Genomic DNA, 144,179 nt, shown 5'->3' with positions numbered 1-144,179 from the left:
TCCCCAAATGTATTTCAGTTTGTCTGTATGTTTGGGCACTGCAATTACTGTTTATTTTTATTCCATGTTTTTCCAAGTTAGCTAATTATAGACTCACAGTGTTTTTGAGTGAGACTCGTAGTGGGAAAAACTTATGATAGCATCCATAAATTATATGGATGGAAGAGGAGACTGAGGCCCAGGGAAAGAAGGTGACAGGTGAGAGATCACCGAGCAAGTTAGAGGTAGTGCTGGTCAAAGAGCTGAGAGCTCTGCCTTCTCTGTTCCATGCTGTTCCAGGCACAGTCTGCTCCCTGCAGGGCCTCTGTGAAGCTTCCTCTCTCATCCTCCAAAGATCCAGGACTGTGTCTAATCAAATAGGCCACCTATTCATTCTCATTTTTTTTTAATGAATTTATTTATTTATTTATTTATTTATGGCTGCATTGGGTCTTCGTTTCTGTGCGAGGGCTTTCTCTAGTTGCGGCGAGCGGGGGCCACTCTTCATCGCGGTGCGTGGGCCTCCCACTATCGCGGCCTCTCTTGTTGCGGAGCACAGGCTCCAGACGCGCAGGCTCAGTAGTTGTGGTTCACGGGCCTAGTTGCTCCGCGGCATGTGGGATCTTCCCAGACCAGGGCTCGAACCCATGTCCCCTGCATTGGCAGGCGGACTCCATTCTCATTTTTATTCACACATATTCCACCCCCCGCCCCAACCTGTACTTAATGAGCACCAGCTCCTGAGTGAGCATCTATTTAGATATCATCTCACTTAGCTTGACTACAGCATCACTGATTCAATATCTCTTCCCACTTTACTAACAAGGAAACTGGAGATTCGGAGAAAAAGTAACATTCCTCAAATCACGTGCTTAGTAAGTAGCACATCTGTGATGCAAAGCCAGGTCTGCTTTCTGCTCAAGACGCTGCAGGTTCAACGCCAGGGGTCATGGCCTCTTCCCACATGAAGTACAGCTCCTGGTTTTACACCTTGGGTTTTTGATACTTAAATGCTGAAGTAATACATTAGAATTCGGTGAGAAATTTGGATCTATGATGCAAGAAGTCAGACAGTGGTCCTCCTTAGAGGATGATGGGGACTGGCAGGGGGCGCAAGGGGGCTTCTGGCTGCTGCTAATGTTTGTTTTTGATCTGGGTGTTAAGCACATGGCTGTGTTCACCTTGTGAAAATTCATGGAGCTGCTAGGATTTGCATATTTTTCTGCATTTATTTACATTTTAATTTTTTAAATTAAAGTAAGAATTTTAAAGATGTATCTGCCTGGATTCTAAGCATTTGGTCCCCTGTTTTACTCTTTCTACCTCTATGGACAATGGGTACATTCAAAGGTGTCCCTCACTGTACAGTTCCCAAGTGGGATTTACTAACCACCCCTTTCCCATCCAATCACGCCATCTTCCTGGCCTGATGGAAGCAACTGTGCCCCTTCTCCAGTAACTCCCCACCCTCCCACCCGGCCCATCCCAGGTCCCCTCATGTCCACATTCCTTCCTCTCCAGGCCTCTCCTGCTTCCTTTCCTGTGTCTCGTCTCCCATCCCTTCAGCCTCACAGATGGACAGGCTCCTTTCTGCCACATGATACCCTGAGCTTCCTTTAGAAGCTTGTCCCACATAGTCGTTTCGAGTCAAGCGCACGCTGGGGACAGGGCTTACTGCAGAGGGCTAGCTCAAACCCAAGCCTGGTCTTCCTGCCCTGCTGCAGGCCCCTGCTGCTTGGACCCGCAGGTACCAATGCTCCCCAATTTCTGCCCAGTCCCACCCTCATGACTGAGCCAGTCCTGGCCTGGCCAGGGAATGTCAGGACCATGGAGGCATTCGATTCTAACATTCCATCAAATCACTAGACTTCTCTGTGTCTGCTTCCTTATGTCCAAAGTGTCAGTTTCAATACTTGCTTTACATACACCCTCAGGAATGCAGTGAGTATCAAACTAGATTTTAAAGACAGCAGTGACAACAATGGCAACAAAACATTAGGCACAGGTCCACTGTTTTAAGTGACTGAGCTCCAGACTTGTCACGTCCATCCTGCCTCGGTGGTAGAGAGCTAGGGCCTAACTTGTCTCTATCCTCAGGGAATTCACAGTTGCAGGAAAAAAGAAAACCAAAAAACAGACATGTAAGCAATCAGCTCTGCAAAATGCCTATGTTTGAATAACACTTTGCAGCTAAACCCATTTCATTGCCTAGGCTCTATTGCATTTAGTTTTATAACAACCCTGCTGGGTGTATGTTAATACTTCTCTTTGAGCACAGAAAACTGAGTCCCAGCAGAAGGAAATCTTTCACCTGGAGTCAGGATTTGAATCCAGGATTTTTTTGTCATTGTTGCTTTTTGTTTGTTTGTTTTTGTTTTCATTTCTAAAGCCTATTTTTTAATCCCTTTTTGACCCAGCACCATAAATGGCTGTTTTTCCATCCGGGGAGCTCAAATCGACTATAACACAACATTTCTAAGAGTACGTCACCATTGTCTGTGACATTTCCTTCCAAGCTGTGACACCATTTTGTAAGCTTTGATGCTGGTGGGTCGTTCTCCAATGAAGACTATTTGCTTCACTAATATCAAAATAATGCCTTACTTCTCGAGTTCTCTGCCTTTTTGTGCACGCAAATGGCTTTTTGCTTTAATGCTGAATCATAACATAATCTCCTTGAAGATTTTTTTTTTTAAGAAATCTGCTTTTTTTCCAGTTAGCCTGTGAGGTCGTTTCAAAACCTGGGTCTCACCTATGCATACTTGGCATCTAGGAGCTGAAAGAAAAGAACAGGCAGCTAGTATTTATTAGGGGTTACCCATTGTCACATACGTTGTTTAGTTGGATCATCACAACAGCCCAAGTGTGAACAGCTCTTTGTCCATCTTACAGAGTAATTTTATTTTATTTTTTTATTTTTTTATTTTTTATTTTTTTTAAATCAGTCATCAATTTTATACACATCAGTGTATACATGTCAATCCCAATCGCCCAATTCAGCACACCACCATCCCCACCCCACCGTGGTTTTCCCCCCTTGGTGTCCATATGTTTGTTCTCTACATCTGTGTCTCAACTTCTGCCCTGCAAACCTGTTCATCTGTACCATTTTTCTAGGTTCCACATACATGTGTTAATATACGATATTTGTTTTTCTCTTTCTGATTTACTTCACTCTGTATGACAGTCTCTAGATCCATCCACGTCTCAACAAATGACTCAGTTTCGTTCCTTTTTATGGCTGAGTAATATTCCATTGTATATATGTACCACATCTTCTTTATCCATTTGTCTGTTGATGGGCATTTAGGTTGCTTCCATGACCTGGCTATTGTAAATAGTGCTGCAATGAACATTGGGGTGCATGTGTCTTTTTGCATTATGGTTTTCTCTGGCTATCTGCCCAGTAGTGGGATTGCTGGATCATATGGTAATTCTATTTTTAGTTTTTTAAGGAACCTCCATATTGTTCTCCATAGTGGCTGTATCAATTTACATTCCCACCAAAAGTGCAAGAGGGTTCCCTTTTCTCCACATGCTCTCCAGCATTTGTTGTTTGTAGATTTTCTGATGATGCCCATTCTAACTGGTGTGAGGTGATACCTCATTGTAGTTTTGATTTGCATTTCTCTAATAATTAGTGATGTTGAGCATCTTTTCATGTGCTTCTTGGCCATCTGTATGTCTTCTTTGGAGAAATGTCTATTTAGGTCTTCTGCCCATTTTTGGATTGTGTTGTTTGTTTCTTTAATATTGAGCTGAATGAGCTGTTTATATATTTTGGAGATTAATCCTTTGTCCGTTGATTCATTTGCAAATATTTTCTCCCATTCTGAGGGTTGTCTTTTCATCTTGTTTATGGTTTCCTTTGCTGTGCAAAAGCTTTGAAGTTTCATTAGGTCCCATTTGTTTATTTTTGTTTTTATTTCCATTACTCTGGGAGGTGGATCAAAAAAGATCTTGCTGTGATTTATGTCAAAGAGTGTTCTTCCTATGTTTTCCTCTAAGAGTTTTATAGTGCTTACAGAGTAATTTTAAAAGCCATAGTGGCACACCTAGCATACTTTAAGGCACTCTATAAGATGCTGGCAATAAATGCCTGCTTGTGAAATGAATGAATATGTAGAGATTAAATAACTTGGTCAGTCAGCTAGTTGATATTGAACCAAAAACTGATCCTTGGCTCACCTGACTCAAAGCCCATGATTTTGGCAACATGCTGGTCTGGCAATCAATGGGTCTGGCAACCAATGGGAGCCAAAAATGTTTACTGAGTTGGAAAGTTGAAGGAAAAAGGAGGGAGGGAAAGAGGAAAGGAAGGAAGGAAGGAAGGAAGGACAGGGAGGAAAAAAATAGGGAGAGAAGAAAAAAACAGAAAAAGATGAAAACAAGGCAGGAATCTGTCAGCAATGGCTAAACATTAACTGGGTTAGAAAGATACTGTTTTTACAAAGCCAGTGCTGGCTTTCTTCCAGATTTTACTAGTTTTACAGTGATCCCAGAAAGTTCTCTAAACATCAGGTTTTGAAAACACAAAACAGCTCTACAACTGCCACTTGTTTTCAGGGTCTTGACCAACAGAGGATTAATGAGTAATACAGCTGCTCACGGTGAGCTGAGGAAATCAATACCCAAGAATGCATCACCCTGGTTGGCTATGTGAGAGAGTAAACCCCTCCCCCAGGATTTTATATAGGGCATGCATACGCTTAAATTGATAACTTATTAAGAAATTAAGTGATGAGACTCCAGGGCATAATTCAGCCAACACACTAAATACTTAGACTCAAGCATTAACCCCACAGAACAGGTGGGAATGCTCCATTCAAGAGGAAGACTAGTTTTGAGCATTTTAACCAAGATCCAGTATAATGGGGGAAGGGAGAAGGGAGACTATTATCAGAGGCAAACATTTTCTTTCTCATTAATCTCCTTATTCAATAATTCTTCTTGTCCTTTCAGTTCTGGTTGAAGTTCTCATTCGGGTCAGAAAGTGTTTGATATGCAAAAATTGTGATAGTGAGAATATTGGAATACAGATCAGGAGAGCCGGGTTCTAGGATGGGTCTTGCTACTGACAAAGACTCTCTCCTTGACCAAACTCCAGCCAGGCTCCTCCAAGCCCTCTGCTGGGCTCAACCTCTAGATCTCAGCCTTGGTCTGTACAGACTTGAACAAACACTGACATAGTTTCTGAAGGCTCAAGGCTGCATCTGTAGGCAGACCCCAGCTCCCCTTAAAGTGCTTGCCTGAGAAATCTCAAGACTGCTAAAAGAATTGACTGTGTGTTCCAGCCGCTACCTGAGGTTAGGACCCCTGACCCTCAGCCTCTTGGAGGGAAGGGCCTAACTTCTATGAGCACCAGTTAGCAAACCCAGATGTGTTTCACATGGAACAATGTGCCTCTTCCCTTTTTGTGATTTTTCCCTTTCCTGACTCTACTGAGCCCCTCTCAACTCCACTTGCTCGCCCCTCATTCTGCCTTTAAAACTCCCAGACCCCTCTGTACAAATGGAGGTCACGTTCAGTTCACACTGGAGTCTTTTCGCTATGGCAGTAATATACTACTGGTTACAACCTGTCCTTGTGACTTTACGTAGACTCTGGCTTTGTTTATCTTTGACACTACACACTTGCGACATGACCTTGGACGAAAGGCTTCATTCCTCTGGGTCCCCTCAAGATGGAGGATGTTAAACACGGAAAGATTCAGGAACACTGCTAAATAGGTAATGCCCTTCTGCAGCCTCAGTGTCTGTGGGTGGTAATGCATCGCTAAGGAGAACTTTCTATACTCCCAGAAATAACATTTTCTTTTTAAATAACAGGTTTTAATTGAACCATACCGTAATACAGATTCCTCATAGAAACTTTGGAAAATATGGAAAAAACAAGTGGAAGAGAAGGAAAGATAATCCCATCATGCAGAGATAACTGTTATTAATATTTGGATGTATTGTGTCCAGTATTTTTTATGCACACAGAGTTATAAACATATTACAGAGATGTATATATTTAACTCATTTTTTACTTCTTACTTTGAACAAGCTCCCATGTCATTAGTCTTTGAAAACTCTTATTTTTAGTAAGTGATTAGGAAGAACTCCATCAAATGGATTGACCGTAACTAATGTGAATATTTTTCCATTGTTGGTCTTTTCAGTTTTTTTGATTACTTTCTTTTTAAAAAATGCTGCTCTGAGCAACTGCAAACATGGATATATGCATATATTTATGCTTTTGCACATAATACATTAGAAGGATTAAATGACTAGTTTAAAGGACTAGCACCAATTTTAACTTGTCCTGCAGAAAGATTGCAGCAATTTCCCACGCCAGGATATTATAAGATGGTTCATGCTCACTAACATCAGATCACATGTAATAACAACAACAAAACTCCGCACATTCTCTTTATCCCCGAGGAGCAGATTTTATGTTACCAATATGTTCATAATCATTTCTTTGATTGCTAGTAAGATTAACATTTTTATTTCATATTTACTTCTGATAAATGGAATATTGCCTGCCATATCAGTAAACGAAGGATGTCACAGCCATCGGTGATTGCAGCCCTCCAGCGTGAGCTAGTGAGCCCTGAGGAAACTCAGGGAGGAAAGGATACCTGCCATCTAGCAGCCATCAGACTGCAACCACTACTTAGGGTGAGCCCTGAGGCAACTCAGGATATGAAAACACAGGATACCGGCCCCAGATAGCTGAGGTACTTATCAAAGGAATGATTTCAGTGAGCCCGACTCTTGCATCTTCTCATACATAGAAAAGCGGTAAATTCCTTAACTTGGGATATCTGGTTTTCTTTAATTAACAATAATCTTTTGACGTTCAGACTACCTGCTCTTTGTTGCAAAATTTCTGTGTAACCTAGCTCCCCCCTCACCTCCTCAACTTTAGGTTGTGAATAATTTTTTAGTCTATGCTTTCCACATGCAAATCTTCTCTTGTAAGCTGCCTTTTGTACTCTTCTCACTCTTTTTTGGGGGCGGGGGAAGGGTGTTCATTTTTCCATATAGATCTAAAGTCTTTAAATGATAAGGATATAAAACAATGCTATGTTTGCTATGGATTTTTTGGACCATATTTTATTTTTATTGTTAAGGTGTTTTGTTTATAATATCTAAGGAAATCTATTTTTAGGACAGAAGTCAAGCTCCCTGAAACCATGGAAATATATCACTTCCCACCAGAAATACATTCTTTCGGTATTAGCACAGAGCTTTTAAAACAATAAACATGGGATTCACATCCCAACTGTCCCTCTTAATTTTTTTCAACGAAGCCCACAAGAACAGCAAAACCTAAAATTTCCATTATTTTAATGCTGTAGTTATTTTTTTAAGCCATGAGAAGTATCCAAAAGAGAATGCAAAAATCACTTTAAAAATGATTTTTCCAGTTCTTCCATCTTATAGTAGTCACCGTGAAGTCAAAATATTTCTTTCGTGAGGGAATATCACTATTCCAGAAGAGTCTAACAGGATGTAACTGCAGGAATTGAATCTTTCCCAAAATTGGCAAAAATGAGGGATGAAAGCCTTTGGCTGAAACACACGAAGCAAGTACGTTCAAAATTGTGATCTCAGAACTTCAACCTTTTAGCATCACTGGTTTTCTTTATTAGCCCTGTCTCATTTCAAGGTTTTAGGAATATAAATCTATTTATGGATTTCCCCCTTCTTGTCGGTATCCTGAATAACCGTGTGTCTTCCTCCCCTTATGCAGGCCATCGAGCTGCTTCTGTGCCTTTCAGCCTGGACCTCCTTAAGCACCCGCCCTCATGTTCTTTACTATTCATAGTTTTAAACTTGAATTACAACCTAACCATCTCCTGCACACAACATACCTGGCCCTGATCCTTCCTATAGCTGATCTAGTGTCTTTTCTTCCTATAAAAGAGAAAATAAAAGTCACATGCTAACATCCCACTAAGATAAAACTACTGCTAACTTTCTTGCGTCTTCCCCTCCAGCATTTTGTCTGTGCTTACGTATAAATATTACATACACTACTACTTCTCACTTTTTTATATAAAATTATGTTGTCGTCATTTCCCCAAACCGTAATTCTTAGTGGCTATAGGGTAGTCAATTCAACGACTCCTCAATAGGTAGAAATTTAAGATGATTTTCAGTTTTCCCTACTTTCGGTAATGTTTGTTGAACAATGGAGTTTTGACTACACTCCAGTTACTTTCTTAGGGCAAATTCCTAGAAGGAGGGAAATTGTGTGAAAAAAATATGTGAATATATAAGCCTCTTGTCATACATATTAGAAACAGTGCCAAAGAAAGCTAAACATTTTATATATATATATATATATATATATATATATATATATATATATATATAAAATGTTTATATAATATATATATATAATGTTTATATAATATATATATATATATATACACGCAGGCAGGCAGCATTTTTTTTCCACTGACACCTTCCAAAGGCTCCACTTCCAAATACCATCACATTGGTCACATATATGTTATATTTTATGTATATATATATATAGAGAGAGAGAGAGAGAGTGTTTTGTTATGTAGACACATTATGGCTTGTGTTCTTTAGGGTGTGTATCAGTATTCCCAGTTTTTAAAAGGAATCATCATTACCTAATTTCATACAATAGGAATTAAAAGAGCAAACACAAAGGGAAAGCTTGAACGTGGTTTTCTCATACGATGTCAAGAGACTCCAAATTGAGAATTACTCTCACCAGAGTTTCTACTCCCTGATTTCCAGGCCCTTGTGCTCTTAGAAGTATCAGGATTACCCCCAGTCTGAAAACCAAGGAAGAGAAACATCTCTCCTTATCTGATGGGCAAGGAGAGTCTGGATGGGTGGGCTGATAGGGGAGCTGATAGATGTCTGAGCGATAAGATGCAGTGTGTGTAGAGAGGTTACAGGAGGTGCTATCTGCTTGTTAACAAAGGTCAAGGGCTGGCAGGCCCTGTAGGGGGCGAGGATAATCAGGATAAAAACTGTTTTCGCCGTTGACTGGAAGAACTCTTAATCTCAGATCTTCTTAGGTTTCCAAATAGAGCTTTCCTGCCAGCACTGACTATGACCTTCATGTAGAAGGTACAAGGAATTGGTGAATTTCCTTGTGTAAAATATGCAACTCTTGTCAAACTAGTCCCAACCTATCATTTCAATTTTTTTTTAAAATTAGGGTACAGTTGCTTTACAATGTTGTGTTAGTTTCTGCTGTACAATGAAGTGAATCAGCTATATTTATACATATATCCCCCTCTTCTTGAGCCTCCCTCCTCCCACTCCCATCCCACCCATCTAGGTCATCACAGAGCTCGGAGCTGAGCTCCCTGTGCTATACAGCAGGTTCCCACTAGCTGTTTTACACGTGGTAGTGTATATATGTCACTCCTAATCTCCCAATTTATCCCGCCCCCCCCTTCCCCCACTGTGTCCACACATCTGTTCTCTATGTCTGTGTCTCTATTCCTGCCCTGCAAATAGGTTCATCTGTTCCATTTTTCTAGATTCCACATATATGCGTTAATATACGGTATTTGTTTTTCTCTTCCTGATTTACTTCACTCTGTATGACAGTCTCTAGGTCCAACCACATCTCTACAAATAACCCAATTTCATTCCTTTTTATGGCTGAGTAATATTCCATTGTATATATGTACCACATCTTCTTTACCCATTCATCTGTTGATGCACATTTAGGTTGCTTCCACGTCCTGGCTATTGTAAATAGAGCTGCAATGAACATTGGGGTGCATGTGTCTTTTTAAATTATGATTTTCTCAGGGTAAATGCCCAGGAGTAGGATTGCTGGCCTTGCTTCTGTCTCCCATCAAAGACCTCTAGTCTGCTCTGCATTCGCTGGAAGTGTCAATCATTCAAGTTCATGTGTCTATGCTTTTGTTTTAATGCTATGTTTTCTGCCTAGAAAGTCCTTCTTCTATTGACTGTCTAGAATCCCTACCTTTACTTCTAAACTCCCAAATCACTTTCCTTCTTACTAACGCCATAGAAATAATTGCTCTCTTTAATGTCTTCTGATGGTGCCCGGTATTTACTTCAGCCAGAGCAGCTCTCTCATTGCATCACTGTCTGTCCTTTGTACTTGTCTGGGGACTCTTTGAGGAAAGGTTCTCTGTGGATCTTAAAATGATCCTTACAATACCAGGGCCAAGATTAACACCCCAACAGCATGAAAAGAAATACATATTTATTGAAGGAAGGAAGGAGAATAAATGAAAGGACGATGTTATGGGTTGAATGTCTAGGTCCCCCTCAAATTTATATGTTGAAGCCCTAATCTCCAATGTGATGGTATTTGGAGGTGGAGCCTTTGGAAAGTGTCAACGAAAAAAATGCTACCTGCCATATCAGTAAACAAAGGATGTTGCAGCCATCAAGCCATCACATTTCAGCCTCCCAGAAGGTGAACTTTGAGGGAACTCAGGATAGAAACAGGATGCCTGTCATCAAACCATCAGATACTGCAGCCACCCCTCAGCAGTGCACCCTGAAGAGTCTCAGGATGAGAAAGCACAGAATACTGGCCCCAGATAGCTGAGGTGCACATCAAAGGAATGATTTCAATGAGCCCGGAATTTTGCATCTTCCCATACATAGAAAAGCGCTAAATTCATTAACTTGAGATGTCTGGTTTTCTTTAATTAACAGTAATCTTTTGATGTTCCTACTACCTGGTCTTTGTGGCCAAAACTCCTCTCTATGTATCCTGGTTCCTCTCTTACTTCTTCAGAGCAGTCCCTCAGAGCTATCTGAGAGGCTGCGTCCTGGGCTTAAGTCCTCAGTTTTGTCTGCCAATAAAATGTAATTCTCAACTTTTAGGTTGTGCTTTCTTTTTTTTTTTTTCAGTTGACAAAGGTAATTAGGTTCAGATATGGTCATGAAGGTAGGACCCCCATGATGGGCTTACTTTCCTTATGAAAAGAGGAAAAGAGACCAGAGTTCTCTCTCTTTCTCCCCACCCCCCTGCCCAATGTGAAAACACAGAAAGAAAGAAGATGTCTGCAAGCAGGAAGAGGGCTCTCAACAGGCACTGAATCTGTCAGCACCTTGATCTAGGGCTTCCTATCCTCCAGAACTGTGAGAAATCAATGTCTGTTGTTTAAGCCACCCACTCTCTGGTATCTTGTTATAGCAGCCTGAGCAGACAAACGAACACAGAAGGAAAGAAGTAAGGCAGAGAGAAAGGAAATAAAAGAAATATAATAAAATGTTTACTGCATTGAATTTAAGCTGCTGTCTGTGTTAAAAGTGTAAGTATAAGCATGGTGAATACGGTGTCTAAGACCTGGAGCTGTACAAATGTGTGAAAAATCTCTTAACTGGAGATCAATTTAACTCTCTGGAACCTGGCCAAGAATCTGAAGGAAGCGGAAAAGACCTATGAATAGCACGCAAGCATGTATGAAAGCTGTGCACAAAAGCCCATGCATGGGAGAGTTTCCCATGCTGCTCACCACCTCACTAGGAGTGGCTCTTTCTGCTTTATTTATTTCCTTGTTTACTGCCCTGACAAGTCAAGATACAGTGTGTTTCCAAGAGCATATATATTTCTTTTTTTAAACATGAAATGTTATTTGAATCATTTACATCAAGAGGGGATGCCATCTCATTTAGGAAATGGCACTCTAATTCCCAGAAGTGTTAGTAGCTGAAGCTAGATTAAAATTCAGATTTAGTGCTTTTCAATAACACACCATTTCAGGGGTGTCAGTCTTTCAAATGCCATCTGTAAGACTCTAGAACAATGGGATGTTTATGACGCTCCCATCCCCAAATGATTGTGAAGTGGTCATTTATCTTCATGAACAGTCAATGGAAAATGTCAGATTTGTAGATGATGCAAAGGAACTTCATTCAACAAAGCCACTTTGGGTGGAAACTAGGTATCTAGTCAGAGGTCCATACAGATGCCTGGGGACCACACAGCTCAGGAGTTGTACTGAGGGCTATCTCACCCATGGGATCATCCCTCCATCTTTCAAGAGTGCAACTGTTTTAATCATCCACTTAGCAAAAGTGACTATAAAGCAAAATCTCTATCAAGGAGATGAAATTACTGGGAAATAAGTGGAGAATTCTAGGAGTTCAAAAGTTGGCCTGTTCAAAGTTATTTTTCTTTAACTTTAATTTTATTCATTTATATTTTGAATATAATGGCAACAGAGTGCAAAACTCCTTCCCATCTGTCTTCCCCAGTCTCTCAGTTTTTAGTCCTCTACTGTTATCTATGGCTTATGTGTCTTTTTCAGAGGTGTTTTACTCTAATACAAGGAATGCACATATATATGTATGTATAAGTGTGTGTGTTTGCTTGTGTGTGTGCATAATGTGATATCTGTTATATTTGCATAATATATTTATCTACGTAGTATATTTGCCATGCACACATGCACACAAAGCTATGATTATTTTCTCTTTTCCTATATAAATGGTAGATGTCACACACACTTTTCTTCAACTTGCCTTTTCACTTAATTGTATACTTCTGGAACAGTCCATATCAGTGTATAATAAGCTTATTCTTTGCTATGAATGCAGAGCATTTCAGTGTATACGATATTCATTTTACTAGTCCAATACTGAGGTACATTTGGGTCATTTCTAATCTCTTGTTATTATAAGCAGTGCTTCAGTGAATAATCCTAAATATGCTTCACTGTGTACGTAGGCTGATTTAGCTTAACTGTAAAGTAAATTTCCAGAGTAGATATTGCTGAATCAAAGCCTAGATGCATTTGTAATTTTCTTTTCTGAGATTCTTTTTATTTTATTTATTTTTTGACTAGGTAACACATGTGTGTACACATAATTCTAAAGGAACAAAAGCATAAATAGTGAAGATAAATCTTCCTCGTATATTTTTTCCTTAGAAACCAGTTCTTCTTCCTTTAAAAAAAATATTTGCATCTGGTATATGTTTGTTTCCAGTGATAGTCAATGCATGTTTAAGTAAGTGTGAGTATGTACACATACATATATACTTACATGTACATACATGGGTATACCTGCATATATATGTGCGTGTATATATGTATATATATGTATGTATGTATTCCTCTGTGTGTGTGATGTCAATGTTTTAATATATGAGGTCTGCAAGCTCTTAACAAGATACTGGTTAATAGATTGGCACCAAGCATCAGTTTAACCACTCACCTTTGGAACTCACTTCCTTATTGTCTCATCTTTTAGTCTCAGTCATATTTGGTGATACGTAGGCTGGTGATAGTCTGAAATATGGGCAGTCTCACTTGTGTTTGGTGGAATAATGACTTGATAACATATATCGAAGTTTAAAATGCACTTAACTTTTGGTTAAGCAATACCACTATTAGGAAATTTACCTAACATCAATACTTGCAGATGTTCACCAAGATCTGTGCAGAAGAATATTCATTGCAACATTATTTTCAAAAGTAAACAGCAAACAAACAAACAGAACCTGGAAAATTGAGGTGTTTATCAATATCGGACTGCTTAAATAAATTATGGTTCAGCCTGGAATACTTTGAATTTTTTTTTAATGAACTGTTAATGTAGTCATTCCAAAATCTCTCCCAAGAAAGGCAAGTCAAAGAACAGTGTGTCTAGCAGGAACACATGTAACTTTCAAGGGTAGTGACCTTTGAGGAGAGGAAATGGGTAGGAAAAGCCTTTTGCTTTTCCTTTGGAACTTTCTGTACCATAAATATATATTCTTATATCTGCACATATCTATAATTTTTAAAATATGTCAACAGACAGCAAAGATAATATAACTTAGAGGGGACCTAATGAGCTATTTTTTATTTTGTTTTTGTTTTTGCTTTAACGTCCCCATATTAGGATGTACATTTATTTAAAAAGCAAACTTATGGTTACCAAAGGGGAAAGGGGGGGATACATTAGGAGTTTAGGATTAGCAGATACAAACTACTGTATGTAAAATAGATGAACAACAGGTCCTGTTGTATAGCACAGGGACTATATTCAATATCCTGTAATAAACCATAACAGAAAAGAATATGAGAAAGAATACATATACATATATATGTATAACTGCATCTGTACACCAGAAACTAACACAACATTGTAAATCAACTATACTTCAGTTTTGAAAAGATGTACATTTAAAATGAAAATGAAAAAATCATAAATGTGGAGAACATAAGAGCTCCCGGATCTTAGAGATGCTGTATGGTTTTTAACCAGTGGCTTTCTGTGGCTTTCCTTGGAAAGACTGCATCAGAACCACATTGGAAGCTACATAAAAATACAGATTTCAGGACTCAGTCCCTGGAGGTTCTAATCCAGTAGGGCTAAGGTGGAACTCAGACTATGAGAAAGAAACAAACAACAGTAACCACAGCTGTGACGTACAGCTTCCTGCGGGAACCACTTCCCTCCTCAAGTGCTGTGACCCCATTCACTCACCGAGTCACATTCAGATCTGGAGTTGGGAAGCCAGGTGACCATATTTTATCCTATTTATCCAATTCGTTTTTATTACCTTGGTATATTTGAGGGATAGTGCAGTATACTAGAAAAGATGTGGGCTTTGAAGCCAGAGTAAACTGTGTTTGAATTTTGGCTCTAAGAGGCACTCATTGAAGAACACTAGGAAGTGATCTCGCCTCTCTGAGCTGTTATACTCACCCAACAAGGCGAGGGTGAGAACTGGAGCTACTGCATGTGAAACAGGAACAAAGTCCATGGGTTACAGGAGAGCTCAGGAAGTGATAGCCGTTGTTATTTACAGAGGTAGACACAATACCACTTATTCATCTTTTCATTATTTTAAGTGTTAGCATGTAACAGGTGTAGACAGTGAAATCAGCTGTGTTTCAAACGCACTAAGTGGGAGAACACTGGAGAAATGGTACTTTAGGGACAGAGCAGGGACCCTTAGGCAGTTCTGCTCTTTTATAATGGCTTCAGAAAGCTACCTGTCGGGACTTTTAGAAGACTCGTAATTACGTTCACCTCTAACGCAGTATGACTTCATCCTAGATTCCAGCAGCAAACACAGTCCAGGGGAGTGGGGATTGGTGATCAAACACAGCATCTAGAAATCAGAGAGGAAAAGTTATATTGAACATCATTTTGCTTACCTCCTGCCCAGATAACTGGGTTCCATGGAGCACATTTTAGAAACCTCATTTTTAACTACTCCCAGGAGTACATCACAATAGTGAATATCGCATATTAGACTGAGAGGGCCCGCAGGGATCACCCACTTATTACTCATTCATTGATTTATGCACGCAGCATATGTAACTCAGGCTCCCAATTATTTAGCATCTACCAGGAGCCGGTATGGTACTAGTCACCTCACATCTATAATCTCTGATCCTTCAGCCACCCATCAAGGGAGGTGTCGTTGCTTCCATTTTACATTCAAAGAACTACAGTTCAGAGAGTCTAAGCTGCCTGCCTGGGATGATGTCATTCACAAGTGTTGGGGAGCTGGTGTTGGAAGCCAGGCACGTCTGGGTGCAAAACACATAAACTCTCACTGCACCCCATTAAGGGCTCTATATGCCAAAGGGATGTGCACTTTCTGTGCCCACTGACTAGTACAGTGACTTGGCAAGGGACCCCGGCTTGGGAAGAATGAGTGACAGCTCAGGAGAGGTCGTCCTTCCGGACCTGCCACTTGAGAGCTGTGTGACTTGGGGCAGCCCCTCAGTTGAGCCATCTTGGCCTTTAGAGTTTCAAAGGAAAGCGAACACATGCCATTTCCTATGCAGTGGAAGCCAAAAGGTTCTTGGGAGCCTGGGGGAGGGGCTTGCATTCTTCCTGGTCCCTTTTTGCTCTGATGCATTCCCCTCAAGTAAAGTTAAGGGTAATTTTACTATCTCATGTTGCTGTTCCTTCCATGGTACGTTGTCTCAGATGAAAAATACACCTGTTTTTCCTTCTAAATGATTCCCCTCGAAAGAGCATGTGCATCAGATCTTATTTGAATGTGGCATAGAGTTGACAGAATATTTTCTGTCCCCCCGCTTCCTTATTAGAATGATTTGCCTTCCCACCCCCTGTCCTCAGCTCCTGGTTCCTGGCTTACATCTGAATCTACACATACCTGGTCCCTAATACACTCTCCTTCAGCACCATGAAGTCCCCTAAATGGGAAGATTCAGGGAGACCCCATCCTCTTCCTTGCAGCAGGAAAGATGGAGCGGTGAAGGCTGAGAGGGAGGCACGGACCAGCTCTCAGAGGGCCTTGGACTCTAAGCCAAGGCATCCAAGCTTTACCTTAAAAAGCACAGAGCTGCTGGAAGGCTCTCACATAGTAGACAGGCTTCAGCAGCTTTAGAAAGTTCACTGCAGCTGTTAGAACCTGGTTAGAGACTGTCTTACAACAATGCTGAAATGACATTATAACTGATATCTTATCCCTTTGAAACTGTCTAGGATCCTGTGGAGCCTTCCTGGGTACAAAAGCCTTTCTGTGTCCCCTGTTTCTTGTTTGTAGGAAAAAGGCTTTCAGCCTCCTGAACCTGCCCTGAGTTCCAAAGAGCATATTCAGGTAGTTCCTGATTAGAGTGAAGGAATGCAGAAATGAAGGAAAGGCATCAAGACACAGTAGCGCAGGGACGGGACAGGGTTCTGGCTCCTCCTGGGGGGATGCGCAGAACAATCTGATATAGATCTCAGAGTTCTTCTACAGGAACAAAGACCCCCACTGGGTGGAGGATGGTAACTTCAGGCTAAGCCCAAGCACATGAACCCCAGACTGGATGGAACCAGAAGGCTGGTGTTTGAGATTCCCAGACCACCACCCTGTTACCTCCCCACTGACCAATCAGAAGAAAGTCACAAACCCTGCAGCCCTCCCCCCAAATTTTGCCTATTAAAAAAATAACTCTTCCCCCCAAACTACTGGGGAGTTTGGGCTTTTTGAACATGAGCTGCCCATTCTCCTTGCTTGGCCCTTGCAATTCATCTTTCTCTGCTCCAAACCCTAGGGTTTCAGTTTGTTTACCCTCACTGTGCGGTGGACACAGGAACTTAGGATCAACTACACCTTCATATCTCTGCAAACTAGGAGCACATGGTGCCTTGCAGTTACTATTAAACTGCAAGAAGACACTTCAAGTATTGCATAGACCATCAACCAAATGATAGTGTCAAATGCACAGCTGGGCTTGGGTTCAAGTTCCAGGTGGGATGGAGCTGTCTGCCGTGAGCTTTCCTAAGCACTCTGCTTAGGAAATGGACTGTGGACTCTCATGAAGTGGGCTCGTGTTGTAGTTGGAAATCAGAATTCTTTTTTTATTTTTTTTAATTAATTAATTAATTAATTAATTAATTTATTTATTTTTGGCTGTGTTGGGTCTTCGTTTCTGTGTGAGGGCTTTCTCTAGTTGCGGCAAGCGGGGGCCACTCTTCATCGTGGTGTGCGGGCCTCTCACCGTCACGGCCTCTCTTCTTGTGGAGCGCAGGCTCAGTCAGTTGTTGTGGCTCACGGGCCTAGTTGCTCCGCGGCATGTGGGATCTTCCCAGACCAGGGCTCGAACCCGTGTCCCCTGCATTGGCAGGCAGATTCTCAACCACTGTGCCACCAGGGAAGCCCTGAAATCAGAATTCTGATCTGCACATCTCTGCCTTCATTGCAACCCCAGTTCCTTTCCTCAGCAGCCTCCACTGTGCCCCACCACACTCATTTCTCTCTCAGTCCTGGGCCCTTAAGTCCGTCTCGCCTAGGCCTCTGCAGACCCAACAGCAGGCTCCTGTCTCCAGGTTTAATGAGGAAACCCAAGTCAGGAAGGCTGGGGCCAAAGTTTTATGGAGGCTCTGGGCCAAATGGCTTAGCCAGGAATTCAACCAGCACGGCCCTCTATCCCCTGGGAGCTGCGAAATGCAAACAGCTCTGGTAAACGGGGGAGAGCAATTTCCCAAGCAGGAGACAGGAGCCTTTAACGAGCTGAAGTGAGCCTGCCCTGGTCCTCCATGGTCCTCCAGTCTGGCTAATTAGCTTGCCGGCTGTAAGGAACCCTTTGATGGTCCAGAGACAGAAGAAGGGTGGAGGCTCAGAGGGCAGCAGCGGGATGGATGTGACGGTAATGAATAAGCCACAGGCTGGGATCTCAGGCATTTGGGATGTTTTCTCTTTCTTTTCACCTTCTTCCTCTTCTTTCTTCCTCTAAGTCATGCCTCAAAGCCTACTACTGGCACAGTTTGAGATTTTTCAAAGAAGGAAGGAACAGTAAAATGAAGCATGCAAATTTCCCTGGAGGAGGATGGGATAAACTCTCTCAATTATGTCATTCATTCATGCATTCTTTTTTTTTCATTGACCCATGCTATAGTTTGGGATATAGAGATATGACTTTAACATTTAAGAAAGAGAAGAAATTCAAGTATGTAAAGAATTACCAAATAGTTAGCAAAGTGACCCCAAGGAATTTGCAGATGAGTGAAATAGGCAATGAGAGTAATAGGAGAAGGTAAACGGAAGAGAGGTATATTTGACTGGGTTTTAAACAATAGATTATTTTTTTACATTAAAACACAAGCGAAAATAGCGAGATAAGTGATAACTATAAAGGATAGAAAGGACATTTCAGAAAACCAGAATGATGTAAGCAAAGGTTAGATGTTTGGAAAAATACTGCAAACAAGGAATTACTAGTGGTTCGTAATGCTGGAGATGTGAGTGCTGACCTGAAGGCCACATGAAGCTGAGACCAGGGGCTGTCTCCATGTCCTCAGTGTTGTCAATGGGGCATGGGAGGTAGGGCCGCTTTACTCCTCCACCATCTAAGGCTGGAGCTACTGGTGTGATTTTCAGAGAGGGGATCTGTTATGGAATAAATGTTTATATTTGTCCCTTAAACTCATATTTCTGCAGTCTTAACCCCCAGTGTGGCTGTATTTGGAGATGGGATCTTTAAGGAAGTGAATAAGGTTGGCTGAGGTCATAAGAATGGGACCCTGATCCAATAGGACTAGTGCCCTATATGTCCTATAAGAAGAGACACCAGATAGCTGGCTCTCACCCTATCTCCATGTGCAACACCAAGGAAAGGCCACTTGAGGACCTGGCAAGAACATGGTTGTCTTCAAGCCGGAAAGATGTTCCTCACCAGAAGCCCAGCAGGTTGGAACCTGGATATGGGACTTCCAGCCACGTTGAGAACGGTGAGAAAATAAATTCCTGTTGTTTAAGCCACCCAGGCTATGGGATTTCATTATGGCAACCCAATCAGGCTAAAATAGAGTCCCAGGAGCCTAGGAGATTGCCTTTGGTTTTGTCCCAACCTTTGTTCATGGGAGCACCCTTCAAGGGAAAATCATCTCCTTCTGTCTAAGATGGACCAGACTCTGAATACTGTGTTATTGTTCCCTGGCACTTCCTGCCTTTCTTTTAAGATGACTGCACATCTCCATCCTTTGCCATGAGATTCCTGTTGGAAGAGAATTCCTGTCTTGCTTTATGTCAGCTCCGGTCAGGTGACACAGTCTGGTTAACAGATTATGAGAGGAAACAATGTTTCCTTTGTGTCTGAGCAGAAGCTTTAGGAGTCATGCATGGTTCTAACATCCCTCATCACCCTCTGCCATGAGAAGAGCATGTTCGACACAGGAGCTGCTTCATTAGCCCAGATCTTCAAATAAAGAAGATATACAGACCCAAGTCACAGCTGCTGCGGCCAACACGGTGACCGCTGCCAATATAAAATGTGGGAGACACATGAACCTTTGTCGTTGTTGAAGTTCGTATTACAGTGTAGCAGAGAGAACACTGAGAACCATCCCACCTCCTACTATTAGCACCAAACTGTCCATGGTCCCAATGATACACATCACACAGTTTCATGTTACTTTCTTTGTCTTCACGTTTATTCTCCCACTCCCCCTCCTTCTCCCCTCTTTCACCAGAAAGGGCTTTTTCTTAACGTTCAATACTCAGCTCAGGCGTCAGTTCCACGAGTTGATCTTCTCCAAGGCTGTAGATGGAGCACATTGCTGACGGCTCTCATCTCCTGTGCACGGCTCCATCCCTTCATCCACCGAGGAAAACTGGAAGACTCTGCCTCTGCATTCCTCTCCCCAACTAGACTTTAGAGGGCAGGGATCTTGTCTAATTCATGACCCTCCACAATATCCGGCTAAGGGCTGGCACATAGAGTGGTTTAAAGATTAGCTATCTCCATGCCTCAGATGTTTCCATCCCTGAAATCTTTGCCCTGGTGGATCCAGCCTGTTCAGAAACTTATCGGACTCAAGCGTTCAGCTCTACATGGATGGAGAAAGAATGGCTGTGCCCAACATCATCACAGGAAGATCAGGGAGCAGATCCATAAACAGAAAGGAGGAAATCACAATCTCAAGGCTATGTATCAAAGTCATGAACAACTGTCTCATTGACAAGAACATGGGTGGGTCCTCAACTGCACAGACATTGCCATGTCCTCAGCTCAGCAGGGCTGACTGACATGCTTTCTAGGTGCTTGTGTGGTGGCCAAGAGGAATAAGGGAGGAAAATGAGAACCAACTTGGCAAGTATGTGGTTCCTCCAACCCATAGACCTCCTCGCTTCCATATTGGGAGCATGCGCACACCACACACATGCATACTTGTGTGTGCACACACCATACCCTCCCACACACATGCATGCACACATACACATATGTACACATGCGTGCACACGTATATGCACACACGTGTACATTTGTCACAAATCAGAAGGTTAACATTGACCTGGGAGAGAGGAAATAATCAAAAATTGCCATATTAAAACCAGCAGAGGTTGAGAAAATGTTGTGCCGACACACAATAGAGACTCAGCAAAGAGCGTTGTATATTTGGGATCTGATTTTAATTCATAATAATAATGAGACCCACAAAACAAGGCTGTTTTAAAATAAATTGGATTGAAAGTTATGTTTTAAAAATACTTGCGTGTTTTCCCTGTGTTGGTTGCTATGCTGGAGAATGAGAACGCAGAGATTAAATGACATAGTTACTGTCTTCAAGTGCCTCTGAGTCTAGTGAGAGAGACAATCCTCAAAACAAATAATTCCAACATTTGTCAGAACTGCTGTCATCGATGTTTCTGAAGGAAACAAAAGAGGTACAAAGGGAGCCATCAATCTGAACTTGATAGACCAGGAAAGTTGGGGAAGAGATAATAAGAGGTGTGAGCTTTGAAAGATGAGTTAGTGTTCAATGGAGAATGTCAACACACACACACACACACCCCTACACACACACACACACCCCTACACACACACACAGGCTGATTTGTGACATAATATGCAAAGATTGTATTGGTAATGAATAAAAGTATCTCTAAATAAGTGAATTTCTCTGGGGATGAAGAGAGATTATGCCAGAGAACATATCTGATATGTAACACTTGATTCAATATAATTGATTCATTAAACAAACAATATTCACTGACATTTTCTGATTTCACACTCCTTATCCAATTTAGTTTTCTCCTACACATGGTATCAGTGGACAAGAAGAGCTTCACTGTAACCCCATAGAACATGAATCTTCTATTCGTCTTTCAGCTTAATGATTCAACTTAGGAGACATTGTAGTTTAATGGAAAAAGAAATGGACTTGATATTTGAAACACTTGGGTCTCTGTCCTTTCCTGATTGTGTTTCACTGGGCAGTTACCTCAGTTGCCCATTTGTGAGTTGGGAAGAAAGGTAATATTATAAAATAAGATACCGGCCACATAATAGGCAGTCTATGTGATGGCATGAGTGACTTTGACCTTCCATATTAATAAAGCCTGCTAGGAATTGAATGACTTTTACTGTTTCCAGAAATCAAATCCACAAATTATTTGAAAGTTATGAAAAGTTACTGTTCTTTAAGAACATTCAGAACAGTCTGTCTAGACTTTGACAGCAAATTAATAATCAAATTTGAAGTATTGTATCCCATTTGGGTCTTAACAGCTTAGGATAATGGGTAAGAGCATTGACTTTTAAATACATTTTTGGCTGAATCTTGGATCTAGGGTTTTATAGCTGTATATTCTTGGTAAGTCATTTCACTTTTCTAGGGCTATTGGATCACATATCAAATTAAATATATAATAATAGATGAATAGGTTTATGGGAAGAACAAATTAGTGATTAAGCAGTTACTACATCAGTGTAGTCACCATAATTATATCAATTTTCCCCATCTGTCAGTAAAATGAGGCCCATATGTAAAGCTCACACCTTCATATAAGCAGTTCTGAACTCCATCCTGGACAAGAGAGTCCTTGTCTAGGGCTCCAACCAATTTACCCACAACCTTCCCCAGTGAGTGAGGAGTCTTTACTCCACCATCCACCCATTCTCAAAGGGCCAAAGATCATGCAATTCCTTCCCCAAGTTGTCCAGAACCCCCTTCTAGAACTAGCATAGACTTCTTTGGGTCCACGTGGCTGCAGGTTGATTGTGCCACTGGTGTGCACATCCTTTGACACGAGGGATGGTCAAGAGTTGACTTGGAGGAGAGTGTATTCATGTCATGTGGGCTAGGGGGATACATGGTGGGGGGAGAGAAGGAGGCTGGGCTCTGGTGTTGATGGTTCTCCTTAGCCTTCCAGGCCATGGTGAGCTTTTGTCAAGGCAGGAAGTTTGATGTCAAAGAAATGTTATTTTTACTGAACAAATTTTTAGCTTGGTTTATAACTTTTAAATCTAGGTAGAGGGTATGTAGGCCCTCATTTTTAGATATTTCCAAAGCCTAACAATATTAGGGGACATTGCTCTTTCCAATGAACTTGGAATATCTGCTGTGTGTCTTTCAATCCTGAGCCCTTAGCCTTTATACCCTTATATTTCCCGACAGGGGGAGAGGAGAAGGGAGTTCAAGGAAATTATTGGCAGACAGGTGGAAGTATTCCTCAGATATTTTTAAATTACTTAAGTTTCTCCAAGAATTGCTAAGATTTTGGTTACCTAAATGTCAAAATGGACCCTGGTAGACTGTCATCTTATCTTCATCATTGTGACTTCTTTATTACATGTAGAAACACAATGGATTTAAGAACACTTAGAAATGAAATAAATTTTATTTTGTGTTATGTAACCTCAAACAAAAATATTTTTTGAGAAGAGCCAAAAATTTTATAACATATCTCCTACTTTGATTTTCAGATTTAACCTCCAGAACCTATGTATGACATTATCACTTTCCTGCTCAAAAAATTTTTTGAAGGCTTTCCATGCCAAAAAGGTAAAGTCAAAATTATTGAACCTTCATATAAGACTTCATAACCTGGATTAATTTTCATTCATTTGTTTGCACACAAAGCTTTATTCAGACCAAACTCTCATCCCCTCCCTAGTCTTGCCATTTCGCTTCATGCTGCCTTATATTGTATTTGCACATACAAGTCAGTCTTTCTAGCACAAGGATTTTTGATCTGGTGTTCATGGATTTCCAGTGGATCTATAGACAGAGAGCTTGTGAATTTGGATAAGAAATTTTTCACTCACACCACTGAAATTTATCATTTCCTTGTATTAGGAATTTAGCCTAATAAATTAGCACAGCAATAGTGTTAGCAATAACTTGTGATTTTGTCACTAACAGAGAGCATAGGTTTTTTTCCCTATCACATTACAAGTATTGTGGATATCCTGAAATATTGTTTATGCTAACCACTATTTTGAAAGTATGGTAGTTATTATACCACTGCTAGAGTATTGTGTTAAAAAAGATCTAGTAATTCATTAAGAAAGAGGCAATACATTACAATTTTTAAAATATTTTAAAATTCTATTTCAATATAACATTTTAAAACTATAATTGGTTCTCTTTATAAGTGTATGTATTTGGTTTTATGCATTTAAATATCATATCCAAGGGTGGGGGGAAGAGATAGTTAGGGAGTTTGGGATTGACATGTATGCACTGCTATATTTAAAATGGATAACCAACAAGGACCTGCTGTATAGCACAGGGAACTCTGCTCAATAGTATGTAACAACCTAAATGGGAAAAGAATTTGAAAAAGGATAGATACTTGTACATGTATAATGGAATCACTTTGCTGTACACATGAAACTATCACCACATTGTTAATCAACTATACTCCAATATAAAATAAAAAGTTAAAAAAATAAAATAAAATATGGCACAAATGAACCTATCTACAAAACAGAAACAGACTCAGACATAGAGAACAGACTTGTGATTGCCAATGGGGAGGGGGGTGGGGGAGGGAAGGACTGGGAGTGTGGGATTAGCAGATGTAAACTATTCTATACAGGATGGATAAACAACAAGGTTGTACTGTATAGAACAGGAAACTATATTCAATATCCTGTGGTAAACCATAATAGAAAAGAATATAAAAAAGAATGTCTGTATGTGTACAACTGAGTCACTTTGCTGTACAGCAGAGATGGGCACAACATTGTAAACCAACTATATATACTTCAATAAAAAAATTTAAAAATATCATATCATATTTTAATGCTTAAAGATCACTAATCTGTGATGGAATTTATAGGTTTTACTAGCCTGTTGAAGAGGTCCATGTCATAAAAAGATTAAGGAAAGCCTGAGCTAGATTTCCCCCTTGTTTGCTCTTAGCCTATTCTTTCTCATCCTTTAAAGACCCATTCAAATATGAGCCTTGCTCTGAGTCTTCCTGAACTTTCCTTGGTAGACAAAAATCACTCTATTACAATCCACAGTATCATGGACTTACCTCTACTGTAGACATTTACAATGGGTTTAATGATCTAGTTCCCTGTCTGTCTCCTCAGATGGTCTGTGGCTTTTTCATCTCAATATTCTCGGTGACTAATATAGCTCCTGGTTATGGAGAATGTGCTCAACTTAATATTCCATGACTCATCAGAATGAATGAATGGAAAATGTTTGATCATTTGGAAGAAATGATCTGGATCAGTCAACTTTCTGGAGTCAGAAGTGAGGATCAGGTAATTTTGTCAGCCTTTCTGTAATTGTGACTCAGTGAAAGTGACATTTATTTGAGTATTCCAAAAGTCCTTGATCCTCATGATCTGACACACAGCTGAAATGTTACACAAGATGAAGGACTCAGCCATGGATGTTTTTTGAAGAGCTAGAGGACTGTCCTGTAGAAAAGGGATCGCCTCCATTATGTGGCTTAGGTTAACACCCACAGCATGTCATAGGGTCTTACCTACATTGGTGTGCATGTGGGTTGTTTTGTGTGTGAGTGTGTGAGATCCATATTTATATCTATTTTTAGAGAAACATACATACATTATCCAGTAGTTTACATACTAATGTGTATGTGCATGTGAAAGGAGCAATTTATATTTAAAGAACAAAATTACAAAACATTTAAGACATATTAGGTTACATTGAGTTGCAGCACGGTTGAACAACACATGGTATGTGTCTTTAAGTTACACTGTTTTATTTTGATAAGTCATATGTGATGGAGAAACATTTTGTTATATTATTGAATATTATGAGGTTATTTTAGGAATATGTCTTATTAACCTATTTTAGCTCCCTTATTCAGGCAGCCAGTTATGTCACAGCAGAATGCAGAGAAGAGAGGTGACAGATCTAGGTGACCAAATGATAATAGAAAAGATTCAGAATAATCTCTGATTTGATCAGATATAACTTGTCGTTCCCAGCCGATAAGTAGATAGAAGCTGCCTGACCTGGAGAGAAGGGAAGGAACATAACAAGAATGAGGTCAGAGGACTTGGTGGTTACCAAGGAGAGGGTAGACGAAGAATCTTCTAGAAAATAGGACTGAGAACTGACAGTAGAAGAGCAGTGCCTGAGGCCAGGAAGAGGGCAAGGCTGTGGTTTTTCCTGGGGAGGAGATGGTGTGAGAAAGAATATCAGACCAAGATAATGAGGCAGAAAGTACTAGGTTAGTTTTACAGAATCCACTTACCCAGAGTATCCTGGGAAAATACAAAACCTTTCCCATGGGCCTGAAGGTATTTCAGACAGGATCCAAGAACCAGTGGACTTCAGGGCCCTCACCAGGTGAGAACAAGGGCATGGCCATGTACGTCAGTGTGGAGAGAAGGCAATGACCAGTGACAAGGAAGATGGGACCCACCATCCGTCCCTGTCCCCAGCACTGTCAATGGCTTAGGACGGCTGCCTTATGTGCCCTAGGACTTAGAATGAGGCCCAGGAAAAGGGTAGGGGAGCCACTAAATAGACCTAGATTATTTCCATTTCCTGGTAGAATGGGGGTTTGCTATGCTTAATAAGTTCAGGTGTAGAAAGACTAAGTAATGACATTTGTTTTACTCTTGAGTTTTTGAACTTGCTACTTGACAATGTATCTAGAGAGGATATGTTTTTATTCTAAATGTCCTCTTATTTTGCTTCTGGGCATACCTTCCAAAACCAACTCTTTTAGTGTTATAATATAATTCTCTGTTTGAGTCTGTTTTTAAAAAAGATCCTTTATCATCTCATTTTTTTCCATTTACATAGTTTGAATTAAATGATATATGAGATTCCTTTCAATTATAGCTTTCTAGGATCTTGATTCCATAAATCAGGATTTCATAACCTAAATGTATTACATCTTACATAGAAGCCAGGATATTCTAAAGATTCTTATAAGCCTCATTCTTTAATTAAATTACTCCTAATTTCAACCAAAAAAAGAGACACACAGCATGTACATACCATTTAAAATAAAATCTTGGAGCAAAATGCAAACTCCATAGCATGGCTTGTATAATTGGGCCAACTTTGTCTCTCCATCTCCTCTATTCCTCTCTCCTCACTCACTGGCCTTTCTGTTTTGTAAGCCCTGTGTTGGAGCTCTTGTTAGTCCCACTGCCTGGAATGGTCATCTCTGAGATCTCAGGACAGATATCACCAGTTCACTGAGCCCACCAGATCACGCTAATGTATCCACCTGCCACCACTGTCTCTTTTTGACATGTTTCCTCCACGTCCAGGGCTGCCTTGGAGCTGTGTGGTCTGGGCATTGCCAATGGCTCCGGCCATGTGGGCAGGAAGGAGGGAGCTGAATCCACAGATTCTTCCTGAGTGCTAGAGGACTGGCATCTTCCTATTAGTAAAAGGAGCTACTGAGTAGACAAGCCCCTCATCACAGAGGGAGGGGTACTTTTCTTCTTGACTTTGTCGACCCAGAGGGGGCAGTTTTTCTGATACAATGATATCATGAGAGTAGGTACATATTATCAAACATTTTCTTATTTGGTTTGCTTATTTGTCTGCTCATTTTTTACTTATTTATCACCTACTTTCATCCACTAGAATGTAAATTCCACGAGGATAATGACCTGACCGTGTCTCTTTCATCTCTAGAATCCCAGATTTTAGAATATTGCATGGCGCATATTAATGGTTCAACAGATATTTATTGGCTTCGTTAATAGGAAACCATCTCTATTCATAATTTAAAACAACATTAAATGGTGTTATATGCTGTGATTTTCTGAAAATTATCCACCGTTCTTATGCCTTCCATGCCTCCCTCAAAATGGACCTAATTCCTATTCCCCCAAAATGTCCTGCATGTTTTGAACAACAATCCTTTATTCTTTGATTTGCTCTGACTATAATGTTCTTTCCGCCCCTAGCTATGCTTGAAGAAGTGCTGTCTTTCCTGAATAAATCTTGCATTTTCCAAATAAACATTTTAGTTTTTGCCCTGAGAAGTCCCCCTCCTTCTCCCATCATTACCAGGAAGGTTGTTCAGTGCATGGGAAATTAGCAAAAAATCTAGCCTATGATAGGTTCTTTTATATCTTGGAATCTTTGATCTAGTGCTTTGACTTTTACCAGAGTTATTTATTTTATTTTCTCTGCTTTTAGCAGAGTGTTTATTTTATTAAAGTATTTTAATCACACATCCTCCTCCCCCCCAACTCTAGAGTCAATTCATAGAGGAAAAGGATGACGTTTTACATCTTGGTATTATCCACAACGCATGTGTTAGAAAATACTGACTCATTTGTTTTTAAGTAAACAATGCCAGCATCCGAGACGCTTTAGCAGTCCACCTCACAAAGCCATTCACATGTGGTGGAAGGGTGTTGGCGATCACCGGTGGGTCCATCGTTAGGTTGGCGAGTAGGTGGAGAAGAATGGTTAGGAACCAGTTAGACGCAGCACACACATGTCAGGAAGGAGGGATAGGAACAGTAGAGTGCATGGTGAGAGAAGTTAGAATAGAATGAGATATAAAAAATAACATCACTTGCAGAAATTAAAATGCATGCCTACAAAACAACAATGCACGCAGTGTATAAAGACATACAGAGACAGACAGAAACCAGACTAGAATTGTTGCTGATAGTGGGGGGTAGGAGAAATGGGAGTGAGGAATGGTGAGAAAAGAAAATAAATAAGTAAATAGAAAAATAAATACACAAAGGAAAATAAGAATGGATCTTCACATATATACACATGTTGATCTTAAGCCAGGAACTGAGAAGTCTGGTTAATTCACGGCTCTGCCTTTGTAATCCCCAAACACAAAGGGCTAGCCAAAACAGAGAAACAAACAAAGGCAGCCTCTCCAGGAAGCATCCTTGCTATTTTTTTCTCCCCCACTCAAGCTGGGGGTGGGTAGCGGGGGAGGCGGAGGTCAGGGGGTGCCTATTCTCTGAGCATTTAGTGTTCTGCTATTCCCTCTCACCGTGGAGCCTGTCTCATGAAACGTCAATCTCCTCTGTACCCGTTTGTACAAACTTGGGCAGAAAGTGCCTGTTTTATTTTTCTAGCAACTTGCCAAGCACTAGATATGTATAGTAAGTTGTTCAATAAATGTTTGTTAACTGTGTTAATTACTGATGGAGAAAAACTAGGTGTACTGGATATAAGTTGATATAACTCATCAATCATAGTCACTTCTGCTTGTTTTGCTTTCCAGATACATAGATAGATAGATTTTATGTATTCTAAACATTTTCTCCATTATCTTCAAAACAGCCATTAGAAAACTCCCTTCACTCTGACTTCTTCAAATAAATCATACTTATGTGTCCTCCTTAAGTTTCATTTCAAGGAACTACACTATATCAAGTTCCTTTCCAAATTAACAATGGAATCTAAACGCCATTGTCTAAAGGCAGGTTGAACCTGATATTACAAGCATCAGAAGGATGAACAATGGAAACATTTCACATACATATGCACACCCCAAACGTCCACATGAACTTGGAGTCCCTTATTTATCTTTTATTTCTCTAACTCGACACTGTACCAGGCGGGACCACTTGAAAATATTTTTATCCCAAGGCTATTTCTGCAGATGTCAGGGCAGCCTCGCAACTTTAGCTGGATGCCCTGGCTGTAGAAGATAAGTTATCAAACAATTCAAAGGCAGTTAGGTCTCCTCCTATGTGCTTTTGTCTGCGGTAAATGTATTTGTCTCCACTGTTTAATCTGAAACCACTTATCAGTGAAACAGCAGCCATCAAGTTGGGGCAATGGCTGATGAGCAATGGTTTTATAAAAGGGCATGTTGACATTTCTGTTCTGTCCTAACTACACCCCTTAACTACAAGAAACACCTTCTCATATCCCAAAGACCTCTTGATCATGTCTTTCTAAAGCTGCATGTCCTTAGACAAATCAAGTATTTCGTTTTACTGCACTCACCAAGACCGAGGATATTATGAAAAAATCAAATAGAAACAGTGCTACCTCTGAACATGATGTTTATTTCAAATGTGCAGATCCACTGACTGTCCTTCTATATTTAAAGAAGGATGTCTAGCAATTATAATAACTTGACTCAAGAATCAAATATTTAGGGCAGCAAAACCATGTCTATTTCAGGCTGTGCAGCTGACGTACATTCTTAGGCTATACAGGATAAACACAGTATTTCATTTCAAGTTCCTAAAAAGGGAAATGACCATGAGCAAAATGAAAAGGCTTTGTTTCTGCACATCACACACATTTGCAGCGAGCTGGAGTTTGGGCAGCTGAAGCAGGCCATTAATAAAGGTCTGACACAGCCTGTGACGGAGGGCATTTAAAAGGTTAACATATTTCAGTCTTTCACAGGGACATGAAGAAGTGTACATCGACAGAATTATTAATACATGAGTCGAGTCTGTCATTATTATACTAATGGTTCTTATCAAAAACAGCAAGAGGTAGGCAAGAAATGGATAATTACAGGATGAGCATAGGGAGATGGGTTTTTTTTTTTTTTTTTTTTTCTGTTCAAAAAGCTTTCCATCAGCATAATGACCAAAGTATCTGGGAAGCATTCTGAAGTGCATTAACCAGATGATGTGATTACTAAGTCACTTATTTAATTAGCTTTTTTCACCAAAGATTAGTACAATCCAGACTCCCCCATCTCTCTGCCTGGCCTACCCCCCAAGTGGAAACTGTCCTCCTTCACTCCCAACAAACAGACACTCATCTTCTTCTATCCAGTTTGGCTATGCCATTGCTTCAGTGACATTTCCCATCACTCCCTCAAAGGAAAATCTGTCTCACCATCCATCCGTCCATCTGCACTTCCATCAACCCAATTTCCTATATCTTTCCAAAATGCGTTTGAGTTGGCTGACAACAAAACAATAAATACAGTAAGATTTTTAAAAATCTACTGAAGGAAAAATGGCAGTAGGAGGAGAGAAAGAGAGAGAGAGGGAGAAAGAAAGAATGTTGGAGTATAGTCAGTATGCAAAATGGAGGTGGCATGGTCCTGAAGGACTGCCAGAGGTGGTCCCCAACTTTTGATTTTTCCTCCTTCGTAGCCAAAGCAAAGAAAAACTGCATGCATAATCACGTATAGAATTAACTGTGTTCTTAAGGTAAAAGCTAACCCGTTGCTAAGGGAAAGCACAACTATTTTACTTTCTGAGCTCAAGATGCTTCTCGGCCTAGGTCTCCATAAAGGGGGTACCACAGGATGCTGTAGATGTCATCTTGTACAGCATCCTCCACTCCATCAACACGGTGGCACAGTTCTTATGGCTGTTTCTTCTCATATCCCTTGGTGCAGCCAGTGGCATAACACCAGTGTGAAAATTGATGGAAGACCAAAATAATAGGGTAACTTAGCACTCTTGATTATTGCAGTTTTAGTAATTATTGGAGTGTTTAACAACTTAGTTACCCATAAAACTCAATTCCTTGGGACAAAGAACGGTGTTTTATTCACCCATGAATCTGCGGAGACTAACACAGTGCCTGGAACAATAAATATTTCTAAATGAATTAATTCATATGTTGTAAATATAGGTTGTTTTTTACTTTTCAGAAAGGACTCTCTCTCAGAGCAACCATAAAAAGTTGCGAACATGGCTTAAACTAACCAGAAGAGAAGCACTGAAGAAGTATTCTTCTTTTTGCTGCATGTATTTATAGTGCGCGCTCATGCGAAGAGTATTGTGACAGTTAATTTTGTGTCACCTTGCCTGTCACAGTGCCCAGATATGTGGTCAAACATTACTCTGGATATTTCTGTGAAGATGCATTTGGATGAGATTTATATTTATATCAGTGGGCTTTAAGTAAAGCAGATTGCCCTCCATAATGTGGGTGGGTCACATTCAATCAGTGGAGGGTCTGATAGAACAAAAGTATGGCCTCCTGGAGCAAGAGAGAATTCTCCAACAGACTGCCTTAGTGTTTCATCTGCAACATTGGTATTTTCTGGTCCTATAGTAGACTGCCTTTGGATTTGGATTGCAACTCTTTTCCACTTCCAGCCTGCTGGCCTCTCCCATCAGATATTGAACTCTCCAAACCTCCATAATCTTGTGAGCCAATTACTTAAAATCTCTCTCTCCATATATTCAATATGTATATATATGTGTGTGCGTGTGTGTGTCTGTCTGTCTGTCTGTCTCCTATTGGTTCTGCTCCTTTGGAGAACCATGACTAATGCAAATGTCATCTACTCACTGGTCACCTGTGAGATGGCTGCACTTCCAGTGTCCTCTCTTGCCCTGACACATCCCAAGATTCATCCCAGTATTTACAAGTGCCTGCTACTGACTTCATAGCCTGTGGCCTACCTGAGAGCCTCATTTGGAACTACAGCAAATCCATTGTAAAGAGGATCCCAACTGGGGAGGAAGCAAGGCCACGGAAAGCCAGAGCCGTGAAGGTATTGATAATCAATTCATTCCGTTAAGGAGCAGCTGAATCAAGCCAGACCTGAAGAGGCTTTGCAGCTGGGTAAATAAGGATGCAAGAGTGACCTTTAAGGAAAGAAACTAGGAACTGAATGGGAATCAGGGTGTCCCAGGGGATGTTAAAGCAGACAGAGAGTAAAATCTAAGGGCTACACGGGTTTAGTTAAGAACATGAACACAAACAACACTCAGTAATTTGCCACAGTTCAGGTATGGAAGTCCCTCAGTGATGAGATTTAGTTCTTACTACCTAGCAAAATGGGGGCTTGAAATGGAAATCAAGCCTGTTTCTAGAAAATAAAGCTATGTTTCTCAAAACAAATTTTTTGTAACCTGAGATTTGTACCTGCTACAAAACTTAATGTTCTAAAGTAAATGATCATATATCTATTGATATTTAGATTACATATATTAAAATATTAATTTAGACATGGATAGTAAAATAACTTGCTTAGATATAATAATAAATGAGAAAGATATAAGGTTGCTTGACAATGATGTAGAATAAGCCATTAGCTTTGTAGTCATACAGAACTGGAGTTGAATCCCAGATTCATGGTTTGCTCAGGGAACTTTATTCAGGTACAAAAATCTCCTTAGTTTATATTTGTATCTGTAAAATGGGAGAAAATCTTCTGACAGACCTTGGAGGATTTTCGTCAGACAAAATTTGATTATAAATATACATCATTGAGTCCAGTTTCTAACCCAATAATTCTCCGTAGGTGGTACGCTTCCTTTATTCTGTCCCACGGTGTAAAATATGAATGAAAACACTTCTACTGGGGTGATAAAATGAGACACGATTAATTTTTCTTTTTTCAAAATTTTCTGTAATGTCGCATCATTTGGAAAAGAACGTGTTAGACAATTTTCAACCTCTGCGGCAGACCCTGCAGTCCACTGTGTAAACACTGAAGTGTGTCCGTGCATTTGGCTTTTGTCTCTGTCACTGCCTTGTCCACAGGAAGGGGAAGGGCTCAGTGGAGCTAGAGCACTTCCCTCACTTTCCTCCAGGTTAATCTCAGCCAGGCCGACTGATTGCAACATTTCGAAGCCTCTTGCTTTTCCGAGCCTTTGAGGCTCTTGCTGAACTGCTGTCCAAGGGCAAATTTTTTCTGTCAAACAGACCTGCAAGGTTGCTAGGCGCATACAAGGATAAAGAGAGATTCGAGTTACTCAACACTTGTTTTGCACAGTCTGTTTAAAAAAAAATTGCATCATATCCCATTTGACGATTGTGCAACACAGGGTGGATACCTAAGCTGAAAGTTAAGTAAGTCTGAGCTCTGGGCACCTTTGCAATTTAGACATCCATTTATACCCAAATGGAGAATAGCCAGCTGTTCTCAGTTTGACAAAAAAATTTGTAGAAAGCCAATGAAAATAGACCCCAATGTTCCTTGAATGTATAAAATACACGTAGAAAATTTCCCATCCTCATTTTTTTTTTCAGGTACTAGCTGTATTACATTCATGTGATACATATAAATGAGATTAGTTCTTGATCTTAAGGAGCTAAATTCCTCCTAACACTACTGGTTCACTCAGGGCTGTCTTTTAGTACAAAGAGTACCATGGAATTGCCTACTCTAAGTTCAAATCTTGGTGCTGCCCCTTACTAGTTAGATGACCTTGGAGAAATGGCCTAATCTCTCTGAGTGTGATTTGTGTCATCTTGAAGGTGTGGGTGATAATATTTAAGTCAGAAATTAATGGAGAATGGCTGTAAAGTGCTGGGACTACAGCCTGGCAAACAATGGGGATCAGTACATATTCATTTCCCTTCCAGCTCTCAATCTTTTCCATCCTTAAATTTCTCACTATAATCAGTGCCTTTCCACACCCACTAGTGGACATCACTCCAGCCCAGAATAGACACTAGTACTGGTATGTGGGCCAAAGGTGCAGAGAAGAGTCAGGCTTGGGCACTGCCTTCATGGTGCTCACAGCTTGCAAGGGAACCAGGTGCATCTTCAAAGTGATTCCTATAAAGGCAGATGGCAATGCACACTGAGGCAGGTCTCCATGAGAGTGGGAAATATCCAGAGAGAGGGGAAAAGGAGAGATTCTTCTAAACTGAGAGATCCTAGAAATCCCTGTGCAAGAGCTGGGCTTGCATCTGATGGTATACTATGAGCAAGGCATGGTCTGAGGGAATCTGAGTCGTGTTTCTAAAAACAAAATACTCAGCCCACAATCTATTTTGCACAAGTGTTGCTCTACTAGGTGTTTCTATAAACCTGGCGTGTCATTTACCTCATTTACCCTCTGTAAGCTTCCATTTCCTCAGTCCCTAAAAAAAGGCAAAGACTCCATGCTTCTTGATGATGTGTTCTGGGGGGAGATTGGGCAGTGGAAGGGGATGGAACAGGCAGGAGGAGGTTAAGGCTGAATGACATAACTGGTGTGCGGGTTTGTCCAACTTGAAATCTTACGTGAATGTGAGAGATTGTTGTGGTGCATAATTATGCACATGATGCAAAGAAAGTGGGTTTTCAATTAGACGAAGGACCCAGTGTTTCTTGCAGCTTCGACATGGGCACCTCAAATAAAAGGGGTGCTTTTTTACTGAGATCAGGGGAGAAACTGAGGCAGTCCCCAGCCTGGAAGTTTCCACAAGCAATGGAAGAGCATCACTCAGCCACCAGCCTGTTGCCTCACACAGAACAGCCTCTATTACACTCTCAAATGTCTTTGGCATGAGAAACACACACACATACTCTCAAAGGGCAAATGCCATGCAAATGACACATTTTCCCACAAGATGTGGGATTTATTGTGGCTGGGATAGGCCTGAAGGCTCGGGCTATCACCAAACTGGAACATTTCAGCAGAGTGGAGTCTTTCATTCCTGAAGTGAGTTCAGAGATAGGAACACAGTTTTTTAAAAAATTGTTGTTGTACAACAAATAAACCTGAGATGAAGCCTCCATTAAAATAAACCTGGTACTACCTAGAAACAGAATCCTTGGTACGGTTCCAACAATGGTAGTACTTTGAGGACTGGATGAAACTTTAAACCCAAAGTTAGTTTAGTAATTGTATTTCCCGAAACAGTAGAAGAAGGCTGTTATTGGACTTTGAAAGTTGAACCTGAGAATTTCAGGTGCAGTTGTTATAGAAAGAATAATTCTGATGAAAGTAAGATAATTATTTGGGGGTACTTATTCATTTATTCCTTTGACCCAGTAATTTCATTCTGGGGCTTTCTTGAGAATGGTCTCAAAATTGTGAAAGTTGTAAGAATGCCCTCATAACTGAAATGGTGTAGCATATTTTCATGCAGCACTTGAAAAAATAGATACAAATTATATCTGTGATAAATATGTTGTTATATGATGAGAAAATTTTTAAACTTTCTATTTTGGACTAGTTTGAGTCTTACAGAGAAGTTGCAAAGAGAGTGCAGAGAGCTACCACATACCTGCCAACCAGCGTCCCAAATATTAACGTATTATGTAATGATGGTACAATTAACAAATTGTGATCAAATCCAGGAAGTTAATGTTTCCAAACTAGAGTTTAATTGAATTCCACTTGTTTTTTCCAAGAATGAATGTATTCTGTTCCAGGATCCTATCCAGAATCCCACTTTGCATAAAGCTGTTATTTTTCCTTAATCTCTTCCAAGTAGAAGTTTCTCAGTCTTTCCTTGTCTTTTATGATAAGGAAAAATATTCATGGTGTAAGCTGGCTGAGGAAAGCAGGACACTGAAGGGTATATACACACACACACACAGATATACACACAGGCACACACAAACAGATATACACACAGACACACATTGACACACACACATACACACAGACACATACACACACAGAGACACAAACACATAGACACACATGCAGACACACAGACACCGACACACTGCGATCTCACCTACACAGAGAGAGATAAGAGCAAAATATTAACAGTCCATAGCTTATCTCTGAGTGAGGGTTTATAGGTAATTATTTCCCTGCTGCTTTTGCTTCCTCTATTTTTTAAAATATAGTTTCAAAAATGATATTTAAAACCAGAAGGGAAGAAACTCACAGAACATAAAACAAGAAGGCTAAGGCGAAGAATTTTACGATGTCAAAGGGTTTGTTCTCCCATTTAATGTGACTGAATGGTACGTCATTGTGTTTATAGGTATGAACAATGTCCCCAGACGTGAGTGGTTCAGAGGTACGAGGTAGTGAGTCCCCTCATCTAGACTATCAGAAATACAAAAGCTCTCTGGAGACGATGAACACGGAGAGACTCCATCTGAACTGATCTTGATGGAAGGAGGAGCCATTGTCAAGGAATGGACCTCCCCTGCCCTGTCTGAAGCCCCCCTGCGAAATTTTGATGGGGATGCCACATGGACCTGGCAGAATAAAGACTGAAGAAGCATATTCACTGCAGTCACCTTCTGTTCAAAGGCTGTAGGAACAGAAGACAGATGTGCCTGATAACAGCTCACAAGGGCCACATAGGATACTGCACACTTGGCTGACTCTTCATCTTGGCTATTTTTGTCACCACTAGCTTGTCATCAAAGTGAATGACAGCAGAGTCCTGAAAAAGAAGAGTCGCTAGTCTTTGCAGGTAGAAAGGAAGAGGAGCTCCGATGAGAGGGGTCCACTCAATTCACAGCTTGGGAGAAGGGACCTTAGGAAAAGAGGCTGGGAAAGCAGTCTCTGGTGCCTGTGGCCATAGAACAAAGGACAGCGGAGGAGGTCTGCCTGGCTGGACCCCAGAGGAGACTGCATGGTGAACAGAAAGCACCTGCTCTTTTGAGTCTATAGAACTTGGATTTGGATTTTTTTTTACCCACATGTAATAACATTTATCATTTATTGAGCACCTACTATGTTCTTGACTTCAATGTTAAATCTGTAACTACATTGGGAAATAGGTAATACAAATCCTTTTTACCCACAAGGAATATGAGACTCTTACAGGGTCTGTAGCCTTGAATTTTGTAATCCGAGATTCCATTTCCTCCGCTGTATGATGAGAATAACAATCCCTGTCCCCCAAAGCTGTTGGGATGAAATGAACCACATAGAAAAAATAGTGAACACATTTCCAAAAACCCAGTAGGTTCTTTGCTGCCCGGATCTTTTGGTGATGCTGTGTCTGGGACATTTAGCCTGGAGTGTGATCTGGTTTAGATTTTTTAAAGTTAAGCCCAGAAACCCAAGAACCTGCCAGGGACAGAAACTCCTTTTGGAATCTTCCTGAAATGCAAACAGTTTAAAGGTCACTGAAAACTTCATCCAGTATATATTTATATTTGTCTCGTAAACTCTTGAGGAGAATTTTCCAGCAGACGGTGGTGTCTCAGGAGACTTCTTGCCGAGGCTCCTGTAACTCATTTTTTGTTATTTTTGGCTTCTGCTTCTTGAAAGGAAAAGGGAACTCAGTGAAAAATGTTAAACAAGGCCAAAGATATAAATGCATACAAAAATCACAAAATAAAATGTTTGAAAGCATTGCTGCAGGGGGATTTCTCAGTCATTGGTGCCAAGCAGAAGACTAGCTTTAGTACCCATGAATGTTCTCCCTCCAGACTTCCGAGAGCTCCAGGCATCTAGAATGTTTCCCTACAGACATGTGGTTGGGGGGTAAGAAGTGGGTTAATCATGTGATCTCCATCAAAATGCTTTAGCAGGTTAATGTGGGGTGTCTACAGACTTCTGTACCACTTCATCCTTCTGTAGAGATAATATAAAAATGCACAGGTTGAAGCTTAGAGAGTGATGGAGATTCATCTCTTACCAGTTGTATGCTTCCTTATTTATTTATTTATTTATTTATTTTTACTTAGAGTAAAATTAAATTAAAAAAAATTTTTTGGCTCAGTATTCTATGAGTTTAACACTAAGATATTGATTCATGTAACCATCACCACAATCAGAACATAGAACATTTCCATCACTCCAACCTATTTCTTCATGTTATTCCTTTGAGGTCACACCCTCCCCTCCCCTTAAACCCTGGCAACTACTGATCTGCTCTTCATCATTTCAGATTTGTCTTTTTGAGAAAGTCATATAAATGGAATCATACAATATATGACCTTTAGAGATTAATTTCTTTCATGCAGCATAATGCCTTCGAGATTCATCCAAGTTGTCCATATCAATAGTGTATTCCTTCTTAATTGCTATAATCCCCCTGTTATGGACTGAATATTTGTGTCCCTCCCCAAAATCATGTGTAGAAGTCCCAACCCCCAGTGTGAATCTACTTGGAGATAGAGCCAGTAAGGAGGCAATAAAAGTTAAATGAGGTTATCAGTATGGGGTCTTCAGGGCCGGTGACGTTATAAGATGAGGGCACATGGATTGCCCATGCTCCAAATAAAGGCCTTGTGAAGACACATCCAGAAGGCAACGATCTGCAATCCAGGAAGAGAGCTCTCACCCAGAACTGCATTGGTCAGCACCTTGATCTTGGACTTCTCAGCCTCTAGAACTGTGAGAAATACATATCTTTTCTGTCACCCCATCTGTGCTATTTTATTATGGTAGCTAGAATAAACTAATGCATCCTTCAACTTCATTCTTTTTCAAAACGGTTTTGATTAATTTCTTTGCATCGCCATATGAATTTAGAATTTTGTTGGGATTTTGATTCTGATTGGTATTGCATTCCGTCTAGATTATTAGTTTTAGGAAAATCGACATTTTTACTATGTTGAGAATTGCTATCTGTGAACATTGTATGTCTCTCCAATTGCTTAGGTTTTCTTTGATTTTTTTATCAGCATTTTGAGGTATGTAGAAGGATACAGATCCTTACAAATTTTGCTAAATTTATATGTAAGTATTTTATTTGTTAATGCTATGATAAATGGTGTTGATGTTTTAATTTTGATTTCCCTATGTTTATTGCTAGTGTGGAGAAATATTTTTTCCCTGTGTGACAATCATGCATTCTGTGAACTTATCTAACCTACTTATTAGTTGTAGGAGTTTTCCTATAAATTTTCTGCAGATTCTATGAAATTTTCTATGTAGACAGTTGTGTATTCTGAGAATAGGAACAGTTTTATTTCTTCCTTTCTAATCTCTATGTTTTTTACTTCTTTTTTTGGCCTTAGGGTACTGAATATGTCCTTCAGGATAACTGAATATGAATGGTGAGAGTGGATTCTTCTCTATCATAGGGATAAAGCATTTAGATTTTCACCATTAAGTATGATGTTAGCTGTAGGTTATTTTAGATGCCTTTTTATCAGATTTAGGAAGTTTCCTTCTCGTTTGCTAAGAGTTTTTACATGAATGGGTGCTGAATTTTCTCCAATTATTTTTCTGCATCAAATAATATGATCATGTGATTTTCTTCCTTATGTTGATAGTTTTCAAAAGTAACCCAGCCTTAAATTCCAAGGATAAACCTTAATTGGTTGTGGCATATGATATATATATATACATGTATATATACATGTATATATATATATATATATATATATATATGTAGTTGAATTTGTTTTACTAAGTTTTTTAATGATTTTTCTGCATTCATATTCTTGAGGAATATTGGTTTGTAGTTTTCTAGTATTACCATTTATATTTTTGATATCAAGGCAATGTTGGTCTCATTAACTGAGAAGTGTTCCTTTTCTATTTACTGAAAGAGACTGTAGAATTGCTGTTATTTTTTCTTTATTTTATTATTATCATTTTTTTACATCTCGTGCTAACATTTATTTTCTGTTATTTATTTTTCAGCCTTACTGAAGTATGACTGACAAAATTTTATAAATTTAGGTTGCACAAGATGATTTTAACTATACAATGTGATAATTTAATATACATATACATTGGAGATTATTAGTTATTGATTGATTTTTAATAAAAGCTGTATATGTTCAAGGCGTACTGCTTAATGTTTTGATATACATGTATTACTAAAATGACTACTACAGTTAAGCTAATCACCATATCCATCTTCTTTCATAGTTACCGTGTGTGTGTGTGTGTGTGTGTGTGTGTGTGTGTGTCTGGTGAGAGCACCTGAAATCTGTTCTCTTAGCAAGTTTCCAGTATATAATACGATATTATTGACTATAGTCATTATGCTGAATTTTGTCTTTAAATGTTTGGTAGAATTCAGGTGTTATGGACTGAGTAATTAATAATTGTTAATAGCGTTGTATAACTAACATTATCTCTCACAGGACAGCAAAGAGCACTTCACAGATCAAGACCCATTATGCTGACTGAATAAATGAATGAACGAATATGTCAATAACTCAGATCTGCTCCCAGCAATTGCCAAATGCCATTTCCTTCTGATCTGTTGAGAGTCTGTCAGACTTGTTAGTATTAAGATAATACCCACCTTAGGTCTGAATCTCTACAATATGCCTCATGGTTTATGGACCACTTACAGGTAATGTAGGTTATTATTATTGGGTTGTAGTCTATTATTATTGGGTTGTAGTCTACCATCTTGTCATTTGCTTTCTGTTTTTTCCTTTGGCTTATTTCCTTCCTGTCTTCTGTTGGCTTTGTCCAGTATTTCTTAGTGTTACACTTTGGCTTTTCGGTATGTTTTTTTTTTTTTTATTATTTTGTTATTTGTTTCCCAGTAGTTGTTCTGAGTCCAGCAATATGTATCCTTAAACTTACTGTAATTACAGTCAATACTGTACTTCTATGTACCCTAAACTTGGTATCTGACTCTTCCAACTCCCAAGGTTTTGATGCACACGTTACATTTCCCAAAAGTATAACATTGAAAAGTATGGTACCACCTAGCACCCTCCCTTGATTACTGTCATATCACTGGTTTTCAGAGGCTGACTAAAATGTGCATAAGTTTAGTTCTTTTTTTTAACATCTATTCTGCTTGAGTGTTATTGAAATTATTGAATCTCTGTAGCAGTGTTGTTTGTTTTATTTTGTTTTGTTTTTATTTTCATCAAATTTAGGAATTTTCTGTCTTTATTTCTTTATATATGTTTTCTTCCCCAATCTCTCACTTTGTCCTTTGGATACTCCAATTATACATATGTTAGGTGTTATTATATTAACCCATGGGCCCTTGAGGATCTTCTAATTTCATTCATTTTCACCCTCTCTCTGTCCTTCAAATTTCATGATTTCTTTTGATCAATCTTCAAATTATCTGGCCCTTACTTCTGCTCACCCATGTGCTGTTAGACCTATAACTGAATTATTTGTTTCAATTTTTGTATTTTTCACTTTTAGTATTTCCATTTTGTTCTTTTATAATAGTTTCCATATGTCTTCCAAGTTTTCTTATCTGCTATTCATTAAGGTCCTTTGCTTCATTCTTTGAATATATTTTTATTTAGTTCATTAAACATATTTATAATTGCTGCTTATATGTGTTAAGTTCAACATCTGAGACATCTTGGATTTGGTTTATATACATTGCTTTTTATTTCTTAACTGTGAATTACATTTTTTGTTTCTTTGTATGCCTAGTGATTTTTGATTGACTAGTGGAAATGATGAATAACAGCTTGTAAAAACTGTAGATTCAATTATCCATCCCTGAAATGTTGATTCTTATTTTAGAATGAAGTTAAATTGCTGGATAATCATCTCAAATATGTGTACTCCTGTTTTTACACTTTATTAGTGAAGATCTGTGCTAAGAACAAGGTATATCCAAGCCCATTTAGCTTGGCAGGACTTAACCTCTTAATTCTGTCTTACCTAGATATCCTTTTGGGACATTGTTTGGGGCTTTTTTAAGGGTGAATCTTGAGTAAATCTTACTCCAGGTCATGATCCTTCCTTCCTCTTAAGACCCTTTACATGTTTAGTAACTTTTTATTTATTAGGTGATTCAAGTAATGCCTTTAGTTGGATTCTCAATTGTATGTGTTCTCCACTTTATGAAGCAAAGGATTCTTTCTCAAATAAAGGCTTTCTATTTGCTTTCCAAAGGATGTCCCACTTCTCCCCCTCTTCTAGTCTGGCATTTTAAACTCAGATGCCAGCTTTTCCATAAGTTGGAAAGGGAATATTTGCAAAAATATTAATAGGCTTCTGAAACGTTTCTTTGCAAAGAAATATCTGGGAAAAAATTTTTAAATGTTTTTATATGTTTATATTTAATTGGAATTTGGGTGACTATTTTTAGAATTCAATCTTTTTTGGTCTTTTAAAAATAAGATATATCATACATGCAAAATAATATATCTTGCATGCATGTTCAGTTAAAAATGATAAAATGAGCACTCATGTTCTCACCATTGGGCATTAAAAATACTGTCATAATCCTTAAGTCCTCTATTTATCCCTCTGCAACTGCATCTCATTCCCTTCCACTAAGAGTTAAACACTAAACTGATCATTTTGTAAAATCATTCCATTTTAAAAAATAGTTATACCATATAATATTTTATTTCTAAGTAATAGATTGTTTGGTTTTGCATATACTTGACCTTCACATAATGGAACTTATTGTATATATCCTTCTTTTTGTCCCTGAATTTTTAACTTATGAGATTCCTCTATTTTTTTTCTTTTTTTTTTTTTAATTTTTATTGCAGTACAGTAGATTTACAATGTTGTGTTAGTTTCCAGTTTACAGCAAAGTGAATCAGTAATACGTATATATACATATATATTCACTCTATTTTAGATTCTTTTCCAGTATAGACCATTACAGAGTATTGAGTAGAGTTCCCTGTGCTATGCAGTAGGTCCTTATTAGTTATCTATTTTATATATAGCAGTGTGTATATGTCAATCCCAATCTCCCAATTTATCCCTCCCCCCTCTTACCCCCTGATAGCCATAAACTTGTTTTCTACATCTGTAACTCTATTTCTGTTTTGTAGATAAGTTCATTTGTACCTTTCATTTAGACTCCACACGTAAGCGATATCATATGATATTTGTTTTCTCTGTCTGACTTACTTCACTCAGCAATCTCTAGGTCTAACCATGTTGCTGCACACAGCATTATTTTATTCTTTTTTATGGCTGAGTAATATTCCATTGTATATATGTATCACATCTTCTTTATCCATTCCTCTATTGATGGACATGTAGGTTGTATCCATGTCCTGACTATTGTAAATTTATCTATTTTAATGTATATAGTTATGCACTCACCTATTTTCACTGATGTACAATATTTGATCATATAAATATACTATTCTTTATTCATTCTACTATTGATGGAAATCTGTGTCTTTTTGAGATTTTCTGCTCTTATGTAAAATGCATTTTCTGAATTGATAATATTTTATTTCTATTTTAATATGAAATATTGTTGATTATATTAATGGATTTTTAAAATGTTAAAACACTTTTACATTCTTGGGATATAACCAAATTGTTTATTGTAAATTACTTATTATTTAAGCATTTCTGAATTCAGTGACAATGTAAATTTTAGAATTTCTGCCTCTTGGTCCATGAGTACAATTGCCTTGCAATGTTTCTTTTTTGAAGTATTCTCTGATTTTGATAGTATGGTAGACAAAATTCTAAAAATGTCCCTAAAATACCATTTCCTAATCCCTGGAACCTGTGAGTATGAGATATCATTGCTATGATTATTTCCTGTTTTATGTCATACTGATTTTAAAATAAGATTATCCAGGTGGTTCTAATCTAATTGTATGAGCCCTTTTAAAAGCAGAGAGTTTTCTCTAGCTGGATGAAGAAGAATAAGTCAGAGAGATTGGAAGCATGAAGGGCATTTGACTCATCATTTTTGCTTGAAGATGGAAGGGAACATGTGAAAAAGAATACAGGTAGCCTCAAGGACCTGAGAGAAAGACACTCTCAGACAACCACCAGCAAGGGAAATTGGGACCTCATTCTACAACCTGTAGAAATTGAATTCTGTCAACCACCTGAGTGATCTTAAAAGTGGATTTTTCTTAGAGCCTCCAGATGAGGACACAAACCAGCCAACATCTTGATTTCAGCATTGTGATATGCTGAACATAAAACACAGCAGAGCCTGTGTGGACTAAGACTTACACAACGGTGAACTAATAAATTGATTTTTTTAAGCAATTAAGTTTGTGATAATTTGTTACGTAGCAATAGAAAACAAATACAAGTATCAAGGATACAATAATCTCATTAAATGAGTTGTGTGGTCTTTGATTTTCAATTCTCCAGAAGAATTTGGAATTTGCTGTCACTTCAATGTTTAGTAAAATTTGCCAGAGTCCATGCCTTTTAACTAGAGACTATAGCCCATTTATTATATATCTATCAAATTAATTATAAGTTTGATTTTGTTTCTACCATTTTATATTGTGAATTCTATTTGTCTCTCTTTAACTCAATATCTTCTTTCTCTCTCTTTTTTTTTAACTCCTTTTGAATTGATTGAGGTTTTAAAATATTCCCTTCATTTAATCTGTTTCCTTTGACTAACTTTGAATTTACATACTGTATCCCTTCTTTTGCCATTATCCTAGAAATTTGAGCTTTTATATTTAATTTTAAAATATCCAAATGTAACCAATATTCACTATTCCTAAAATACAAGGATTTTAGACCATGGGGCAGAAACAGTACTCACCAAACATTCTAATTCTCACCCTTGTATTCCCAAGCCTCCTTTGCAGATATTTGGAGGCAAAGTGACTACTTTTGGCCAATAGACAAAGGACAGAAGAGATATATGTCACCTCAGTGGTTAGACAGTTAAAAACCCTCTTCTTCTGACCCAGGACCTTGGCTTGGAAGCTACTTGGAGGCTTTCCAGGTCTTTACAGACCACACAGCTGGTGTGAATTTTGTGCAGACTGACTGATTCCAAGCCCTTGTGAGTCTTAGCATGTAGTTTAGGAAATGCATGGGGATATTTTTTCCACCCAGGGCTGAGGAGGGACCTGGTGATTATCCGTAAGTTTCTCTCTATTGGGGTGGGAGTGGTTACTATTTCATCCCTTAAGAGTATTAGCTTTTGGGGGGTTCTGTTTTTGTCCAGGCTCAGGATTTGTTCTCTTGTCTTTGTGCACATTTGTGGCCATTGAAACCCAAGCACTAACCCACCAGGGCTTGGGAAATACTGCCAGGGTAAATACCAGCTCTAAAGAGTTCCAGAAAGTAACCAGAAAGGTTACTTTCTGGTTTTGAGCTTCTCCTAGTCTCTGGACTTTGAACATTTCTCCTTTTTCTGACCAGCTCAGCCATCTATTTGAGAAATTTTTTCATAATATTGTCACCTGAGACTTATTTATTTTATACAAAAAGGAGTCTTCTAGAGATATTGACTACCCTATTGCCCAATATGAGGCAGGCATCAAGAATCTCTATTTTCTTTTATTTTTTTGCCTAATTACAAACAACAGAAGGTAATTAATGTCTTCTAAAACATATTTTTAAAAGCAAAAGAAGTACCAAGAATGGTCATTTACTGGAAGAGAAGTGGTGAAGTTTATGGTGTTGGGTGTGTGAATGCCTATGTTTGTAATATACATAGTGAGATATATTTATAAAAAAATTAACTCAATCCAAAAACCATTTAAGACCATTGCTATGCTCATGATATTGGGTTGAAAGGTAACAAATTACTTGCAATTCCCCACTGTTTTTTGGCCTCATGTTTCCGTACATCTATTCCTTTGGCTTATAATCTCTTCCTTTGCTATTATCTCTTTAATTATGCAATGAATATCTAGTGTGTACCACCCAGTGGCTGATAGTTTGCACCACCAGGGATAACTGCTGAATAAGCAAGAGATTACTGGGGGTCATCACAATTAAAATAATAGTATGTGACATGTGCCAGGCATGGTAGTCATGATTTTCAGTTATTTTCTTTAATTCTTCTCAAAACAAAATCCATTAGGTAGACGTAGGTACTATTGCTTTAACTAGAGGAAACGAAGTTTTCAAGAGGTTAAACAACTTGCCCAATGCCACAAAGTTAGTAAGTACCAATGATGGGATTTGAGGTTGTGTGTCTTGAAACCAATGCCTATAACTCTCAACTGTGGGGCTGCCTCTCTCAGCCCCATTCCGGAGATCGGAGAGCATCACTCTACTATGACCCAAGCAAGCCTGCCCCACCAGAAGCTGAGGCTTTCAGGATAATGCCAGAGGATAAAACCATGATGACACACTATTGGGAATATTTTTTATAGAATATTAGAAAATACATTTTTCTTTTCTTGAAGCTCTTAGCTTCCCCAAATTTACTGTCAATTAACATTTATTGGCTCCCAAATGGGAACAGAAGCAGATAACCATGATATGGTTGGAGCTTATCTTGTAGGCGCCAACCTTTGTGACTTTGGGCTAGTCACAGTGACAGAAGCTATTCCTAGGCAGACAACCTGGGTTAAAAATCCAGCCCTCACAGTTGTTTGCGGGATCCAGGGCAAATCCTACTATGTTTCTCTATTCACGTCTATGAAATAAAAGGCTGATCTTTATGTATGGGGCAGTTAAGGCAATAAAGGAGAATTGTACAACACTTAGGAGAGTGCCTGGCACATAGGAGATCTTCTTAATTGGTTGCTTTTTTATTATTAGTTCCTGATTTTTGTATTCATCAAGCCTTTAGTGGAAGAATGGGATAGTATTTGTGTTTAAAATCAAATAAAAAAAAGGTAAAAGTGATTATTTGCTTATTCAATATTCATTTATCCAATTTTCATCAAGAACTTACTACATACAAGTATAGAATTATTTGAGTAATGACACTGGCTTTTAAGTAAAGAAAACATGAGATAAAGAAGCTTAACTTTGGATATTTACTCTGAAAAATGGGGGGAAAGATTTGAATACCATTTCACCCTACCCTGAGGGAGGGGCTGAGCGGCCTTGTAGGCTGATTAGATACGAATTCTCAAGGAGCAGGGTGTCAGGCTGGCTGGACATTTCTGAGCTAGGCCAACCTGGAAAATAAGGAGACCTTAACCTTGAAAGAGAGGAGGTGTAGGAGAAACAATGATTTTTTTTTTCCCCTGGAAGAAGCTGATGAGTTCAGATTTAGACCTGAAGACTGTGAAAAATCGAGGCATCTCTCAACATAATTTGCCATTGCAAAATTAAATTGTAAGTGAATAAATAAAGTACATTATGTCTTTATAAGAAGAAACTAAACTAGATTTATTAATTGTCCAATCTGAACTTCCAACAGTCAAAAAAGACTAATAAAATGATGGCATAATTAATTGTATTTCCTTGTATGGGAGGCAGTGCACAGAGCAAAAAGAAAAGAAAAAGATCACAAATTTATCCTCTCACACTGACTTGCTATGTGAGCTTAGTATTGAGATCATTTGCCCTTGCTATCCCATTTTCCTTTAATACTAAAATGTGGATGATAATACTTATAAGAATATTTTGAGGATTGAACTAAAATGCAAGTTGAAAACATCTGATGTAGTGCCTGGTGCTGGTCTCCATAAATGACAGCCATGGTTATGTTTCTGTATATATAGTTATCTACTTGCCAATCTACTTTATCTATTAGTCTTACTTTATGTACAGTACAGAGGATGTAAATTCGGTGTGGGCAGCGATTGTGTTGGCTTCCTTCAACACTGTATTCCCAGCATACAGCACCTGACAGAGGAGGCTCTCAATAAGTATGAATGTTGATAATAAAGCACAAGGGTTGGGGGCGATGGAGAATGGAGTAGCGATTAGTTCAGGGCCAGATGTTGAGCCACGGGGGTTTTTCACAGTGACTCTCAAGGCCCGAGTGGGGACCCGAGGAGAGGAAGGCGCTCTGCTTCTGCACATGCGCCCAAAGTAGCCCACGGCTTTGGCTGCTGCCACCACCCGCCTTCCTGAAAGCATAAAGGGAGTCACCTGTCATGAAGCTGACATGGTAAAAAGCAACATGAACAGACAGAAAGAAATGAGGTCCTTGGCAACCCCATGGAGCCGCTAGATCAGCCTTCTCCAGAAGCCCCACTTACTTCTATCTTTTTAGGTCCCATTAACTCCCATAGCAGCTGGAGCTGAATTTTCTGTTATTTCCAGCCAAATACACCCTAGATGATATCCCTATTGACCTGGAATTTTCTCACCTTTTAAAATGGGAAGAATGATATTTACTATAACATAGATTATATGTTCATTTGTATCAATCCACTACTGCCCCATTCACGTTGTTTTAAAAACCACCCCTAAATCTCAGTCATTTATCCGTAAACTTCTGTTCTTGTGCTCATAAGTCCGCAGGTCCTTATCAGCTTAGGTGATTTAGGATGGGCTTAGTGGGGCATAAGGCTGCCCTAGAGTGTATGGACAGCAGACAAATATTTTGCGCAGGGCCCTGAGTAGATAAACACTTGGAGTCACTGTAAGTCAGTGTGTGAGTACCATTCTGGCAGCCCAGTCACACGTTCCACGGAAGAAGCACGGCACTTCCCCGAGGGCGTGCCTGTGTCCAGGGGCACAACTGACTGTGCAGCTCTGCTTCCGAGCACGGTTGCCTGGGTTTGCTTCTAGGCTGTGGGATGGAGGCCCTGCTAGTATTGGTTCATTTTGGTCCCAGACTAAACGAGGAGTTCAGTCTAGAAAAGGAGTCAATCACATGAACATACAACTACAATAAAATGAATCTGTGCTAATAATAATTTACTGAGCACGTAGCATAGCCAGAATCTTGCCTTAATTTATTTAATCTACTCAAAAGTTCTATGAGGCATAATTTACCCAAGGCTGACACAGCTAGTTAGTGGCACGAGATTCAAAACCAGAAACGTCCCTCTAGAATCTTCAAGCGCCATTGCCATGGTGTGTGTATAATGAAAATAGCACCAAGCAAAAATTTGGATGGGAAAGTAAATTGTCAACTATAAAAAGCCCCATATAGAAGCCAATTGTTATTTTTATTGTCTTTCATCTATTCCTCCAAATAGATTAGTAGAAGGTCAAAGTTGGAAAATGTCTTAAAGAGAGTCTGGTCCACTCATCAGACATTTTGTAAATAAGGAAACTGAGGCCCAGAGAGGAGGAGAGACTGCCTTGGTCACGCAGCTGGTTAATGTTCTCATCTCCAAGCCCAGGGCTCCAGTGGCTGTAACAAATACATTTCTAGAAGATGTCATGCCACCTGCACTGAGAGTTTGGGTTGACGCTGTGGAAACAGATGCGGTTCAACTGCCCAGTAATGCGGCCCTGGGCATACAGGACAAATGTGCATTTATCGGCCTTCGGCTATCTAGAACCATACTGTAGACATAAGACCATTGGCTCTCCAGGCTTCAGTAGCCTGCCGGCCAGCCACACATCTCTGAGTCAGTACCACGGGAGTGGGGCTGAAAGGTATTAAGTAATAGAAACTGGGCCATCTCACCCACTCAGTCCATACTAATAATGGCTTTTGGAGATATTTTTTGCACGCTCAAAGATTGCTAGTGTGCAGTGGTTTTCAAATTTTTTGATGTCAGAATGCTTTTGCACTCTTTAAAATTATTAAGAATCTCAAAGACCTTCTGTTTGAGTTATGTCTATTAATACTTATATTAGAAATTAAAACTGAGGAAGTTAAAATATGTGTATAATTCATGCAAATATAACTATAATAAGTCAATTACTTATTGACATAACATTTTTTTAAAAAAATTAATTAATTTATTTTGGGCTGTGTTGGGTCTTCGTTTCTGTGCGAGGGCTTTCTCTTGTTGCGGCAAGCGGGGGCCACTCTTCATCGCGGTGCGCGGGCCTCTCACTGTCGCGGCCTCTCTTGTTGCGGAGCATAGGCTCCAGACGCGCAGGCTCAGTAATTGTGGCTCACGGGCCCAGTTGCTCCGCGGCATGTGGGATCTTCCCAGACCAGGGCTCGAACCCGTATCCCCTGCATTGGCAGGCAGATTCTCAACCACTGCGCCACCAGAGAAGCCCAGACATAACATATTTTAATAAAATAACTATTTTTAAAATAAAATACTTAGTAGAGAGAGATTGTTTTACACCTTTTGTGAATCTCTTTAATGTCTGGATTCTCATATCTGCTTTTGCCTTCAATCTGATGTGTTGTATTGTTTTGACTGCGGTACATGAAGTAACAAAAGATCACTTACGTGGTTTCAGATTCTGCATTACAACAACTGCTTAAGAAACTACAGCATGTTGAGTTTTAGTATAGTATCAAGGGTGTGTTTGGGAAAGAGTGAGAAGGTACAAGGTCATTGTCGTTTCATCTCTGCCATCAATAAAGTTAATAGAGGCCGTGTGCATTACAGGGTTTCCCCAGACCTCTGGACAGTTGTACAAGCCACAGGTGATGTCAGAACTAAGACGTCTCGAACACAATGAGACAACCTCCATCGACCTCGACAAAGAACTATCGGGACAGCTGTCTATGTCCTTTCTCAGAATCTCCCCTGCCCTGTGCAGAGCAGCGGTCCCTATTCAGCGCTGGGGGTGGGCGGGAAGGAGTGGGTGGGTGGTGATCGAGAGGCAAAGGCAGGTCACAGAGCCCTGCAGTGAACGACCACGTAAGGTTTGAGGGTATAATCCTAAATCAACTCACACACAAGAGTGTCCTCAGAGTTTCTTAGCCGGCAGTTCACAGATGGTTTGCCAAAGAAGTCTGTGAATACTCTGAAATTTTATGCAAAACTTTCCTTGTACACAGGTGCAATTTTAGGAGGAAGTCGGGCTTTATTTCCCAAGTTTTAAAAGAGATCCCCATAACCCCAAGTACTTGAGATGCACTGGGAGGGATGTAGGAGATTCAGAAATAAATAAAACCTTAATCTGTAGAACCATTTTCCCCACTTGGCAAAACAAAGTGTAGAACTGAAAAGCAATTAGACTTAATTTCACTTCCTAGACCCAAGTTAACTCTGTTACTCATTAACTGTGTGACTTCAACCAATTACTCAACCTCTCTGTTTCCTGTTCTGTAATCATACCTACTTAGATGTTTGAGAGGGAGGGAGGAGGGGGAGGTTTGAAATAAAATAATCTAAACAAATGTCTAGCGCATAGCAGGCAATCCAATATCACAGTGAATTACTTTTACTATTATTATTACTGATACGCTGGGGGTGCCCAGAGAACAGAGAGATTTTTTGGCTGAGTTTTTTTGGCGACAGTACTTAGAGAAAAAAACACTGTCTGGCTAGAGGCCTCTGTCTCCGTGTGTTCTGGCAGCGCTGTTCTTGGCTGTTCCTGGCTGGTGTCTGTCTTTACCTTGAACTGCCCTAAGATTAGAATTTCTTGTAAACAGTGACTTAATTATTCATCTGCATCCTTTTGCAATGCTGGGCTGCTTCCCCCATGAACAGGGAGTTGCCTGCCTCTCCTGTGGTTGCCAGGGGGACTGGAATTAACTTGTGTGATCGCCCTTCTTAAAGGGAACTACCGGCAGCCCCCTTGGGATGAGTGCAGAAAAGCCCACGGATTCCAGGTCACACTACTCAGGACACCTACCTTCTCCCAGGGGCCTCGTGCAGGGACCCGCGTGAGCTCCGAGTGGGCTTTTCGGGCACAGCTGAGTGGTCAGAAGGAAGTATGTTGGAGGAAGAAGCAGAGGGGGTCACCAGGAAGAGTGTTAGCCAGCAGACCAAGGGGCTAGCCGCAAATAAAAGGGAATTCCAGTCTGATTCATCGTGGGTCAAGGTAGATTCTTCTGCTAATTAACTCCTGTGGCCAAGCTCTGAGCTAAGGAGAGCCCTCTGCAACTAGAGATTCCTGTTCACCCTCAAACGTCCTCTCCTTCTGGAAGCCTTGCCTGTCTCCCCAGGCAGAGGTAGATGTTTCTTCCTCCGTCGATTGATGTAAAAATGTACCCCCAGTACTGACACCTCCCAGGGCAGCCTATTCCGTGTTTCTCTTCCATTAGACCCAGGCCCTGTGCCTTCCAGATTCCTCATCTTCAAAGCTTGGCATCCGTCTGATGGTAATGAGAGAGACCGAGGCAGACAAGAGGGGAGGAGGGGAGGGAGGGAAGAAATCTGTGCTGGTTCTGGAGTGAGAAAGACATGTATTCTCTTCCAGCTCCACTATGTACCTGATGTAAAACCTGAAGCAAACGGTTAACCTTCTCCGGGATTTAGCTTCTCTATCTGGAAAAGGCAGGGGGAAGGGGCATGCTCCTTGCCTTGCAGGATTGTTTTGGGGATCAAATAAGCTTAATATGTGCAAATGAAGAGAGATGGGATTGAGGTAATTATGATGCAGCTTCCACTTAAGAAATAATGTGTTCCACCCTCTAAAATTCTATTGTTCCTAGGCTTTGATTGCAACAGAACATCTCTAGACTAAAGTTTCTGCTGATTTGCGTTCAGCATCTGCGGGCTTATTTTCCCGGTGCTCTTGGCACGGCCCCTGGGATGTCCTCTGATCAGGCTGTGGTCACTGCCCTTGCCCAGACCTGGCCATCTCTCTCCTATGACAGCTGGGGGTTCCCACCGAGCTCCAGAACTCCAGTCCCTTCCCTCCTGGCCATCCTCCACCAAGCATCCTGAGTGGTCTCCTGAGAACCCAAGTCCACCCATGAGTTCCCCAAGGCCATCCCAAGTCCCTGGCATGGCCCACGTGTTGTGGTGGTCCTGGCTCCTGTGAGGTGTGGTTCACCAGTTTCCTCTCCTGTCATTCCCACACCTATCCTGGGTTTCCTGAAATCACTGCGCCACTTCCCGCCTCCCTGCCTTGCTCTGCACGGGCTGTGGCTTTCACTGGGACACCTTCTCTGCCCCCTTTTGTTCACCCATCCTCCAGGAAACTCCCTTTCTCCGTTAAGTCTCACTTCCGAGATTTCTTCTGATTTCCTCCTAGACAGATTTCACTGTGCTGCACCTGAGATCCTATAACCCTTACGCACATCACTATCTGAGCTCAGACTGCCTTGCTTTCTGATTAATTATTTCCTGATGTGTCTATCTCCCCCAGTAGCTCCTACAAGGCAAAGGCCTGGGACTTTTGAATTCTCGGTTACATGGTAAGCGAGTGGATGAATAAATGGATACACTTTGAATGCATCCACCCCTTCCAAAGACCAGTGAAGGGTGTGATCCCCTGAGAGGATCATTGACTGATGTGTGGATTAAGGCCTGGTAACCCCTTTATTTCAAGACAAAGGGTCCCCACCTTTCAGTTAACATTGCTTGCTTTTTTGTACAGTAGAAGTTCTCTTGTCCACACTTCCTCTCCTGTTATATCAGCCTAGGGCCCCTTCACCCCTGGACTGCAAGCCTTGTGAGGGCGGGGCCCCATCTGACTCGTTCCTGCACCCGCTTCCCCAGTGTCCAGCGTGGGGCTAGAACCATAACGCCCTTCTTCCCCAGAAAAGGCTATTTCTTTCCTTCAACGTCCTCGGGGAACAGCAGAGCTGACACTGAGGAGCCCAGTGTTATGAAATGGTTACCCTGCCCGGCGGGGATGGTGCCTCCCTGCTTCCTTCATCACATGCCATCAAATGACTCCATCAATATGCAGACACCTCAGGCTGCTTCTCCCTGCTCCCTGCTCACAGCAGGCAGCCCAGGCCGCCGCACTCTCCATTTTTCGGCCTCTCTCTTCTCTTTCATTTTCTTCTTCCTTTCTCTAAATGCAGTCACTACAATAAATTAAACTTTCATGGCTCCATTTCCTTCTTTCCCATCATGGAAGCCTGACATATTTCCTCAAGGAAATACTTTCAAAATCATAATTGAAACGCAATCATTCATAATAGAAATGGGAGGAGGAGAGGCATAGATTTAGCTCTCGTTTCTGGTGGCAGACACGTTAATGACATTTTCTATTTCCTCTCGTTACCACATGGCACGCCTCCAGCAGGCCACGCCCGCCTGCCTCTCCTCTCCCCAGGCTGAACCCACTCTCCCTCGCACTCACAGCAGCCTGAAGGCAAACTTGGGAACACAAAACCCAGCATGTCACTCTAGCGGTTTAAAATCCAACAGAGGGGCTTCCCTGGTGGCGCAGTGGTTGAGAGTCTGCCTGCCAATGCAGGGGACACGGGTTCGAGCCCTGGTCTGGGAGGATCCCACATGCCGCGGAGCAACTAAGCTCGTGCGCCACAACTACTGAGCCTGCGCTCCGCAACAAGAGAGGCCGCGACAGTGAGAGGCCCGCGCACCGCGATGAAGAGGGGCCCCCGCTCGCCACAACTAGAGAAAGCCCTCGCACAGAAACGAAGACCCAACACAGCCATAAATAAATAAATAAATAAATGGATCATTAAAAAAAAAGAAATCCATCAGAGTCCTGCCCCGCTGCGCACAAGTCCTTGGTGGGGGTCAGAAGGTCCAGTGCTTCACTCTTCTGTCCTAAGGGCCGGCCGTACTAAGCCGGTTTACTCCCCTGAATGCACTTGACCTCTTCCTGCTCCGAGCTTTCCATAGGCTGCTGCCTTTTCCAGGAATACCTTTCCCCTTGAGCGTGTCAGGAAGACCACCTCCAGCCGGTGCTCGTCTCCCTGTGCACCTGCTCTGCGGACAAGGCCAGCTCCCCGCCTCATTCTGGCAGCACCGGCCTCTCCGGTTGTCCTCCACCTAGTCAGGCTGAATTCCTGGCTTCCTCTTCTGTGTCCCTGTGGTTGTGGAGCTTAACGCTGCTGTTACACTTATGACACCAATTATGATTGTCACTTTCCGTCTCCTTATCTCCTGCCCCCTCCCCTCCCAGTAATGCACAGACAAGTGCAGTAAACTGTCAGCAAATTGAGGCAGGACCTTTGTTTACCTATTTCTGAGTTATCAGGATGTAGCCCAGGGCCTGTTCAGAGTAAGTCTTCTTTGAAATAACTGAAAAATGTAAACCGAATAAAAAATAGTCCTATTGTGCTTATAAACAAAAGATGATATAGAGAAACCACCATGAAGCAATTATTAAGACTAATTTATTTCTAACTTAAAAAGAGGAGGAATTGATATTTCCAGGGGATTCTGAACTGACTAAGGTGGGAATTGTGATTTGAGATACAAGAAAGGACTACACAGGTCTCCATACAGCCAGACTTCTTGGATGGAGACCCTCTCAGGAGTTGGGGAAGATTCCTCAGGGTCCTTTCCAACTTAACTAAATTATCCCCATGCCGTGATCCTGAAGCAAGTGCCACTTCTTCCCAGAACTAGAGCCTTGCAGAGATGTGGTTGAGCCTGGGATTAAAGGAAAATCTACAGATGTGCACCTTTATGCATACTTTTCGAAAGTCTCCTATATCTTGATCCAAGTAGAAACAACAAATGAAAACTGACTACCTATACCCAAAATATGACTACACATAAAATCCTGTGTTGCCCAATCAGTTTTCACTTTGTGGTTAACCCTCTTAAGCCTCCCCAGCAGGATGCACAGCTTTGGAACTGCAGGCTGATTGGAAACGCCTGTCTCCCATCATATTGCTCAATGACCCGGGGTCATAAAACAAGTACATGGACAGCAGCCTGTCTTTTTTTAAACTTTAATATTTTGTTCATCAAGGATTTTTGAATTAATTTTGATTTTTAAAAAAATACTGCATTCAAATATTTATCTTGACTTCTGAGTTTTAATTTTTTTGGTGCATACTTAAATGTCGCACCCAAGATCAGTGCTTTCGGGGCCTCCACTCATCCCACTTCTGCCCCTCAACTATCCCTAATGACATCAGCCCGGTTCCCCCTTCTCCTCTGAGCTCCTTTTCCTCAAGGAGCATTCAATCCAACGGGGAAGATAAGCTTGTTAACAATTTTTTGCCAGGTAGAATGAACGATTGCGACAAAAACAGGCATAACTGAAGTTCATTTGAAAGGGCATAACTAAGCGCAATGGTGGGTTTCAGGGAGGACTGGAAGTGGAAGGGGGTGTTGGCATTGAAAGAAAAATAGATCTTTAATAAACCAAGAAAGAGAAAGGGCATTCCAGGTAGAAGGAATAGCATGGACCAAAGCTTAGAGATAACACTGTTTAGGAAAGTCCTATGTGAGCAGAGGGTCTGAAAAGCTCCCTTATATGGATGCGGAGAGTGGTGCAGGGCTAGGATGCTCGGCTTGATGGACAGGTTCCAGAGCTGTCTCACTTCTAGAATAGACGCAACAGGTCAGAACCGGTTCCAGAGCTGTCTCACTTCTAGAATAGACGCAACAGGTCAGAACCGGTTCTTCTGGAGGTGAGCTCCTCAGGAAAAGAGAGGGCACCCCGTTGCTGACAAGGCCAGCTCCCCCTGCAGGTGCCAAGTGCTGGAGCTGTCAGCCACGCTGGGCTTCTTTCTTCTGGGCCCAGGGGCCCTCGCCGTCCCAGTCAGGAGCTGCCCACTAGACCTCAGGCAGCAAGGGGAGGAGGAGAAAGTTCTGCTTCTCAGGATGACGTTAACAGGAATGGGGCTGCCTGAAAAACAGACATTTTGAAGGCGTGAGAGGAAACCTGTGATGCGTGGAGTATTGCCTTGTAGCAGGAGGAGACCTTCCAGCCCCACCACCCCCTTTGCTGTGGCATCTGCAAGTCAAGGCAGGATCCGGGTGCCCGCTCGGCGCTTCAAGGCCTCTGTGCTCTCACTCGCCCAGTGCCATCCTCTAATCAGGACGTGAGTCTTCTCCCCTTCAGAACTTTTTTTTTTAATTGCAGTATAGTTGATTTCCAATGTTGTGTTACTTTCTGGTGTACAGCAAAGTGACTCAGTTATACACGTATGGATAGATAGATGATAGATAGATAGATTCTTTTCATATTCTTTTCCATTATGGTTTATTATAGGATATTGAATATAGTTCCCCATGCTATACAGTAGGATCTTGTTGTTTATTTTGTATTTAGTAGTGTGTATCTGTTAATCCCAAACTCCTAAATTATCCCTCCCTACACCCTTTCACCTTTGGTAACTCTGTCTATGTCTGTGAGTCTGCTTCTGTTTTGTAAATAAGTTCATTTGCAACATTTTTTAGATTCCACATATAAGTAATATAATATGATATTTGTCTTTCTCTGTCTGGCTTACTTCACTTAGTATGACAATCTTTAGGTTCATCCATGTTGCTGCAGATGTCATTATTGTATTCTTTTTTATGGCTGAGTAGTATTCCATTATATATATATACACCACATCTTCTTTATCCATTCATCTGTTAATGGACATTTACATTGCTTCCATGTCTTGGCTATTGTAAATAGTGCTGCAATGAACATTGGGGTGCAGGTATCTTTTCGAATTAGAGTTTTCTCCGTATATATGCTCAGGAGTGGGATTGCTGGATCATATGGCAACTCTATTTTTAGTTTTTTAAGCAACCTCTATCCTGTTTTCTATAGTGGCTGCACCAATTTACATTCCTACCAGCAGTGTAGGAGGGTTCCCCTTCGGAACTCTTAATGAACAACAGGACAACCGCAATCCAGTAACATCGAGAGGGGTGTCTCTCTGCTCTCCTCACCGATGCCTGTGGAACATTTCTCTCCCAAGAGTTTGGCAGACAGGCTGCTTCATTCCTCTCTTGGCTTCCTTTCCCTGTCACACCGCAGGTGGCTTTCAGAAAACACATTCCACATCTTTATCATCTCTTGTGCAAGTGGGTGGCCTCCTCTCTGACCCTGGCTGATAGTTCTGCCCTGGGTTGGGACCCTGGGGGGACAGCACTCCAGATGCCCAGGGGAGGAAAAGGGAGCCAGAATTTACCAAGTGCTCTCTGGGTTGGGATTCTAGCTGTATTCTTTCTCCTGTGTGTTTTATTTAAATCACATCAATGTTACACTAGAGAGTTTTAGTCCTTTTGGACAAATAAGGAAGCGAACTCCTGCAGAGGAAGTAATTTGCCTAAAGTCACTCACTTAGAACCAGATTCTCTGACTCTTAAGCCAACACGTTTTCTTTTTTTAAGGCACTGTTTCATTCCTGAGGTGCCTAGGTCTTTCCTGGAGAGAGACTGAGACAGATAAGAAAAAGAGAAAGAATGTCTGAAGAAAAGAGAAACCACTCCAAGAGTAAATGTGTCAGTTCGTCTATCATTTCATTGAAATCATACTTCAGGAGCCTCTCTCATAGGCCTGGCTGTGCTGCAGTCCCCACCCCACACTTTCCATCTGAAAAACTTCTCCTTCAAGGTGTGCTCCAAAGCCAACTTTCTGAGATGTCTTCCATGACACTGCTCCAAAATGAGGCAAAATAAATTGTTTCCTCCTCCTGGCTCCCTAAATGGGTTGTATGAATTTTGCACTATAGCTGTTAACATTAATTCAGCTATGTGCTGTCAACTAAAAATGAGAGTCAGACAGACAGACAGGCAGAGACAGAGACAGAGTTAATTTTATGTGTCAACTTGACTGGGACGTGGGGTTTCCAGTTATTGGGTTAAACATTTTTCTGGGTGTGTCTGTGAGGGTGTTTCTCCATGAGATGAACAGTTGAATCAGTACGTAAGTGAAGCAGAGTGGCCCCTTTTAATGTGGGTGGCCCTCATCCAATCCACTGAAGGTCTGAATAACAAAAAGGTAGGGTCAGAAAGAATTCTCTCTCTGCCTGACTGTCTTAGCGCTGGGACATAGGTCTTCTCCTGCCTTCGGACTTGGACTCAAATTGGAATTATACCATCAGCTGTCCTGGGTCTCCAGTTTGTGGACTGCCGATCTTGGGATATGTCAGCCTTCCTAAGGAATTAGCTCCTGTGATTTTTAGATATATCTTGCTGGTTCATTTTCTCTGGAGAACTCTGACTGAATACAGAGAGAAAGAAAGAGAGAGAGAGAGAGAGAGAGGAGAGAGAGAGAGAGGCTCACCCACTGTTATACTCAGTGAGTGTGTCCCAGGGTGAGCATGAGATGGGAAGTGAACACCTGAAGATGTCCCCATGGCTCTGAGCTCTGGGGGCCTCAGTATGAGCCCCTCACTCTGTTGTGGGTCCCTCCAAGCCATATTTTTTTCACACACACAGGCTCGGAACCAACGTAACTGCTTAATTGGGGGCCCAATCAAAGAAAGGATGACCCAGTGTCATTTTGAATACATGTGTTTTTTGCCACATAGGCATAATTTTAGAATATTGTCTTCATATATAATGTGATTCCATTGTGTGTATACGTGTGTGTGTGCGTGTGCACGCATGTGAGTATAGCAGAGTGTGGTAGGTATGTCTGTGACTCATTGGAATTTTTTCATTGACATCGAAAGCAATATTGGTTTCTTGGTTTCCTGAGAGAGTTTATGTACAATCAGATTATATGAGTGACACTTTTCCAAAATAGCTCAATATATATATATATATTTTTTTTTGGTACCTACCTGAAGTGGATTATGCCCTGAGACCAGCCTTTCCATCCATCCCAACAGTTCTCGAAGAAGTAAAGAATGTAAGTGGAAAGAATACTGTCTGCTCTTGTCATCAGCCTAATCTCCTTTACCACTCGTGGTAACACTTGGATTAGAAATTGTGGTTTAGGCTTGACGTTCAATTTGGACTTTGGTCTCTGAATCTAACGTTTTAGATCTGCTTACTCAGGTATGCCTGAAGTCTGGAAAGAAAGAAGAGTAAAGAGAGAGAGGCCTGATAATTCAAATTAGTGATTGTGCAGAAGATAAGAGCCTGCCTTTGGAGGGACCAGGATCCCAAGCGAGAACTGGCTTTGATTGAAGAGACTGTCTATTAGTAAAACGTGGCCTAATAAATTCCAGTTCTTACCCATCAGATTAATAAATCCTCTCCCTTTGGGGAAGTGGGTAGTTTATTTTAAGTCATGCTCCACAGTGGAAAGAAGGGAAAATTATTTTCCAGAGTTTACATTCTTAATGAGGAGAAGTAGAAAAGGCTTCACCCTCTAACCCCTGTCCCTCCAACTTCCCTCCCCAACCCATCAATGGGAGAACATCTGTGGATATCCTGCAAATGGCGGCGTGGCTCAGATACGATGGACCTTGTGAGTTGGGTCAAGGAGTTTGGATACAAATCACTGGTAATTACTAAACAGCATAGTTATAGGATCAGATTTGTATTTTTTAAATTATTTAATTTTTTGGCTGCACTGGGTCTTCATTGCTGCGCGTGGGCTTTTCTCTAGTTGCAGCGAGCAGTGGCTTCTCTTGTTGCGGAGCACGGGCTCTAGGTGCACAGGCTTCAGTAGTTGCAGCATGCAGGCTTCAGTAGTTGTGGTGTGCAGGCTCAGTAATTGTGGCTCGTGGGCTGTAGAGCGCAGACTCAGTAGTTGTGGCGCACAGGCTTAGTTGCTCTGCAGCATGTGGGATCTTCCCAGACCAGGGATTGGACCCATGTCCCCTGCATTGGCAGGTGTATTCTTAATCACTGCACCACCAGGGAAGTCCCAGGATCAGATTGTATTTTTAAGTCATCACTCTGATTATGATTGAAAAATACTTGTCAGAGGAGCAAGAGAGCAAATAAGATTCTTTTACAAAAATTTAGGGAACGGTTGACCATGGCTTGGTCTGGGATAATGGCAGTGGGACGGGGGAAAGTGGTGAGTCTGAAAGGTCCTCAAGGGATGACTGGATGGGAGTGGGATGAGTCAGAGAGAGGAGTCCTGTGATGCTCTGTGTTTCTAGATTGAGCAACTGTGTGGATTGTGCTGGAACAATGGCTGAGTTGCTGTTTTGGATAGCAGGAAATTATGAGATCAGTAGGAGATACACCAGGTTTTAATTAACTCTGAGTCACCCAAGTGAAGTTGCCTTAACATGGTTGGATATATGGATATGGATTTCAGGAGAAAAGACTGGGCTGGAACCCAGCATTGGAGAGATGTTGACATATACATAATAAATGTATCCAGGGATGAACGATTTCCAGGGAAGAAGGACTTTCCATGTTCAAAGCAGGAACACTTCAGGCAAACCAAGAGAGTCGATCACCCTACTAATAAGCAAATGTGCTAGAGAATGAAATACTAAAGAGACCAGTAGAAAGGGGTTCTCTAGCTAGCCTCAAAAATGAGTCAACAAGCAAAAAATCAGGGCTTTACTTACAGTCAAGAGAGTAGCCCCAATGGGGCAAGACTGTAGAGATTTCGGGAAGCACTCAGGCCCTGTGCCTATTTAGATGCCTGACTATTGTAATTAGTCTTTATTTGTTCACATGAGAGTGTTATTATTTCACTCAAAACAATAGTTTTAGGGTCTCCATTGCTTAGACCACAGTGTTCGAATTTCTCATTTAAACACGTTTCTCTACAGTTATAATCTAGCCCTCCTTCTTCATTTCCCCTTCTTAATCCCAATGCTCTAGCCACACAGAATCACTTTCTACCCAAAGAGGATCCATTCCCTGCCCCTGAGGACCCAGCATCCAGAGTCCAGCTCAGGGCTTCTCCTTCCTAAGGCCTCCCCTCCCCATCCTGTGCTTGTCGTCTGCCCAACACACATTTGTGAGGCTCTCAAGTTTCAGGCTCTGTCCAAGTTCTGTAGATAAAGACATAACTGCAAGGACAGTCATGGTTCCTGAGAGGAAACTTCTGGGTTGAGACTCCCTGTCGATGCTCCCAGAGCCCTTAGTTTCTATCTAGCAGAAGCCCTGTGTCTTAGTTGCTTTCCTGAGCATCAGAAGGAAAGAGGGTGTTTTGGAAAGAACACTGGACTCAGGAGCCCACGAGCCCACTCCCCCAACTCTGCTGCCCACTTCCCTCCACTCACCTCCATTTTTGAACCTCCATTTGCTCATTCCTAAGATAACCTCACAAAGTTGCATTAAAGATCTAATAAAACAACTGATATAAGCATGCCTCGTTCACTACGGAAAATAAATTCTTTTTCTTACTTACTGCCCAAGGTCAGAGAGCGTGAGTCAGCTTTACATGCATAAAACAAACTTGCCGTAGCTGTTTCTGGTATAGATTCGCTCACTCCATTAATGGTAAATAAAATCTGAGGGGGTCGGGGTGGGGAGGAGGGGGAACTCGGCACTGAAATGAGATGCAATCAGGCTAAAGGACAAACTTTGCTGCTTTTCTTTATTCCTAGGCAGAAAACTTGGCGATTTTCCTTGGGTTTCGAAAACAAGATGAAAGAGAAGGAAGGAGAGAAGTTCTGACATGTCTGACGTCTCATGCCTACAGGGGACTCATTCTTCTATAGAAACAGGGGGGCTGATGGTTTTTTCTTTTTAAGCTGGATCTTAGAATTGTAGACATGCATATCCCTATAGCTCTAGGGGCGCTAAAGAGACTCTGACTCCCTTCCAAAGTGCAGGTGAGGAAACTGAAGCCCTGAGAAGACACTGAGTGATCTGAGCTGGAAACAATGAAAAGGAACGAAAAGACCAGAAAGTTGGGCTCCCAGCTGGTGATCCAGGGCCCCTTCCTTCTGCCCCAGTCGTGCCTTCTTCCCCAGGCAGCAGACATCCTTAACTGCCCCGCAGCCAGCACTGTCAATGATTCATCAATTGGCAACTTTCTTATTTTTTGGTCTGGAGCCACTTTAAATGTGATCAACAAAGTTACTTTTTTAAAAATAATGCCATATCCAAATAAAAACATCTCTTGTCCTGTCCAGACCAGGTGGAGTACCTCTTTGTCTCAGGAGGGAGAAAAGGTACTTCATGTCAGAGATAATATGTTAAATGAGTGAAAATAAGTAATTTTAACAATCATTGTCTAAAGCTGAGTAGGATGCCAATATTTATTGATGCGGTTTTCTTCTCTGGTAGTGTTTTCGTATTGCTGATGGACCCTTGCAATCAATCAGGCACTTTTGATTTGTTAAAAGGAAAAGAAAAAAAATAGAGAGGAGGACAATTTAGGAAGTGGAAAAGATAGTCTCAAGTTGGGTATCAGGGTAAAGGCACATAAAATGCATGAAAGCCCTCCCCTTTTGTTTGCAGGCCTTGTGGCTGGTGCAGGTCTGAGGTCTCTGCTGTTGTGCAGGAAAAGGTGGGAGCTCCCCTCCACCCTTCCCCTTCCTGCCCCTCCACTGGCTGAACAAGCAAGAGAAGGTCAGGACAACTCATACCGAAAACCAAGGAACCCAGGGCCATGCAAATCAGGGTCACCTAGCAGGGCTGCTGCTTCCCTAAGCCTAGGTCATACCAAGCGTACAAACAGCCAATAAAATCAACACAGAGAAGATTTAGAGCCAGGTCAATTAGGCAGAAGGGCATATCTCAGTCATTAAACATACGCTGTAAATAGAGGAATTGTATGATACAAGAATTTTATCTCGATAAAGCTGCTACCAAAAAAATTACAACATCCTCCTATCCGCATGCATATAGACAACTGTTACACTGTATGCAGGTGTCATAATATCACCTTTCTGAATATCAAAGCTACTTTGCATTTGTGCAGCTTCTTGTTTACACAGAGCTCTCATAAACTTGACTCAAGGCTTCCTCACCACTGAGTTGAACAGAAAAATAGGGATAAGGAAACAGAGGCCTTATCCCTACAAAAGAATTCATTTTCCTAAGGCCACACAGCAAATGAATGCCAGAAGCAGAGCCTCTGTTACTCCACCCGCTACTAGGGTCTATATGGAGGTGAGGATATGGGTTTCACCAACATTTGGATTTTTTCATGGCTACTATGAACTCTAATGGTAAAGAGGGAGTGCTAGGAAAGAGCAAGAAGTTATTTCTTAGAAGGAAATTCTAAATAGATGGTTTCTATTAAGGTCCAGAAATATTCAACACAATTGAAAAAAATTCTGGAGTCTCTATTATGTATCAAGTCTATGCAGCCCTCAGTTACTCCATGTGTAAAATGAGGGACTTTTGGGGGGACCCTGCACAAGTTGAAGATTTGCTGAATCCAAATTTCTTTTTTTATTGGAGTATAGTTGATTTACAATGTTGTGTTAGTTTCAGGTGTACAGCAAAGTGAATCAGTTATATATGTACATATATATTGAATATAGATATGTATTTATATCAATTTTTTTCAGATTCTTTTCCCATATAGGTTATTATAGAATATTGAGTAGAGTTCCCTATGCTACACAGTAGGTCCTTATTAGTTATCTATTTTATATATAGTAGCATGTATATGTTAATCCCAATTTCCTAATTTCTTAGAGAATCAACATTCAGAGTGGTGAATTCTAACATGACCCTGAGTCACTGAAGGTCTCTCCCTGAGAGAAGGAGTCATTGAGCCGTGAATAACGCGTAGGCTCAGAATTTGGGAGAAGATAGCACCGAGGAGAGGACTGGTATATACAAGCCTATGAACTCAAACATTCAAGAAATGTATTAGCAGACTTAAGTGGATATAAAATATTCTGGGAGGGGAAAAAATTGACAGGAAGTGGAAATCATAAAATTTGGAATTGCAGAGAGAATCTGAGAATTGGAAAATGGTGGAAAGCTTTAAATGAGAGGTGCAGAGCTGAGGCAGAGGAAGAAACTGACCACCTCAAAGCCACCCAGCAACAAGATAGCACCAGAAGTCGGGTTTCTTGATTCCTGGCCCAGCTCTAATTCGACCCCTCCAGACTTTATATCTGAACATGAGAGTACAGCCCAGAAATCTTTGCTGATTCAATCTTTCTGCCTCTGCACCTAAATGCCACCCATGCCTCCCCCAGAAGCCGCTGGTTTGAGGTTTACCAGTGATAGCTCCAAAACCACAAGTCTAAGTCAGTGGAACCCAGAGTTGTCAAAAAAATCACCCAAAAATCCAGGGAAAAGGAAACAGATGACTTGAGTTTCAAACATTTTCATTGTACTCCGTAGATGGTGTTTTCATATAAGGATGCAACAAAAATAGATAGCGTGGAGGCCATTGTTTTTTTCTATTAAATAATTACCCTCCAAATTGTCAGAACCCTCAGCAGGAGCCTACTTTTAAAATTTGAGGGCTGCCCTGCAAAGCGAACTGCTGTTCTTTCTGTTATTAGTGATGTGGTTTTTTTTCCTTTCCTGTGTACTAATTATTTTATGAAAGAGAGAGGTATTTAATATTGAAACCTCTGCCCTCAGTGCTCTGATCTGGGAAACTCAGTTATAAAAGTACTAGCAGGACATCTCCACCTGCATGTCCCATTGGCACTGTATCCTCATCGTGGGGTGAATGGAATTAGTCTCCCCCGTACAAGTTCTACCCCTGAAGTTCCCGTCTTAAGGGGAGGAATCCCCACTGCTCAGCCATGCCATCCAGAAAGACAGGAGTCGGGATTGACACACTGGTTACGGAATAGATTTTGTACCTGAACATCTTGGGTTGGCATCCTGGTCCTAACATTTAGTTACTTCAACTGCCTAAATAGTAATTTCCTCATCTTTAAAATTAGAGCAATAATACCTATCCATGACTTTGTTTTGAAGAATAAGTAAGAAAATACACTTACAACACTTAGCGCGGAGCCTGGTCCGTATTAAGTAATTGATAAGTGCTAGTTACACACATTATAGCTCTGATTCATAGCTTGCTGAATCCTGTCATGGAGCACAGGGCATAGCATATAGTAAGCACATAATAACTATTTGATCCCTAAAAGAATGAATGAATTTGAATCCTAATGACATTCCGTGAACTTGGTATTTTACATCATATTTTATTTAACTTTCCCAAAACACTGGTGGTGGATATTATTCCTCTTATGTCTTGAGGAAACCAAGGCTGTGTTGGAATACTTGAAATACATTTTTCTGAAGAATACATTTGGTGGCTTTGAACCATGAAGACAGATACATCTGTGTACTGTAGAAATACTAACAAAGGTCTACTTACTAAGTTAGAAAAAAGATGGTGTTCACCCCATATTCAGAACCTGTGGAAGATTCAGGAAAGTTGTTGCAGTATTCCTGAGGAGTATGTACCAGAGTAAGTGTGCTCTTAGTGTGCCAGACGCCATTCTAGTGCTTTCTCATGCCACCCTTGTAGGCACCCAACATGACTTGGGAGTGGGTGCTATTGTACCCATTTGACAGAGAAGGGAACTGAGATTCAGGGAGTCAGCATAATGTTTCCACCTTACTCCGCTTGTGAGTTTTACAGTCAGATCTCAAACCCAGGTCTGGGTGACTCCAGTGCCCTCATTCTTTTCCACAACAACACACTGCCTCCCATGGGTTTCCTGAAATAGAATCAGAAACCTGTATGACTCATAATCCTCCTCGTCACAAAGCCATCTCAAAAATGTCTGGCTTGAAAAAGACTTTAAGGGCAAGAGGTCAAGCAATCCTCCCTGAGGTTGGAATCTCCTCTACAACATCTTCCCTCAAAGACATCCAGGGACAGAGATCCGACCATCCCCAGGCATGGTTAGTAAGACCGAGAGGCACAGAAGGTCTCTGGTTCAACCCCTCATTATACGGATCATGACATTAAGGCCCAAAGAAATGATACGTCACCCAGGATCACCCACAGCGTAGCAAATGCCCAGATGACTGAGGGTAGTTTTCTAGAGCTGCTTCACCAGACCCCGAAGCCAAACTGAACAGAGTTGAAAGATAACACTACCAAAGCACAGACTATTCAGCCCAAGGTTTCATTAAAGTAGAAGAAGATTTCTCCAACTTATGTTGGACAAGATCTACACTTTCCAGATTGGTCTCTCACCATGGAATTTATAATTCCTCTGAAATGATTTCTTTTCCCTGCCCAATTTCCTGTAAGTAAAGGCAGCAATAAACTCAGATAAGATGGGTTAAGGATGTTACAGCTGACAAAACCTTATCCTGATGTTTACATTAACCCTGTGAAGAAGGCAGTGCGGGAATTAGGGTCTCCATTTGTCAGACAAGGGACAAGATGAAATATTGTATTTGTCAGTATGGTAGGCAAATGGCTACAAGAGGAAACCTTGAATATGTGAAACTACTGAGCTGTGAGATCTTTATCATTCTTATTGGAGTCCGATGTGGTTTGGCAGCAAGAAGGTAGAGCGCGTTCTTCTCCATCCATTCAGAGATCCTGTTTCCTCCCCTCTAATGGTCTATAACCCCCTAGACCTTGGACTCCTCTGCCATCCTGGTCTAGAAGATGAAGGAAGAAACAGTATGTGGAGGATCCCATGAGACATTTGAATGGTCCAGGCTTGGAAGCAGAAAATAAAGCTTCTGCTCAGGAGTACATCAGCCAGAACTCAGGCTTATAGTCATACCTGGTGTAAGGGGGTGGTACAGGTAACCTAACTGTGTGCTCAGGAGGAAGAACAAATTGGTTTGGTGGTTTTAGTAAACATTTGATAGTTTCTGTCATAATCATCTTGATTTCACAGTATATCAGGTAGGGATCTGAGCTAGGATTTCAACACAATTATTCTAATGACTAGTATAAGGTCTTTTTCAAGTCTCCATCCTGCAGGAATATGAATCTTAAGTATCACCTTCAAGGTAGTAAATCAGGTTCCTATGATTTTGTTTTCTTCTGCTAACCTTGCTTATTACCATCTTTGGTAACTTGCAAGTTCTGGAGACACTTCTCACCCCACAGAGGGCTTGGATCCATCCCAGTGCAGTCTGGGACCCACATATTTCTCATTATTCACTGTCCAAATTCAGATTCCTCTAGCATCTTTTTGGGAATCTTCCCGAGATTATCTTTGTTAAATATTTATTTAGTCAACATTTTACCAAGTGCCTGTTTTGTGTTAGGGGCCATCAACATTCTGGACACCAGAGATCTAGAAATAAATTAAACACAGGATTTGTGTTATAAAAGCTTACACACTGCTTAATAGAGAAGTAGGAAGATAAGTGATTAAAAACGAGGTTGACAAGTTTTGTAATAAATGTGGGTACAAAGAGTAATGTAAATATAGGGAGAATGAAAGTAATTGTGCCTGGGGAAGCTTTCAAGGTGGAAGCAATTTTTAAGGTAAAATTTGAAGGGTAAGTAGTGATTCCCAATGAGAACACATTATAGGCAGAAGCAAAATGTTGTACCCAAGGCTAGAAATATGAAGATATTATACTTGTGCAAGTTAATTCCAAAGGATCCTTGCTTTATTGAATTCCCCAGTGGTGTGTTCTTATTTTGAAGAGGTCCTTATTGCACTGCCCTACCCAATAATACGTTTGCCGATTACATTAATCTAAGACCTTTAGACAATCTGAGTTAATGGAGTGACAAATGAAAGGATTTGTGACATTCCAGTATGGCAGTGAGGGTATCTATTTTTGGTAGGGGGTCCTTATGGTGCCTTTTCAATCATTGATCAGTACACATTGTACTGATTTCAAGAAAGTCTGCCTTTGACTGCTGGCCAAGTAGATGTAGAGAAACGGTCTGGTGGGAGGACTCAATGCTTTGTGCAGGAGGAGCACTCCTCAGAAGCCACAGAAGTGAAGCTTCACCATCCTGTACCCTCCCACGTTAACGGTGCCTCCTGGTCCACAACCTTCTCTCAGAAGCAATGACACTGAGCTTTTTTGTCTCCAGTGTGTGCCAACCATGTCCCTGTGGTTACCAGATGCATTGGTTTTGCAATGAAAGGCTAAATGAGCCTGAAAGGAAACCATGAGTCTGACCTTAGACGATTTCATGTTCTCAACCTCACTGAGTCATCAGTGAATTTATGGGCCAGGTGAGGAATTTCCAGAGATGAAATGTCATGCAATGATTCCCCAAAACGTGACTTTGGGGAAAAGGGAGAAGAAAAAAGTGTTAGGACGACCGGTCTTCAGATCTGGAAACATTCTCTCATATTCCCATCCCTAATTTTTTTACCTTGTGAATTTTTCAGGGGTTCTGTATTCCCTTTTTGAGTCTTCAGCTTGTCCTTAGGGAATATGGATTTTATTCTGGCTGTGAGCTGACCCTTCTTTTATAGCTGAAATGAAAATCCTTGACTTAAGAGCAATGGCATCTTTAGCTTGAACCACAAGGTTATCCTGGATCATTGGAAGGAGAAGCATTTTGTTTAATGGAATATCAGTGGGAGCCAGTTGATTTTCTATGCATGTTGTTTTCATTAATGTGTTTACCTTTACACAACTATGTGCATTTCTTTCTTCACGTGTGCTAGTTGTCTTAGCAGAATGTGGCTTCCCTAATCTCATTTCTAACAGAAATCTTTGTGTATCCACAGTTTACCCCATCTAACATTTAGAAATTGTTTCATTCTTCATCCTGTTACCTTGTTAATTATACATTCTTTTACTATTCTTTTAGTGACTATCCGAGTATTACACCATGCATCTCGCCATATACAGTCTAATGCAAATGATGACTTTTACTACTCCCAAAGTACTACTGGAAACTTACAGCTCCCTGAATTCCTCTCTACTCCTGCCTTGTACATTAATGCCTATTAGGTCTTTTCATTTAAATTCCCAGGACAATCCAGCTACTGTATTTTTTACAGTCCTTATTGACTCAATTGCCTCCACATTTACTCTCTGCTGTGTTCTTCATTCCCTCAAATATTCTCATGTTTCTATTGGGAACTATTTTCCTTCTCTCAGGTGATAAATCTCCTTTGCTTTTGTTTATCATAAAAACTATTCATTTCTTCCTCATGTTGTAGGAATATTTTTATTGGGTATGAAACTCTAGGTGAGTATTTATTTATTTTTGGTATTTAACCTGCTTGAGGCTCATTGAGCTTCCTGAATATTTGGATTGATGTCTTTCAACAGTTTTGGAAAATTCTTGACCATTGTCTCTTTGGCTATTCCTCTGGCCTGTTTCCTCTTATCTTTCTAGGACTCAACTACACATATGTGAAAATGTCTGTGCATGCCCCACTGTCTCTTATGCTCTTATTCTGTTTTATTTTTGTTTTCTCTTCTTTTTTTTTTTCTCTCTACTCTCCACTTTGGGTATTTTCTCTTGACCTGGCCCTCAGTTCATTAATTCTGTATTCTGTTGTTAAAATCTACTGTCAAATCCATCCACTGAAGTTCTAATATATTGCATTTTTCATTCCTAAATGACCACTTGGTTTTCTACTCTAAATCCCACTTTTCTGGTGAAATTCTCTATCATTTTGTTTATTTTGCTATCTTTTTCACTCTCATCTTAAAATACTAATTATAAATATTTTAAAGCCTTTCTGTGATAACTCCAATATCTGAGATCAATTGCAGGTTTGTTTCACCCACAAGGGCCAATCTTAGTTCTTTCACTCATGCCCAGAGCCTGCAATATCCCAGCACAGGCAGGAGGGAAGGGCAGCTGTCCATCATCAGCTCTCTTCAGAATGACTCTCTGTTTTCTGGAATTTTAGAACTTTTATTTCTTACCCTTTCCACAGCTCTCTGATATCTTTAAAATATGTGGGTTTTTGGAACTTGCTTGGCTTTTTGTGGTCATTTCCAGAGGGAACGCTGGCCTATGTGACTTACTCCATTCTACACACTATTGTTCCCTGAATGCTTCATGGGACTGCTCCCTTGCTGTCTTTGCTTCTTCTCTACCCTCCGCCTGGAAATCTGAAAAGTAGTTTTGTGCTTATGCCTCCTGTTGATGAACAAGCTCAGGATGCACAGATTTAAGGGATTAGCTGGGATGCAGGACTTTCAGTGCTAAAACTGGCACAGTCTTGCGCAAACTAGGATGGTTGGTCCTCTTATGGCTTGCCCCCCTCACATTCACCACCTGTAAAAAATCTGACAAAGTCCTATTCATACTTCATATCAAAAGTAAATGTCATTTCTCTGTGATGCTCTCTCTACCCTCCAACATGTCCTTCAAGGCTGAGTAAGCTACCTCTCTGGCACCTCTATCATGACCCATCTCAAGATCTATTTTGATGATTTGTTATTTTTTTTTGTTTCCAGGCATATTACAAGCTGCTTGAAGCTGGAACTCTTCTTTTTATTCTATAGTTCCACTGTAGAGCCTTGTACCTGGCACAGAATATGCTCTTAGTAACTTAATGACTGTATTCATTTACTTATGCATTACTTATTCATTCATTGAATTTATGAATTCAGTGCTTTTTTACTGAGTATTTTCTGTGTGCCTGGTTTGGGGCAACTGAAAGGAAAACAGCTGTTGTCTTACTTTCATATACTATCAAGTGAAGAAGCAGGTTTAATAAATGGCTCTCATTTTCACTATTTCATTCAATAAGTACATATTATCTTTCCTATTATTTAGAAAACAAAACCAAGAATTACAAAAGGGTTGGGCAATTTGCCCAAGACTTTTTGGCTAGTAAGTTATACATCAGAGTACAGGTTCAGTGGTTTCATTTTATAGGTGAACTCAAATAAATTGGCTTAAAAGGGGGAATGTCCCTTACAGAAATGATATCATTACTTTAAAAAATGACTCTCTTCATGATTTCTTATGGCTTCATGTTTTGGCCTAGATCTGTGCTTTCTGAAAGGACTCTTCACTGGGATGAAAATGTCCTATTTCTGCATAAAACATTATGGTAACTATTTGTCTCATGTATCTGTTGAGGATTTGAATTGTGTCTAATGTTACTGAACAGTGAACTTCTCATTTTATTTAATGTTAAATTAAGTAACTGTGTAGCTAGTGGCACCCCTATTGGATAGCACATGTCTAAACTCTAAGTGAATGCCACTTTTTTAATATCAAAGACAAGATCTGGTATCAAAGAGTCAGCAGAGAAACAAGACGTTTTTATGCTAAAAAAAAAAAAAAACTCCTTGTTGGGAATCTGGTTTTTCTCAACACACAGCTTAGCTTCTCATCACTTTAAAATATTTTATCAGCTGAAAGGTCAGGAAATCTTAGATCTCTATGTTCAAGGACCCAATTTCAGTCAGCCTTAGGCCTACACAGGGAAGTTTATGTACTAGACACACATTATGAAAGCCAAGAGGAAGTATGTCTACAACAAATCCTTAGAACCAGGAGGCCAGGGCTTAACAGAGAGGAAACTCATAGATTCTACTTTTGAGTTAAAAAGAACATGCATAGAGTAAACTCTCTGTAGACGTGAATTAGACTCCAATGCCTGAGACCTTAATGTACTTCCTGTCAGCTGCTTTCATACATCTTATCAGAGATACATTGGTACCTTTGTATTTTGGGGAACCATAACAGTAGTGGATGAGAATCCGACTTTTTCATACAGACACACAGCAACTAACTCCCCATCGAGAGGATATAATAATTATCATTGTTTATACATTTATATCATTATTGCCCCTACTCTAAACATAAGAAAATTATAATTCAGAGAGTTTAAACTTCTCGTCCAAATTAGTCATGTGTCATCAGCTCTTCCGGATTTGATGCTGATTTTCAATAAGCCATTCTTCCTCTGTCTCTACCACTGCCCTGCTTTGTTGGGGCTCCGGATTTCCACATTGAATATAATAGGTTAGAATGTACAGCCATGTGTATCTGGGCACACAGAAGTGCTTTGTGATGGGCACCCTTGGTGGGGAAAGGAAGCACTGTGAGCTGGGGCAACACCTGCCACCTTCACATGGGATGCCTTTGAGTCCCAGCTCCATGATCACCCCTTCTGGAGAGTCTTGAATCAGCTACCTGCTACTCACCATTAGTTTTTCTTGAGTACTGAAAATGATATTCAAATCCAAACAATAACAGCTAGTATGAATACATTAAACAAACTGGTATTGCTTATTAGTTCTCACACAATATATATGACTCTCCTGTATCATCTCCTCTTTAGAGATGAAGATGGTGAGGCTGCACAGAATATAACAATCTGATCTGGCTTCAAATCAATGTAGCCTTTCAAACTAGCTGCGAAGAAAGAGGTTTCTTTGGTTTTAAGTACTTAGATCATCGTCATTGACTGAATGCAACTGGAACATTTTACTCCTTGGGCTGTATCTACACAGCTGCATCAGGACCAAATCTTCTATCTGGAATGACTTGGCAGACCTTTTCTTGCAGTGAACCACAGCCTGACACGTGATTACTCCAAATTGATTCCAACAAGAGACATTTGTTTTTGTTTCTTTTGATTTCACTCAGTTAGGTAAGGTTTCTTTTTCCATCCCTCTATTTATTGTTTGTTTGTTGTTTAAGAAAATATTTTTTCAGATACTCAGAATTCTTTTCTTTTTAACATTGCACAGATACTTTTCTATTTTAAAATCACATCTCCAGAAAGGCAGGAGAAATGGGATGGGGTGCCAAGTTTGGTTTCACTGGTTGAGACGAGTATGTGGCACAAGAACTTAGTTGAACTGAGTAAGTCCTGTCTACCCTTGACCGCAGCATGGTGACCTTCCAAAGTAGCCACAATGGGCCTGGGAGGTCCCATCAGGACTCAACCAGATTTGCTGAGATGATGTCCTAGTTTCCTAAGACAGCTGTAACAAATGACCACAAACTGGTGGCGTGAAACAACAGAAATTTATTCTCTCACAGTTCTGGAGGCCAGAATTCCAAGGTCAAGGTGTCAGAGGGCCAGGCTCTCTGTGAAGCCAGCCTGAGAGCCTCTATTCCATGCCTCCGTCTAGATACTGAGAATTCTTAAATCAGAATAGGGAAAGATTATTTCAGGACCTCTAATGCTATCCTCACTGCCTCTGAATCTTCCAGAAGAAATGTGGTGGGCTTTGGTCTCAAAGGGGCTGGCTTCAAATAACAGTTCTGATATGAAGTAACTGTGTGACCTCAGGCAGGCCACAGCACCTCTGTGATTCTGAATTTCCTCGGCTGTGTACTGAAAATAGTGCTTGCTCTGTAGATTAAATAAAACTGTTAAAGCAATAGAAGATTGAATGGCCCAGAGTAGGTTCTTATTACAATGTTATCATCTCTGAGAATATAAATAATATATTCCAGATGTTTACAGAAGAATCCAAATAGCAAATATTTGCCTCATTATTGAATAATGTGATACTATGTCCCAAATTTTTGTTTGGAATATGTGGTTACTCCTTATATCAAATAAATAAATAAGTAAATAAATAAACAAACTACTTTATCCCTGAGGGGTTTATTTTCCCCAGTGTTTGTCCCTAAGCTTTGAAATCATGACTACTATTGATTAGTTGGTCAACAGGCTCTGTTCTTTGGCTATCACTGAGTTGGCTTTCTAGAAGTGTCTCTGTATATATATTCACTGCAGCCTCCAGTATAACTAAGTACACAGATATAGCCTTCAGAGTCAAGCCTGTGATGATAAATAAGACCTTCCTGTTATCTGTTAATTATAAAATAAAAACATAGGCTATCAGATTGGTAGAGGTCCTTTGATGTTATTTGGTCAAACCTCTCCATTTAAAGAAGGGAAAATGAAGCTAGGAAGGGAAAATTCTTAGGCAAGAGTGTAAAATTGTGGGTGAGCAAGAGCTAGAACTGGGATTCGGTCTCTCCAGTCCTGACTATCAAAATGCTAAGCCCTTCCCCCAGAAGGCATTTCAAGTTCTGCACATCTTCTGAGCTATGCCTATGTTCAGCTTTGATAAGGGTATTTCTACTAGGACTATAATCATCCTGGATCCATAGCTCTGAGGACAAACTCGGAAGTTTGCTTCAGTGTCCCTGTACCAAATCCCAGGGACAGTTATGTCTACACAGATGGTCTCCTGAAGATAGCAAACTCCTACAGAGATGCCATGCTCCACGGACTCCTGTCAGTAGCTCTGTCTAACAACTGGAACTTTCCCTGGTGCAACTAGGAGAAATGTCATGTGTTCCAAGACAACCTGGTATTCTTGCACTAGACAGCTTGGCCTGAGGCTGTCCCCAAACCACATAGTGATGCCAGAAGACTTGGTTTCCATTCCATTTAATTCATGGTGACATCTACTTGCATCTACTTGCATTTTACTGTGACCTCAGCCCCTACATATAGTGAATCACAAAATCTTACTGTCTCTACCTCCTAACTATTCCTCATCTCTCCTTTCTTTCTTGTGTCCTTGCAAACCAACAACCTGTCTGGCCACTTTGGTCTCTTGTTCAGGCTACCACATACACATACCACTCTTTTCCCTCCCTCCAATCCATCCTCCTCATAGTAACCAGATAAATCTTTCTAAAACATAATAGCAATGATGTCTTGATTAAAGCCTTTCAAAGGATCTTCACTGTTTGTAAGGATCTGCATGATCTGGCCTCTGGTAATTCCTCTAAGCCTCAGATGTTAGCATTATTTCTTCCCTCCCTACAACCCAGCTTATCCATATCACCTTTGTAATCATCTCAAGCTCTGTCTTACCCTCTGTCCTTCACACACTGTTCCCTGTTCTTGAAATATATTTGACCACCTCCTTTGCCGTGTTTCATGCTGACTTATCATTTGAAGTCTTAGCTTAAATGTCAGCCCTCCCAGTTTTCATTCTGTGGACTCTTTAGATTATATCCACAACTAGCTATATAGTCTTAGAACACATCCTGTACTGTAGCACTCATCACATTTGCTTATTTAGTTGCCTCTCATTATGTCCTAATTATACTGTAAACTCAGAGGTGGGTAGGGACTCTACTGGATCTCCAGCACAAGTCACAGGGCTTAAAACATGATCTCTTCCAGGGCAAGGAATATATATAGTTACCACTGTACCTGTTGTACTCACCCTACCACAGAGCCTAGAGCAGGGTCTGATACCCAGTAAACCCTCATCACAGTTTGCTGAGTAAAGTAAATGGAAACATTAGTTGTTGTTGTTGTTTGAACCACCAAAATATGGCATCACATTAACAAATGCCAGAGAGCGTGTGTGTGGTCCAGATCCACAAAAAAACAAACCTCTGTCCAAAGCATCTGCATCTGGCACAATTTTCAACTCAAAGAGCCTTGATTCAAATGCAGTGTGAACCACTAATCCTCAGAGTTAGTTGGGGATGCTGAAAGGAATCACTGGGGAGAGAAGGGAGGTCTGGGACAGCTTAGCTTCTTAAAAGAAGAAAACCAGAAATGAGACTTGAAATCTGACCTCAATCAGATTCATGCAGGTAGACAGGCTCGAAATGCTGCTTCTTCTCAAGGGCTGTATGATGGAAGGGCCTCGTCACCAGAGCTGAGCTCTCCAGGGCCGCTCAGCATGAGGACACGGTACCAAAGTCTGGCTTGAAGTTTAATGGAATCCATCACTTTTACTAGAAGGTGTTCAAGCAACACAGCATAGAATATCCTTCAGCAGTGCCTGAATGGCTTTAATTGATGCTGAGACAGAACATTCAGTTCGTTCTCTGGAAGATGTAGCCTTGGAGCAGATGAGGAATGCAGTGTGTGTGTGTGTGTGTGTGTGTGTGTGTGTGTGTGTGTGTGTGTGTTTCTTTTCCTTCCTTCTTCACACTCCTACCAGTTAAATTCCACAAACTGCCAGCAAAGAACTTCCAAATCGAGAGATACAATCAAGTGTCACACCCCGTGGGGCTGGGTGGGTGGTGTCTCTCTTGTTTGGTCTTGGCTTAAATGAACTGCGATGTTCTGAGGGATAACTGTTCAGAGGAAACTGACAGTTAAAGATGAAGGTCAGCTCCCAGCATCTATCTCTGCTGAATGAGATAACATCAGAACACACTTGAAGTGCTGCAGGCAAGGGTGAGAACCAGCTTATGACGGAGGCCGGCAGAGAAACCTCCCAGCAGCTTCAGGGATATCTGGCCAAAGAAAGACTAGAGTTGAGGACCTGCTATATGCAGACATCATACATTGATTTAATCTGGATAACCATCCTAGTATCATTCTTTTACAGATGAAAGATCTGAGGATCAGAGAAAGTAAGTGACTGGCCTCAGGTCAAACATACACCACTCAAGTTGAGGTCAAGTTTATCCATCCAAGGAGCCTCTCCTTTTCGCTTCGCCAAAACACTAAGTGCTCACTGACCCCTGGCTGACCCCACTCTCCTGTGATGTGTTGGCTTCAAGGTGTTTGCTGGAAAGTCTCTGATGAGCAGAATGCCTCGCACATTACAGGGCACCTGGAGAAACCCCAAGTCTTTGCTGTGAGGCACTTTCCTTTCCAAAAAATAATACAACAGATGTAATATAGTGATAAACCAGCTAAGGCTCAGAGACACTCATTAAATCACTTGCCTAGTGTCACACAATCAGGATTGAACTCAACTGTAGCTGAGAAACAATTCTGTGCTCTTTCCACCATTCTTCACTGCTTTTGGAAGACATAGAAAAGGTTCTTCTGAATTTTCATAGTATTTTCCATCCATAAGTCTCTATGCGTGTGTGTGTGTGCATGCATCCGTGTGTGTCGTTTCCATCTTGTTGCTTTTCTCTCTTAAATTAAAGGCTTGGAACTCAGAGCTCTAGCATCGTGGGGCTAGATATACAGTTTCTTCTCCCAACTGATGGCCTCCAAGTCCAAGAAGCTGTTAGTGAGCCCCTCACTGCTCAAACCCTTGATGTTCCCTGGTTTCACCCATCATTGTGATGGTCTGAGCCCATAACATAATTAGAGAAATTAGTTCAAATCTCAAAGGAGATAACTCCTTTGAATAAAAAATGTAAATTACAACAAAGAGAATGATACTTGTTGTAATGATGTTTACTCCAATCACATAGGATATGATTCTACCACTGATTAGTATTTGTAGGTATTGTTGCAGGACTGTCTGCAAATCATTTCAAAGCAGACAAAAATCTCCCAGAGAAGGTTACAACTTGACTCCCCCATCTCCTCATTCCTTCTGTGATGTTACTGCTCCTTCCCTCTCCACAGCCCCAAAGCAAATCGACCCTACACAAGATACCAGAATTTGCTTCCTTGAACACAATCAAATCATGGTCAGATTTACTTACTATGTCACATATGTTTGATCATTTCTCATTGCTTATACAATGAAGTACAAGTGCCATGGCCTGGTAACCTGGCATTTGAGACCCTTTATGAGCTGTCACCTTGCTCTGTGCCTGCCTCATGCCCCACTACTTGTTCCTACAGACCATAAGTTTTAGTCTGGACTAGTCATCGTTTACTGAACACACCTGTAAAGATAATCCCTCCTCCCTCTGACACCTCTTCCACCATCTGTGTCTGTCAAAATCCTACTTATAGGCTGTACTGAGCTCAAATGACAATCGTTAAGGCTTCTTCTCAAGTCAGGCTGGAAATCATCTTTCCTATCTTTGGATTCTTCATAGTGCATAGTTAGGAGGCCCTTTGCAGAATACATATATATATGTATATGTATACACACACATATATATGTATGTATATATACACACACACACATATATATATCTGAATCACTTTGCTATACACCTGAAACTAACACAGTATTGTAAATCAACTATAGTTCAATAAAAAAAACAAAATATCCATGGTTGTCATGTTACTAAAACTATTCATCTATAGTCTCACTTCTTTGTAAAGTTCCTTTTATTTATTTTACACAACTTCTCTGTACTTTCATCAGGACACTGTGACTTACACATGGTAGGAGCTATGTAAACTTTGCTTAAAAATACTTTTCACACTTTTCAAATGATTACATACCCTGCTCTTAGCTTAACACCGCATTTTGAATAATCCAATGTTCCAGTTTTATGTATACCTAAAAAAGGAAATGCTTTTACTTAATTTCTGGTGATTTAACTGTGGCACAATGCTTTTTATCACAGAGAATTTGTATTTTATATTTATCACAAGGGTTCTTTTAGACATGTGAGACACTGTTTTTAATCTTATACCACTTATGCAATCATGAAAAAGAAAATATGTCAGGTTAATTTGTTAAAGGACCCTCAATCTACTTCCTACTCAGAATGACTTGTCTGAAATAATTTTCAACTCAGTTATTGATGTTCATTTTTTTCTCATACAATATCATCCTCTGTGCCATCAAGAATTTTCTACTATTGTTTCAAGATTTGTAACCACTTCAATTACAGCAATTCTACAACTTTTAATCAAGATATAGAGAATAATATTTTTTCTGCTTAGATGATAGTCAATCTTCTTTTAATAAGATATCTCTGTGGAGGAGCAAACCTCCAATGCCCGGGATAGTTTAGCTGTTTACACAAAGAAATTTGGGCACAATCAGTACCAGAAACTAAAGAGAATAGAGAATTCTTATTTTGCTTCGATAATGGAAAGACTACATGTCAGCAAATCTACTGATGGGCTTTTCTTGGCATAAAGTGTAGACCTTGACATTTTTTCCATCAATTCAATAAAGTTGTCTAAAAAAAAAAAAAGATTGTTCATCAAACCAAAGAAGGTTAGAGCAGAACGGGAATGTACAAATCTGATCACACCCATCCATTGCAAATTTCACCTAAAGTTTCCTTGTCGGGATTATCAAGTGATTATGATCACTTCCAGTGACAAGAAACTTACAAGACAAACCATTTCCTCTTTGATTATTGATTAAATAATCCTGTTTGGCTGAAATCTTCTTCTCTGAATTGTCTGCCTAATGAAGATACCCAGAGTGAGTCAAAATTTTCTTTCTTGGGCTTCCCTGGTGGCACAGTGGTTGAGAATCTGCCTGCCAATGCAGGGGACACGGGTTCGAGCCCTGGTCTGGGAAGATCCCACATGCCGCGGGGCAACTGGGCCCGTGAGCCACAACTGCTGAGCCTGCGCGTCTGGAGCCTGTGCTCCACAACAAGAGAGGCCGCGACAGTGAGAGGCCCGTGCACCGCGATGAAGAGTGGCCCCTGCTCGCCGCAACTAGAGAAAGCCCTCGCACAGAAACGAAGACTCAACAGTCATAAATAAATAAATAAATAAATAAAAGAACGTGAATTTCTTTAAAAAAAAAAAAAAAAGCAAACTGGGCTATTCATTTCAGTAACAGTCAAGTGGTCTTAGTTTGCATTCAATTTCCAATCAGTTTCTCAATCTATAAAAAAAAAAAATTTTTTTTCTTTCTCTCGGGGCTTCAGAGAAAACGGAATTAGGGTCCCACTGAGTTTTCTTTCTTCAGCTAAATAAATTTTCTTTCAATATTGTTGACCCCTTTGAAGTGGTCTTTTGGTCTTATGAGGCTCAGTATAGGGACTAGTTGCTCTCCACTGGATAAACTCCTATTTGTCGATCTGTCGATCTTACTTTTGCATTTTATGCTCAGAACTGAGTAGGATGCAGTTGGTGTACGTGATGGAGGAAACTTATGCAGAAAACAACAGAGTTCATCTCCAGGGATTGCGCCCCACTGTCTGAATACGCTGCAGTGATGCCTCGGAGCAGGGCAACATGGCGTCAGGTCAAGGTCAGCGCCTGGGTTTTCCTGTGGTATAAAATGCAAAGGTGTTATTACACCTGCTACCCCTGTCAGAAGCAGATCTCTCACCCTCCTTCTCTCTGTCTCCTCCCCATCTCCCTCCTCGCCCTTCTTCTCCCTCTCCCCCATTCTCCCTCCCTCCCTTTCCTCCTCTTCTTCCTTTTCTTCTTCTCCATTTTCATCTTCTATTTTTCTACCTCTTTCTTTCTTAAACCTCTCTGTTTTAGGTTGTATTTTGTTGTGTTTGTATCTTGTTTTAAGTTGTTATTTCTGAGTTTGGAGAAAGCCAGCCTTCTGAATAATAGAATTCACTAAATATGAATTCCAAGCACTACTTATTTGTAAAGCAGTATTTATTATATTTGGAAAGAGCTTTCCTGAAAGTAGCTTTTCCTATTTATTGATGATATAGCCATGATTACTGATGATATGTTTGAGACTTTGAATCGTACTGTTCTAGTGTAGGTTAGACTGTCTGTGTGATGCCATATGGGATCTAATCATGACAAAAATTAGTTTTCAACTGAGTTAAGCTTAACCCTACAGCACACAGGTAAATTTTTATAAAGAAACCCTACTTGAATATCATCAATTGTTGGATGCCTGGGTTGTGTTTGCCACTCTATATTTTCAGGTCCAAAGAGAAAACTGACTTAGTTTCCAGTTCCTTAGGAAATTAAGAGATTTTGAAAAATTAAAATGAAGGGTTTCAATGTATAGAGGGTGTATTCTCTTCCTCAAGGTGAAATACCTACAGTACTTTCCCTCTGGCGAAATGCTCAACCTCTTTGAAGAATATGAGGATAGTTTACCATTTCCTTTGCCTCATAACTGCATAGATATTTCCAACACAATATTTAATAAAGCTGTTAAAGGACCATGGCATCAACTTTGATGGCATAGTAAGGAGAGAGGTCTGATGAATGCAAATACCCATGGCAGGAATTAGATGGCGGTACAAGAAAAGTATCTTTGTTTTTTTGCAAAGGCACCTTCCTTCATGACACAGAACAACTTTCAAGAAAGATTTTCAAATGCTTCAAATAAAAAACTACAACACCTACACAAAGACCTACTGACTACCGAGCTTGTTTCCTCCTTAAGATGATGGTTCACAGCCAAGTCCTTGCTCTGACAGTTTGGAGGGTCAGAGTGATGATGGACAAACAAAATTGGTCTCTATCTTCACCCTCTAACAGAAAAAAAAAAAAAATTCACCTTGGAACTTACTCTGAAGATGTCCTGGTCTCACTGAAATGAAGAAAGAAGCCACCCCACACGCTAGAGCAACGTGGTTGGCCAAGCTTCCCACAAAACCAACGGCCGCGTGCCTGAGAGGCTTTCCTTTCACTGGAATAGCTTAAGGATATGTCATCACTGACTCATATCTCATAAACATGATTTACAAAAAAGACTTGGTGTCAGCTGGGTTTTATTAAACTGTAAATTAAAAAAAAAAAACTTGCATCCAGAATATCCAACAACTCAACACACACAAATTCACTGGCTCTCTTCTCCCAGCTTCTTTAGGTGGTCGGTAACCCTGGGAAAATATACACCTCATCAACTCCCATCAACCACTCTCTGCACTAAGGGGGGAAGCATCACACTCACGGAATTCCTCACCACAGATACACGTGTGAGCGTGTGTGTGCACACACACCACCAGCACAAGCATAAAACACGAGGATTTATATAGCGATTCCAAAGAAAATAAAATGCTACATTTATACATGACAAAGAAAAGAAAAAGTCATGCTATATCAAGCTAGAAATACACATTTTTAAAAGCCAGACTTGTTGCTCAAACAAAAAGGAGAATGCTTTGGCTGAACTTGCCAGGGAGACACACTGAAAAACTGAAAGAAAATAGGATGCCTGGTCAATGCAATAATTCAATTAAAATGCATTGTTCTGACTCTGGCAACCATTCATTTGCTTGCAAATATCATATAAAACTCTGTTCTCATTGGTTCTCTGAGTTCATGGAAAGCATCACGTCATTTCATTGGATTGTCTTGTACTTTAGATGATTACGTTAAAGGGCTCCTGGGAAGATGGAGAGACGTTGAAAACCTTACAGACCTCTTCCCTTTACTTTATATAATAGTGCATATAAAATCATTCAAAAGAAAAAAAGAGTGTGTAACTAGTAGCAGAACCTGAAATAAGTGACCCAAATTCTGCACTTGAGGTTCTAAAAAGCATTTACGCAGCTTCTCACGTCAACGGATGGGCTGGATTTGAGCAACAATGATAATAAGTGATCTAGGATTCATGAAGAGACCCACTTAAGCTATTGTGTTAATAGTGTATTTTATTACAGTAGCAGTACTTGTAACAGACAAATGACAAAAAAAGTACAAAGGGAGAAACATGATAGAAATTTATTTTTTGTTCACATAAATCCCCAAATTTATGTTCCTCATTGGTAGGGAAGACTTTCTGAAACCTGGTCTGCTATCTTCAATACATGTTTTCCAAAACAATTACAAGAGCCATCCGTATGACGCTGGAAAAGACGGAAAGAGCATAAGAATGATATGTAGTAGAGTTCTGGGCACCAGGATTGAGCAGGATGGACGTGGCACTATTTCTGCACACATAGCACTGGTCAGAGCTCAGTTAGAAATGTCTCCTTGCTGTGTGCTCGGGAGAGAAAGGAAGTGGGTTTGATAAATAGCTAGTCGGTCTCTGCTGCCCAAATTAGAAGAAATCCTCGCTTCTGCCATCCCTCCTCTAGTTAGGAGGCATGATAAGTATCACAGTTCCTTTGCATTCAGCATGCAGTTGGCATTTAAGGTAGATTTTCAGTAGTGATTCCAGGGACTGGCCTATCAGTTCCTCCCTAGGGAATCCCTTTTCCAGGGAGTAACAAAAATGGGACTTCCAACCAGTCTACTATGGACTAGGGTTTGGGTACCATAGGTAATAATTACTATGACTCAAATGGCTTTAGAAGTGATGTGTTACCTCAGAGAATGTCTTTCCATGATTTTTTTTTTTTTTACTTTCAAATCCATGTGTATTCAATCGTGTGGAAATTCATTCATATATCTTTCCATTTCTTTCAAAAGACAAGTTACGGAAGCCTATAAAATATCCAAAAAGAAGATGTTAAATCCAGACCTTGAAAAGGTAATATTGACAGTAGAATTAGATGAAGCTAGAGGTGAGGGTATTGCCCTTAATGTATGCATGTGTGTCTTTAAAAGAGGGTTAAGCTGAGTGTTGTCAATAAGCTCGTTTAATAGCGGCCAAAATAAGGAAGGCAGCCTCCAACGTAGGGCACATAATTACCTTCCACCCGCACTGGTCTGCTGTGCTCTTTCCTGCCAGACACTCCCTAGTGTCCCCAAACCCATTAATAATGAGAACAGAAGAGAACATTGCTGGGGCGCATACTTATATGACGGATGAAATCAAGTACTCAGGAGAAAGGGATGATCTGGACAATTATATCAGCAAGAAGGGAAAAAAGCTTAGTGAGGAAGAGAGAAGGAAAGCTCTGGCAATCTAAATCATTTCATGGTTGGATTAGAAACAAATCACAAGGAGCAAGTTTCTTTTCTTTTTTTTAAGGAGGGATGTCAGACCCTGTGCTGCCCCCCCAAGACTAAACTAGTGAAGAATGGGAACAGAGAAAGAGCAGGAGAAGAGCCAAAGTGCACAAAAATCCATAAAAGGGAGCCCAGTGTTGGTGTGTTTGACTAGATGGATATAAATAGAAGATCACAGTATTCGGAATGTTTGAGGAATGTCTTAAGATAACCATGAGGACCCTGTTGAAAATGGTGGACTTACCTTCCCAAATCTATCAGACTGTAAGAGGAAATAAATATGAGCCAAGTGCCAAAAGGCATCATAAAAATGGAATGAATTATTATATACATTTACATGAATATTTTATCACAAAATGGGAACTTAACTAAGAAAACAACAGAGCAACGGTTCAATAATTTATGGTGTGTTCCCTGAATAAAATATTATGTAGCTATTAAAATGAACATTGTGGAAACACCATAGCAACAAGTAACTTTGTTTAGCATGCAGTAATACAGGAAAAAGCAAGGGGCAAAATGACGTATGTGCTATGATCACCGCTGCGTGAAAAACAGTTGTGGGAAAGAGATAAAAGGAAATTGTGCAAAAATAGTATCTATTGAAGGTGATGGGAATACAGAGGATTTTTTATTTAAGTAGTTTCACTGTTATATTACTGTTTCAGTAAAAACCCATGGAGATGGGCGGGCGGGGGGTAAAAATAAAAATTCTCCCCGACTTCTCGTGTGAATTACAACTGCAAGCACCCGGACTGGCGCGAATGTGCGCGTGCGCGCAGAGCTGGCCTGGGCCGGTCCTGCTGCCACCGCCGGTGCCCTGACCCATCCTGGCTCAGGTGGCACAGATGTTGATGGGCAGTGCTCACGGCACGGCTAGGGCATTAAGTGCCCCGTGCTGGTCCTGAGTCCCGTGGCCATCGCTTGGGCTGCTGCTTTAGCTTCTTCTCATGCCAGAACCCATGATAGAGGTAACTCCGTCCTCTGGGCCTCAGTTTCCTCCTGTGGAGTGCGGCATTTTGTAAACACGTAAGTATCCTACCGGTAGGTACAAAGAGGGACCGCTGCTGAGAGTGGCACGGAACCTGTAAGACGCCATAAAAATGTTTCTGCCTTCTTACTTTACCCTCCCCCTCCTCCTCCTTCTGACCGCTTTTCCTCTCTGTCAATCTCTCTCTCTCTCAGTTTCTCTAAGTCTTTATCTCTCTGTGTCTTTGTCTCTCTCTGTGTCTCTTTCTCCCTCCCTCCCTCCCTCCTCTCCCACCCCTCTCTTTATCTCCTGTTCTCGCTCTCACACGCGCACACACAGGCATTTACACACACGCATGCACGCTCTCTGCTCTAGGCACCTTCAGCTCTGCCGTTAGTGAGCACGCCTTGCTCTCTCTTGCCTCTAGGAAGCACGTGCTTATTTCATCTTTCAAGTCTCCTCAGGGTCCACCGAAACACCCCCTTCTTGTGTCCATCTAATAAGCACTTGAAATGAGTACTTTTTGTTGTACCATTCATAGGACATAAGAATATTGCACTGTGCTTAAACTGCCCTGGATTTCAGATATCCCCACATAGCCTGTGAGACCCGTAACTAGGAAATCTTTGCATTAAGGTATTAACACTATGTGAGGCACTCTCAAAGTTGCACAACCCTTTACCAATATTTATTCTATTACTTAAAATAAAATTTATAGATAAACAACAAGGTCCTACTGTATAGCACAGGGAACTATGTTCAACATCCTGTAATAAACCATAATGGCAAAGAATATGGAAACGAATATATATATAAAACTGAATCACTTTGCCGTACACCAGAAACTTAACACAACATTGTAAATCAACTATACTTCAAAAAATTCTTGTATTTTAAATGTATTATTTGTTACTAACACCATAATAATAAACTCAAGGAGTTAAACAGAGCAAATTATATTACTATTACCTTTTTACAAATGAGGAAAGTGAGGCCGAGGTATACCACAAAAGACGCCTAAGATAAATATCTAACCAATGGCGGAACTGGGCATAGAATCCAGGACTGTCTGAGCCCCAGTCCTAAACTCCCTGTGGGACACTTGCGTCTATCTAACAGTGATTATGATGGTTCCACAAGGTAGGAAGATAAGGTCCACCCCAGTGGTTGTCAAGTCACCAGATGGCAGGACTCCAGCCCATCTGACGAGTTTCTGATGAGTTTCTGACTCCGCAGATTTGGGTCAGGGTCCAGCAACTTGCATTTCTAACACACTTCCCAGGCAATGCAGACGCTGCTGGCAAGGAGACCACACTTAAAGCACCACTCAACTCTACAAATCTTCTGAGCTTCTTTGTATTAACCACTGGCTTGACACCCATCAGGCCACCAATTCCTTCTGCGTAAATGACATTTTCAAAAATATCATCCTGCACAATTGTTAACGGTGCTACACTTTTCCTGATAAGCTTTTCTAAGTTGTAAAATGCCTTCGGAAATTGTGTTTAATGGAGTGCGTGGTGGAGAAGGAGTCGCCGAGAGCTTGGATCTTTGGCCCTCATTAATATTTAGAGCTTCCTGAATCCCGAGGAATGCGGGGCTCAGCGGCCGGGTGGAGGGACACGCTGAAACAGACAGACCTATTCAGGGAGAAGAACCCGGGCTAATGTACCCGTTAAATGTTAACTCCCTTGAAAAATACAAATACCACAGAAAGCAATCTTCGCTGGGGAAATAGGTCATTCTAGATTAGGCGAATGTTGTTGTTTCAGGTGGCTAACCTTATTGCTCCCAACCTCCTGCACTTGGAGTTAAAAAATAAAACCACAAGCCCGAGGGTCAGTCCACAGCGCAGTTGTCTGATGGCAGCACTATTAATGGTAACTTAATACCATGAATTTGGGAAGTTTGTGCCGTGGTCCTCTTACTGCCCAGGAGAACTTAAAAATAAAGCTAACTGCAAAGAGAACACGAGCAGTTCACTGGTTTTCCATCAGGTACCTGGTGGGAGGTGTTTTTTTCACCTGTTGTCTCCTGAATGATTATTTGTGGAGGTCAGGGGTACAGTCGTGCGCTGGGTACAGAGGATGGAGATTGGTTGGGAGAGGGGTGAGCCCAGGATGGAAGTTTGGACAAAGTGTATTTGGAAACAGTTGTGCATAATCCATTCATCTGGGACTTTGGCTTCACTGATATAACCTCAGTCATGTGAAACGCTAACCCAGGTAGATGGTCATTCACTGGAGAGCTTTCCCAACTGTGCGCCTGTAGGGCCGGCGACACCAATACTGTCACAGCCGATGTGTTTGCTGAGAAAGTTATGACGGTCCAACCAGTTGAATCCAGGGTTCAGCTCTGAGAAACCCGACAATCCTGTGACAGGCACAGGGAATAGTCCTCTGGGGGAGAGGGGAGATGTGTACCCCAATAATTCAGTTTGATGGCCTTAATGAGAAGCAAACACACAACTGCAAAACCTGGCTACAGCTGCGCTCTCACAGGCCTCCACGTTTAGCCAAACACCCACACTGTTGGTTTCCCAGGGATGTTAACCTCCGGGACCTTCATTAAGATGTCCAACTATGCTGCCCTCATCAAGTTCTTTGTGTTCCATGAATAAGCCTGAAACTTATGGAATATCTTCTGTATACCTAGCATTCTATTAGTGAAATTCCACGATATCATTTCATCTGTATTAAGACCTTTTCAGTAGATATTATTAGAATCGGTTTCCAAATAAGGAAACTGAAGGATAGGTCTAGTAATTTACCCAAGGTGAAATGGGTAGTAAGGAGTGACAACCGGAACCAGTCAAAACACCTTGGTTGATATTTTAGGTGTTGTTCTCTTTGCCCATAATGTTTTGTTTTGTTTTATTTTGTTTTGTTTTTTCCCACTTTTCTACCAGGGCAACATGGTCTCTTCTTCCAGGGTCTTAGTCCGATGCTGTGTCTTCCCTAAACCCATCCACTGATGAAGGAGAGCTACTTATACTGTTCTCCTCTGTGCCCTCATAGCCCTTTGTGTGTACATTTCTTATTTATCACACTAAGATATTATTTACGTGCTTATCTTCCTGACTACAGAAATTTTGCCCTTATTAAATATATACATAAAATCTGGTGTTCAGTGAATATTTGTTGAATCAAACTAAGTTGTATTTATAATTATAACACTATTCAGAGTTGGCTTCTAATTACATCTACTAAGCAAAATAGTCCCTCAATAAGTCTTAAGTTTGTGTACCATCTAAATATGGCCGACCCAGAGGTGCTATCACATGGAATCCTCTTTCAAGGCACTGACTTCCACTGAATGTGATCCAGATGGAAAGCAGGAGCCTGGAAGTCAGGGACAAGCTGAGTGATGACCACTTATGGGTCCATCGTTGGGGAGTGGCCCTCACAGGGACAGCAGCTGGCATGTATAATACACATGGTGTTTCCACCTGTTATCATAGAGTCCTGTGTGACGCTCAACAGACCGTAACATCTCTCTTTTACATATGAGAACATTGAAGTTCAGGGATGTTAAATAAATCATCAAATGCCACATAGCAAATATGTAACAAGAGTGTGACTTTAACCCAGGTTTTTACCAACCCTCACACTTCCTAATAAACAATTCTGTCTTGAATAAAATGCAAGCCTGAACAATAGGATCCACTGTGTTAGCAAAAAGAAACAAAAATCATAATTGTGAATACCAGGTGGCGAAGAGTAGATCCAGTCAAGAGCCTCGGAACTTCAAGATACCCGGCTTCTCAATTGGTGTCTTGCATGCTAGCAAAGCAGCACTGGCCAAAAAATTTACCTGATGGAAGCCTCCATTTTCTTTTGGAAACTTTACTAAACAGAAATAATCATCTGAGTCCTTCTTTCCTTAGAGGCATATATATAGCTGGTGCACGTGAAGCTTCCTAGTAACCTGTAGAACCTTCTAGAAGTCCAAGGGACCATTACAGGTATTTTAATCTGTAATTGGGGAACAGTCACATTGATCGGGACAGTCACAGTTCAATCATTTAATTATAAATAAAAAATTCATTTACCCAAAGCCCCTCAAGGGAAATACTTTGACTTATTTGCAGAGTCTCTTCAGTACCTTTAAATTGCATCAAGCACGCAAAGTGAATAGGCCTGTGCTAAATTTGAGAGAGGAGAAGGTTCTGGACGTTTTGTATAAGACTGAGACTAGATTTTCTAGAATAAAGAGGAGCAATATATTGGCAAGTGTGTGCCCCATTGGAATGTGGCGAGGGTAGCCCAGTGATCTATTCTTCTCGAGTCCAAGGTTCTCGCCAGCCATTGCCCCTCCTTCCCATGCAGAAGAGTATCTCTGCCTCTGCTTTCTATGGTAGCTGGACCCAAGTAAACATTCTATGGATCTCAGGTGACCCTGGAGTCTGAGATTAGGAAACCACACCTTTGCTCACTGGGTTTTCCTTCTGATGGCTCCTGAGTTAACACCATAGAACCTTGGTCTCTCCAGATCACAGGCCACAGAGATGCATCAAAGTATTTGTCTGTTTATTGTTTAAACAGAGGAGTGATTGACGAGAGATTTGTTTTAAAAAAAAACATCCGGAAATTTTGTGCAAGATATCTTAGAATGAAAGAAGCCATGAATAGAAAAGCTGTTTATGTGGGTTTCATGACATAGTGCAGTTTTTAAAAGAGAAGAAAAAATTCATGATAACACCAGATGTATAGTGTGGGAGAGTTAATGACCAGACTTAAGAAAGAGAGAAGGATTAGGTCATGGGAGGTACTGAGAGAATTTAAGCAATGTAGTTTTAGTAATGTTGAGTTTGAGGACCTGTTGCACATACAGATACAGATGTCTATCAGATAATTAGATATATGCAGTATGCAGTTGAGGGAAAATGCTGGACTGGTGATTAAAACATGCATATGTACACACATACACACACACAAAACTGAGAGTAATCCAACCCCAGGAAAGCAAGGAGATACAACATGAAATACAATAGGTATCACAGAGATTACAAGAGCATTAAATTGGCTCTTCAGGTCTTAATCGTAAATTAATATATGCTTTGCTAATGTTAATCATGTTTACGAAACACAGTATAAAGTTTTCACAAGTTGTGCTTATAATTAAGACATAGTCATATGTTCACATTTCATTTCCAGGTTGGCAAAGACCATAGTCCATTATTTCTTAAGCGAGGTAGGAAGTTCATGAGGTTTTTTATTATTATTCTTTTATACAAATATTATCCCTTAAATTGTACATAAACATGTATATTCTTTTATATATATTTCAAAATAATTTTAAAATCCCAAGTACATAGTATCAAAACTGAGAAGAAATTTATTCACATCTTAATTCTATTAGGCAGGTGAGGATGAGATGATTTGATCCACTCTTTCAAATGCAGTTCATGCTCCTGACCCTTCATTTCATGAGGATTTGGAAAACCCTAGACATTGTGATTCTGGAAAATTTGAATAAGTTGGACAAAACTATTATGGATTCATACCATTCACCAGAAATATGTACATAACTAATAACTTTTCAACTGTGATCATTTATTCATCCACTAATTTATTCAATTAATAATTTCTGGGTGAATACTCTTTTCCAGATGCCATGCTGGCTCCTGGGGTCACAGAAATCAATTAGTCAGGGCCATTCCCTCAAGGAGTTGGTATCTAGTAGGGCAGTTACAGTTCCATCTGAGAGCAGTATACATATGGTGTGTAAATAAGGTATATATAAGGTATACACAAGGGAGGAACATGTGATATGGAATGGATGAAGTTCCCTGAGGTGATATTTGAGCCAAATATCAAGGATGAGAAGAAGTTAGCAGAGCAAATATAGGTGGGAACATTATTTTAGGAGTGGGACTGCTGGTGGAAAAGGATATATTTTTTAAAAGCATCTATGTTGGGACTGGCACAGCCTTAAATAAACACAGCAGCATAAGGAAACAAACACTCTTTAGCATGTGTGACTGCTTCCTTGCACCAACAGGCAATGATCATTCTCAGTCTGAATGGGGACCATCCCCACGGACTGTCTGCCCCCATAGTTCTGATTCACTTTGGTTCTCTCCCTCTTCTCAAGCTCTTCCAACGAGAGAATTTAATGTGATACTCATTAAATGCAATGTGGAAGAAACTCACCTATCATAACCTATTATCCAGGTGTCTGAAATAAGTGTTTGGGAACTTACATAGAAGGGAAGGAAGAAAAGCAGGAATGCCTCCGCTTCCCCGGGGACCTTCTCAAAGCCCTGATGAAGTGTTGCTCTTTCTGGTTTGCAAATTCAGAACCTCTGACAACCCTTCAACTGTGATTCCACGAGAATGCCACAGCGGATGGTTTGCTAAATCTGTGTTTAGTATGTGGCAACACATGGCTCAGAATTTTCAAGTATTTCAGAGCTACGGTGATTGAGCAACCAAAAGTGGTTCCACATGGCTGGTGAACGTCTCATCAGACAGAGACCAGGATGATTCCTCCTGCTCTAGATTCTTGCAATCCACAGATTGTTTTTGCTATTATAGAGTGTAATCAGCTCTGGAGGGTATCGTCCATCAAAGGGAGGGAGCACAGTATCACTCCAACCAAGCACAATGACTTGCCTTTCTAACCAAGAGAGGGACAGCGACCCTGAACCCTAATTCTGCCTCCTAACCATTTTCATGAAAAAGTTATCAAGAATCTTATCTGTCCTTGGCAGGTCAGTTTTCTCAGGCGATCTGGAAATTATGCTCAGATTCTACTTTAATTTAAAGAAAATGCATAGAAACAATTGTGAAAGTTGTTTGCTCTTATGTCTTAGTTCTGGCTGCTGTAACAAAGTACCATAGACTGGGTGGCTTATGAACAACATTCATTTATTTATTACAGTTCTGGAGGCTGGAAGTTCGAGGTCAGGGTGCCAGCAGAGATGCGTTCTGGTGAGAAACGCTCTCTTCCTGGCTGTACACATCCAATTTCTCCTTGTGTCCTCACGTGGCAGGAAAAGGGCAAAAGAGCTTTCTGGGGTTCCTCTCATAAGAGCACTTACCTCATTCATAAGGGCCCCACCCTTATGACTTAATTACCTCCCCAAGGCCCCAACTCCTGATAGGGGGTTAGGATTTCAACATACAAATTCACAGGGGTTGGGGGGCACAAACATTTAATCCATAACGTGTTATTATTTTAAGTTTGCATCTCTAGAACGTTTTCTATTAAATAGGCTCAATGTGTCTTTTAAAAAGGAGTGAATAAATAAACGAATGGATGGAAACATACAACCTTGGTCACAGCAATGGACTACAAGAGATCACTCCACTCCTGTCATCTGTCGATGGACACTTAGGTTGCTTCCATGTCCTGGCTATTGTAAATAGAGCTGCAATGAACATTGTGGTACATGACTCTTTTTGAATTATGGTTTTCTCAGGGTATATGCTCAGTAGTGGGATTGCTGGTCATATTGTAGTTCTATTTTTAGTTTTTAAAGGAACCTCCATACTGTTCTCCATAGTGGCTGTATCAATTTACATTCCCACCAACAGTGCAAGAGGGTTCCCTTTTCTCCACACCCTCTCCAGCATTTATTGTTTGTAGATTTTTTGATGATGGCCATTCTGACTGGTGTGAGATGATACCTCATTGTACTTTTGACTTGCATTTCTCTAATGATTTGTGATGTTGAGCATCCTTTCATGTGTTTGTTGGCAATATGTATATCTTCTTTGGAGAAATGTCTATTTACATCTTCTGCCCATTTTTGGATTGGGTTGTTTGGTTTTTTTGATATTGAGCTGCATGAGCTGCTTGTAAATTTTGGAGGTAATCCTTTGTCAGTTGCTTCATTTGCAAATATTTTCTCCCATTCTGAGGGTTGTCTTTTCATCTTGTTTATATTTTCCTTTGCTGTTCAAAAGCTTTTAAGTTTCATTAGGTCCCATTTGTTTATTTTTGTTTTTATTTCCATTTCTCTAGGAAGTGGGTCAAAAAAGATCTTTCTGTGATTTATGTCATAGAGTGTTCTGCCTATGTTTTTCTCTAAGAGTTTTATGGTGTCTGGCCTTACATTTACGTCTTTAATCCATTTTGAGTTATTTTTGTGTATGGTGTTAGGGAGTGTTCTAATTTCATTCTTTTACATGTAGCTGTCCAGTTTTCCCAGCACCACTTATTAAAGAGGCTGTCTTTTCTCCACTGTATATTCTTGCCTCCTTTATCAAAAATAAGGTGAGCATATGTGCATGGGTTTATCTCTGGGCTTTCTATCCTGTTCCATTGATCTATATTTCTCCTTTTGTGCCAGTACCATACTGTCTTGATTACTGTAGCTTTGTAGTATAGTCTGAAGTCCGGAGCCTGATCCCTCCAGCTCCATTTTTCTTTCTCAAGATTGCTTTGGCTATTTGGGGTCTTTTGTGTTTCCATACAAATTGTGAAATATTTTGTTCTAGTTCTGTGAAAAATACCATTGGTAGTTTGATAGGGATTGCATTGAATCTGTAGATTGCTTTGGGTAATGTAGTCATTTTCACAATGTTGATTCTTCCAATCCAAGAACATGGTATATCTCTCCATCTGTTTGTATCATCTTTAATTTCTTTCATAGGTGTCTTATAGTTTTCTGCATACAGGTCCTTTGTCTCCTTAGGTAGGTTTATTCCTAGGTATTTTATTCTTTTTGTTGCAGTGGTAAATGGGAGTGTTTACTTAATTTCTCTTTCAGATTTTTCATCATTAGTGTATAGGAATGCAAGAGATTTCTGTGCATTAATTTTGTATCCTGCTACTTTACCAAATTCATTGATTAGCTCTAGTAGTTATCTGGTAGCATCTTTAGGATTCTCTATGTATAGTTTCATGTCATCTGCAAACAGTGACAGCTTTACTTCTTTTCGGATTTGGATTCCTTTTCTTTCTTTTTCTTCTCTGCTTGCTGTGGCTAAAACTTCCAAAACTATGTTGAATAATAGTGGTGAGAGTGGACAACCTTGTCTTGTTCCTGATCTTAGAGGAAATGGTTTCAATTTTTCACCATTGAAAACGATGTTGGCTGTGGGTTTGTCATATATGGCCTTTATTATGTGGAGGTAAGTTCCCTCTATGCCTACTTTCTGGAGGGTTTTTATCATAAATGGGTGTTGAATTTTGTCAAAAGCTTTTTCTGCGTCTATTGAGATGTTCATATGTTTTTTTTTCCTTCAGTTTGTTAATATGGTTTGTCACATTGATTGATTTGCATATATTGAAGAATCCTTGCATTTCTGGGATAAACCCCACTTGATCATGGTGTATGATCCTTTTAATGTGCTGTTGGAGTCTGTTTGCTAGTATATTGTTGAAGATTTTTGCATCTATGCCAGACTCATCAAGAAAAAAAGGGAGAAGACTCAAATCAATAGAATTAGAAATGAAAAAGGAGAAGTAACAACTGACACTGCAGAAATACAAAGGATCATGAGATTAGTACAAGCAATTATATGCCAATAAAATGGACAACCACAAAGAAATGGACAAATTCTTAGAAAAGCACAACCTTCCGAGATTGAACCAGGAAGAAATAGAACATATAAACAGACCAATCACAAGCACTGAAATTGAGACTGTGATTAAAATCTTCCAACAAGCAAAAGCCCAGGACAGATGGCTTCACAGGTGAATTCTATCAAACATTTAGAGAAGAGCTAACACCTATCCTTCTCAAACTCTTCCAAAATATAGCAGAGGGAGGAACACTCCCAAACTCATTCTACGAGGCCACCATCACCCTGATACCAAAACCAGAAAAAGATGTCACAAAGAAAGAAAACTACAGGCCAATATCACTGATGAACATAGATGCTAATACGTTTTAATAATGCACCTTCAAATGTTTCATGATATAATGAATAGAATGATCAAATCTAAGGTAATTTAGGAGAGAAGAAAACTCTCCAGCTTAACTTCCCCAAATGCCAGGACCAGGGCAGAAGGGAAGGTGTTTCTGTAACTGTGTGGACCTTACCTTCTTCATAGTAGTTTTTCTCTTCTTTCCAGCATGCACTCATCTGATACCTTTTGTTTTTGCAGAACCTATTTCAGACTTTTGCATTTCAAAGGGTATGAATTAAGAGATAAAGATGGCGTCAGGTCTAAGAGGAGGGATTTTGAATCTTAGAGTTGGACTTAAAGTATACTTTGATTCACCTTGACAATGACCTTTTCTTCTTACACCATCTCCATGTAAAACAACTCCCCAACTTCCCTCTCAAAGTTCAACTGGCTGATAGCTACATTTTTACATCTCCTAGGATGCTGGCATTTTAATATATTGAAACAAATGTAACATAAAGAACAGTACTTTAAGACACAATAAATCCCGGTTCCACTGGGGTGGTGGGGGAGGCACTAGGTGACAATAGGCGGCAAGGTTGATACTTTTGGTTGGAGAATCCGAATACACTTGACCAAAAGATGGTCTTGCTTTCCCTGTCTCCTAAGTGTTGGTCAGCCCATTAAGTAAAAAACAGAAGGAAATACTTACTCCTATTTTAACTATTGCTCTCAAAATGTGCAGTTGTGTCAGCAAAGCAAAAAACACAAATAAGAGATAGGCTAGAGCTAAAGATAAAGTCATTTTTTAGCTGAGTCTGTGGATATTGAAGGCAACGGAATGGTGCAGTATCTTTTACCTTCTAGAATGTTTGGTCAAAATATCTCATTGGTAGGACAACCATAGCGGGTGACCTGCTGCTGCCATAGCTCAATACCATGTCTTTAAAATGTGCTCATAAAGTAGACCCAGGTTGAAACTGCTGGTGTGACAGATTCTGTAGCTAGGATGAGAATTCTTGACTGATTTTTCACGGCGCCATCCTCTCTTTTCTGGAGACTTTTGTTATTATGTAATCGGGTATGTGAAAGTATTTCGGTTAGGATCACAGTAAGAAAAAGAAAAACTTTAAACAAAACTGAAATAGAAACTTTAGAAACTCAGATTTTAAAAGGATCTTCGGGTTCATCAACTTCACCATGATCCTAAGCATGAAACATGCAACCGGGACGCCCTAGGAGACCATCACAGGACAGTGACAGAGTCTCAGACCTCTCTACACCAACACGCCTGGGCTTCATTCCTTCTCTGACAATGACTGGTGTGACTCGGGTAAGTTACTCAGCTTCTCTGATCCTTGCTTCTTCGTCTGTAAAATGGGCACAATAAGACCTAAAGGGAAACCATGAACTACCCACACAGGGCTGAAATTGAGAACAGCACCTATCAACAACAGGGTACTCTACAAATGTCCCTCCCTTCCCTTCCACTAGTACAGGTAGAAGGTAGATGTGAAAAAAAATGCACATTTATAGGTATGTGTGTGTATATATAGATTTCTCCTAGTGAAGAATAAACTGAAACTTTTTAAATTGAAAGACCAAATAGCAGCTGAATGGTAGTGTCCAAAATCTCTGCTTCAGCAGCTAGTTTCCTTCGAACATTCTTTTTCCTCAAGAAACAATGGTAAATCTGGAATATGATTAATGCTCAACAGAAAAACACCAAAAAAAGAAGATAAGATGGAAGGATCCATGGCTTTCTCTAAGGCACTAAATCTACTTCATTTTTAAAACAAGGAAGTGAAAATCCTATAAATATATATGGTGCAGCCAATGTCTCTTGAAAGTACATGAGATTTTTGAAAAGCGACATACTTCACTCTTCAGCTTCAGAGAGACCTCTATCTAAAGTAATAAAAATCAGCACTTTTTTAGAAAAAAAAAAAAACAGAAAAAAACCTCTGGGTATCGTAGGTGTATGTATAATTCTTTAAAACCTGCCAGTGCCTTGTCACTGAAGAAATAGAAAAATGCAACCACTGGCAATGAGAGGTGTGCTGAGACAAAAGTGAGTTGCTTGGCAACAGATTAACTTATTTAAACTTTTACTGCTGCTTTGACAAAGAGGCTGAAAAGAGACATGTGAAGACAACAGTAAAATCCTCCAGATCAGAAGCTCCCAGAGACCCTCCAAAGTAGAAGACACACTTGCCTATATGCTTAAGCCGGGAGCTTGCAAACTGTATTTCCAAGCTCCCTTGCTAATAGCAAGTGCTGGCTGGGGATCACTAGACAGGGGAGAGAAGCTGAGGTTTGTCCCTCTGACAGTGTAGAAGTTGATGGATGTAGTTGGCCGTGAGCATAAGGGGGTTGCAGACTTCAGTGGCCTGAGCAGAAGTAGTACTTATTTGTAGCTCCAGCTCTGGCCCAAGCAGTGCCCCTTAGATAGAGTCAGGATTGGCTGTGATAGTGTCTCCAAAAGCTTGGTAGAGGTATAGTCCTGTAGACTGCTGCGTAAGGGTGTCAGCATATTCTGAGCTCTGGGTAATACCATTTTTTCCTTTTACTGTTTCACCCTTTTTATTTTCTCTTCTGTTCTCTCTGTCCTTATAACACCTTCTCTGTATTAAATTCTCTCTGTGAAACACCTGAAGTGGTTGGTTACTAGACACTGACTAATAGAATCCTAAAGAAACTTACAGACTCCCTAATTAGACTCAACACCCAGAGCAATATGATATGGACAAAAATAAAAATAGGCATTAGCAGTCAACCTAGGAAGGGTATTGTGATGGTTAATTTAAATCCAGATAGATAGATAGATAGATAGATAGATAGATAGATAGGAAGAACATACATGATATAGATATAGATAGTCTTTTGGATCTGTTTCTCTGGAGACCCCTGACTACCACAGGTATAGAGGTGACGGTTACTGCAGTGTGAGATAATACTGTTGTCAGACAAAGGCTAGATAATGAAGACTCTGCATGTCTGCTGAATTCTTGGGACTTTATTCTAACATGCATTGGAACCATTGCTAGTTTTAAGGGAGAGGAATGAAATGGTCATATTTTCTTTTCTTGAAAACCACCCCGGTTGTAGGAGTGTGGAGGACGGATCTCCAAGGAAACTAGGAGAGCAGAACCCTCAAGGGAACGATTCCTTGGAGCATTCAGCTGAGACTCTGCACATCCATGAGGCATGTTTTCCCTTTTTTCCAGCCATTCAGACCCTCATATAGTTAGAGCCCAATTCACTCTTTCCTACTGATATCTGGTTGTTTTACAGTCGGCTTGGGCCACTTTGGGGTCATGACTTCTTCAAGTCTTTGCTTTTGATCAGATTACAACATTGAGGAACTAGAGGTGAGGATTGAGCTACATCCTGGCAGGCTGATTTAGAGTACAAAGTTGTAATTCTTTACCCAGAACCATTTAAATGACCACAGCTATAAATCGACAGTTGGTGCCAAAAAGTACGTGGAAAGAGAGATGACTTTTATGTCCGAGTCCTGACAGGCTTCATGATCACAAGAGATGTGCCTATTTTTATAGAAGAATCTAGGTCCTGGGTCATGGTCTGGGGCTTACGCTGTGTTCTCGTTATCCTAGTCAGTGCTTTTCAGAGTGATGTAAACTGGTCTTTCACTTTGCAAAGGCTCCAAACATGGAGCAAGGCACGTGTTTCCCATGAATTGAATGGAACGTAAGCTTCAACATACTCCTTTGCCTGGGCCCCTCCCAAAGCCCTTGCAGGCCCTGGCAGCCTGCTTAGGTAGTCATATGGCTTTACAAAATTTGCAAAAGTTAAGATTCTTTAACCACAATCAATTAAGACCACTATCTCTGCCCATTCCATTTTCTCTGTCAAACTTTCCCTCGTGTTGGGTGATGTTACAGTGGCCATGGGAATTTTGAGCGTCTAACTGGGAAGAACTTGAGTTGGGGTTAGTTTGAGTTTCTTGAAATGAATCTATGTCTCACACTCACTTCCAGAACAATTGAGTTACTGCTAACCATTTTTGTGTAGGAATGGAGTCTAGAAAGAGTCCTACCACCCAGGTGTCGACTCTCCCAGTGCCATGACCCAACATGCAGGGTCGAAGGTTAATTCACAGTATAAACTTACTCCATAAACCCAGCAATGTGTGGGGAGTAGTGGAGAAACAGGTCTCAAAATGCACAGAGCCAGGAGCTAATCTGTGGAAAATCCTCCCAATTATCAAACATATAAAATTATAAGCGGATAATTTGAAACAGAAGTTCTACCCTTCCAAGAATACACTTGATAATGCAGCAGATACAATTAAAATACCCCACACTTTTTAGAAGAAAATCAGATGAAATAGAATTATTAAAATAACTGTTTAAATTCTTGCTGATTTGAATGAAAATACTGACATCCACAAAAATAACAAACCCATAATACACCATTGTGACATTTTGACAAGCTGGTTAATGAACATTGTCTAATCAAAGTTTTTAAGAATCGTTACTGCCAAGAAAACTTGAAATGAACCCAAATTGTATAGTTTTTAAATAAAAGGAACATGATGGTGGCTTTTCCACATTTGACAATAGTAAACATTTTCACGGCATGACTGACAAAGAGTAATGATGCTGAAAGAAGTTTTTCTGATCAATTAATAGCTAAAAGAAATCAACCAACTCTGTGAGAGGAAAGACGGGATTATCTTTCTCTTCTCTTTATAGAAAATCTTACAAAATCATTGTCATATGAAGACGTTATCAAAGTTTATACCACTTGCCATACTATTTTGCTAACAAAGGCCGATTGACTCATAGCTCCTTTTGGAGTTTAGAGATGTAAACTCTTTCTTGAAGGATGTAAGCTTTGATCTGAAAGGTCTAGAGAATATTGATGCTCAGGGAATATTGGCTGAATGAAGAAATGAGTAAATTAAATCAATGTATTTATGAGTAATACTTTGTTTTAAATTCCCATTTACCTACTATCTATATGTGAATATATATATATATATATATATATATATATATATATATATATACACACAGACACATATATATTAGGGAAAACAAAATTTTCTTAACTGTGTGTGTGTATATATGTATATATATACACAATTAGGAAAATATAGCTTTTTATTTGTATTAATAATAGCCAACATTTACTGAGCAACTACTGTATATAAGGTACTGGCTTAACACCTTATGTATATTGTTTTTTAAAATGTAAACTTGCATTTTTCACATTAAAGTAATCCACTTCAACTTGCTCAGGGAGGAGAGAGTCAACAGTTCCAAAGTAGAATTGTTTATTCCGTAGGTAATTTAGGCAACTGTTGGACATTTTCCTAAGGTCAGAAAAATGTTATCATGATACATTGAATTGCTTCTATTTCTTTATAAAAATTCAACATCTGAGGGAGGGAACATGGTTGAGGAGAACAGCTTTGGAATCAAAGATCTGAGACTAAATCCATGTTCTATTATTTATCCAATGAAGGATCTTAAAAAGTTGCATAGCTCTCCTCCCTGCATCTTGATTTGATGGTGGAATTGTCAGTGAGAGCATATCCATGAAAGGCAAAGTTTAATTTCTCTATTTTTTGGTGCCATTTTACACTTTGGTACCAGCGTACACTTAGGAGAGGGGAGCAAGGAACTGTGTTTTACCCAGGTCTTCCTCCCCCACTCCAGGAAAGTTTCTAGTAAAAAATCATTATGTCTTTCATTTGTCATGTATTGCATTCATATTTTCTCAGAAGAAACATGGGCTCAAAGAGCCCAGGAACTGCTCCTTCCCTGTCTGGAGAACAGTTTGCTAATTGTACCGGTAAATCTGTAGTAATCACATCCTCTGTGGCGCTCTTCCCCTCCTAAGGCAGAACCCTGGGCTGTAACCACACAAGCCCACTTGCCCTTCCTCACACACGCCTCACTTTCCCACACCTCCCCACTGCCTCACATGCCACTCCTCTCACTGGGACACATTATTCTCTCTTCTCCATCCGTGAACTCTTACTTACCCTTCAAGGTCTAATTCACACGGCCTTTCCTCAAGGTATGCACATCTCTGGTATCTCTTCCTCTTCTTATAAAAACACCAGCCCAATCAGGTTACGGCCCCACTCTTATGACCTCATTAACCTTATTACTTCCTGAAATACTCTATGTCCAAATACAATCACATTGGGGTTTAGGGTTTCAACATACAGATTTGGCAGGGTGGAGGTAGGGGGAATACAATTCAGTCCATAACAGGAGGAGACCACTTAAATTGGAAGAGGGATATGAGCTATCCAGCTATGGCACTATGGAAGCTCGGAAAAAGATGATCTTCCCGGGACTTTTGGAAAACTCCCAGGTAGTGGCACTGACAAGGCATGGCTCCTGACACAAACAAGAAACTCAGGGACAAAAGGCAATATAGCTGCTTAGAAGCTGCCTCAGTCTCACGCTCTGGCTACTGCCCAGAATAAGGGAAAAGGGTTAGAGCAAGGCTGGGGTGCCAGAGGAACTGTAGGTGGGGCTGGGTAAGAAGTTTGTCCTCCTAAGACCAAAGCAGCTCAGAGCCATGGATATCACATTTGTATCTTTGATTCCTGGGAGAGATCGGGACAAGTAAGTGTTCAATTATTAGTGAATTTCTGATGGTTGTTTACTTGAGCACGTAGTGACTTCCCAGTAACTGGAGACTTACTTCCATTCAGAGGCTGCATGGGTCCAAGGGGCTACGGAAGGTGGCCGTGCGTTGGGTGAGGCCTTCAAAATCCTGTCCTGACCTAATAGTCTGATTCTTTGTTTATGTAATAAAGTGGACCAGAAAAGTCTTCCCATCTCTCTCCATCCCCGAGTACATTTTCTTAGTTTACGCTCTAATGATGTTGAACCATGCTGCTATTTTGCATCTGAGTTTGCTTCATTTTTCGGTGGTATTTTAAGAGGATGACAGCTTACCGTTTTTCTTTACTAGAAACATTGTACATCAAAATTTTTTTCTTTGCTCTTTGTCCTTTGGATGCCCATATATAGGAACGTTAATAATATCTCACTAAAGGCTTTCTCTTCTTCCTTCATCTGGGGCCGTGGGTTGAACTCATCCTCTGAATCCAGCTCCATTGCTGCTCAGAGGTCATCCTGTCTGGCCCTGGTACAGGGAGAGCGGCTGACCACTGGCTCTAGCTTTTTCTAAGAGGCTTGCTGGTTTACATTGTTCAGCCCAAGAGTTAAAAAAGACAAAGTGGGCCCAAAACTAATAAGACAACCCACTCGAAACATTTTCTGTGCTTACATCTTACTGACTTTTATCATAAATTAGAGATTTTGAAGAGATTGAGTCATAGAAAAAGAAAAAATAATAACCTGGTTCGGCAATCAGCATATTATTTCTCCCCAGTGACTCATAATATCAGACGCAAGTCAGGACAAACAGAGTTCCTGTCAGAAAGAAGTGCAGTTAAAAATAAAAGCAAAATAGGAAGGGGGAAAAAATCCTTTTAAACTATACCTAGAACTCTCCCCACCCTGGATTCCCTAATGAGAGGTTTGGGGGGCAAATGATCTAAAAAGCTTGAGTCATAAATCAGGAGGAAGCAACCCCCAAGAAGCAAAGACAAATGAATTTCTGAATAAAATCCTTCAGGAAAAGGACAGCATAAGCCAGGAAGCATGTATTATCCTTTAAGTATAAGGGGTATGTGAAGGGGACTCTTCCCAACGGAACTGGGGAACGACAGAAGGAGCACAGGTTTCGGAGTTAAGCAAACTTGCATCTTAATTCTGGTTCCTCCAGAATGAGCTGTGCAATCCCAGAAGGTCAGGGGTTACTTAGCATCTCTGGTCCTTAGTTTTCATACCTGTAGCCTGAGGACAGTAAACCATGTCACGGAGCCATTGTGAAGATGAATGGTTATTAAGTGTGTTAAGCACTTAGCTTGATGTATCAATTTATAGATGTAACATTAAATAGTTATCTGCAATTATTTGTCTTAAAACATGTGTATGAAAACCAATCTGGACAGAGATTTCTAAATCCCTAGTTAATAAACTCAGAAGAGTGTGTATCTGGCATGTTGCATAATTCCAGCTTCCTAAGGATGGTTGAAAGCTGTGTTCACTCTTGATGATACCCTCCCACATTTAGTACAGCAGAAGAGTTTAAGGGGCCCAGGCCCATCCAGTAGTTCCCCAGACAACAGAAGGTCCTTCAGTCTCTCCCCAACCAGCCTGGGCAGTCTTTCAATGCACATTTGGAAACCCAAAAATAAGTTTCCAGCCAGTCAACTTTGGCTAAGTTCTTGACTCTTCCGCTTGCTATTTATGTGATGTTGGAAGGTGACAGCCTTTCTGAGTCTTCGCTTCCTCACCTGGAAAAATGCAGTAGATAACTACTACCTTAAATAGATGCTGTGAAATGTTAAATAAGGAAGTTGAAGTGCTTAGCAGAGGTTAGGGGCACAAAAGTCGTTGATGGACTATTTCCATTCCTTTAGAATAACTTATAGTTGGCAAGGAGTTGGCTCAATCTCTAAGTGCTTCTGTGAAGGAAAGAGCAAATGTCCCTGCCCTCATACCAGCCTCTCCGAGTCTTTATTGGTCTCTGCTTTCTTGTGCCCAGGGAGGAAGGACGAACATGCCCTTGAAGAGTGGAGAGGCCATGGTCTTCTCAGACACCTGCCCCAGTGCACTGCTGTGAAAGGTCGCAGCCTTCGGGAACAGGCTTGTGTGGTTTCGTGTCCTAGTTTTCTGCTTCGTAGCTGTGTGAAGTTGATCAAACACGGGAGCCTCAATGTTCTCATCTGTGACACAGAAAGGTTTCTCCCAGGGTTGCTGTGAAGATTAAATAGTACAACGCCAGGGCCTGCCCCACTTGTCTCCACTTCATGGTTGCGTGGCTGTCCTGGCCATCCACAGTCCTGCGCTGTGATTCTTGGCTGCAAGACCCACGAGTTTGCTCTTTGCACTGCCTTAGAGAGCAGACACCCCTCATGCTCTCCTTTGAGGATCTAGCTCTATAAATAGCTGCAGTATGGAATCAGTCTATCGCTAATACTCTTCCTTGTTTCTCCTGAAGTCAAGTCCAAGGGCTGACAGCAATGGCAACATGAGAGGAAGTGGCAAAGTTTTAAAAACTTTTGAAATCTTTACAGCTGTAATCCTGGCTCAGAGTTCCTGACTCCCTTCTGAGAGGGTCTCAAGCTTATCCTTATCTTTCAGGATGGGGTTCACCATACCATCCCTATTCTCACTTTCAATCTGCTTGTGCCCCAGTGTTTTACGTCTAAAAAAAAATTGAAGTCCTGAAATATTAGTTAGGACTCAGTGTGGTAGATTATAATCTCCCATAATGGCCACAACAATAATTCTGGTCCCACATGTTCTTCCAGAATCTTCTCCTCAAGAAAACAGAGTGTATGTATTCTCACCTTGAGTCTTGGCAGGCATTTAAGGCTGGCCCAACAAGTAGAAGACTGTGGAAGTGACATATGTGACTTCTGAAGCTAGATTAGAAGAGGTGGACAGATTGCCTCTCTGTCTGTGTCTGTGTCTCTCTTGGCAAACTCACTTAGGAGCAAAGATCCATCGTATAAGAATTCCAACTATCCTGAAGCCTCCATGCTAAAAAGACCAAGTGGACAGACCACATGGAGATAGAAACATCCAAGTATTCCAACCATTCCAGTCCCCAGCAGTTAGAATCTTGCAGCCGTGTCACCATACATATGGGAGAGCAGATCTTCAGATGGTTCCAGCTCCTGCCACACTAGTCTATACCTACGTGAAAGGCAGTGGGTGAGAATTGTGAGAACCACCCCACTGAGCACAATCAACACCCAGAAATGTGAAACACAGTAATAAAGTGAATGCTGTTGTTTAAGGCCGCTAAATTATAGGATGACTTGTCACGCAGCAGTGGGTAACTGCAACACGTGTTGGTACCATTAAGTGAGGTGCTGCTCTAACAGTCTGACGTGTGGCAGTGGCTTTGAGGCTAAGTGACTGAGAGACTTTGGAACTAAGGAACCAAGAAAAAGTTAAAAGAGCCATATACACACTACTATATATAAAATAGATAACTAATAAGGACCTACTGTCACTCTACTCAATACTCTGTAATGACCTATATGGGAAAAGAATCTAAAAAAGAGTGGATATATGTATATGTATAATTGATTCACTTTGCTGTACAGCAGAAACTAATACAACATTTTAAATTAACTATACTCCAATAAAAGTTTTTAAAAAAATGGTTAGTGGGATCTTAATGATCCCCAAGGAGATCTTTGGGGAAGATTTAGAGAAAAGTGAGCTAAAGATTAGTAGGACTAGAGGAAAGAGAAACTTTCTTACAGAGTGGTAGAAAATTTAGCATCAATTGCCAACTGTAACCTGGAAACAGCAATATACCTAAGGTCCTGGTTGATCTAACTAAGGAGATTTCTGGGTATAATGTTGACGGTGCTACATGGCTTCTTCTTAAGGCAAATAGTAAAATGTAAAAGGAGATAAATAATCTAAAGAATATAAATATAAAAGAGCCTAAGACTTGCTAGTTTGGAAATAAAACTGTTTCTCATTCCCAGCCCTACCAGTGGGTAAACAGTGCTGAAATTCTTCTAGACAGAAGACAAAATCAGTATAATTTCATGAACATATGATGTAAAGGAGAAGCCAAAGATGTGAGAGTAAAGCATTTTGTTAAAAACATAGACCTATTTAAGATGTTGTCTAATAGACCCTTTCAAATAGACAAAAATCTTTCTAAAAATCATAAGGACATGGCTTGCTGATTCTATCCTTTCAACAACGGGTCTTCTGAAAATCTTAAGCTCATTGTCACACAGCAATCCCCCAGAGAGTCCACAGTACAGCAGGCTTATCTGGAAGAAAGTTGTGAGTGTGTCTGTTATCTAATAGGGCAAATGATAAATTGCTGAATCAGAAACTCAGAAAGTTGTTAAAGGAATTGTATTAGCTTACACTGAAAGGGCTAAGGATACTAAGAAATAAAAAGACAGCGCTGGACCCATTATTTCTACAGGTGGAAAGCAGGCTGACAAAACTATGAAGTTGTGAACATATGCTACATTTTAAGAAAAAGGAAGAATAATTCAGAGGGCAGAGCTATGTCCCATAGACATGTCCCCTCTCTATGTCCCAGAGCAAAGAATCATCTCCAGGCATTAGAGTTGAGCTCTAATCAAGAACTGACAACATGAACCAGGCTTGATTTCAGGAGTGCTATGGGCCAGGAACTTCTGTGTACACCCCAGTATACCTCCTTCAAGTGGGAATGTCTATACTGGTAATCCTATGCTTGATGCACTTTTCTATGTTGGCCATAAGGAGGATGGTGGGGCAGAAGACTTTTCTCTCCCCATCACAAATCCTCAGATTGAGAAGAACCACTCTCAAGGAGTATGACTGAGAAACTGCACACTAGGTGTATCATCACATCTAGGATTAATTTAGATAACGAGATTCTGGATCTAAAGCCTGAGCCAGATGCCATTGTGGAATAAGGCTTTGGAGGGTGTTGTGGGTAAGGGTTGGTATATTTTTCATGTGGAAGGAAAGTGAACTGTTGTGGCCAGAAGGAGGGCTGACAGATTGTTGATGTTTTTTCTGAAAATAGCCATACTAGTAGGTACGGTCCAATACGCTCTTCAAGAACTTTGCAATGCCCCAATTAAGAAGTGGAGTCTATGTACTGTCCTCTTGAAATTGGGCAGGACTTTGTCACTGCCTGGCCCTCAAAGCCACGGTGCTGGAGAAATTCCATGGCAGGACCACTTAGGGTTAGAGATAGATGCCCAGGGAGCTCTAGCTGTTGTAACTCTTGGATGTTCACCTCTTCCCAGCCCAGCTGGACTTGAATGGGCAAAGAAATCTTCAGATGATTTTGGTCTCATCCTCTGTCTGACTACAACTAAGTGAGGGGCCTCAAGGGAGAACCATCAGTCATCCAGCTGAGCTGTGAGAAACATGTTACTTTAAAATCATTAAGTGTGGGCTAATTTGTATGTAGCAATAGATACGGGGCACTGAGGTAGATTATAACATTTTAAAGCAGGAATATTAGGCTGGAAAACATCATAATCAAGTAAACATTTAACAAATAAGGAAGAAAGATGGCTGTCCAGAGAAGAGAGGTTGTGAAACAAAACAAAAGGAAACAAAACAGGTCATAAATTGTTAGTGACAGTAAACCACATTAAAGGGAGATATTTGAATATTTCATATGGAAATCAAAGGTAGGTAAGATGACTTGGAAGGCAGGATGAAAGCTGATGGGGGATTTGGGGAAAATAGCTCGATTCAAAGCAGGAGGATTGCAAACCTCCCAATGCAACACTTAACACGATAAACAGAAAGGAGAAAAAAAGATTGAAAAAAATCAGTTCTCCAAGAGTGTACAAAAACAGATTGAGAAGAGTTTATTGTTACTCATTTTGAAGAAGGTAATCTTGAAACAGAATGACAGAGGGATCTAGAAAATGAAATGCAAATATTTTCTTATTCCTCAAGAAGTGATATAGGGTGTTAGATGACACCTATAGGCAGAATTCTGCAAAATTTTCTTTGTATCTGCCAATTTGGAAGGCTGTCCTGAGTGACTTTGTTAATGTCTCCTCCAAATTAAAAGCCCTTTCTCAAGACGGGAAATTTTCCAAAGAAGGGAAAAACTGTTATTTCTTATCAGGCATGGAAACAGATTGATCACAGCTATTTCCACTATAAACAACAATAAAATAAGACGAAACCTGATGGGATTTGGTTGTCCCTTGAGAAAGGAAATAGTGCAGAAGGAAGTAGAAAATGGAGTTCTACATGGTCTTTTTCCCTACAGCACCGTGTTCAGACAATAAATGTCCCTCATGTTCCCCTCCTCTGACTGGGGAGGAAGAGGGACCCCAGCTGAGGAGAGCCCAGGGCAAGAGTGGGATAGAGCAGTGCTGTCTGTCAGGCTATGTCTGTATGTGGAGAACAATCCAACATAAACAAACTTCACTGCCCACATAAGAAGGATACACCCTGGACATAGCAGAAACCCTACTATAATAATACAATTATGTGAAATTGTAAGAATGCATCCATCAGTCAAAACAGTCACAACTGCATCTGAGGCTCCTTAAGAAAATAAACACCAGTAACAACCAGTTCACAAAGGGAACCTCCAGGAGAAGACGCAGGTACGCTTCCACTAATTCAGGCAAGTAATCAGGAAGATTTGGCATAGACTATATTTGAACAAAGAAAGTATCCAGATAGTGTAGCCAATGCAAAACATGAGTAAAATGAAAAACAAATCTCATGCTGCTATTAAAAATCACAAAAGAAAACAAAGTAAGAAAGGTAGCATTTGAAATAAAAACAGAATACCTTCTGGAAGAGGATACACCCCAAGTAATAGAATAAGTATTTGTATAAAACATTTCAAAAGAACTTATTAAAAAAAAACTAGGGCTTCCCTGGTGGCGCAGTGGTTGAGAATCTGCCTGCTAATGCAGGAGACACGGGTTCGAGCCCTGGTCTGGGAAGATCCCACATGCCGCGGAGCAACTAAGCCCGTGAGCCACAACTACTGAGCCTGCGCGTCTGGAGCCTGTGCCCCGCAACGGGAGGGGCCGCGATAGTGAAAGGCCCGCGCACCGCGATGAAGAGCGGTCCCCGCACCGCGATGAAGAGTGGCCCCCACTTGCCGCAACTAGAGAAAGCCCTCGCACGAACCGAAGACCCAGCACAGCCAAAAATAAATAAATAAATAAATAAATAAAATTAAAAAAAAAAAAAAAAAAAAAAAAAAAAAACTAAGATGGAGATGAACTGATTGATGTAAAGAAAAATTAAAATCTAAAATATAACATCATCAAATTATTGATAAGTTGCAAAAGTAGGGAAATGAAGCCGAGTAACAAAACACATCCCTGTAGAATTAATAAACATAATTCAGAGGATGGGCAAGAGAATGCGAACTGGAAATCAAATCTGTGATGTGGATGAGAGAATTGAGATCATCACAAAGATGGTCATTGGACAGCACAGCAGGCCAACGATTACAGTGACAATAGTACATATGGAAGTTACACATCACATCAAAGAAGCTACATGTGGACCTCTGTGTCCTTGAAATAATAGAACAAAAAAAGAACACTCAGAGATAGAGAGAAATATCCCTGAAAAGAAAAAGTCACTTAATATACAAATATGAGAAATATCCCTGAAAAGAAAAAGTTGCTTAATCTTCAAATATGAGAACCAGCCATGCCAATAAGAAACTGGCTGACATGAATCCTGGTTCCATCCATGAGTAGCTATGTGACTTTGGGCAGGTTTCTCAAATTGATGTCTAGTCTGTAAAATGGGAATATTAAAAACACCAGCTTCATGATTTGCTGTGAGTGAGAATTATAGGAGTTAATATGTAATGTACTTAGGTACAGAGGATATTCTTTATAATTACTAGCTATTGTTTGGATCTTGGCAAAGTTCCTGAACATTTGAGGACAAGAAATCATCCTATAAGAGGAAAAGAATCACATTGCATTCAGACATCTACACAGCATTATTAGAAGACAATGCAGGAATGTCAACAGAGGCATAAACAGTGGGAAACTGTAAGATCCAGAAATATTATAGACAACCTCTGAGTCATTCAGGTACAAAGAAAATCAACAGGCATTCTGAAAAATACCAGGATACGGAGACTAAAGCCTTCTTGAAAAAGCTCACTGAAGAAAACAAGCAATTTACCGAGTAAAAAAAGAAAAAATCAAACTCACAAAATAGAAAGGCTTGATATGAAAAGACTGGCAGTGAGGACTAAACTATTCAAACATAAAACTATGGTGAAATAAGTGAGGCAATTATCGTTACCTAAAATATACATGAGATTATAAAACTTAGGAGAAATTCAGTTTTTTCTTTAGGAAGAAAAATGACTGTGTAACTACGATGAAGCATGGAAAATGTTTTGTAACAAATATCAGGAAGTAGGGAGGGAGAGGAGAATTTATGTTTCCTATTTTCCTACATTCATAGTGGAAAACCAAGAGAGGGCAGGTTTATGGGAAAAAAATTTTGTATGAAGGTAAACAGGAGAAGAACTAACAAAAGGCAAAATATTTCCAAATTATATTAAAATGCAAATTGAAGACAAAAACTAGTGTTTCCCATAATTCATTATTTCTGGAAGAGTTGAAATGCACATTTCTACATATATGGAGAAAGGTCTGCATGGCGAGCTGCAATCAGTGATGTTTCCCGGGCAGCGGGAAAGTGTGGAGGTCATGAGATGCAGAGGGACTTATATTCTTCTTTCTTTTTTATTTATTTTGTTTGCTTTTTTTTGAGAAAAAATTGGAAGTACAGACTAGTAAGTGGAATAAGTTAAGAATCTACTACGTATCTATTCTGAATTGACAAGTTTTTCACATTGTTATTTGTATTTATTTCTAGGCACGTTTAAAGAATAAAACAAAGTATCACAGATATAATCAGTTTTCTTAGCTCCTTGTTCTTTTTTTTTCCTTTCACTCTTCTCTGAGGCAGTCACTATCATGAAATCAGTATGTATCATTTGAACCAAATTATAAAATAGCATCTTTTTCCATGAACAATGTATACATTCATATTTGGGAAATATATTTGAAATCATGAGGTATTACATTTATAGAAACAAAATCATGAAAGATGCATTTTTTGCCAAATTCCCTCTTTGTCTACCTTTACCTGTAGATTGTTCTAAACCAAATGAAATTGCTCGGTTAAAGGGAAAACACATATTCAATATTGCTAATTGTTGCCAAAGTGTGTCACTAAACTCTGTGTACATAAATTTGTGATCTCTCCAAAAGATGAATTTCTAAGAAAATATAAATGACTGAAACCCATTCCAGAAAAGATCTTATAAACCCAAACATATTAATGCCACACAAAAAATTTTCTTTAAAGAGTACTGGACAGTCTCCCCCAACCCACACACACACACACACACACACAATCACACAACCACAACAATGCTAAAAGGTGTTTCACAGGCTAATTATTTTAACGTTTTTGAGGACTATGTAATCCCCATGTGCTTAAGTTGTTCAAGCTACAGAGAAGGACATTTTTTAGATTCTTTCTCCCACACCAGCATAAGGTTAAGACCAAAATCTGAAAAGAAGAGCACAAAGAAAACTACTGATGTATGTCACTTATGAACATCCAAGTAAAAGCCCAAATAAAATGTCAAAAATATTATTCTGCAGTCATTACGTATAAAAATGTGTATATACAATATATATAATATCATATGTATATATAATATGTATAATATACATGAACATATATAATACACATTTACATAGATATGTAGGTGTATATATGAACGCACTTTTATCTATACATATGACTACATATACACATGTAAACTGCATGTACCATTTACACACATACACTACATAAAACATACATTAAATGCACATGAATCTACATATATATATATATATATATATATATATATGTAAATATGTGTGTACCAAAGTGAGGTTTAGTCCAGGAATACCAGAACAATTCAAAAGACAAAAAGCATACTAATTATAGAAATACTAATTATAGTAATGAAAGAGTTCATTCCTTTTGTTGCTAAGAAATAAAAAATCAAATCAAAGGCATTGTAACTTAAAGCCAACTACTTTCTGCTGCATTTCAGAATGGCCATTATCAATATTTACTGGCTTTAATAAGAAAACTAAAAAAAAAAAATCATATATATTTGTATCCTAGTATTAAAATAATTTACATATTTTTCAATTCTTTATTTTAAAGAAACAGAAGATGAAAGATAAATTTGAAATGAAATTTTGCATATAAATACTCCCTAAATGTCTTGCTAATTCCTGACCCATGCATATATGGAACAGAATCCAGATAAAGGAAAAGGATCTGAAATGAGATCTGAGCTGCCATTTAAGAGCTAGATTTTGCTATTTGAGTCCAATCAAGTGAAACCTGCTCGAGTCCAACTGAGCTAAATCCTGCTTGAAAAATAACCAATACTCTTCAGAGAAGTGTAAGAAAATCTGACCTCTACCCAATATGCCAATATGTTGTTGTTCTACAGCATAGCATTCAAATACACAGTATGTATTCTGCATGTTTATTTTATGGGCAGCAAATACCTTAGATTATAATCCCAAAGTGCTTGGCATACAACAAATGTGGACAATGTGATCCATTCTCAAGAGAAAAGACAATTAAAGGAGACAACCTCAAAGGTGACCCAGGTTGATATCCTCAAAATTTAACTCTAGAGATACAATATGACCCAGCAATTCCACTTCTAGCTGTACACCTAAGGGAATTGAAAACATATATTCACACAAAAACTTCTATACAGATTTCAAAGCAGTATTATTCAAAATCACCTAAAAGTCAAAACACCCAAATGCCCATCAACTGATACACAAATAAACAAAATATGGTATATCTAAATAACAGAATATTATTTTGCCATGAAAAGGAATGAAGTACTGCTATACCCTATAACATGCATGAACCTGGAAAATATTAAGTGAAAGAGGCCAGGCACAAAAGAGCATGTATTGTGTGATTCCATTATATGAAATGTCAGTAAATACAGGGAGGCAAATACAGAGAGGCAGAAAGTAAATAAGTAGTTGTCAGAGTTTAAAGGGTGAGTGGGATGGGGGATGACTGCTAAGGGGTCATGGAGGGTGATGGAAATAGTTTAAAATTAAATAGTAGCAATGGTTGTACAACTCTGAATATGCTAAAAGAAAACTAAATGGTGTATATTAAAAAAAGTGAATTTTATGATATATAGATTATATGTCAATAAAGCTATTATTTTTTAAATTCCCAAATGATTGCATTTTTTCATATAACCTATTAAACTAATCCCTGAATTCATAACACAGAATAAGTAGCTAAGAATAGCCACTTATATTTGAAAGAAAATAAAGTGGGAGGACTCACTCTAAAAAATAATTGACTTATTATAAAACAGTGTGGTACTAGTTCAGTGGTACTAGTTCAGTACCACACAAAAAAAATAGATTCATGTTACAATGTATGGAATCCAGAGACAGATTGACACCTGTATAGAAACTTGTCAAATGAGAAGTAGCATTCAAATCACAAAGGGAGGGGCTTCCCTGGTGGCACAATGGTTAAGAATCTGCCTGCCAATGCAGGGGACACAGGTTCAAGCTGTGGTCCAGGGAGATCCCACATGCCATGGAGCAACTAAGCCCGTGGGCCACAACTACTGAGCCTGCGCGCCTAGAGCCCGTGCTCCGCAACAAGAGAAGCCACCGCAGTGAGAAGCCCGCACACCGCAGCGAAGAGTAGCCCCCGCTCGCCACAACTAGAGAAAGCCCGCACGCAGCAACGAAGACCCAACGCAGCCAAAAATAATAAATAAAATAAATTTAAAAAAAACAAATCACAAAGGGAAATAAATATCCGATAATTGGTGCTGCAAAAATTTGCTCTTTATATAGGGAAAAATTATATCTCCACCCAAAACTGTACAAAATAAATATACTTCAGGTGATCAAAACCTGAAAAACCACTAACCTTTAAATCACCTAGAGAAAATATAAATTAACATGATGACCTTGGAATTGACAACGAAGACCATCTTAAATAAAACACAACGAACATAACTTATAATGAAAAATATTGATAACATTATCTTAAAATGGAAAATTCTGTATGACAAAAGAAACTGCAGCTTTTTTTTAAGACCAAAGAATGGCAGAAGGTATTTGCCATTCATATAACCAATATATGATTGATGTCCATTGGATATTCAAGATATTGCCAAAATGCATTACTAAAAAAGTGAGTAAACTCAATGGGAAAAAATAATTTTCAGGAAAAGAAATCTAAATTGCTAATAATATGAAAAGTTATTTAATCTTTTGTTAGCAAAATAAAACATCATAAATATCACAACCATCAGATTTTTAAAAAGTGCAACTCCAAATGATGATGAGAAGGTAGGAAGGGACTTCTTACACACTGCTCATGTGAGTGTAAATTGTTCAGTCACATTGGGTAACATACCCTTTAACTAAGACAGTTCACTTCTAGTTGAGTACCCCAGAGAAATTCTTGCAAATTCACATATAAACATCATCATTACACTGGTTTGCAATAGAAAATGCTAGAGATAGTCTAAAGGCAGACCTCAGAGATATTGCAGGCTGGGTTCCAAACCACTGAAATAAAGCAAATATCACAATAAGGCAAACACAGAAATGTTTTGATTTCCCAGTGCATATAAAAGTTATTTTTACACTATATGGTAGTCAATAAGTATGCAATAGCATAATATCTAAAAAAACAATAAATAAACCTTAATTTTAAAATGCTTTATTGCTAAAAATGCTAACCATCATCTTAGACTTCAGCAAGTCATTATCTTTTGCTGGTGGAGGGTTTGAAATATTGTAAGAATTATCCAAATGTGAAACAGAAGCACAAAGTGAGCAAATGCTGTTGGAAAAATGGCTCCTCTACACATGCTTGATTCAGGGTCGCCACAAACCTTCAATCTGTAAGTAATTCAATATCAGTGAAGCACAATAAAATGAGGTATGCCAGTGATTGGTCATCATTGTAAAAATAACGATGAACTAATAAAGTGTACAATAATCTCATTGTAAAAAATACTATCCCTCCTTTAAAATGAAAAGAGAGGTAAATTTTATTTAAGTAGTAAGTTTACTACTATTTAAGTAGTAAAAATTTTTAGGAAAATGTATTAATAAAAAAGTTGTTATTTATTCTCCTACAATATTTTTATTTATTTTAATATCTGTAGGCTCTGTATTCCCTTCTGATATTGTTAAAGACTGTTAAGCTTCTTTGGGTTAGGCTTCTTTGGGTTAGCTGAAAAAGTTGGATAAAATGTGGTCAGCATGTCACTACAACACATAGTCAAGGAAGATCAAAAACGCATAATAGGTAGCCTCAGGTTAGAGACGTAAGGGCAGAGCCATAAACTGGGGAGAAAACAATTCACCATGGACCATGGAGGTCAAGAACAGGCTTGTGACCTGTGCAGTCCCACAGGGTCTCTTCATGTCAGTTTTGGAAATTTGTGGGGGTTTTTTGTGTGTGTGTCTTCAACAGTCTTTTTGAGACTGTATTAATTTTATTAATATCCACAAAAATGTCAATTTTGATTCTTTTTTCTATTTTGGTCTACTTTCTATTTCATTGAATTCTGATCTTATTTTTATAATTTTTCCTTCTACTTATGTTGATATTAGTTGTACTGAGAGGAATGGAAAAACGTTTGTCTACTCCTTCCTTCACGTCAGTACAAAAAATACAATTTTGAAAAAATGGACAAAAGTCTTAATGTGAGCAAAAATCTGTTCAATATCACAATCATTAAAAACTGCTCCTTGAAACCACGACTAGACACCACTATTTGAAAGACTGAATTTTAAAAAAAGAAAAAGAAAGGAGAAACAAACAAACATAAAGACCTATCAAGGCTAAGCGATGGGGAGGATGTAGAACTGCTCTCAACACTGCTGGCAGAAGTGTGAATTTACGCAATTAGTTTAGAAAACTTTTGGGTAGTATCACCTAAAACTCAACATATACGTACCCTTTGACTGAGCAATTTCACTTTTAGAAATTCATGCCCAAAAGAAATACACACACACACACATCAAAAGATAGGCACAAGAACATTCTTAGAAACATCATTCATAATAGCTCCAAAATAGAAACAATGCAAATATCCTTCCATGGTATATTAATTGTTATAAAATCACACAGTTGAATACCATGTGGCTATGACAAAATTTTAACTATTGCATGAGGCACCAGGGATGAATAAACAAGCAAAACCTAACTATGATAATTGAAGGAAGAGTCAAGGTTTTTGGGAGGAAGGGTCATAATAACTCTGTGGGGCAAGAAGGCTGCCCCTGGGGTCCTGGTAATGTTCCAGCTCCTAATTTCTGTGGTTGTTAACGTGGGTTTGTTTCCTTAGTAAAATTCACTAAGCAACACACTCATGGTTTTATACCTTACTGTATTTGTTATACTTAATTAATTTTTAAAAGTTTTACAAATCACCTTTAGGTATATGCTCTTGTATGGTTAGTGTAGTTATAGGGGAAAGATGGAAACAGACCTGAAGACTTTAAGTAACTTGTCCAAGGCTCAAAGCTTGGTATAGATCGTCTGACTCAAAACTGTGCGCTCCCCTCACTACCCTCTTATTGCCTCAAACTTCGTAATTTTGCAGATGACTGGGTTCTGATGGGAGGCTGCCACAATGTGAAAACATGGAACTGAGGAGATAAAACTTGTATGTACACCGGATCCTTAGATGCTGCAGGCGTTCCCTCAGGCTTTAGGCTGGCAGGAAGTGATCAGTGCTGGGAGAGTTAACTTGTAAGATGACTTGAGATGTGGTAGTTCAAAGGCCTTACCAATAACTCTTTATAATGTGCAGTGTTTTCAAAGCAAAATTACATGTTAGAAAGTGAATGAGGCAAATTTCTGGTGATGTCATCAAAGTAGTAACTGCTAATGAGCATTTTCCTCATGGGGATTGCCTGATGCCACACTGACAGGAACGGCCGATTTGCTGTCTGCAAATCTATTTGGATCATTTACAAGGTATTCTGAAAGTTGTAAAAGCTTCATGTAAGAAAATGATAGATCAAAGTTCGAATACAACACAGGGATGACGGAAAGGAAAATGTACTCTCTCTTGTGTAATGGGTACTTTGACAAGAGTTTGAAGGACTTTCCTAAGGGGTTACCACAAGCACACATTTAAATGATTACATTTCCCCCCGAATTAAAAAAAGGAACATAAATACAATTTAAAACATGTTTTTATTTCCCCAAAGAAGCTTGGAAGAAAATGGTCATTAATTGTGAGACAACTCTGGTGCGACATGCCCTGTTCTGGATACGGGGACACTGTGAACACCAGTCCTTCATTGGTTTACTTATTTTTGGACAACTGGTGATGATCCAAGACTCAGGCTTCTGCTTGCCCTCTTCCCTACTACCTTTCTCTTCTGCGTTCCAGTGCCCATTAGCATCTCCCCCAGAGGGTGAGAAGCACAAAGAGAAAGAAACTGAAACTCTCGTTGGTCATGTAGATATTTGTCAGAACTGGTATGGTAAAGAATAGAGAGAAAAGAGTTGCATTAGTGGCTGGGAAGGAAAAGAAAACAACTCAATCATTGAAAAGATGTCTCAAATGTTGAAATATCATATGTGGATTTACATTAACCGTAAAGCCTTGGTTCCACTTGACAAACAGCCAGTGAGTCTGCTACCCACGCATATCTTGGCTAGGTGGGAGCCCCATGAGACTGTCTAAAACACTTCAACGGCCTTGCAGGACATTTGGTCCTGTCCAAAACATCCATAAGACATTTTGTCCATAAAGACATTTGGTTCACCCCAAAAAGTCCTTGATATTTGATCCTATCTAAAATGTCCCATGGGAATATTTGGTTCATGACAAATGGTCTTGGACAGGACCAAATATCAAGGACCTTTTGGCACAGACCGAATGTCTCCCTGAACGTTTTGAACAGGACCAAATATAACCTTTTGTTGTGGACTTGATGTTTCCATGGATGTTTTAGACAGGACCATATATGACCAAATATCAAGAACCTTTTGGCATCTACCAAATGTTCTTATGGACTTTTTGGACATGACCAAATGTCTATTAACATTTGAATGGCCACCCAAAGAAGCTGGGTAAAAAGTAATCAACGTGTTGCTGCAAAACATGATCAAGGAAGATCTAGAATTACGTAATATGTAGCCCAGGTCAGATCCATAAGCAAAAGAGAAAACAAGTCATGATGGACCATGAAGGTCAAGAACAAGCATGTGACCAGTGCAGGTACAGGGGTCCAAGATTGAAAGGAACCCACACTCAGTTTAATGCTTTGCTGTTGCCAGCTTGAAATTCTTAATAATTTTATATTTGAACCTGTACTTCATAAGTGAAGTCAGATGCAAAAATGGAGCATGCTTTTTGAACCAGAGGTCCCATATTTTTCATTTTGCAATAGGCCCAGCAAATTAAGTAACCAGTTCTGGAGGGGAACATGGTCAAGATGGCAAAGATGAGTGCTTCAGAAGACAGACAGTGGCGTAAGAAGAGCTTTGTCTACATGCACAAAGGCATCAACCCAAATTAGGCATTATGATGATTTCTCTGAAACACAGAGATAGTGGGTTCCAATAAGCCAGTTTTATTCTTACTTCATTTTTTATGGAAATATTAATCCAAGAAAACATTCAGTAAAATTTCTAAAAGGGAAAGCATAACACTCTAACCACTCTAACACAACCATCATTTTTATTTCAAGGCAACGTCCGCTTCAATCTTTCTTTAACCCTGGGGCCCTGATTCCTTCCCTGCTAACACCTGAGGACGCGATTCACAACATGGCTCCACGTTCAGCGCTGCACTTCGACAGACACGACTCAGTTTCTCACTGGCTAACTCAATGAAGCACAGCTATCTTCCAGAAGGTTCTGCCTCCACCTCTTGGGCTGGGGGAACAGCGCTGAAGCAGACCCCCTTCACTTCTCTGCAGGAGAGAAAGAGCAGACAGCTGGGTGAGGGGCCAGCCCATTACATGTCCCTTCTGTGCACCTAGAAAGTAACTGGCACAAGTGTCTGCTTTTGAAGTGTCTATTTTCTCAAATTACCTTTTATTGAGAGCATTCTACATGTGACGTTTCTCTCAAAATGGAAATGGGTGAGTGAAATGAAGGGAAGTTAGGTTTGTAAAATCACTTAATATATGTCTACTATTATGAAATCAATTAAGTTTGACTTCTCAGTATAGAAGAGTAGAAGAGTCCGGGGTAGATAATATTGAAAATTACAGGCTGTGGGAGAGGTTCAAATATGGTGGCAGAATGCAGTGGAGCATTTCTCATCTCTGGAGTGCAGGGTTCTGAAAAGCAACAATTCACAATTTATGAACACCTTAAAGTTCCCTGATGAGACTAGCCCAATTTGAAATTCTTAAAATAAGGGGAAATCCACCATGATTTGAGACCCAGGCAGGGAGTGGGGGGACGTTGGTACACATCAGTTTCAGGGTTTTGACCAATTTCCTGAGCCTCGGTTTTCCTCATCTGCTAAATAGGCATATAAACACAGATCGATCCTAATTTCTTCACCAAGATTTTGAAATATTTAAGAGATGATGTCTATGAAAGCACCTGGTGAATTCTAAAATCCTTATATAAGTGAAGAAAAGGGAGACCTCCATTGTGGAATACATTTCATATGCCAGGCTCTATGATTGACACCATAAATATATTATTTCTCTTAATTTTTATCATGACCATGAAGAGTTCAGACTGCTATTTCTTGTTGGAGATGAGAAACAGATTCAGAGGAAAAGTGGACTGGCTAATGTTACCCAGAGAACACCTGCAGACTCCCCTATACATAGAAGGAAACCAGAAGAAGAGGACCACCCCATCCCCATTCATGCTCAACTTGCCTGCTCTTTTTCATTCCTGCTCTCCTTATCTGAGAATTTCCCAGCTCTGTATCTGAGTCTCTTTGCTCCCTCCAAATATGTAAGGTGATTTGGGCTGAGAAATGCACTCAAGCTCAGATAGTACATTTTGGTACAGCTAGACCCTGCCCACCATGTATGAGAAGGCAGAAGAAGAATATAAAGGAATTTGGAGAGCTAGAAGGCAAAGGTGCTGTGATTCAAACTCAAGGCCACCTGATGGTAAAACAAGGATTTCACCTGATTCTCAGAAATGGATGTGGACAGATCTTTTTCCTTCAATAGACATCACCCAATTCAAATCTGCTGGTGGCCAGTTGTCAACAGCAGGTGATGAGCGATATTTTTAGGTGACTTTATAAAACTGGGGCATGGAGCACTGATGGGCTTACAGCAAAAGACACACTGTGAGCCAATCTTTGGTAATTCCTTAAAATAATAGTGATGATAATAATTTTTTAAAAAGTCCTTCTGGGCTTAAGCCACTGAATGGTTTTACCTTGGGCAACAGCTCAGTGGTCTCTGCTAGAGAATTTTTTGCAAAATCTTCATCCAAGTAATCAGCCCTTTAGGGAGAAGGCTTCCCCAGCTTCGGACGTGAGGCTGCGTGATCAGTGCATGGGGCACACAAGCAGTGTTCCTGTCTTCCTAAAACTCTTTCAAAGCCCGGAGACAGACAGTGAGCAGGTAACTGAAATCACATCTGGTTTCAGGTGACAGCAGTGTCTGGAAAAGATGTTCCCCAGGGGGTGTGGAGAGGGTGACAGATACAATGACCTTGCTTGCCAGCGGGAGCCAACTTGGGCTCAGACACCAACAAATCCGTAATTGATGTATTTTGACAGAAGGCTGAAATACACTGCCTTGTGCTGCCTCATTCCTTAGGTATGTGCTTGTAGTTAGCTCCTGTGGAGTTCTAGAACACCACGCCGCCTTTCAGTGGCTCTGGGGCCGCTCAGACCTAAAGGTCGGTCATAACAAATGGATGCACAGTTTAGCGAGTGTCTTCGCTTCCTAAATATCTTATAATAGTACCTAAAAAAAGGTGGAGACAAAAAAAAGTAGTTACTGCTATGCAGTTATTATGAAAGAAATGAATTGAGTTGAAGTCATGTAACCTTGATCAAGTGGGTAAGGCTGCAGTGAAAGAGGCTGGGTTTTGGAGACAGTCAGGACTGAGTTCAAATCCCACCTCCGCTGGTCATCTATGGCCTCCGTGCTCAGTGTTCTTATCTGTATGTGGGCGACCAGAATATTGAGTCACTTGGTTGTCGGGAAGGATTGACAAGGTAAGGTTGTAGGTGCTACTGAGTTTTGTGAGGGTCAGTGGACGTGTGATGCTACGGCTCACAGGGCATCTTTCCGAAATGTGGTTTCAATATCCCTCTGGAATGTTTTCTCTCAACGTTTACTTCAAAAAAAAAAAATTATTGAAGTATAATTGATCTACAATGTTGTGTTATTTCCAGGTGTACAGCAAAGTGATTCAGTTTTATCTGCGGGGTTGGCCAAAAAGTTCACTCGGGTTTTCTGTACGATGTTACGGAATATATATATATATATTCTTTTTCAGATTCTTTTCCCTTATAGGTTATTGAGGATAGTGCCCTGTGCTCTACAGTAGGTCCTTGTTGGTTATCTATTTTGTACACTGTAGTGTGTATATCTTAACCCCAAACTCCTAATTTATCCCACCCCGCCCTTTCCCCTTTGGTCCACCTTCATTTTGTATCGTACTTTAGGCCTCATGGTAACTCACCAGGCAGTTGCGTCAGCCTCCTACCTGGTCATCGTGCTGTAAGTCTTCCCTTAACCAATCCATTCCTCTCACTTCTACAGGGGGACCACCATAACCCACCGATGTGTTACTCACTCGCCAGATCAAAACCCTCAAGAAGCCCATGCCCTCTGCCACTCTTCATAGAATATTGTCAGGACTCCTTATAAGAGAATTCAAGGCAATATGACATCACCCCATATTTCTAGCCTCATCTAATAAATACTCACAGTGGACTACCTACTGCTTTCTATACACGGAAAACAAGTAGGCCTTCAAGGTCTACTTGGATTCTCCCGTCCACCATAATTTCTGTTGCCTGTTAATATTCCACACATAATTTATTCAACAAGCATCCAATGAATGGATGCTTTGTGTCGGAAGTCTCTGCTCAGAGGTGTCTGAGCTTCCTTTGTAAAGTGCTCCTTGGGTGCTCTCTTCCCGAGCTCTCACTGTAATCAGGACATTATTTAATGATAACACATATTGAACAGTATTAATGTCCAGTGTGTTTTTGTCTGTCTCTCCTCCTGGATCTGGAGCATCTATCTTGGAATCACTGCCACTGGGCATAGTATCTCACACACCATAGACACTCAATTTTTATTTACTGGATCATTTTGAAACTATTATTCTATGCTCTAAAGAATTAAGAGTTTAGCTTCCATACTCCCTACTTATACCTAGAGATAGTTTTTTTTATGGTGCACTGATAATTATTCTGGGATTTATTGGGATTTGGGGGGAAACATCAACTCAGAATGAGATTATAATTTCCTATTTTGATAGCAAGAATAAAACTGGGCCTGCAGAAGATGGAAAGAATACTAATTTCCTGCTCACATCTTCCTAAGGCAGAGTCAAAGCATGGTAGCCATAGAGATGTAGCCCCCATATGTCCCAAGAATGAAGGACTTGGCCCCCTAGCTGTTGGTAGAGCTATTAGGAGATAAGCTTTAACTGCCATCTTTTTCAGGGACTGCCTCAGCTTCAGAGAGCCATCTTGACCAAGGTCACGGCCTTCCAAGAGTGACTCACCTGGAATGACTGATCAAGGCAATGGCATAAAGGTCCAGCCATTTCAGCCCAATGCAGGGCAGTTCTGATGAACCATTTTAGTTCCCGAGCTCTCCACGTTCTCCATGGGACTGGCTGAGGCTGTGCCTGGGAGGCAGCTAAGCTTTTCCTTTTGGCCAATCCTGCTTTGTCTGCTTCCCTTCCGTGGAGATTGATTGCAAGGATATTCTAATAAACACTCTGAACACTGAATTTCATCTTAGAGTCGGCATCCTGATGAATCCAAATAGTTGATTGAAGCAAGCAGAACTAAAATGGGATTTTTGAGCTGGACTATCCACCACCCTGCTGGTTATTAGGTTGCAATCACTTGTGGCTGGTGGTGCACATATAGTCCTGGAACAAGATGGTATCTGTTTGTTAAAACCTACATTGGAGGTGAGTTGGGATGCTATGCCAGTGAAAGGGAATGCACTAGCTGGTGTAATACCAGCTGAAATGTATGGAGAAAATAGGGGTGATAAAGGCAGTGAGATTAGTATATGAGTATTGTTAAGCTGTATTTAAGATCTAGAAAAACATAAAGCTAAGACTGAGAGTAATTAAGAGACCAAGTGTGAAAGCCAGAGTGTCTGTGGTAGCATATAAAAAGGCTACCATCCCCTGTAGCAGAAGGGCAAAGAAAGCTGAGGAACAGCCTCACAACTTAGTCATCATGGCAGCTGAGCTACAAAGAAGAGTAAACTCATCGCCAACATGTTTATGACTGGGTAAAGAGCCTGATTGGAAAGAATAGCACCCAGACATATGGAATGAAGACATATGGGTTGATGTCCCTAAAATTTTTGAATTCCCAAATTCCCCCAAATTTCTGAGCCTGCTCAAGGGGCCTTCCCCTCCCTATTAACCTAACCAGATGTTTCTCCCCTGCAAGACATCGGATTTAACAATTAGCAAAAACCCTCAGACATGGTGCAAACTTGTTCCTAGAAACCTAGAAAAAGTAATACCCAGGGTGAGTGAGGACTAAATGCCAGAATGTCCGTGTTTTATGGGACTCGAAGCCTCAGGAAGTGGGCATGTGGAGGTGACATACAGTGTATGAAAAACCCACTTTATGGGTTTTCCCAGAGGAAACAAGGAATGTGCTGGTGAGAGGGGCATCAACATCACTAAGAAGTTCATTGGCGGTTCTCGTTTTTGGGCAGGATTGACAGTAGGGGAGCACATTATAGAACTAGAGTCACGGATAGCCATGAGGATGATAGAATCTCTATTTAAGCCAGGTGGTGGCACTTAATTGTTGAAATACAGGTAGACACAATCATTGTAATACATGGCAAGATTGTAGCAGCAGGCTAGAAGAGAGCTGTAGAGATAATCATTAGCATGCAGTGTCCCTAGAGTCAAAGTAGTTGGAAAGCCAATTAGGACAATACTTAAATTGTCTCATCAGAAAAAATCAAGGATGAATGATCTGGAGGGTGAAAACAGTTGACTCCATTCAAAAAATAAATTATGATCTCCTACATAGCTTCTGGACCTAAGCCAACTTTAATACTGAGAATCTATTAAATAAGGGAGAGGACAGAATGAAGGATCCTGCAATGCCATGGAGAATTGCATCGGAGTCATGATAATGACTCTCCTAGTCCTTCCCCAAAGTTGTCAACTCGGACAACTTTATACAGAGGGAATAGGAAAACCCAACTTGACATTGACACCAGACTCAAAAGTCATCATGGCCCAGTGTTGGAGTGGGGCCAGGTAAACAGACCGAGTCCTGGCCAATATCCAACCAACTGTGGGTCCACAAAGTCGGCTCCTTTCCCCAGATCTTTCTGCAACTGCTCCTCCCACCAAGCCAAGAAAGTAAATCAAAAACGGTATCACATCCAGGTGAACATTTGTTGAACATTAGTTTCATTCACAAGTATCTAAATGATGCATAGGGAGTGGTCCCTGTCAAACCCCATTTAATCCATCAATCTCCTGCAGAAACCAGATGAGTTTTAGAGGAGGATAACAGACTACCATAAACTCCACCAAGTAGTAATCCCAACTGCAATTTCAATCTCTGTTCCTGACCAGGTATCATCGATACTGTATATTAACATGATATCAAAGTACATGGTTTGGGTCCGTTGATTGTGGCCAATCTTTTCCATCCCTATCAGAAAAGAAGATCAAAAATAGGTTGTGTTACTTTGACTAGACAGAACTATAGGTTCATGCTTGTGCCCCAGGATGACATTAATGTCTTCTCTCCCTCACCTAGTCAAAAATATAGTCTGAAAAGACTCTGGACTATCTGATATCCCACAGAATATTACATTAACCCACAACATTGATAAGTCATGCTTATCAGATTAGAGGAGCAAAAAGTGGCTACCTTGTTGAAGGCTTAGTGAGACACATATACAACTGAAGGGGGGAGATAAACCCTACAAAGTGTCAAATCAATAGAATATTTAGGTGTTCAATGTTCAGGGGCAAACCAGGATTCCATCTATATTGGTCTCCTGTGGCTTCCATAACAAATTACCATTAAAATAACAGAAATTTATTTTCTTACACACAGTTCTGGAGGTTAGAAGTACAAAATTGAAGTGTTGACAAGGGCAAATTTCCTTCAAGGCTCTAGGGGAGTTTTCATCCCTTTCTTCCTCCACTTCTGGGGGCTCCAGATGTTCCTTGGGTTGTGACTCCTTCCCTCCAATCTTAGCCTTCATGGTCACCTTGACTCCTGCCGTTGTGTCCACCAAATCTCCCCTCTGTCTCTTGTGAGAACACTTGCCCTTGGATGTGGGGCACACCCTGATAATCCAGGGTGACACTCAGTCTCTGGTACAGCACCACTCCTTCAGCAGACCAGCTGGTCTCTTGGCAGCACATCCCACACTGCACGTGCCTGCATTTCATTCTAAGAGAAATTGAGAGATACTTTAGATACTCTTGCACACGGGTTCTTGGACAGCAACACTGTCTGAAGATTTATGGGGTGTTGGATCCACTGGCATGGGATCCTACATAAAGTTGCAAAAACCCAGTGGGCCCTCTGATAAGCAATGCTGGTGAAGGCCCGGGTCAATGACCACAGAACTGATCATAAATATGACATCACCCAGAAGCTGCTGGCCTGAAAGAACATTGGAACAGCAAGAGCACAGCTGAAGCACCAGCTCAGAGACTGGTGGAGGATGGGATGCCATCCTCCAGGAAGCAGTAAATGCACTGAATCGGAGTCTCTAGGTGATGCTGTGTTCCTAGTAGGAAAAAAAACTTGGTTCCAAGAGCAACATGGTAGAAGCCGAAGTGACACTTCCTTAAGAATTCTGAGAGAAATATTTCCAGCTGTTATTCTATGCCATCTTTACCATCAATTATGCATGATTATAAAATAGTCATTTTGAGATGTTTATAGGCTCAAAACTTACCCCCCCCCCCCCAAATACTCCTTTCTAGATAGCTATTCAAGGAAGCATTTTATCTAAAAGGGGGGAAGGCATCAACAAAGGTGGGACTCATTAAACTAAGAATTCAATACAAGAGAGCCAAGGAGGTTCTCCAGGGTGACAGTGAGAAGAGATCCCAGGCTCAGCAAGCTGCCAGTCTGAACAGAAGACTCTGGAAGAAATGTCTTCAAGTGGATGAAATCTTTATATTACTGGATGTATCCAACTACATTATGGGGAGATTTTCTTTCTGGGGAAGATTTGGGGTTGAATTAGCAATAATAAATAGAAAAGAGATAAGACAATTTTAGGAAAAACAAAGCTGTGCAAGGAAATTCATTGAAGTGTAGTATATCACTCTACTGTGAATAGCTTTTACAGTCATAATAAGGTAAATGCTAAATTTTTATCCAGTTAAAATTATAATATGGGTAGTTGGGAAACATGATGGGCCAAGAAGTGTGCATGAATAGGGCAGGGAAGGGGATTGGAAAGAGAGGTAAAGTCTCATCTTCAAGGGCCTGCTTTTTACTAAACTGTGATTTGGCAGAAGAATATCAGCTCACATGCTTATCAGAAAAGAAAAAAAAAAACTCTATTGTATTTGCTTTAGAGATATATTTGAAGATTGGTCTCCTTTTATGTCCATGTCACCTTTCTGAACAACTATTAGGTAAATTTCCCTCTGGTTATTTTACTGAGAAATGTTATATTTCCCTTGAGAAAAACATACTTTTTTGTTTTTACATTCTTCTCTACGAACATATGAACCTTACACTAATCAGTTTTGACTCTTTTGCTTTGAATGCTAATAAATGCAGGGGATACTTTGCATTACATTTTTATCACGTGCACAGAATATTATGACATTCATCTTGCATATTAACTCGCTGCTTGGTTCATTGTATTTTCTGACCTTCATTTTTCTTTTCTTCATAATGTCTTCATTGAAAAATTCTCATAATGGTTCTATTTCTTCAAATTGCCATAAATTATTTTGTTTAGGAAGGAAGCAAGGTTAAAAACAAATAAACATACAAATAAATGTAACTTTGAGCACATTCATACATTTTGGATGCGTTTTTCGTAATCGCTCTGCTTGTTTATACTGTGCTGTCACCGCGTCTTCCCACTGGAGCATAAATTTACAAACATCATGCAAATGCATTATTTGTAATAAAACTGACTAATGAGCATTAAAAGCCAATTATTTCTATACATCTGCTGGCTATGGCTGGCGATAATCGTGCATCATTCAGATTTATGGCTGTGTGTTTGCCTTAGCACAATTTTAATCACTCATTAATTTATGGATCACAATTTGCATCCTGGGCGCCAGCATTCCCCAAACTGCCTCAGGCTTATAAATCAAATGCTAGAGAACTTAGAATTATGACAATATAGGCTTTCTGTGTAAATTGCTTCTTCATGCCAATGTCTACTGGATAGTCAGAGATGGGACCAGACAAAACCCCCCATAAAACACATTGGGAGCAGTTGATCTTCTATTGATGAATGACTTTACCATTTTTTACAACAACATACTACGCATTTTGGTGTTACTTTTTGACTTGTCAGCTAACTTCTTGATAGTCTAACCTCTGGAGATAGGAGATAGAGTAGAAGGGAGAAGTGGGCTTAAATCTTGTTTCCAATCCTTATGTGTTGCGAAATTTGAGGCAAGTCACTTAGTGGTTCTGAATCCATACCTACGAACACTTTTTTTTTCTTTTTTTTTTAATAGCAAAGGTGCAGTATTATTAGAAGTGAGCATTTTGATGAATGGCATACTGGTATTTGAAGGAAATGTTCCTACCTACAGTAGGAATGAGCTTACTGGGGAAAGGACCAGTGAGTGACTCCTACCTGGACCTCGGAACTTGAAAGCAGAGAGGCTGGAGGACGCTGCCGCCTCCACGGCATAGCCTTTCCCCCAAGCGCCTCATCTTCATGCTGAACAAAAAGGCCTTTTTGGCCCCCAGACACATCTACCCAGGTGAGACTGGGCCTGCTTCCTCCCCTCCGACCCCACTGCCCACTTACGCTCACCCAGCCCTGATATCAGCAAGTCCAGCTGTAGAAAGGACCTCACACAGTAGAACATTGTCAGTAACAAGTCCACTAGGGGCAGCGGCGAATTAGAAGCACTGGCCTAGGAGGAGTGCATTTTCATAGGCTTATAGAAACAACAAGTATAGATTCTCTCAAATACACAGAAGAGAGGATGGGAAGAGAAAACATTTTGTAACAAATTTTATTGAAGTACAGTTGATTTACAACATTGTGTTAATTTCTGCTGTACAGCAAAGTGATTTAGTTATACATATATGTATTCTTTTTCATTATGGTTTATCACAGGATATTGAGTATAGCTCCCTATGCCATATAGTAGGACCTTTTGGTTTATCCCTTCTATACATAATAGTTTGCACTGCTAACCCCAAACTCCCAATCCATCCCTCCCGCACCCACCTCCACCATGGCAACCGCAAGTCTGTTCTCTAGGTCTGTGAGTCTGTTTTGTAGATAAGTTCATTTGTGGCATATTTTAGATGCCACATATAAGTGATGTCATGTGATATTTGCTTATCTCTGTCTGACTTACTTCACTTAGTATGATAGTCTCTAGGTCCATCCGTGTTGCTGCAAATGGCATTATTTCATTCTTTTTTATGGCTGAGTAGTATTTCATTGTGTGTGTATATATATATATATATATATATATATATATATATATATAACATCTTCTTCATCCATTCACCTGACAATGGACACTTAGATTGTTTCCATGTCTTGGCTATTGTAAATAGTGCTGCTATGAACATAGGGGTGCATGTATCTTTTTGAATTATAGTTTTGTCTGGATACATGCCCAGGGGTGGGATTGTTGGATCATATGGCAACTCAATTTTTAGTTTTTTGAAGACCCTTCATACTGTTTTCCACAGTGGCTGCACCAATTTACACTCCCACCAACAGTGTAGGAGGGTTCCCTTGAGGAGAAAACATTTTTGACATTCAGAAGACCATATCGAGGGGATGGAGGGGAAAAAAAAATCCAGCCTTGCAGTAAAGCAGCACAAGATAAAGTTCTGCCAGATACTAGACTTGAAGTTAGGGACAGTGCTTATAGCACAGTTTAAGATGTGAGAGAAGAATCAGGGCCGCACCCAAGTGGACAATAAAAAAGATGAAAGTGAATGCACGTCCCCGTCTGTTGGCAAAGAGCAGACATGTACAGATCTCACTTCATAGAGGAAAAACTAAAAGACAGCAACAGAAAACAACAATACGGGCTGCAAGAAAAGATTCTGACGTATAAAAAGTAAGTCATGGCCATAAAGATTCAGAGCAAAGGCACATTTATGAAAATAATTCAATACAAATGGCAGGAAAATAAATAGACTGCATCTGCTTTCTGCTCTTAGCATGTAAATAAATATTAGTGCTATGAAGTGGGATGGAATTTGTGCTGGTCCAGTGGCAGATAAAGTTTGTTTTTATTTTTTTTAATTTATTTAATTTATTTATTTTTGGCTGCACTGGGTCTTCATTGCTGCGCGCGGGCTTTCTCTAGTTGCGGTGAGCGGGGGCTACTCTTCGTTGCAGTGCATAGGCTGCTCATTGCGGTGGCTTCTTTTGTTGCAGAGCATGGCCTCTAGGCACACGGGCTTCAGTAGTTGCAGCACGTGGGCTCAGTAGTTGTGGCACATGGGCTCTAGAGCACAGGCTCAATAGTTGCGGCGCACGGACTTAGTTGCTCCGCAGCATGTGGGATCTTCCTGGGCCAGGGCTTGAACTCATGTCCCCTGCATTGGCAGGTGGATTCTTAACCACAGTGCCACCAGGGAAACCCCAGCAGATAAGGTTTTAAAGGAGCTGGCAGAGTTAGAGGAAAAATGCAATTAAACCAAAATACAATTATACCAAATATTAAAATAGGGAATAGAGGCAGTAAAAAGCTGGATCAATACTTGTGGAATCAATGATGTAGTAGTACAAGGGTTGGCAAATAATGGTCCAAAAACTAAATTGGGCCTACCCCTGCTTTAGTATTGCCCTTGAGCTAAGAATGATTTTTACGTTTTTAAATAGTTAAGAAAAGAAAAATCCAAGAATAAAATTTTATGTTCTATGAAACATTTGAAGTTCTAACTTCAACATCATAGGTAAAGTTTTATTAGCACACAGGCACCTCTTTCCCATTCATTTACATATAATCTACGGCTGCTTTTCTGGTATAGAGGCAGTGTTTGGGCAGAAATCCAGTAGCTCACAAAACCTAAAATATTTACTCTGTGGTCCTTTCTAGAGAAAATTTGCCAACGTCTGATGTAGAGGACTAGTTAACAAGAGAAACCTGGGTCACTAGAGGAAAAGGAAAAATCATTAAAATTATGGGAGAGAAGAGAAAGCTGAGAAAGATTTTTGACCTGATCAATTGAAAGATGAAATTGTTCCCAACATAGAAGAGGAAGGCTCTGAAAGGGTCTGGTTCACTGAGCAACCAGGCCCAGGATCTTAACTCTTTCCTATCTATAACTTAGCCCTAGCTGTACATTGACATCACATAGGAGGCTTTAAAATAATATTTTGATCCTTGGCATCCACCACCAGATATTCTGACTTAATTGGTTAGGGGAATGGGTTGGGTATCGTTTTGAAGCTCCACAGGTGATTATATGAACAGCCACATAGAACTACTAGACTAGAGTAGAGGGAAGCTTGTAGGTGGACATAATTGGCTCCATTGGTGGCAGAGAGGAAAAAAATAGAGAAGCAAGAATTATACTGAAAGTGAAGTCAGGATTTTCCAGCAGGTTTAGCACACTGACTGGTATATACTTAGGTGTTCAGTTAATGTCTATTGAAGGAACAACAAATAAATACATTAATTGTGTGTTAGGAGCTAATTTTTTCACAATGTTCCCTTCTCCCAAAATGGCCAAAAGAGAATGCAGGAAGGTTTTGCACAGGGCATCGTTGTTAATCCTCACAAGGCCCATCTAGTGTCCTGCATGTTTTTAGTGCTCAGTAAACATGTGTCTTCATTCTGCTCTCTCATGCAAGCAGAGATAAGAGTATGTAACTACTGGAAGTTACTTTTATGCTGAATGAGTTGCTGTGTAACCAATTGCCACTCATTCAGTGGCTGAACACAACACAGACATCTTACCTCACAGTTTCCGTGGGTCAGAAGTCCAAAGACAGCTTAACTGGTTCTCTGCTTAGGCCATTAAGGTGTTGATCAGTGCCAGGATCTCATCTGAGACTCAAAGTTCTCCTCCAAGCTCACTGGTTATTGAAAGAACTCAGCTCCTTGTGGTTGTGGGACTGAGGCCCTCGGCTCCTAAAGGCCACTCATCATTCCCTGCTGCACAGCTACTTCTACAACAAGCCAGTTTTCCTCTTCAGACCAATGGAAGAGAGTGTCTGTTGCTGCCTTTAGACCCTTTTAAAAGGCTCACCAGATTAGGTCAGACCCACTAGGGATATCAGTTGATGTCAGTCAACTGATTAGGGGCTTTAATTACATCTTCAACATCTCTTTACTGTTACCATATAATGTAACCTAATTATAGGAATGACACGCCCATATACACTTCCCACACTTGAGGGGAGGGGAACATACAAGGGTACGGGTCATTGGGGGTCATGTTAAAATTCTATCTACCACGTGGGCTCTTCCCTCATCATGTAGCCCCTTGGGCTTACATGTGTCCAGAGACCCACTGACCCCACAGAAGAGCCCCACAAATAGTGGAGGGAAGGAGAGCAGTGTCAGTGACCTGCCCAGGATGTGAGCAGATCTGGTCAGCTTTGTGACCACAAATCACGTCAAGTATATTTGCTTTTCCTATTGGGAGACAATTCTCCACTGGATTCTCCGATTTTAGCAAGCATTGCAAGCAGCAGCACTAACAATTTTGTTTCAATCCATCTTGTCAACAGCCTTGGAGATAGTGTCACCCTTTGGAACAGAGAACAGGTTTGTTTACTGTCCAGTAAAATAAAGATCATGTTTCTCTCCGGGGCAAAAGTTGCACAAGTTTGCTTGCTGTCCAATAGAAGGATTTCCATTGCCCTGAAACTTGGGATTCGTCATCTGTGATGCAAACCTACTGTGTGTACAGTGACCCCTGGGCCCGCTTCTGTGTTGGCTCCGTGAAGACTGGGGGACAAGGAGAACCAGTGTGACCATGAAGTTTGTGCTGCTCGCTGGGTTGTAAATAATAAAGTCCTAGTATGAACCCTCAGACCATTCATGGTTCTTAGCTGCGCTGCTTCTCACCAATATGTCTCTGTATGAGTGATTTTTCCCAACTGAATTTCCTTAGCATCTTATCCTCTGGTTCTTCCAAAGCACCGTCAGACATCACTTCTTCCTTGGAAAGTTTCATGACTCATCCTCTCTCTCCCCTAGAAAAAGTCAATCACACTTTCCTCTTTTCACCTTTTAATTTACACTTATTTACCATGAATGCCAGATTTAAAGGCCAAATATCTTCCTCAAAAAATATCCTTTTGAAAATAAGGAGTTGTATGCTATCTGATTCCATATAAAGTCTATTACAAGGGCCTCCCCCCCCTAATATTTTGTTTTTCAAATCAGAGTAGTATTTGGAGAAGAGACATTAGCATGAAGCAATGTCAGTAAATGTTGGTATTGGATCCTCCTAGAAGTCACTGAATGGAATTATTAACAAATGGGGCAAAGAAATTTAATTTAGGTGTAGTTATTCCTCTGGGTAAAGGGGGATTATGACCTTTTCAGTTCTTTCCTGGCATGTGGTCACCAACAAGGCTTAAAAAAAAAAATCACTTTCAAAAAGCACTAGAGAAACAGATTCATGCTGAGAAGCTCAGGAAGAGTGAATGGAACTTGTGGCTTAAGAGAAAATTTCCAGTGACAACATCTTACAAGGATCCGAGAAGAGCTGCCTCTCACACAGATGGAGATAAAGATGCCGAGTGTTAGCTGATTCAAAGAACAGTTCTCCTGACAAGGGGTTACTGACACTGAGGGGTCCTGTGGGGAGTCTGAATATACTTGCATCATGAAATGAGAATAGAAAGATTTAGCATCGTTTATAAATTATATAATTTGCAATGTACAGCTAATTTGAAATTTAAATATTTTATGAAGTTTTGGCCAACTTAGCTACTTACATATTGTGTGTGATTGTGTGATTGTGTGATTGTGTGTGTGTCTGTGTGTGCACAACCCTATTTTGGGCTTTCTAGTTGGGAAGATGGGGCTCTCATTACAACCACAGCTATTTTGTATCTGGTCGTAAACGGTGAACATTCTAGGTACCATGACCATGACTGACAGTCTCTTCTGAATGAACTGAGGTTAGGAACCATTGCTTCCTCAACATTATGCACGGTGTCTGACACATGGTAAACATAAAAATTCATGCTGCAGGTGAAAATCCTCACCTGAAGTGTCAATTTCCTTCTCTGTAAAATAAGGTGATTTGACTCACTCATTTCCACTGTCCTTCTGGGTTCAGATACTTCAAGACCCCCTCCCGCAGGGGCTGCTGGGATCGGATGCTGTAATTGCCTGCACATCTATGCGAAGACTCGGTTGAAGTTTCCCCTCTGAGGCCTGATCAAGACAGCCTTGCCAGGGCTGAATGGCGCCTTTGTGACAGTGCCCCTCCCGCGTGCGATGGGGCCAGGTCTGTGGGAAGAGGGGAAGCTCGTGCTTTATGGCATGTTTTGCTAATGTGAGAATCAAAGGCTTTCCAGGTGTTAACGGTGGCAATGGTGCAGAAAGCCCAGAGTGACATAACTTGGTTCTGGTCTGTGTTGGTGTGATTGCCTTTCTTGGCTCAGCTAACTCTTCATTTCCTTTCACCTTTCGGTTGCAATGGATCTGGTGAGCTGAGGCAAAGTCTCCTAAGGATTAGGATGTAAACCTGATCTTCCTGAACCCAGATCCCAGGGTTGGGAGTCAGCTGGCTGAGGCCGGGGAGGGAGCTGGGGCCCATTCCCTCTGTGGAAGCCACCACTCTCTCTGCTCAAAAGATGCCGGAGAAGGAAACATGCTCACAGGGTCCCTTAATTAAGAACCTGAGCCCATCTTGCCTTTGCCACATCGATGAATGCCATTGCCTCACCCTGCCTGCACAGGAGTTAAACATCTTATTCTGCCTTGTTCATGAAATTCTCAGTTTAAATAGCTCGACCTGGCTGCCTATGGTGCCTGGAGGCTTGGGGACAGCCCTTCCCAATTATCACCTCCAGAATAAACCTATTCAGGTCTCTGCAAAAACAAATTACATCACCAACAATTACCTTGTCATCACGAGCCATTGACTTCTTTGGGAGGATTTCTACCTGAAACGTGTTCCCTCTAATTCCAAACAGTCCAGGGAGGTGGGCTCTCAGATTCTTAGCAGGAAGAGCACCTTAAGAAAGCCACTTCACTCAGTGTGACCCCAGAACCGATCTTTCTTCCATGGCCGCAGAGCTGGTGTGTGTGCCCTGGGAAAAAGAGCAAGGCATGTGGAGTTAGTTCATGCTGTGTTCATATCCTGGTTCCATAGTTTATGGTGTTATTTAACAGCTCTACATCCTTTGACAAATTTATTTATTTATAAAATGGTAATCATCTCATGGGGTTTCTGGAAGATATAAATGCCTAAATATAAGTAAAGTATTTAAGTTCCCAACAAACATGAGTTCCTCTCTCCTTTTCTTTAAAAGATACACCCTTTCACCATCAGGAATTTTACTTGCAGGTCTCCCGAATGGCAGAGCTACAGAAAGACATGGGAAAAAGAATAGATTAAAATATGAGGCCAAACATTAGCACATCATTACAGGGGTTTCATGGAAGGAGGACTAAACAATTTGGAGTTTTCAGCCCAATCACCCCACACGCTGGATGAGCCCCCCTTGACAGATGTCAGCTTCCCTACGACTGTCAATCCTGCTGTCCCAGGTACAGTGCCACTCACCTGAGAGCAGGACCTCAGACACCAGTAAACTCACTGGTTGTTGCTCTAAAACTCTAAACAAAATGGTCGATGACAAGGGGACCCAAGGACAAGTTTCTATTCTTCCACATTCCAATGCAAGCTGGGGCTCAGACTCCCAGAAACTTCTTCTGCACTGAAGGGGCCCCAGTTCCCAGCTTTGACTCTTTTTATTTCCTCACCCTCTGAACAGAATACCTGTCCTGGTTAATCGTGTTCCCTGGACTCACTATAAAGCTACAGTGTTGAAGATACCAGTTTATTTTGAAGCAAACATTTCCAACTGAATAAGTCAGATTCTGTCTGAAATAAGTCAGACAGAGAAAGACAAATACTGTATGTTATCACTTATCTGTGGAATCTAAAAAAATACAACAAACGAGTCAATATAACAATAAAGAAGCAGACTCACAGATATAGAGAACAAACTAGTGGTCACCAGGGGGGAAAGGGTGGGGCACCGTGGGGTGGGAGAGGGGAGGTACAAACTGTTGGGTGTAGGACAGGCTCGAGGATGTATTGTAGGACACGGAATACAGCCAATATTTTGTAATAACTGTAAATGGAAATTAACCTTTAAAAATTGTAAAATACCATATAGGCTGAATAAACAACAAGGTCCTACTGTATAGCACAGGAAACTATATTCAATATCTGTGATAAACCATAATGGAAAAGAATACAAAAGAGAGTATATATATATATATTATATAACTGAATCACTTTGCAGTACATCAGAAATTAACACAACATTGTAAATCAACTGTACTTTGATAAAAATTTTAAAAATTATAAAAATAAATGAACAAACAAACATCTCCAGCTGAGGTATAAGGAGCATACTCACTTCATAGATGGGAGTCACTGGGGTAAGGTTTTCGGAATCTAAGGCCAGAGAGATGGAGGAACAACAAAAGAACTTCTTTGTAACAACGTTTTTGAATTTTTTCAAACCTTTGCTGATCAGCTGAACTTCAAGCCGCTGAAGTTCAGCTGATCACACAGACGCCTCTTTCATCTTCATTTTCTTAAGCTCAGGAGTCAATGTTAACACATGTTTCTGATTCGGCCCGACTTCGTTCCTCAGCATGTTGTTTTGTCTAAGTTATTTAATACTGAAAAATATCCCCCAGTACCGTGAGTCTTTTTTTGGAGAAAGAAGAGACAGAACTAACTACATGATTTGCAAGGCCCAGTGCAAATGTGCAGCCTTTATTCAAAAGCTGTTAAGAATTTCAAAAGGGTGACAAAAGATAATTAAACCAAGCCTGGGACCTTTCTAAGGGCAGGATCTTGTAAGACTGGACAGGTCACAGGCCCAGGAATCCACCCTAAAAAGACATTTCAAAGAGCTCAAGTGCAATTGTTGAAGACCTTCAGACTGGGCATCTTCCCCAGGTTCTTTAAAATATGACTTCAAAACTGACGATACAGGGATCTCTAAATGCAGTGGAGTCAGCCATTGGGAGACGTCTCTTGCATGTGCATCCGTTCACTCCTCACAGTCTACTGAGGGTTTACTGGGTACCATGCGTGCTGCTTGAGGCTGGGGATGCAAAGATCTGTAAAGATAGACCCTGCTTTTTATTTCTATTTCTCCAGCATGGCAGAGAGTCTTCTACATACAAGACAGCTCATGAAAGGTCATTTAACTAAATATATGGCTCGCATGGATAGAGGCAGACCATTAGATAGTACATGGTCCAGGGAGACGACTGCTCTGGTCGCGGCATCTGTGGAAGAAAAGTTATCCTCGTCACTTGGCTGCATCATGATGGCTTTGCAATCTCAGCCACACCCGCAGCCTTGACTCTCCTCCAGCTGCTGATTCCGCAGGCGTAGGAGTTCCCAGGCTCTGGCTTGGATACCTCCACAGTGACACGAAGATGGCACAAGCAATACTGCCCCAGGAACATGCTGGAAGGAGGAGGCAGCATGCTCGGATCTGCTGACATGAAACACTCCTCAACCCACGGCAGGCAGAACCACTGTCGTCCTAGAGAGACAAAGGCTGTTCCTCTACTAGATACATCCCAACCCTTCATCGCAGTGAGTAGGATCCTGTACGTTATACCCTAAGGTGGTGGTGGTGGAGGTGGTGGTTTACACTCAATTAACAGCATCATGTATGGAAAAGATACAGCCAAGCCTGAGTTCCAAACCAGCTCCTGGTCTGCGCAGGTGACAAACCCCAGGTGAGTCAGGGAGGTTTCGGAGCATCTTCTGTGCGCAGGCGGTGACTCTACCATGGTGCTTTGACTCTCTGATTGGTGCTTCTCTCTCAGTTTGACTGATGAGGAAACTGAGGCCAAGAGAAATCAGGTGCCCTTCCCAAGTGGGCGCTCAACTCAAGGTGCCAGGGCCCCACCTGTTTTCATACCGCACGTGACTGGGGCCTCTGTACCCTTGTCTGCAAAGTGAAAAGCAAACCCCTCTGCTAGTTATGTCAAGGGTTGTTGAATGTCCGATAAGGGGATGGATTAAAACTACCTCGAGGGCTTCCCTGGTGGCGCAGTGGTTGAGAATCTGCCTGCTAATGCAGGGGACATGGGTTCGAGCCCTGGTCTGGGAAGATCCCACATGCCACGGAGCAACTAAGCCCGTGAGCCACAACTACTGAGCCTGCGCGTCTGGAGCCTGTGCTCCGCAACAAGAGAGGCCGTGATAATGAGGCCCGCGCACCGCGATGAAGAGTGGCCCCCACTTGCCACAACTGGAGAAAGCCCTCGCACAGAAACGAAGACCCAACACAGCCATAAATAAATAAATAAATAATTAAAAAAAAAAAAAAACTACCTCGAAAGCTACGAAGCATTGCGGTGATTATGTAAGTGACTCTGATTATTTTTCAGCAAATAGAAATACACATTTTATATAAATAGCTTTATGGGAAGAACACGATATCTGTATTGCTTTGTATTCTTCACCAAGTCTTAAGGCAATTATTTTGATTTTTATTACCTGATTATAAAAATCACATATGTTTATTGTAGAAAATACAAGTGACATAGACTAAAAATAAGGGAAAATATACCTATAATCCCAGACTGTAGTAGTAAATATTTATAGCCTGTGTTTTCTATGTGTGAGGGCCCATAAAATGTTTTGTTGAGAGAAGATTATATAATGCAGGCGTACACACACCATTTACATCTTACTCTGAAAATTTAACATTCACTCCTTCATTCAACATGCCTAAGTTTCTACTGTTTCAGGCATATGCTAGGTCCTGGGGGGAAGAAGATGAGCAACATAGAGAGCAAAACGTAGCAAGGCAGGTAGAATCAGACAAAGCAATTGCAAAAATGAACCTGATCAAAGCTCTTGAGCGTGTTGGAAGGAAGAATACGTGAAATGAAAACAGAGGACAAATAGGAGTTAGTAAAATAAAGGGGGACTGGTTGGGAGAGAAGCAGCCTATGAGCAGGACCAGGAAAGAACACAGTGCACAGTAGGTACACAGAATAAAGATAAGATCACTATGGCTGCAGCTAAAAGAACAAATGATATGAGCTATAGTGTATGAAATTGCCCGCATCGCTGAAACTTTCTGTGGAATATCATTTTGAAGGTCTGGTGCATTTTGAAGGTCTCCACTGTAAAAGTTTAAAACATGAGGTTGCAGGTTGCAGACAATCTGTCTCACCTCTGGCTTACAAGCTGGGGAGCTTTCTTTCCCTGGAGCAAGATTTGGCCCAAGATTCTAAGGAGCTTTGTTATCCGTGTCATCAGGTATCCATCCCAGAGAAATCAGAAAATGCTGCCTAAAACTATTGTGTTAAAATATATTTTTGGGCTTCCCTGGTGGCGCAGTGGTTGAGAATCTGCCTGCCAATGCAAGGGACACGGGTTCGAGCCCTGGTCTGGGAAGATCCCACATGCCATGGAGCAACTAAGCCCGTGAGCCACAACTACTGAGCCTGCGCGTCTGGAGACTGTGCTCTGCAACAAGAGAGGCCGCGATAGTGAGAGGCCCGCGCACCGCGATGAAGAGTGGCCCCCGCTTGCTGCAACTAGAAAAAGCCCCCGCACAGAAACGAAGACCCAACACAGCCTAAAATACATAAATAAATAAATAAATAAATAAATAAATAAATAAAATTTAAAAAAATATATATTTATACTATATTCTTTGATCTATCTGCATGTGTCTCTGGCTCTTCTGCATCTTTCTGAGGCTTCCTCAAAAATCTCAATGTTAGGGCTTCCCTGGTGGTGCAGTGGTTGAGAATCTGCCTGCCAATGCAGGGGACACAGGTTCGAGCCCTGGTCTGGGAAGATCCCACATGCCGCAGAGCAACTAGGCCCGTGCGCCACAACTACTGAGCCTGCACGTCTGGAGACTGTGCTCTGCAACAAGAGAGGCCGCGATAGTGAGAGGCCCGCACACCGCGATGAAGAGTGGCCCCCGCTCGCCGCAACTAGAGAAAGCCCTCGCACAGAAACGAAGACCCAACACAGCCAAAAATTAATAAACAATAAATAAATAAAGGAGTTCCTTTAAAAAAAAAAATCTTAATGTTAAAGGATTTGTCTGTATTTCCTCATGATGTGTAGCTTTGAATCCATGCAGCCTGTAGATCCAGGCTGGGCCTGAAAGCAAGGCCATGATTCATCCCCTCCTCTGCCTCAGAAGATTCTGTCTTAGGCTTTTAAAGGAAGATAAGATGGTGGCGAGGACTTTGGTGTGAGGTCCACAAGTGTTTGGGGCATCACTTTACCTCGCTGGGTCTCAGTTTCCTCACTGGTAAAAGAGGGTGAATGGAGGAGGTGAGGATTAACGTAAAATGGGTGAGGACGTGGCAGACCTGGCGCTGGAGGCTACCCTATAAGAGGGCGTAGTTGTGACAAAGCCCCAGACTTGCCGTCTGCAGGGAAAGGCCTCAGGGGAGGAAACCGCAGGGCCCCCTCCATGGGTGGGCATTTCCTGACAGGACCGGTCTAACAATGCTTCACTGATGGGCTCCTTTTATACCCTGTGCTTTCGGTGGGGACTGGGTCTGTATATCAGGGTAATTGGTGTTTTCATTCTGTGTATGCATCCTAACAGGACTTCACATTTTATAGGAAAGTCCCCAATAAACGATGAATTAAAACCCCATAATATAGGACTTTTAAAATCCATTTATCATTCAACAACAAAGCCTAAGAAGCTTATGTTGTGCTTGTAGATCACGACACACTTGGAATCAATTAATTTATTTATCTGTGTTCAAAGCAGCCCCTTATCTCATCATCTGCAATGTGTCTGAACTGTGGTGGTCACAGGTACAAGGCAAAGAGGTGAGGGAAGGGATCTCACTTATGTGGAGAACTTACTAAATGGCAAATGCTCTTACTTTGAAATTCTCCCTATCATGATTTGAGACAAGTGCTAGGGTCTGCATTTTATAGAAAAGGAAATTGACACTCAGATTCCTAGGTGGAACTGACAAGGTTGCTTGGCCAGGAGATGTTGGAGCTGAGCCCTAAAGACAGGTACATTTGGTTCCAAATTCTCTGCTATCTCAGCTCACCTATGTGCTATCTCCAAAGATGAGTGAAAAGTGTCCCCTGTCATCAATTATGCTGAACTTAAGAGAATCTGAATGAGGCCATAAACAGCCCAAGTTCCCTACAGCTTTGAGTCCTTATGCTGAAAGATGGAGGGGAATGGCATGGGCTTGGCTGACTCCTGGAAGGGTCCATTCTCTGCATGGCAAACCAGTATGAGCATGGGTGGTCAGGGGAGGCTGCAGAACTGCTATCTAGGAAGGATGCTGGCACGGAGAGGTGGGCAGATTCCAAAACCTCCATCAACCTAAATCCTGTCAACAAGGTACTCACAATGGGTGCAGACCCAGAGGTCCATCAGTTCAAAAGTTTGAACATAAGTTTAAATCTTGTTCAATCTCTCTGTCCATTTTTTAATCCAATTGTTATTATTATTGTTATTACTTGCTATTGAGTTGTAGGAGTTCCTTATATATTTTGGATATTAACCCCTTATCAGATATATGGTTTACAAATATATTCTCCCGTTCCATGTTTCCCATCCACTATGTTGATATTTTCCTTTGCTGTGCAGAAGCTTCTTAGTGTAAGGTAGTCTGATATATTCACTTTTCTTGCTTGTACTTTTGGTGTCATATCCAAGAATCATTGCCTAGACTAATGTCTTGAAGCTTTTCCCCTGTTTTTGTCTAGGAGTTTTACTGTTTCAGGTCTTATGTTTAAATCTTTAATTCATTTGAGTTGATATTCGTGTAAGATTATGGTCCAATTTCAGGAGAAATCCAAATGGCCAACACGTATATGAAAAGATGTTCAACATCACTAATCATCAGATGCAGATCAACAGTGAAATATTGCCTCACACCTGTCATAATGGCTATTATTAGAAAAAAAAATAAAGAAAAAAGATAAGTACTGGCAAGGATGTGGACAAATTGGAATTCTTATACACTGTTGATGGGGATGTAAAGCCGTGCAACCACAGTGGAAAATAGTATAGAGGTTCCTTAAAAAATTAAATTAGAACTACCATGCAATTCAGCAATCTCACTTCTGGATATATACCCAAAAGAATTAAAATCAAGATCTCAAAGAGATATTTGTACTCCCACATTCTCCGGAGCACTATTTACAGTAGTCAGGATATGGAAACAACCTAATCAATGAATGGATGAAGAAAATGTGATGTATACATACACCACACATACACCAACATTCAAAGGAATATTATTTATCCTTGAAAAAGAAGGAAATTCTGCCACATGAAATCACATGGATAAACCTGGAGGACATTATGCTAAACAAAATAAACCAGTCACAAAAGGGCAAATACTATATGATTCTACTTTTATGATGTTTCTAAAATAATCGAACATATAGAAGCAGACAGTAGAATGATGGTTGCCAGCTGCTAGGGTATAAGGTCTCAGTTATACAAGATGAACACAATTAGAACTCTGCTGTGCAATACTGTGTCCACATTTAGCAATGCTGTATTGTGCACTTAAAAATGTAAGAGGGTAGATCCCATATTGTTTTTCCACAATAACAGTAAATGATCCTAAACTCCCACTAAAAGGTAGGTGGGTCCTCCCATCATCACCAAATTGAGGATTCCCATCAATGGTTCTCTCTTGGCCTGCACATTAAAATGATTTGGACCAGTTTTAACAAATACTGATGCCTGGGCTTCACCCCCCCAAAGTCTGTTTCAATGTCTAGGGTACATCCCAGGCATTAACATTTTTGAAAATCTTCACAAATGAATCTAACAGGCAGGCAAGTTTGAAAATCAGTGACTGGGACTTCCCTGGTGGCACAGTGGTTAAGAATCCACCTGCCAATGCAGGGGACACGGGTTCGAGCCCTGGTCTGGGAAGATCCCACATGCCGCAGAGCAACTAAGCCCGTGCTCCACAACTACTGAGCCTGCGCTCTAGAGCCTGTGAGACACAACTACTGAGCCGGCACGCCACAACTACTGAAGCCCGTGTGCCTAGAGCCCGTGCTCCACAACAGAGAAGCCACCGCAATCAGAAGCCCGTGCACCTCAATGAAGAGTAGCCCCAGCTTGCCGAAACTAAAGAAAGCCCACGCACAGCAATAAAGACCCAACACAGCCAAAAATAAATAAATTTAAAAAAAAAAGAAAGAAAATCAGTGACTTAGAGAATTCTCTTATCTTCCATGGGACTCATTTGCACAATTTCAAGGATGAGTCATGTGGCGTTACCTTTCTCTTTTACCTCGCAATTTCAATGGCTTTTCCTACTTAACATTCAGTGTTCCCTTCCCTCAGCTTCTTATACCTGCTAATGGTGCATACTAATTCAACTCATGGCACTAACTCCTTGGATTTCCCAACTCAGAGAGCACTTCTATTTAAAAAGGGATATTGATGCCTTAACACAACAGAAATCACAGGAGATCCGAGGGGCCTTTTGAAGGCTTCTGAAGGAGGCTGCATAGGAAACTCTGTGCTGTAATTGTATACAAGCCAATCCTACCTAGAGTACAAACATTCCTTGGAAAACTGCCATCTGATTCTAAGTTGAAGTCCATTCCTGAGCCCTTGAACTAATTTTCTTTGGAGTTAAAGCAGGATTTCTTTTTCTTTAGAGGTGAGGAAACCTCACAAATCCTAGCTGACCACAACATTCCCAAAGCTCCAAAGGGATTCTCTGGCAGGCGAGCCAGGTGATCCAAGACTGGGATCACATCATCTAGTTCAACACACATGGCCAAACATTGACCCCATGCCATGCTCTGTTGTACCCTGGGCCCTGCACTCAGAGAGCTGCTTTCCAGGGGATGGAGAGAATTTGGGGGCCACAATTTCAGGACAGTGAGATAAATGCTATGAGGGCCCAGGGGATGGACCCATCACGCAAACTGGAACAGGTGTATGGGTCAGGGAAGACTTCCTGGAGGGGATAAGGACCGAGCTGAGGCTTTTAGGACACGTCACAGCACCAGGGGAGAGGCATTCCAGACGGAGGGGCCAGTGTGGGCAAAGGCATGGAAGGCAAACATGTGACTCTGAGGAATTGGGACAATCACTGCACTAGACTCAAAAGCCTTGGATAATCCTCATCCCAACAGTTTGAAGTTCTCTGTGTGCAATTAAGTAGATAGATTTCCTTTCTCGGAGCCCCACTTTCCAGCTGTGAAACAGAGCAGTGAGTGATCGCCTCTCTCCCTCGTTTCCCATGGTTCCAAGTTCAGGAAGACTTCAAAGCCACCATCCTGTGCAAAGCAGATACTCCCATCTGCTTGGTGATTTCAATTCTCTTTTTAGTAAGTGCCAGGCGACACTCCCTCCTTTCACCCACCCCTGACCAGTCAGCAGAAGAGGCCAAAGGAAATGAAAATAAGTCTGGTGCAACAAACCAAAACAGCATGCCGATCATGGTGATCGTGGGGCAGTGTGACGCCTCCATCTGGCCTTGCTGTGTCTCTCCTGGGCAACGTGCTCCGTTGTGTTTGTGCAGGAAAGTGACAGCCAAAGAACAGCCCCCGCGGCGGGTCAGGGCAGAGGCTCCAGGGCTGTCTCCAGGCCTGGTCCCAGGCGTGAACTAACCATTCCCTCAGCTGTGGTTAGCAGGCTTTGGTTTATGGTTCCCCAAGGGAAGGCAGAAGGGTCTTTAGAATTGTTTTTCTTTGATTTCCTGCCTCTTCTTTCTTCTGGAAAAAAATTAAAATTTGTTCAGAATCCAAAGGCAATAGCATCTGTGGCTGGTACAAGGTAGATCTCCCTCCCCTGGCTGTGCTGTCCTTCACTGCACGACTCTATTTAATTTAATTTGTTTATTTTTAACTATACTAAGCCCTCTCAGGTATGGCTCTGCCTGCGTAAGGGAGCCCTCAGACAGCACAGCTTCTCAGGCTACAATTCTGTCTCTGCTCCACCACTAGCTGCCTGGTTTTGGGGAGAAAGGCAGAGGCTGACTCTTACTGACTTCCTGCCCATGTCAGTCCCTTCAGAGGAAGCAAATGCTCTCATCCATCACGTGATCTAAGCATTATTATTACTCTTGTCATAGTATCATTCTCACCTTACAGATGGAAGACCAGCAGCTCTATCTTAACAGTTGGCTTCAGCTGCCTGACTCCAGGGCTTATGGCCTTTTCCTTTTTAATTTTTCTTGCTTATGATGGTTCCTCTAGCTAAGTTACCTTCACTTAAGTTTTCTCATCTGTAAGTAAAGATGATTGCAGCAATCATTAAAATGTGGTATAAGTATTAAGATGTGATAGAGTTTGCAAAGCACTTAACAGAGCGCTGGGCACATAGTATGTGCTCAGTTAATGCTGATTTATTTCCCATTTTGATCCTGTCTCCTCTGAGAGTCTCTGTAGGAGAGGAATCTTAAGTACCATCCAGCTTATTGTATTAGGTTGTAGGGCTGCTATAACAGAGTACGGCAAACTGGGTGGCTTCAACAACAGAAATGTATGGTCTCACAGTCTGGAGGTCAGAAGTCCAAGATCAAGGTGTCAGTAAGGTTGGTTCCTTTTAAGGTCTGTGAGGGAGAATCTGTTCCATGCAGGTGATGGTTAATTTGGTGTCAAATTGACTGGGCCGGGAGGTGCCCAGATTAAACATTATTTCTGGGTGTGTCTGCGAGGGTGCTTGGGATGAGATCTGT

Source organism: Balaenoptera acutorostrata, chromosome 12 (genome assembly GCF_949987535.1).
Source record: "Balaenoptera acutorostrata chromosome 12, mBalAcu1.1, whole genome shotgun sequence".
Taxonomy (NCBI): Eukaryota; Metazoa; Chordata; class Mammalia; order Artiodactyla; family Balaenopteridae; genus Balaenoptera; species Balaenoptera acutorostrata.
The sequence above is the reverse complement of the archived record's forward strand: the minus strand, read 5'-3'. Positions refer to the sequence as shown.